The sequence below is a fragment of the Lampetra fluviatilis genome, chromosome 6, assembly GCF_964198595.1.
Source record: "Lampetra fluviatilis chromosome 6, kcLamFluv1.1, whole genome shotgun sequence".
Taxonomy (NCBI): domain Eukaryota; kingdom Metazoa; phylum Chordata; class Hyperoartia; order Petromyzontiformes; family Petromyzontidae; genus Lampetra; species Lampetra fluviatilis.
The window spans coordinates 15,748,807-15,865,046 of record NC_136280.1 but is presented as its reverse complement, the minus strand read 5'-3'; the positions used below and the strand labels follow the sequence as shown (position 1 = coordinate 15,865,046).

Genomic DNA, 116,240 nt, shown 5'->3' with positions numbered 1-116,240 from the left:
GGCCGCTTGTGTAAGTCCAGCAGTGCAGAGGCAGCGAGAGTTGGTGGGTCACGCGTGTTGAGAAACTCTCTGATGGTCGTCACGTTCAAGATGAGAACTAAAAACAAGACTTGTTGAGCAGGGTCCTATGTTGGGATGTTTGGCCAATTCCATGCAAGGCCGTTTGGCAGGAAACCAGAGCACTTGGAGACTATGCATGCGAGTTGAGAACACTCAGAGCTCAACCCAAATTGACTCCTCAATACATTGCTGTGGTGTCATCACGATACTGCAGGTGTTCCCGCAAAAGAGACGGAGGAAAGTTTTGCATTCAAAGGCAAACATTTGTCATTAAAATGTTAAGTGTTGGACAAGCGCTGTTATCAAGCACATGCTGACACGGTCATTTACGTCTTTTGAACGAGCGTGATGATGAAGCCGACAGCAGCTAGGGCTTGCTACCATTTCGTATTGAATCGGAACATTGCTAGGACCTTCTTGCTTTATAAATTGCTTTGAATGTCCACACACATGCAACAATAACAACAGCACCTGTGCCAGCCTATATGCACTTTAAGGCTACGTGAAGTGTCAAACGCCCGCTAGCAGGTCATGGACAGACCCAGGTGCCATGGGTTGACTGGCCGATGCACCATCAGTGCCCCCTACAATGCCAACTTTCTGTGTTTTAGCCGCCCGGCGCTCCACTCATTGTTGTGAGCGTCACTCCTCTGCCCTCCTTTGTTGCTGGAGGGCGGTTGCCTCCAACTGCCCCATAGCGTCCTTCACGACTCTCCTCCACAGAGGCCGATCTCGACACCGCTGGTACCAGTTATTGGCAAGTCCATATCCTCTTGCACCACATCATTCCATCTCTTTTCTAGCCCGTGCTGTGTCCGTTTAGCCCCCTTTATCCAACCAATCAAAAGCTGTTTGGGCATGTATGCTCCATGACCCAGCCAACGCAGCCTTGGCTCCTGGAGGAGCTCACCGATGGGACTGTGTCCAGATCTTTCGAGGATTTTTGAGCTCAGAATCCAGCCTGGTTAAACCCCGGATTGATCGTAAGCATGCCAGCCTGAATGTTTCTAACTGGCGAAGATTAGAGGGTCCACATTTCGCAAGCATAGAGAAGGGAGGACATGACTGTGGCCCACAGAACCTGAAGCTTTGCATGGAGCGACAGACCGGGTAGCTTCCATACAGCGTTACATCGCCGATGAAAAGGTAATGCCGCTCGACTGATTCGAAGCGACACCTCTGCTGTCAAACTGGAGCTGGTTATATGTGGAGGATGTGGAATACATATTTTATTATAAAAAAAATATCGGAATATTTGCTTATACCGAAGGAATCTGATGAGCTATAAAGTTATTTTTCATAGATGACCAGTTAATCATCGCGCGTGTGTGGGGTGGGGGTGTATAGGGGGTTCTATAATACTCGTTGATTCTTTTGTTGCTCCAGCTCACTGGCTAGGTGGCGCTGGTCGGAGATGCAGCGGGCCCTATGGCGTAGTGTTTTGATGAGGGAGTTCTTCTGGGCCGGATGGTGGTGGGAGTCAGGCTTTAGATAGGAATCCGTGTGGGTGGCTTTCCTGTAGACGGAATGTCCCATCGAGCCATCAGGCCTCTTCTCGATCAAAGCATCCAGGAATGGTAGCTTGCCAACATTTTACACTTCCATGGTGAATTTGATGGATGGGTGTATGGAATTCATGCGGTTGAAAAACTGGTTCAGTGCTGGCTGGCCATGTGGCCAGATGACGAAAGTGTCATCTACGTATCTCTTTCACAGGGAATGACGTAGGGTGGATGCCAGGATGGCATCTGTTTCAAATTTCTCCATGAAAAATTCGCTACCACTGGTGATAAGGGAGAACCCATGGGGGTTCCTTCATTTTGTTTGTAGAATGTACCATTCCAGAGTAAGTGTTGGTAAACAATACTGCACGTAAATAATAGTACGCAAATAATACTGTACATACATAATATATAAATAAGTGAATGATGCAAAAGTAATGATTCGTGGCTAATAAAAACTGCGGTGTTACATAATAATTAATACACAACTGTGTTAATTATAATTAAATTGTGCAATATCTATGACAAAATGTGAACGTTACACTTAATACAACATTACCACTTTACTTAACAGAGTTAACGCGGCAAAATTTTAATTGACTTCTGTTGATTTCCACTGTAGCAACAACCTACCGTGCACTGTTAATATAACGATATGGCTTTCTCATTATTGTATAACTTCACAGCTTCACTCTACATTCATGATAAGTGCTATGTTGGTGTTAGATCTTGTAAATTAAAGGATGTACACCCACCTCCACCCGACACAGGCAATTAGTAAGGTTTGGCACGTGAACAGAACGTGCCAATTATAGTTTAACGTCATACTTCAGCACCACCGGTGTGCTGGAGAGCAAAACCCACGCAGTTTACAATTTCAGTTTTACGACGTTTCGCTGGTTCTAGTCACCGGCGTGCTGAGGTTGTGTAGGGGTGTTAGAGAGAGAGCCCGTTATGCATGGCAGCTTATGGCAAACAAACACAGTGGGCGGGGCTACGTGAGTGCACGGGGAGGTGCTCTCTACGACGTCCGCGCCAGGCACCCCGGGGGGGGCCCCACCCCCCACCCCTCAGCGGGGGGTTGGGTATAAAAGGGGATGTATCGGAGGGCTCGGGGTTCTCGTGAAGCTAACCAGTGAAGACTGAAGACGTCTTAGCTAGAGCCCTGGACTCCCCTGGTTTGCCGTCCTTATCAGGGCCGAACAGGACCGAGCCAGCGGCGTGGTCCCGAGATCCAGAGCCGGTGCTCTTGTCAGCGCTGGTCTGGGACTCAGGGTACCGGGCCCGACTTACAAGTGTCGGGCCAGATAGCCTCCCCTAGCCCGTTAGAGGAGGACTAGGAGGCAGGCTAGGAAGTAGCTAGCGCGTGTATCCCCAGCTAGCCGGGTGAGGGGGCCGACACCCCCTCTAGTGTTGTATGCCAGAACCGTGCTGTGTGAATAAAACCCGTGTGCCTCCAACTCCGGCGTCCAAGAGTCGTGAACTCTATTACAGTTGTAACACATCGGAGTGTCGCTCAAAACAAGCCGTGGGAAAACGGCTTGATGCTTTGCGAAACATGGAACGTCTGTTGCTGGTTTGAAAACATGTCAGGCTGTCCTGCCAACGATCCGTCCTGGGTTTAACCAGACTTGGATTGTGTGAGCTCACAGATCATCGAACAATCTGGACACAGTGCCGGATTATCCTAATAGCAAAAGTAGCTACATGTGGAGTAGCTGCATGTGTAGTAGCTACATATGTAGTAATAGCTACGGGCCCCGCACTTTTAAGGGCCCCGCGCTAAATACTTTCAAGCTATCAATTCCGGTTTAGTGATTCTGCACTTGCTCTATTACTATAGTACTATACTGCCTTCAACTTTTATGAACGACTGGGTGTTTAAGGTTAGCGATTTGTCGTGTTATCTGGCTATATAGCAAATGAAAAAATACAATTACTCTGTGTAATTTGTTTTAATATTTGTTTTTTTTATTTAGGGCCCCTTTATAACATATACTACAGGCTCCGCACTAGCTTAATCCGGCACTGCTACAGCACCTGGATATTTGACACATCACGTGGCTCGGGAGTGCACCTAGCCTGGCACAAGCGCTGTTGCTGTTGTCGGATTCCTCCAGTCGAAATAGTCTCAACTAAACAATGTTTTATTTTACCAGCTAAGGCCCACTGAGCTGTTTCGCTCATTTTCAGAAGCGACATGGCCACAAATATTAGCTAAACGAAGTGGCTTATCACGTGGAAATTTATAGGAGCCAAATACAGATGGTCCCCGAGTTACGATGGTCCGACTTACGACATTTCGATCTTACGATGGCGATATCGATACGACAAAATTGTAAAATATTTAAAATTTCGCGTGGCAGGCAAACGCAGCAGCACGATCCTGTACGTTGGGACGCTGCCGGGATGTTACGCATCTCACGCCTTTCTATTAAATTGCAGTTCATATAGGTAGGCTAAGAATTTACCTTTTTTTACTTTACATTTTACTGTGCAATACAGTATTGTAATTAATAAATACATACAGTATATAGTTTATACAGTACGGTACTGTAAATTGCTCTGTTTTGCTAAATTATCACCATTCTGTAAGACTCCTGGGTAGGCTAGGAACATCTTCGACTTACGATATTTTTGACTTACGACGGGGTCGTCGTAACGCATCTCCATCGTAAGTAGAGGACTGTACGCGTGATGTTGATTCTAAATGTGGAGGGAAAACCGGAGGACCCGGAGAAAAATCGGGGCGACCACGGCGAGAGAGTTAGAACCAAAGCAAACTCCAAATATACAGCAGCAGGCGTCAGGGTCGGGATCGAACCCACGACCTCCTGCATCCCAGGCGAGGTAGTTAACATCTCCTAGCCACCGCGGCGCCCTGATCCTGATTGTTGTTGTTGGTTGTTGTTGTTGGTGGGTTTTTGTTGTTGGTGGTGGAGAGTGGAAGAACCTGGCGATCCGGGTTCGATTCCCACTCACGGCTAACACCGGTGACGATTATCTGAACCGGTCCTCGGCCTCGCCTAGGTCGACTCAGCTTCAAATGAGTACCTGGTGTGCAAACATCACCATGAGGGAGACAAAGGCGGCCGGGCGTGGTGCTGGTGGTCGATGTCACTGGGTTCACAGCCCCCACCACTCACCACGTCTCACTCAATCAGGGCTGACGTCACGACTGTGCTTTGATGACGCACGTTTTGGCGCGATTGCGTCACGGCGGTGATGCCGCTTCGAGAGGAGTGACCATCAGAGGGTCGTGTTACAATTACAAGGGGGGCGGGCTGCTTACGTGATGACGTCACGATACTGATTGGCTCTTCTGCGATGCCGTCATGAAGCGGTTGGCTTTATTGAGATGACGTCACGAAAGTGGAGGACTGATGCGATGACGTCATGACAGTGGTTGGTTTGTTGTGATGTCCCGACAGTGGTTGGCGCTCTGATGATGACGTCACGACAGCGGTTGGCTCTGTTGTGATGACGTCACGACAGTGGTTAAAATCAGTCACAATGACGTCACGACAACGGTTGGCTTTGTTGCGATGACGTCACGCCAGCAGTTGTCGTCTGTTACGATGACGTAACGACAGTGGCTGACTTAATTGCGATGACGTCACGACAGCGGTTGGCATCTGTCAGGACAGCGGTTGGCTCTGTTGTGATGACGTCACGCACCCCCCCCCATGCGCGGAGACGACCACGTGACTGCGGGCGGGGACGTCACGCGCGAGGAGTCGCGGCGAGTGACGCGGCCGGCAGAGGAACAAGTTCAGAGGCGGCCGCCTCCACCACCAACCTCCACCACCACCTCGTCCTGCTCCACCTCCACTACCACCTGCTCCATCTCCTGCTCCACCTCGTCCTCACCCTCGTCCTCCACCAACCTCGTCCTCCACCACCATCTCCTCCTGCTCCACCACCAGCGTCTCCACCACCACCACCTCCACCTCGTCCGACTGCTGCTGTCCGTGTCGCCCGCTCGGGACGGGCGCTGAGCGCCTCCTCTTGGTCGCGGGCTCCGTGAGGGAACTCGCCCCCCCACCCCCCCACCTCGTCCCCCCCCACCCACCCCCACCTCGTCCCCCCCCACCCACCCCCACCTCGTCCCCCCCCACCCACCCCCACCTCGTCCCCCCCCCACCCACCCCCACCTCGTCCCCCCCCATCCACCCCCCACCTCGTCAACCACCCACCCCCCACCTCGCCCCCCCCCACCCCACACCTCCTCCACCACCACCCCCCCCCACCTTGTCCCCCCCCACCTCGTCCCCCCCCACCTCGTCCCCCACCCACCCCCCACCTCGCCCCCCCCACCCCCACCTCGCCCACCCCCACCTCGCCCCCACCCCCACCTCGCCCCCCCCACCCCCACCTCGCCCCCCCCCACCTCGCCCCCCCCCCACCCCCCACCTCGTCCCCCCCCACCCACCCCCCACCTCGTCAACCACCCACCCCCCACCTCGCCCCCCCCACCCCCACCTCGCCCCCCCCACCCCCACCTCGCCCCCCCCACCCCCCACCTCGCCCCCCCCCACCCCCACCTCGCCCCCCCCCCACCTCGTCCCCCCCCCCACCCCCCACTTCGTCCCCCCCCCCCCCCCCACCTCGTCTCTGGCTGCGGCAGCAGCTGCGGCGGCGATGGAGTCGGGGAGTCGAGGCCGCGCACCGAGGCCGGCGGCGGCGCGGGAGACGTGAGGGGAGACCCCCGGCCAGAGACATGGGCTCCAGACTCAGGTACACGGACTCAGGTACTCAGGTAGAGAGACTCAGACTCAGAGACTCAGACTCAGAGACATGGGCTCCAGTCTCCAGACTCAGGTACACGGACTCAGGTACTCAGGTAGAGAGACTCAGACTCAGAGACTCAGACTCAGAGACATGGGCTCCAGACTCAGGTACTCAGACTCAGGTACTCAGAGACTCAGAGACATGGGCTCCAGACTCAGGTACACGGACTCAGGTACTCAGAGACTCAGGTATTGAGAGACTCAGGTACTGAGAGACTCAGACTCAGAGACATGGGCTCCAGACTCAGGTACACGGACTCAGAGACTCAGGTACTCGGACTCAGAGACTCAGGTACTCAGGTACTCGGAGACTCAGAGACTCAGGCTCAGAGACTCAGGTAGAGAGACTCAGACTCAGGTACAGAGACTCAGGTAGAGAGACTCCAGAGACAGAGACTCAGACTTAGAGACTCCGAGACTCAGACTCAGAGACTCAGAGGCTCAGACTCAGGCTCAGAGACTCAGAGGCTCAGACTCAGAGACTCCGACTCAGAGACTCACACAGGGACAGAGACTCAGACTCAGAAACTCACTCAGGCACAGAGACTCAGGCTCAGAGACTCAGACTCAGGTAGAGAGACTCAAGCTCAGAGACTCACTCAGGCACAGAGACTCACTCAGGCACACAGAGACTCACTCAGGTACAGGGACTGCAGACTCAGGTACAAGGACAGGTTGAGAGGGGCGTTGCTACCTGTGAATTGCTCGGCTGTGGTTGTGGGGCACGGTGCTTGTGACTTGCGGTTTTGAGAGAGAATATTTTTTTATTGAAGATCGCGTGCTGTCACTTGCGAGAGTAGGCACGGCGTCATCGTCAACAGTGAACAAATAAAATGTTTACGCCACAAATTACTAAATTGAAATCTACGTCGCAATCATCCCCCCCCCTACTGGGAAAACTTAGCAGCATCCTGGGTAGACAAGTTCTAAAAATAATGAAAATAATATTGTAGAATATTTGTGTGTTTGCGTGTGTGTGTGATATCGGTTATTATTGTTGCTATTGACAGTGGTGATTGTGATCGTGATATGTGGTCGTAGTGGTTGTGTGGATGTTCGTGATGGTCTTGGCACCTGGGTCTGTCAGCAAGCGAACCTTCGACAACTTCACGTGGCCTCAAAGTGCATCTGGCCTGGCACAGGTGGCTATGGGGCCCACATGCTCGTGCCGTCCTCCAATGAGTACTGCGTTTGGCTACGTACGGTGCGAAGGAAGGTCAACGTACGTGCATTAACCTCAACAGGGAACTCGGATCCGGCCCTGCTGAGATCGTGGGTTCACACATCCTGGTTTCACACAGCGGTGTTTTGCCAGGTTGTCACGATCTAGTAATTCGATGGTCTCCATAGCATGAGATTTGTTGCTGCGTTTGATTTATTGTATACGTGTGATTTTTTTCCGGCTGTGTCTTTCACGAACGTATTTAGTATCACCGTCAACTATGGGCGACACGAAATAAAGACAATAGAGGCAATAACGTTGAGGATGTATATTGAATTAATAATTAATTCTAGATTTTAAGTTTTCGTGACTGCAAGGGTCCATACTCTGGTTTTTTCGGTAAAGTCACGTGGGTAAAAAAAAAGGAATTTTTAAAAATTAAATCACGACATTTCAGAGGTTCCACCTGAAGACGGAAACTTGTGTTGCCTCCGAAACGTCGTGATTTATTATTTAATTTATTTATTTTCCTTTTTTTACCTACGTGACTTTACCGAACAAACCAATGAGTATGGATTAATAATTGTTAACTATACTGGCGGATATCAAACGTATACTACTCGTCAAACACAGCAACGAATATCGTGTGATATTTAGCTCCAAGGTGGCCCATGGCTGCCAGATCGATCTCATCTATGACACATACTCTCGCTATCCAATCAGAATTGAATTTACACCACAGTTTAGTCAATACCCCCCCCCCCTTCCTTCCCCGTTTTAAATTCGGCACAAGCAAGCCGTGGTAGATCGACGACATTTACCTCCAGCATATTTATTGTACACGTTTGATCATTGAACGTGTTTAATACCTCGTGATTTGATTTCATATAACGTCGATTCATTGAGGAAATAGTAAATAGGTTTGTTTGCATTTATTGTCGAAACAAAAACTTATATACTGTATTCTTGGTTCTTTCGGTGAAGTCACGGAGATAGAAAATAAAATAAAAAATAATGAAATTAAACAAATTACTAAAATAATAAAAGAGAAAACCCTACGACATTTTCAATGTATTCTTTTTAATTTGATAGAATCTTATTATTTATTTATTTATTTCCTAGCTATGTGACTTTATCGAAAGAACCAAGAATATGAATTCCTGCAGTCACGAAAATTTTAAGTCAAATATTTTATCCTGTATATACATAAAATGAACATATGAACAAACATACCGTAGGTTTCATCCTTGTTAACACGATTCGGTACCGCTGCTGCGTTGGCAGTTGTGCACAAGCACAACGATGAACTCGACGCACTCGTCAATAACACCGTGTGTGTATCCTTGAAAGGAAACATAATAGCCCACCGTAGGGCAATGGTCCTTCTTAATAGCACATAAGTCGAGAGACCAGAGAGCCGGAGTGGATGTGACGAGTCGAGGCGGACACCAAAGCTGCACGTTAATAAAACCCCATCGCATTACATTGATTTATTTTTTTCTCCAAAAATGCTCAGAGGTCAATTACACATCCTCTGCTGTTGGTTTCAATGCCATACGCCCGTGTGCCACCTCGTGTGGATTAGGGCCCATTGAAAGAACTTGATATCTACGTAGTTCTGCATTGTCAGCTTGCAGAGATTTTGCCCTCACACAAGGTAGTGCTCTGCTCACTGTGAGAGTTTTCCGAATGCAAATGTGACACGACCCTGATTGTACAATTGGCAAAGCAACTGCTTGGGGAAAAGGTGAAGATCAATATATTCTGCTGAGAGTTTTGATTGGGTTATCTGCGTGCTCATGGTTAGAATTGCAGGCATGGGTTATTGATAATGTGTGGGTTATGATTCCACAGTGTGGTAGATTGATTAGGAGGCTGTAACCTCCACAGAGGTTCCAGGAAGTAAGTATGCACGCTCACGTACTCGCGGGATGCCCAACGTGCCATCGGAATGTTCTCTGTGAACGATAGGAAAGTGAAACGTGCAATTGTACACCAATGTCGGTGGCAATTGTGTGTGTGTTTATTCCACAAAGTGTGACCTCATCTTGACATGTATTCTCTACAATTAGGCGTTCTACACGACATGTGAGAGTGCTTCGCAACTGTTGTGCTGCCGCGAACTCCCAGGTGTGCTGCGGTAATTTGGGAATTGGGAAAGGAACGAATCTCAAGACCCCCCCCACCTCCCACCGTCCCCTCTCCATTGGTCACGGTGCAGTATGGCAGACAACTGTCAGTCACCACCCCCGACCCTCAACCAGAGGTCGCAAACGGGTTTTGATTCCTTACCCGTACCCGGCCGGGTACGAGTAGGGTACGGGTATCGGGTAACCGATTGCGACCTCTGGGATGAAGCCATGTTGCAGGCGCGGGTGGGTTGATTCTAGGAACTTGAATTGTGAGAAGAGACAAGACGTTGGGAAATGAGTGACAAACAGTTACTCACCAGTGACTCATGGCCTACCCGTACCCGTACCCGGCCGCACCAGGGTCGCAAACGGGTACCCGTACCCGTACCCGGCTGGGTACGGGTAGCCGGGTATCGGGTAGGGTACGGGTATCGGGTACCCGGTTGCGACCTCTGCCCTCAACTCTCTCCGAGTCGCATGCACAGTTGGGCAAACAGTCACGGAGACACACACGGACGCAGAGACACACACACAGACGAAGAGACACACACAGACACGTGGGGAAACAGACACTCAGACACGAATACACTCATGCAGTTTGGCAAATTCTTGTCACTGATGTTGCTGACACTTGATTTAGTTGTTCTCGGTGAGATCAGTATTAGCACAGGATCGTGAATTCTCTCTCAACTACAGCACATTGCCACCCACCCACCTGCGCCTACAGTGAGGTTTTGGCTTGGTATTTGCCTTTGAAGATCGAGCGAAATCAAAAGTGCTCTTAAACAAAGGTTGAAGAGCACTGCTCTAGATAAATGTCTGCATGATTTGATATTACGTTCCTGAGACCCGTTCGGATGTCCATTTAGTTTGTATCTCAGAACTCGATGCTTTATTTACATTTTGTACATAGTTTACACAAAATGTGTTGTGGTTCAACCTTTGCATGTATTTCTGGGATAAATACTGTATAGTAAATAGAAGATAAAATAGAGTACAGTAACCTTGGATTGCGAGTAACTTGGTCTGCGAGTGTTTTGCAAGACGAGCAAATTTTTTTAAATAAATATTAACTTGATTAACGAGCGAGGTCTTGCAATACAAGCAGCACGTGTATACGCTTTGTCTGCCGAATGTCACGTGATCACAACTGATGTACAAGTGCTTTGATATACGAGTGCTTTGGATTACAAACACGTTTGCGGAACGAATTATGCTCGGAATCCAAGGTTTTACTGTACGTAAGAAACAATAAGTTTTATTTTTACTTACCTTGAGTCCTGATGCTGGCTGCTTGTTCGACGGGGTGAGCTTCACGTGGGATGCTGGGCCTCATTACATCTCACGGAGGATTCTTCCGTCGAAATAAATAGTTTAGCGGTTCAGTTCGTACGTACGACTGAACGTTCGCAAGTTAGGTGGTTAAACATAATAACGTCTTGTGGCGATTCCTTGCTAAGTGCGGATGTTCACAAGTCAGACGTTCGTATCTCGAGGGCTGCCTTGTACTTTTAAATCCCAAGGGTTCACTTAAACGTGTTGTAACACGTGCATTGTAATGAATGGTTATACTGGTAGGAACCTCCTGGTTACACCAGTCCACAGGGGATTATTGTGTCCGTCCGTCGTGCATCCAAAAATAGGAGGGGTGGGGCTGGGTGGAGAGGGGAGGGTGGTTGGGGGCTGGGTGGGGAGGGTGGTTGGGGGCTGGGTGGGGAGGGTGGGGAGGGGCTGGGTGGGGAGGGGCTGGGTGGGGAGGGGCTGGGTGGGGAGGGGAGAGTGGGTGGGGCTGGGTAGGGAGGGGCTGGTCACCCCGTGGTGCCCTTATAAAACTCAACGTTTAACCTACTCACGCCGGCTTGTGCCCGCCCTCACAGTCGGCCATATTTGCGGAATACACCACGCCGCCGTTGACCCTGGCCATTGACCGAGCAACCCAACGTTCCTACCAGCTCCCTCCGCAGGAATGTGTTTAATTTCACTTATAATTAAGATGCCCAAGTGTTGCCCTGGTAACAAGGAATTGAGCTCCACTCATCTCCGTTGGTGGCGCTCTTCGGGTGTTGGATATGCTTCAGTCGCTAGGGGACAACCGCTAGTGGCTTCGCACTAATTTGATTGACCTTGAAGGGATGATGATGCATAGCCGGGATCTGAACTGGCAACCCTGCTGATGGTCAGTGGAGTGCTCTGCTCACAGCGCCACCTGGCACACATTGCATTCACTAGGCTAACGGATACATGATAACGTGGTAATTGCGTCCCTGAAGAACACCGCGTTATGGAAAAATCACGTGATAATAAAAAATATATCTAATTGGGTAAAGTACAATCGGTGATAACACGTGAGATGCGTACGCAGGCTGAACAAAGGCTGAGATACGTGGGTAGCATCTAGAAGCATCCAGCAGCATCCCGTCGCCTTGTGTGATGCTACGCCGAGGCAGCCGTACATCCGCTTTTCCCCACGCGCGCGACGTAGTGTTGTTCACTCAATCGCGTTGTATCCAATTCGCATTCGCGTCATGACAAAAAAAGTGTTCCCTAACACATTCATTCATTGGGTTATATCCAATTCGTGTTCTGAAAACCACGCGTTATATGAGAACAGACTGTACAAAGTTGAACTGTGCGAGTGGTTTCCAGTCGCACATTGCAGCAGGACTGCCGTGATCCTGGTCCACCACCACGTTGCGTGGTGTGAGGGTTCGCCTGCGTCTGTGAGACTGTTGACCTCTCTGTTTCTCGTTACTTTGCCTCCATGTTCGGGTCCCCCGGTGTCTCCGTTTCTTTTCATCGGTGGCCGGGGCGTGGTGCTGGCCACACCGTGCGGGCTGTCGTAGGTGCTCGCTTGGCAGTGCTTGCCCCGGCAGCTTCTGCAGGCTGCACGGGGGAGCTTTGTATTTTTGTTGTTTTATCTTCAATCACCGTTAATGTATTATTCATGGCAGCCACTCGTTGTTATTCTCACGCTGATCCTGCTTCTCGATATAAATCTGGCTGGACTTGTCGATCTCGGAGTGTTTCTCCGTCTCGTTCTATCTGTTGCAGTGCTTGTCCGTGTCTGTCTGTGTGCTACTCAATCTTCTCTGTTACTACATTTCAGCGTCTATGCATATCCTTCTGCCTTTCACTGTCTCTGTGTGCACGGACTTATAGTTCCTGCGCATTCGTGTCTTCCCGGCCTGTAGCCACATCTGCCTCATTGCTGTCTTATCTCCCCGTGTCCCTCTCCTCACCTCCTCGTGTCTCGGTTAATCTCTCTTCCTGAGCTTTGTGACTCCTTGCATACGTTTTACAATCCCCTTCCTCAACTCGGTCCATTATCCCTCCAGGGTAAATAAATGAGCATAGTATTCCCTCGTCATTCACAAACTTGCACGTGTGATGTTGGCTGTCCGCGAATCTCATCTGGCACTCTGCACGACTGCATCGAGAGAGAGAGAAAGAAAGCGATGAGAGGAAATGTGACGTGAGGAAGTGATGAAATTAAGCGGTGAGACAAAGCGATAATGTTTAAGTATTTAATAGGTAATTTAAATATTTATTTAAGGTAATTTATCGTAGGCCGATATCATTTTCTGCGATCTGTGCTATTCACGAGTATCCCCGGAACGTATCCCCCGGGTGAAGCGTTTATTATTGAATCCAAAAATCATAAAGTTAAAGTAGCGAACGCCTTTGTTGACACTTGAAACGATGCTCACGACGTCTGTTGTTGTTGCCGTTGTTTTGCAGGGAGAACCCGGAGCGCATTTTTGAAGTCTTCGTCGAGGTGTCCTGCCCGGTGTCGACAGGAGATGGTAACTGTGCTCTCACTCGGTGCTACACCCCTTTGCAGAAAGCCCACAGTCGCACGCATCACATTGCTCGCTGCTGGAACTCGCTGACCCGCCCATATGGGACATCTGTGAAAAAGAGCTTTATGGCTCATCGGGTTCCTCCTGCAGTCTAAATAATGATTCTAATTCTGAGATGCACCACTGGGGAAGGGGAGCGGTGGTTAGCGCGCTGCGCTGTGAACCCGACGATCCGAGTTCGATTCGCGGACCACGATTCATAACCAGCGACGAGCGATACTCGAGCTGATGTTGCGTGTAAGCCCCATCGTCATCCCGCACTGACCAGCGTGGTGAAGTATGGTCCATCAATGCCCGTGAGGGAGGATCAGAAAGAGCTGTGAATTGAATGTTTATTGTACAGTGTCCGCGTATGATATTTATGCAGCCGTGCGGGAGCCTGCCGGGACAGGTCTCTCGTGCACGCGGGAGTGAGGGCAAACGTAGTCGCACAAATCGCAGATGAGATTTAAAATACATTTTTATTGCGACGTGAATTTGCAAAGGATGCACGCAGCGGGAAAATGTGACGCATTTGTCGGTGCGTCTGCGCTTGCGTGCCCCCTTACGTGCCCCCGTGCGTGCCCCCGTGCGTGCCCCCGTGCGTGCCCCCGTGCGTGCCCCCGTGCGTGCCCCTGTGCGTGCACGGTTGGTGCCGGACGCGTGTGCGGGTGGGAAGGCGTTTGACTTGCCCCGTGACCTTTGCTTGGGGGGGGGGCTCGTCAGGTTTCCGGCAGGTGAGGCGCCAAATTTGCACTTTTTTTGGGCCTTGATTTGATATTTTCAGAAATTACAACAACAACAAAAGTAACAACGCGTTCGTCAAGAACACTGTGGCTTTAACAAAAGAAAGGCAAAATGGCCCTTCCTCACAGCTGATTGGCCAGAGAGGCCTCACTGTTCAGTGCAGAAGGGCCATTGCCCAAAACGTCACCTGTTGTACTATCATTTATTATCGTGTACTTTTTACTGGTAGGAACCTCCTGGTTACACCAGCCCACAGGGGATTATTGTGTCCGTCGTGCAGGGAGGGGTTGGGTGGGGAGGGAGGGGCTGGGTGGGGAGGGGCTGGGTGGGGAGGGAGGGGCTGGGTGGGGAGGGAGGGGCTGGGTGGGGAGGGAGGGGCTGGGTGAGGAGGGGCTGGGTGGGAGGGGTGGGGCTGGGTGGGGGGTGGGAGGGGTGGGGCTGGGTGGGGAGGGGCTGGTCACCCCGTGGTGCCCTTATAAATCTCAATGTTTAACCTACTCACGCCGGCTTGTGCTCGCCCTCACAGTCGGGCATATTTGCGGAATACACCACGCCGCCGTTGACCCTGGCCATTGACCGAGCAACCCAACGTTCCTACCAGCTCCCTCCGCAGGAATGTGTTCGTTATAGTGCCACAATGTTATTGAGACAGAAATAAACTGTTTTCATGTTAGCAGGCAGGGCCCACTGAGCTATACAGCTCATTTTCAGAAGCGACCCGGCCACAAATGATAGCTCAATGGAGCGCCTTATCGCCTGTCGGAATTTATAGTAGCAGCCAAATGCTCTATAAGCGCATTGACGAGTGTGCTGAGGTTTGTTGTTGTCGCTGTTGTCGTGTGTGTTTGAGCACCACTGCCAATGCAGCATAAGCGAATAATTTAGGAATTTTTTTTTATTTTAAGAAATGAGATTTAAGGCATTTGCTTGTGGGTGAGACTGACTATTTTTGCGCGGGTATCTCAGTGAGAAGCGAGTGAGTGCGTGGAGGGAAGAGAGCACTCGGCACGTTTAGGTAGCAATGTGCGTAATAATAACAACGCAGGATGTGAAGAGGAGATCAAGCGGCGTTTTGCTTTAGCAATGCAGTTTTTTGATGGACTGCACGAATCACTTCATAGGAATGGAGAGGCCGTTGTTCGTGTTATAAAGATGGACGTTTGATTGACGGGTCGGAGAGCAAGACTTGAACAACACAAAACTAAAAAAATGGGCATCTGTCCTCTGGATGGAGGCGCGCGTAGTGTAGGATGCTTGAGAGTTTCGTGATGGCATAGGTTCAGCAACGTTATTTTTTGTCAACAAACAGTGTCAGGTCGCGTTGTAGGTGCAATCGGGAAGTGTTGGGGTGCAGGACGGAGGGAGGGCGGGCGGGTTGGGGACACCGGTGTTAGGGAGTGGCTCTCGGGGCTCGGCGATGAAGCGGCGAACCCCTTGGTGAGAGATCGGGTGTCGACTGTGCAACAGTGATGACCCTGGCAAGAGGCAGCGGTGACAGTGTAATGGCATCAAAGCCATTGACCGTGATGACTCCTCGATTTGATCCTGAGTGAGGTCTGCCAGCTTCAAGAGCACTGATTGATCTTGTGACATTACACAAAAAAGCATGTTCCAGGACACGTCACCCCGGCGTGGCCAGATATAGCAGCAGCTAATGCCTCGCTGCTGTGACGCGGCCTCATTAAAGCGTGCGGCGCAGAGTGGCGCTGCTCGGCACGCCAAGGTGACCTGGCCACCTGATTGAGCCTCCGTGCCGCTCGCTCCGTGCCGCTTGCTACGTGATGCTCACTCCGTGGAGCTCAATCGCGCTCATTTGGCAGTAGGGGCAGCAGGGGCGGCAGCGGCGGCAGCAGCAGCAGCTCACTAATGCGACGTGCCTTCCTGTCCCTTCCCCACCCAGGTGCCGAAGTGCTGTGGAAGTACCCGGAGGATTATTACAAGCAGGTGAATGCACTCGGGGGGATGGGGCTGAATCTCACATCGTGCCACACAGAGCCAGGGTACCGTGCCACCAGCCGATTATAAAAACCTCTTCCTGCCATTAATAGTACTGTACTCATCACTTGCTTGGGAACTCCTCACCAAGTCTCAAGCTTCGTCAAGGAGCGTAAACCATCACCCAAACTCTAGTCCTCGCAGCGGCTTTTGGCTAACCGTCGAACAAAGACGGCAACCGCATCGCGCGCTTTTAGATGCGCTTCTGCGGCCGTCTGGAATGCTCTTCCGATATTAGGAATCCACTGGAGCTTTGCATTTTTAAATCATCTCGATTGGCAAACTCATTTCTTTGGAACTGCTACTGTTGTTTAGTTTTTGTTGTCCTTCCCCCACACTTCCGATTAGTTACGGTTGGCTACGTTCGTTGCGAAAGAAGTTCAATGTACAGCAATCCCTCGCCAAACGTAGGGGGCGAGGTTCCTGGAAAATGCTGCGGTAGACAAATCTGCGGTTGGTAAAGTGCAGGGGCCTGTGGGAAATGGGGGGTTAGGGGAACCACGGCCGCGGTCAGACTCGTCATAGCTTAACTGAGTTGTTCCCCGTTTGTTAACTAGACACTGACAAAAATACAGTACATTACACAATAACATAATAAAACAAATAAACATTAACTTCACATACCTTTCATATTAACGATGATGATGACGGTGAGAATTAGATGATGGCGGAAGGGCTGGTGAGTAGGAGTAGGTGCCGCGCCTGGTCGTCCGGCGCTTGTGAGCTGGGGTTGGTGGATTACGCCGAGATCACCGAGTGCTGTGAGGCTCCCCCGTGCCGACTTTGCTGCTTTTAAGTGGCCAGGTGGTGGCCGCACAGCACATGCTGCCCGTGTGGATCGTGAGGGCAGGAGCGGTGCGAGTGTTCGCTCGGGGCTTTGCAGGAAACGCAACTTAATTCGTAATTTCCTCCCACGTACAAAACATGAACAAACTGGCCAATATAGACCCCCCCCCCCTTTCCCCTGTTCAGAGAGGTTTTTGAGATGGTGACATGGCCTCGCCGATTCTTACAGAGGAGCACGGTTCGAATCCAGTGATGCGCCCCGATTGTTACTGCCGCTGCACAGTGGACGTTCAAGGACCCCATGACGTCATTCGCAAGGATGGGCCACCATGTGCCGGAGTTGGGGCTCTAAAATCTTCCACGAATTACTCAACTGGGATAACGCACACGGCAGCAGCACTCATTGACCCCCCCCTGCTGGCAGACTCACGCCCCAGGTCACTCTTGCAAATGAGCCTCATCCTGGCCTTTGAGTTCTCACCCAGTTGAACGAAGGGAACTTGAGTAGTTGAACGACTTCTGTTGTGATATGCACATGCTAGACAATAGAAGGGGGGGGGGGGAGCGGTGGCGCCCTGGTCATTGCACTGTGCTATGAACCCGGCGACCCAAGTTCGATTCCCGCTCGCAGGCGACCGGTGACGATTATCTAAATCGTTCCTGGGCCGCACTTAGATCAACTCGTCCTTTTAATTCCACCCCGGCGTTGGCTATCATCAGTGGCGAGTGATGTCTGGACCAGGTCTGGTGCTGCTTTCACGTAACCTGCACTGATAAAGTATGCTGTAACACGCCCCCCCCCCCCCCGTTTACAATGCGGCGTGGCGAAGCCTCCATCCAGCAGTGGATTGACAGCGGGTTGTAAATTGTATATTTACGTATCCACCATGGAAATGCTCGTGGCGATGCGTGCTAGCGCGCATCGCGTTGCAACAATGCTGACTGGTGGGGCGGACAGTGTTACAGAAAAGCCAGTGTGTGTGTGGATGAGATGAGCGTCCCTGGAGGGGTGTGTTGACAAACCTGCAATCTGCAGCCCCCCTCTGTTGTGATCCAACAGAGAAGCAGAGATGACACCTGTTTGCTAAATCATCGGATAGCGGGAAATAATTCCGGCTGTCAGATAAAGGACGGAATTCTTCCTGAGAAAGATCACGAATTGGATTTGTGTAATTTGTTGCGTGCACGAGAGTGTGCTTGTGTCGTGTGTGAGTGCGTGTCATGTGTGAGTGCGTGCACGCGCATTGTGTTTGAATCGCTGTATGTGTATGTGACATAAGTGTATGTAAGGCATGGGTTGTATGTGTTTGTGTGCGCGCGCACACGTGTGAGTGAGTAGGCACTTGTGTGTGTATGTGTGTGTGCACGCACGCATGTGTTGTGAGTGAATGTGTGGGGGTGCATGTGAGTGAGTAGGCACTTGTGTGTATGTGTGTGTGCACGCACGCATGTGTTGTGAGTGAATGTGTGGGGGTGCATGTGAGTGAGTAGGCACTTGTGTGTATGTGTGTGTGCACGCACGCATGTGTTGTGAGTGAATGTGTGGGGGTGCATGTGAGTGAGTAGACATGGGTAGTACGTGTGTGTTATGAGTGTGTGTATGCGTGCACGATTAATTGAGTAGACATGGGTAGTACGTGTGTGCGTGGGGAGCGGTGGTGCAGCGGTTGACGTGTTGTGCTACGAACCCAGCCACCCGAGTTCGATTCCCGCTCACGGCCAACACCAGTGACGATTATCTGAACTGGTCCTGGGCCTCCCCTAGGTCGACTCAGCCTCAAATGAGTACCTGGTGCAGTATGTAAAATTGTTGCCACTGGGGAGACAAAGGCGGTTGGGCGTGGTGCTGGCCACCCACCCCCTCGTGTACCGTGCTGTTCTTCATAGGTGCTCGCTAACAGCACTTGCCCCAATGGTCAGTTGAAGGCCACGTGGGCGGTCTTCACTATATTTGGGGGTTCTTTGTCCATGTGTTCACGTGTTATTGACACTGACGCTTCATATTTCCCACAGGATGTGCTCGGCACTATCCCCAAGTTCTGCTTTCCTTTCGATGTGACCAGGTGAGTGCTCGTTTTGTTTGGGGAGCTGGTGTCATCTGTTCTGGTTGCACCTTTGTGTAGCGACCGGCCGAATATGTTCACTTTTGTTTGTAGCGATGGGTTTGGTTCACTGTCATGGTGTGTGTGTGTGTGTTCGCTCGTGAGACCCGAGACACTGCACGTGTGCGATGAGGTCACAGTCATTGATCGGTGCTTCCTGTTCACACAATTAAATGCATGTTCACCTCGTGTGGTTGCTCCGTCTAAATGCTGCCACAACTTAAGCCACTTCACAGACTTTTGGTTAAAATTATAACAGATTGCATGCAAAACCTAGAGAAACTCTATTCAATTATATTTTTGTTTCCATTTCTATTGCCATCACTGCTGTACCTTTATTGGTTTTGCTTCCGTTCTATCGGTGTCCCAGGTCACTGTTGCAAACGAGACTGCACCTGGTCTTGGGAGTTCTTCCCTGGCTTACACAAACTCAACTTGACACTTAAAGCAACTGTGTAAACCCCTTGAGCTAGGCTGCTACAACATAGAGTCGAACCACCGCGGTGGTAAAAGCCAGGCGTGTCATTGCACAATTTCACGTTTCCCTGGACTTGCCCCCCCCCCACCCCCAGTGCCCTTTGTCATAGCCTGAGCACTGGCAGTGGTGGCTATGCTGTGCAGCATTCACCTGTCTTGGGTATCCATTAACTGCGCTGTCAGCCAGCGCACGAGGTGGGGGTGGGAGGTCGCAGCCTGTATAAGTGAAGGTTTGTGTAAGTTTAACACGTTCCTTCGCAGTGGGCGGGTAGGAAGTTGGTTGGACAGCGCATTCGTGCGATCCGCGGCGCAAGCTGCGTGGGGCGGCGCGTCACGTGGTGCTGAGCCCGCCCGAAGCGCTCTATGAAATACAAATCGAGGGCGTGGCTATGCACGACAGACAGACAAATAATCCCTGGTGGGCAGTGTGGAACTGTTGTTCCTACCTGTATCATTGTCTTCATGCCCCCGTGTGTGCGTGCCGTCATGTGAATATTCCTGCAGTTCTTCGCCGTTTAGAACGTCTCATGATTTACCCCCCCCCCCCCCCGTGTTGGGAAGTCAGCTGTTGACATCCTACAGAGAGTCTGGCCCCTCGTCTTGGAAGTGGATCCTGGTCGTGGTTAGCATTGGCCCGTTCTTGGGTAGTTTAACGAGTGGTCGTGCTGTGGAGCGATTTGCTCCTCTCGTAGTAATGTGGAATGTCCTTCGGCTCAATATATACCAGCTATCACTCTTAAAATTGCAAAACTTAAACATTGTCCCCGTGAATAATGTACCCTGCCCAATTACGATGGTCTCCCCTGAGAAGGTGCAAATAGAAATCTATGGGCTCTTAGCCAAGTACTTTAAATATGGCACTTGAATAAGATGAAACTGTGTGTGTGCTTGTGTGCGCGTGGGGTGAGTCTGCACATGGGGAGCAGTGGTTAGCGCACTGCTCTACAAACCTGTTGACCCGAGGTCTATTCCCGCTTTGGGCCAACACCGGTGACAACTATCTGAAACCACCGCTTGGCCTCCCATAGGTTGACTCAACCTTAAATGGTGCGATGTATAAACATCCTCATTGGAGAGACAAACATCTGGGCGTGGTGCTGGCCACCCACCCCTCGTGTGCCGTGCCGGCCTTACAAGGAGCTCGCTAACAGCACTTGCCTGAATGGTCTGTTGAAGGCCACGTGGGCGGTCTCCACTTCTACGACGTCACGAAGCATTCCTGGAACCCCGAAGTTGTCAATTGGATCGTTGTAAATCTGAACTTATTTTCCCATAGACCAGGGGTTGCCAACCTGCGGCTCCTTTAAGGACACCGCTTCGTGACGACGTCATTTATTAAGGACCCACCGTCTTGTGTTCGCATGCATTGCGGCTCTTGAAATATTGAGTTTGTTACTGAATTCGAAAAAAATATCTTGTTATTATAATTGCCTACCCTTGCCGTAGATGGTAGTAACGGTAGAAACATCACCTGGCGATGTGTATTTACACTCATCATCCGTATCTAACAGGGTTTAACCGGTAAACATCTATAAAAACACTCGAATAGTAAAAGCTCCATGCCAAGTCACATCGTAAATCAAGTTTCTGCTTCGTAAACGAATCCTTCCGATTAGCACGGTTGGCTGAGTACGATGCCAAAGAAGTTCAACATCCCGACAAACGTGGATTATGTCAACGTCGTGAATGTGGTTTGTCGCAAATCAGACCACCGTGAACCGGAAAATAAATTAATACCTCGGTGGACTTTGCCTGGTAGGATGGGGATGGTTTAGTTTAATTTGTATGTGTTTGGATGATTCGTTTACCTTTCTTGTACTTTGAACTGCTATTGTGTTTTCGGATTGTTGCTGTAACGTTCTTACCCGCCCCTACTGAACATCTGTGAAACACATTCCTGCGGAGGGAGCTGGTAGGAACGTTGGGTTGCTCGGTCAATGGCCAGGGTCAACGGCGGCGTGGTGTATTCCGCAAATATGGCCGACTGTGAGGGCGGGCACAAGCCGGCGTGAGTAGGTTAAACGTTGAGTTTTATAAGGGCACCACGGGGTGACCAGCCCCTCCCCACCCAGCCCCACCCCTCCCACCCCCCACCCAGCCCCTCCCCACCCTCCCCACCCAGCCCCTCCCCACCCTCCCCTCTCCACCCAGCCCCACCCCTCCCATTTTTGGATGCACGACGGACGAACGGACACAATAATCCCCTGTGGGCCTGTTGGAACCAGGTGGTTCCTACCAGTATAAGAACATCATAGCTCATCGTGTTCCTCCTGCAGTAATTGAAGCTGATTTGTCTTCGCAGGGTGAGCCTGCGGGACGTGGGCCAGAGCTTCACGTTCGTGCTCACGGACGTGAGCGGCACCCAGAGCTTCGGGATATGCCGCATGTGCCCGGCGTCGCACACCTGCCTGGCTCTGCTCAGGTGAGCCACGTGGGGGCGGAGCGGGCTGGGTGGGTCGCAGGGCGCCTCCTCATCAGCCGGGCGCATGTGGACAGAGAAGAGAGCTGAAACCGCCCTCTGTGTGTGTGTGTGTGTCAATCACTCGAGCGTGCGGAGAGGGTCCTTGCTAATGAATGTTCCTGCAGTGGAGAGAAGTGGCATATCGCGACCTCCCCCAGCAAGATTCATGACCATTCACAACGCCGATGGCAGGTGTCCTAGACCTCACCAAAGGTTAGCTCGGCTTTAAATGAATACCCAGTGCTGTTGTGTAAACAACAACAGCACTAGGGGAGACAAACCGGTCAGGTGTGATTCTGGCAACACAACTTACTTGTGCGCTGTGCTGGCATGAACCATTTCTCTCGAACGGCACTTAATCCCTACAGTCTGTAAGCCGACATTGGAGTGTCACACAACATTATTATTTGGTGCGATCTGTTGTTTACTTCTGCGTCGAACTGGGACCCATGTCTGAGAGAGAGAGAGAGAGTCCTTGCAGTTTACCAACATTTTGGTTTAATGAAGCCTGACTCTGCTGATGAGACACTGACCGTCGAAACTGGGTGCAGAGTTTCCCTGTGTTGAACCAGTGCTTCTGAAATTATGCACTCTTGAGAAGGCCGTGCGGCTGATGCGCTTGTAGTGTGTCTATGTGGCAGAATATCTTGGCAGCATTCTTAACTCTTAACCAGTGTTCACATCGATGGTTCACTTCCCCAAGTCACCCATCATCTTGTGAGGAATTGCCAAGGCCTGCCCACCGCTTCGAAGTAGACATTCAAGAAGAGTCGACAGCTTCGTTCCAGTGCCAATGTCCAAATTCTACTTTTTATATGACTTGGTACATTGCAACAGAATGCTTTATGAACACTAATAATTAACCACAGCGAGCAATGATTGCCTAGGCCTCCGTTGTGAACAGAATTATCTGATAGGAAGAACGCTCCCAAGGAAAGCAGCAGCTGGCCCACGACAATGTTTGCTTGCAAAATCTGCTGCATTGCACGGAAATGACTAGCATCGTGTAACGGTCAGCACCCTGGACTCGCAGTGCAGAGGGTCGCCCGTTCGATTCCGTCTCTCCGCTTGCGGCAGTTGAGACGATGCGACAAGTTTATTCAATCCACAACCACCCTCCTCCCCCCCCCCCCTCTGTTCGCCCAGCAGTGTAACGGGTGCACCGCAACAACAAAACTGACACCTTTTGCACGGAATCATGCTTACATTAACCACAATACTTGCCGTCAAATGCAAACAAAAAACAATACTCTGATAATGTATGCATTGTCTTTGAAACTGATTGGTCCACACCAGAGACAGCTTTCTTTAGAGCCTAGTCTCATATGGTGTTCGACCAGATGACGCCAAAAGGCGCACAGTTCAAAGACAACGCACTACCAGAGTAGTGAGAGCTCGGGGTGAGTAGCTACATCATGGGACTGGCAAAGGAGGCCCCATGATGGGTGCACCACAGTTGTTTTTTTGTTGATAAACCGCATCCCTGGAGAAAGGACGAGCGATGGGGAGAGAGGGGGGAGCACAGATATTCCGCGTACGTCAAGCCCTGAGGCCAGGTGCCCACGAGGCAAGGGGAACGGGAAGGTGGTTGGGCTTGGCTCACTGCCACACTATTCACGTAGCAGGGGCCACGTTCAGGAGCGCGGCATTTTTAGGTGGGAGGGGGGTGGAGAGAATGTACCGAAACAGAACGCCAAAATAAAATAACGTAAACGCACCGAGCGAGCCTCGTTATCGTGAATCCCCCGGGCCAGCGGCAACCTCGTGGCCTAGCTATCTGTGGAGTGGTTTGCCTGGAGTCCATCCCCTCTCTGATGCACCGCAGTGAATCGATTGGGAGATTGCATGCGGTCGTGGTCGAGTGTTGCTGGGGGGGGTTCTTATCTCTTCCAAGATATCTTGCCAGCATGAACGAATGGGCCGATGTTCTCTCTAAAAGGGAGCTCATGTCGCGTTCCATCTCTCGTGTTGGCCCCTTACGCCGGCAGTGACGTGAGAATGGAATAGCAGGGTTCTGCACCTTCTCTCACCTCTTTGTTTGCTTCTGAAACCCATGCGTTTAGCCCAAGGCCGTAGCCATGGAGTCAACAATGGGGGGGACCAAATCTTCCAGGGGGTCTGGGTTCCCCCCCCCAGAAAAAAACATCTAAATTTGAAAACTCATTTCCTGCCTAAAATATAAAAGCATTCGCTAACACATGGGATGGACTTTTTATTTATTTTTTACAATAATGTCTAATAGCGTATTGTATTACATTGCTTTGTTATTTCTTCATTACCTTTTATTGTTTCGTTGTATGTAATGGCAGAGATTATGGATTAATAAAGTACAACCATAACCACAATCATATAAACAGAGATCTATTTTATAGCAATATATTGGGGGGCACATTTTGAGCATATATGAATATTGGGGGGGGGATGTGTCCCCCCAAATATCTATTATAATTACGGCCTTGCTTTAGTCACTTCCTGGAACAAGTGCAGCCGGTTCGATAAGTTCCCCAGTGCCGCCGACAACTCCGTTGCTCCAACATCGGAGACTCGCCCCACCCACCATGCGTCGTGACGTGATCACGTTCGAAGTGGGACATCAGTGCAATGTGAGGCCGCAGAGGCCGGGTCTCCTAAGTGCATGTTGTAAATATGTGTGTGTCCGCGTGTGTGTGGCGCTTTCTTCTCTAGTTACCTGCCATGGTTCGACGTTTTCCACCGTCTCCTAAACACCCTGGCTGAGCACATCAACAAGGCAGAGGCACGCCCACGCACGCTCGCTCGTACCCATGCACGTGTCCTCGGTCGACCTTCTTGCCTCCACCTACGCAACATTTCCTCTCACTGCTGCTCCAGCGACCACGGCCTTCTCACGAAGCCCCGGGTCAACCTTTGCCCTGTGGGAGGTCACTCATTCCCCCTCTGCTGCCCCCGGGAAGTCTTGGGAATGGCATTTCAAATCCCGGTCGTGGATCACTCGGCCTATCATCTCTCTAGACTTGTTAAAATAAGTACCGCTTTGTGGGAAGTCCGCATTGGTGCTTCACTGGAAAGACTGGCCACCATTGTCATCATCGTCAGCCACGTTCTGTCAACTGCTTGACGAGGGCGCCACAGTGGCGAGATGTTAACTACCTCGCCTGGTATACGGAAGGTCGTTGGTTTTATCCAGACCCGGATGCCTGTATGTTTGGAGTTTGCGTATTGTCCCTGTGATAGTGCGGATTTGTCTCCGGGTCCTCCGGTTTTTCCCTCCACATTTAGAAATATGCATTTAGAGTATTTCACCGCTATAGGCCACTTTGTTGAGATATCATTTGTGATAGCCAGGTTGCTTATGAAAACGAGCCACATAGATCAGTGGGCCTTACTTGGTAAAATGTTAAATAGTTTTAGTTTAGAGTGCCGCTCCTCTGTAGGGTGACATAACGTCGACTCATCGCGACCCGTTGTCATTCCGCTATCGATTACCGAGCGCGTGTCCCTGTGTAGGGGGTGTGGGGAGCGGTAGTTGTAGTGGTTAGCATGCTACGCTACGAACCCGGTGACGCGAGTTCGATTCCCGCTCACGGCCAACACCAGTGACGATTATCTGAACTGGTCCTGGGCCTCTCCTAGGTCGACTCAGCCTCAAATAAGTACCTGGTGCGGTGTGTAATCATTCACTGCTGGGGAGACAAAGACGGCCGGGCGTGGTGCTGGCCACCCACCCCCTCGTGCGCCATCCTGGCCTTCATAGGTGCTCGCTAACAGCACTTGCACCAACGGTCTGTTAGGCTACACGGGTGATCTTTGTCTTGTGTGCAGGAGGGCTGTGTGCAGCAGCTGCTGCTCTCGCTGCACGAGCGCGAGGTCCCGGAGCCCGGCACGCCGCTGCAGCTCACCCAGGTGAGCTGCGTCCACCACCCCTGCTCCCCCCGCCCCCTCGTCCCCCGCCCCACCTGCCCCCCCCCCCGCTCCCCCCGCACCCCCACACCCCCCGCCCCACCTGCCCCCCCCCCCCGCTCCCCCCGCCCCCCCGCCCCCCGCCCCACCCACCCGCCCCACCTGCCCCCCCCCCCGCCCCACCCGCAACACCCACACCCCCACACCCCCACACCCCCCGCCCCACCCGCCCGCCCCCCCCCCGCGTTCTCCCCACGTCCGCGCTCTCTGCGAGTCGTGCCGGGGCGTGCAGGGTGGTGGCGTGGGGGGAATGCTCGATTCCAACTCGGGCGCCTTCCCGCGGTGCAGTTTTGTGTCGTTCCCCTCCCCTGTTGCTAAGCGTGGGTTTACCCCGGGTTCTCCGATTGCCTCCCACACCTAAAGAAAACACACAATGTCATCGCTATTGGCCAAACGTCGCCATTGCAGAAACATTACCGGCAAATTACAAGAATCGGGTCAATTGGCGTGGTGCTGGGCACCCATCCCCTCGTGTGCCGTGGTGGCCTTCATCGGTGCTGCTCGCTAACAGCACTTGCCCAACAGTCTTAAGGCTTCTAGATTTGAAGCTTTCGTGACTGCAAGGATTCATACTCTTAGTTCTTTCGGTAAAGTCACGTAGGTAAAAAATGAAATTAAAATTAATGAAAATAAAACAATAAAAATCACGACGTTTCGGAGGCAACACAAGCTTCCGTAAAGTCACCTACGTGACTTTACCGAAAGAACTAAGAGTATATAGTCTTAAGGCTGTCTTTGTTGATGAAGCCAAGCGTGCCTGTGTTGGTGGTGGTGGTGGTGGTGACCATGATTAATGTTGCAAACGGTGGCATGTTTTGCAGCTCACTTACTTCATCTCTCCGGATCTCAGAGAGCTGCCAACGATTCCAGAAAATGTGAGAAGTGGGCAAGTATGGAGTGGGATGAACACAGTGTAATGGTTTCATGAGTTTGTTGACGTCACAAAGTTGACTTTCGTGGTACTGGGGATGATGGAGTGGACGGCAGCTCATTCTCTATTAAGCAGCAGGGAGAGAGGAGCGCTGTGTAGGAAAGGGAAGAGGGGGGGTGAGGGAGAAGGAAGAACCAGGCCAAGATGTCGGGGATGGGAGGGTGGTGGTGGTGATGACGATGAGGGGGGAGGGCAGAGAAGAGAGTGAGAAGAGAGAAGGGAGGAGAGAGCAGTCGTGGGCTGCACAGAGTAGCAGCGGCGTCTGTTTTCAGAGGGGGTGGCGGGGAGAGGGGAGGGGTTCAGAGTGCTGGTGGCCACGCAGAGAAGCCACCTGGTTTACGGGAGGTTTGAGCTGATTCAGATCGAGAAATAGAACAGACACAACGTTGCCTTTATTGTGCAGCGTTAGCCGACTCGAGGTTTGTTTGTTGTGAAGACGGTGTGCGTAGCGAAGTTGGCAAGTAGTTTTGGTTCAGACTTCTACACGTGGATGTCACTGGGTAATACCGGCTCAAGCGAGGCACGGTGTGCGATGTATCGACACTGCGGACACCCCGTACACGTGGGTGTAGTACCAGCCCTAGAGGGACTCGGTGAGCACTGATTCATGGCGCTGAGTGGCACCACGCGTGGCGTGCAGTGTCGACCCCTCCAGGATGGGGTGTGAGAGTGTCGGCCATGGAATGGGGTTACCCCAGGCCGTGGCACTCTGGTTGACCCTGGAAGGCACGTGACGAGTAAGATCTACACAGGGGCCCCCAAGTGGGGGCTGGGGGTGGTCACGTGATGGGCGAGATCCTACGAGAAGATTCGAGAAGGTGGTCGTGGCCAAGGGCGGGGCCAGCCACGACCCGGGAGGATATTCACCGGGTCCCCAGAGGGACCGGGGTTCAGCGTTGCTGTTGTCATTTGAAGATCGACGTTCTACGTCTGACAAGAGTCACCAACACATGGACCTGGACCCAAGCCGGGGTCCTGTCCGTTGTAGCTACTCCCAGTGTCATTAGTGTCGTTAGCCTGGTGGTTGCGTAGCTAGTTATGTTGTAACTAGTGTAGTTAGCCTGGTGGTCCACCACCACAGGTTGTTATCTGATAAAGGGGCAGTTGTCCTTTGAGTTGGTATCAATAAATGTGTTTCCTCCAAAGAGTGCATCTGCTACTCGGTTGAATCCACTACAAATGTAATCGTGGTGGTCACCTGACACCCTTGGGGCATCCGGCTTGCCGCAATGCGCGTGCAGCTCCGTGCCCGTGCCCCAGGCACAGCTGACGGGCGCTATTAATTGGCGCTCATGCTTATGAATGTGTGCACCTACCCCCCGAGGTGTCGGACTGAGCAGAATGTGTCTTTGTGCGGTGTCCGTGTGCGGCATCGCCCGGCAGCGCAACCTGACGGAGTTCACGGTGGCCGTGGACGTGCCCAACACGCTGCAGTTGTACGCCAGCCTCCTCAACGAGCGGCGGATCATCGTCACCTCCTCCAAGATCAGCACGGTAACGCGCACTGCCGCCCCGCGGCACGCGCGACACTCGCGCGTGTCGACTGGCGCAGTCTTACCGCTGCCCTGGAGCACCTCCGATTTGCACAGTTGGCTACGTACGTTGCGAAAGGAGTTCAACATACGTACGGAGCGGAACAAGGCCCCTGCCGCAGCGGTGTAGTGGCCAGCGCTTCGGAAGCGAAGTCCAGAGGCCGCCGCTGCGACTCCATCCCACGGCGTGGCAGTTGAAACAACGGTGTCTCACGTCCTCCCCCCGCTCCTCCCGCCACCACCTCCATTCACCCAGCGCCATAAATGGGGTTCACCCACCGCAGCAGTCGATAGGCAGGCTGTGTGTGGTGGGGTGAAGCGTGGGTACGGCCCACTCATTGATCTTCGTGCTTAGTTGGTAGTCCTTTCCTCCGTGCCTCTGATTAGCACGGCTGGCGACGTACGGCGCAAAAGAAGTTCAACGTCTTCCGACGCTTCTGGGCAGTGCGGAAGAGTCGACCACAATACCCTCTCGGAGTTTGCCGTAGGGGAAGCCTGTTGTCCGCCAGCAGTGGCATGAGCGAGTGATGGAGGAATACGGTATGGGCTAGGCCAGGGGTCGGGAACCGAAATCACAAGAAGAGCCATTTGTTTTCGAATTTGTTTAAACAACGCAATCTTTCAAGAGACACGTCTCGAAGCAGCAGTTTGCCGACCCCTGGGCTAGGCGTATGCTACTGGAAATGGCCTGAAACTCTGAAATAGGCCCATCGCCCGAAGCGTTCGCCTGGCTTATTAGCTCGAGATTTTGTCCTCACGTTAATGACGACGGTGTCAGCGTTGCTTGTGGCTCGTGCCTGTGCGCCACTGCTCACGTCGGGGGATGTTTACGTTAACGCTGCTTCGCGAGAAAGCTGAACATTCTGGATGTGAAGTTTTCGTGACTGCAAGGATCCACACTTTTTGGTTTTTTCGGTAAAGTCACGTCGGGGAAATTTTGTAAAAAAATAAATTTAAAAAACTAAATTAAATCACATGCTAATTTCTCCAGCCCCCACCCGTCCCTGCACACCACAAACCCTCCCCCCCCCCTGAACTCCTGCAGCCACAACTTTACAAAACTACAACCCCCCCCCCATTCCCCCCCCCCCCCTCCTGTGCCTATATAAAGCCACAACAGCAGATAATTTTTTCTCACCTGATGACGGACGCTTGTGTTGCGACCGAAACGTCGTGATTTAATTTAGTTGTTTTCATTTTAATTTTTTTTATTACATTTTTTACCTACGTGACTTTACCGAAAAAAACGAAAATAAAGGTGTACATATAAAGTACATGATTCGAAACCTCACAGGTAAGTCCACAGCATGGCCACACAGCACATTGCTCTGTAATTAGGGCTCATGTGCTAAGCCGTACTCTTGTTGATACTTTCGGCATTTATATTATTTTGTAGTTGAGGTGTGGCACGGTGATGAGACCTTATGTGGGTGAAACGCTTCCCTGTTGCTCAAACTCTATTGTAATGCCCATGACACAAAGAATGAGCACATTGTCACAAAGCTGCGTGGTAATCCGCGACAAAATGTTGAGATTTAATATTGCTCAGGTGGTCCATAAAAGTTGATCACCACCGCTCTCAGGAGTTGGGCCGTTAGGGAGTCTAACGGCGACCTGGGTTCTTGGCCACGGCCGACATCGGTGGCAAAATGCCTGAAGCAGTTCTGGGCCTCCTGTAGGTCGGCCCGGCCTGGTGCACCGTTTAAGCATCAGGACTGTGGAGACAGACGCGGTGAAGGCCACCACCAACCCCTCGTGGGCAGTGCCCGCCTTGATCAGATTCTCACCACCCCCCCACCCCCTGCCCCCCTTCTCTTTCCTGCCCTTACCCTCCTTTAAAATTGCCACGTATCTGCACCATGGCAGCAGATGCGGATGCCTGACGCACAAATGTAAACTTTAAAACTCTCCAGTAGTGCGCGACTGTGGTCATCCAGATCAGACCGTGCGACTTATATAACGACGCAATTCCCCGATGCACAAATACGAAGGAGACATCGCAGCGATGATGCACTCCGCTGCTCCTGACGCCGTTGTCTGCTGGCTTGACCACCACCTGAACGTGACATTGTAGTTGTTGCCCTGCATCTAACATCGGCAGCCATACGGCAAGAAGCGACAACGTTCCTCAACGTTACCCACCATGTGAGTAGGGAACCATTGAGCTCAATCTGCCTTTCCCTCCGCCGACCTCGCGTCCACCCGACCTTGGGCTTGTCGTCCGCGGAATAACTGTACCTCCTATCCCCGATCGCTCGTACTTCATCGTGGCTCTTGATCAATAATAAAACTAAAAAAATATAAGCTCACCAACAGCACTTGCCCCAACAGTCTGTGTAGGCTACACGGAGGGGGGGTGGACCTTTGTGTGTCTGTGTGCGAGGCGTGCAGCTGTCGTCATGCGTCCACGCGCTGGCGTTGCTGCTCTACCCCATGAGCTGGCAGCACGTGTACATCCCCCTACTGCCTCCGCACCTGCTCGAGTACTGCAGGCAAGCACCGCCGCCGTCACCACCACCGTCACCACTCTCCCGATGTTCGTAGCTGCCATCCTTTGCCGCAGGAGGCCAAAAAGCACGGCGCTATCACCGCCGCGCGCTGGCGACGTAGCGAGTCGAGCGACGGGCAAGGGCGACGGAGCCGTCGGAAAGTTACAACTTGAGCCATGGGGGGCAGCCTCTCGTGTCAAACATCTTTTGAGTGTCGCTCCACATGACCCTTGGCAAAAGCGCGCCTCGACTTTGGCGAAAGCTTCATCGCTGGAGCGTCAATGGGGAATGAACTACGGAAAATATGGCACGGGCTGGATGAAGGAGGCTGCAATGATGGACCCGGGATAAATATGGGCTCAACAAAGGTCGCACGGGTTCACTCAACAATCACCGATGTCCATTGGAGGGTTACACCTGGCAAACTGCAGAATGTGCGAACCTAGGGCAGCTGTTAAATGCCGATTGTGTGTATGTTGAACTTCTTTCGCACCGTACGTAGCCAACCGCGCTGATTGGTGGTGCGTGCGGGGGAAGGACAACAAACCTAAACACTCCGTTCTAAAGAGATGAGCTTTCAATCCACTCGATTTGAAAGTGCATAGCGTCAGTTTCTTCTTGAAATGGCAGTGGGTTGAGTGGTGCTCACGTGCAGGGGGGGGGCTGGGTGTGCTTGCGTCCCAGCGCCGTGCTCCTGGTCACGCCCCGGCTCAGGCTCGAGCCTCTCCGTTGCCATCAAAGACGCATTGGTGGCTCAGCCGTGGCTCAGCTCAGAGGCAAGGCCGAGTCGTGGCTAGGAGTGTGTGTCATGTCGCCTCAAGAGTGGGCGAGTCACGCGGAGCGTTGTTGTCGTTTCCCTGTGTGCAGTGCTCCGATGCCCTTTCTCATCGGAGTCCATTCCTCGCTCATGGACGTATGTATACTTTACATCAACGTCTACCCACGGTCTGTGTGTGTGTGCGTCGTGGTGACGTCACCGCCACTTCGTGGCGAATGGCGGTTGTTGTTGTCAGTCAGTCAGTTAGTCAACCCATGGCACCTGAGTCTGTCCCGTACCAACCTGCCAGCGGGCGTTCGACACTTTACCTGGCCTTAAAGTGCACCTAGCCTGGCACAAGCGCCGTGGTGATGTCATCGCCACTTGGTGGCGAATGGCAGTTGTTGTTGTGTTTGTGGATGTGGGGAGCAGTAGTGTAGTAGTTAGCACACTGCTGCGTACCCAGTGACCCACGTTCGATTTACGCTCGCAGCCAACATTAGTGATGAATATCTGAACCGGATTTGGACCTCCCCTTGGTCGACTCGGCCTTAAATGTGTACCTGGTGTGGTGTGTAAACATCAGCACTCGGCAGACAAAGGTCACCGGGCGTCGTACTGCCCATACCACCTCTTCGTGTCTCGTGCCGGTCTTCATAGGTGCTCGCTAACAGCAGTTGCCCCAAACAGTCTGTGAAAGCTATATGGGGGGGGGGGGTCTTTGTTCGTGTACGGCGCGCTTGTATTCTCCTGTGCAATAGCTAAACCTTCATAGAAAGAAGGATTGCTTATTCAATGTGTGCTCCTTGGGCACGTGAAGTATTCATACTTTTTGGTTTTTCGGTAAAGTCACGTCGGTAAAAAATGATAAAATAAAATATTTAAAAATGAAAACAACTAAATTTGTATTTATTTTATTTTATAATTTTTCACCCACGTGACTTTACCGAAAAATAATAAAAGTATGGATCCTTGCAGTCACGAAAACTTCAAATCTAGAACGTGAAGTATTCTTTTCAATATCGATTCGTGATCGTGTGTACAAGCATTCGCTTAACCATGCTGCTTGTTGTTGAGCGATTAGCACCTCCGATTTGCACGGTTGGTTACGTACGTAAGTTCAAAGCGCATGCATGCAATGGAGCAACGGTCGGCGATGCCACCGATCTCACGCCGCACTCGAGACTGTTTGAGAACGAAAGCGCCTCTCTTGTCCAGCTGAGCTTTATTTACAACTTACTGTGGCTTTTAATCGGGGGTAACGAACGACACCGAGCTTGACTTATTTTGCACACGTGGCACACAGCTGATCGCGCTAGAAGCACGGCGATAAACAACCGCTAATGCTCCCCGCGGTGGCAGCAGGAGACAGACGGGGCGAGGAGGTGTAGAAGGAAAGTGAAACTCTGCACCCAGGATTGCTTGTGCTGGGAGTGTCGGCAACAGACGCAGGTGCGCTGCGATTTGTCTGTCCCCAATTCGTCACCTCACTGCGCCATGAACCCGGTGACCCGTGTTTGAGTCACGCTTAAAGCCAATACCAGTGGAGAATATCTGAACTAGTCCTGGGCCTCCTCTAGGTCGACTCAGCCTGAAACTAGTACCCAGTGCGGTGTGTAATATCAGCACTGGGGAGACAAAGGCAGAAGGGCATGTTGCGAGCCAAACCACGCCCACGTGCGCAGTGCAAGCCTTCATCGGTGCTCGCTAACAACGGTTAACCACGCATGCTGAAAGGGTGTGCGGGGGGGATCTTTTCCTTATCGCTATGTTGTCTTTGTTGCGCGCGGATGTTGCGTAGCGTGTGCGGACGATGCCGCTGGACGATGCCATCGTGTTCACCATCGACACGAACACCATTGAGACGCCGCTCAACGACTTGCAGGGCCTGCCCAGCGATGTGGTGGGTCCAACACGCACGCACGCACCACGCACACACCACGCACACACGCACCACGCACGCACCACGCACACACGCACCACGCACACACCACGCACGCATGCACCACGCACACACCACGCACGCACGCACCACGCACGCACCACGCACACACGCACCACGCACACACCACGCACGCATGCACCACGCACACACCACGCACCACGCACGCACCACGCACGCACGCACCACGCACGCACGCACCACGCACGCACCACGCAAGCACCACGCACCACGCACGCACCACGCACGCACCACGCACGCACCACGCACGCACCACGCACGCACACTCGCACGCACCACACATACACCACGCACGCACGCACCACGCACTCACCACGCACACACTCACCACGCACGCACCACGCACTCACCACGCACGCACCACACACGCACCACGCACGCACCACGCACGCACCATGTGCGCACGCTCACACAGTCACCAAATGCTAAGTAAATCGAGTTGATCGACCGAGTCCAGTTAGCAGAGACTTATACGTAGGTAATGCATGACGTGTGTTGATAAGCTCATCAATGTATGCACGTTGAACGTCTTTCGCACCGTACGTAGCCAACCGTGCTAATCATAGGTGCAGGGGAAGGACAACAAACTAAACACAAAAAGCTATTTTAAAGAAATTAGTTTTCAACCTAGATGATTTAAAAGTGCGTAGCTCCAGTGACTTCCTAATATCTGAAGGGAGAGCGTTCCAGACGGCCGCTCTTACTCCTTCAAACGAGTGAGGTCCCTCGCCAATGAAACGTGCACACAATGCCACGGAGACGCTGACGGATGTGCTCGTCATACTTTCTCAATCATCTTGTCCAGTCTGGAGCTGCTCATTCAGCGGTCAATGGAACGCAAGATTATTGGGGTGGGCGTTTCGCTAGCCCAACCCCTCCTTAACCACACCCAGCTGTCCTCCTTACTGTCACCATAACTACAGCAACACTTTCAATAATCACACTCTTTATTTTAACCACTGTCATCTAATATACAATTGTATAACTATTGTAAAGTGCCTTTGACTAAGGCGCTATATAAATCTACATAAGACAAGATGAGATCTGCATGTCCCATGGTGTGGAGCGCACTTTGTCAACTTAGGTTCCTTTTCACTATTTAAGTCCCATTTAAAAACCGTTTAGTTTACGACGGCCTTTAACCGAGTTGACCTTGGTTTTGGTATGCTGTACGTCTTTTTGTTTTTGCTGTTGCGTTGTACAGCGTTGTGAGATGCAGTTTTGCATATAGATGGCACTAAAAATGTATTATTCTAATCATACATACGCTCTGGAATCGGAGGAAGACGGCTTCCTAGAACAAACTTGTCTGGTCTTAGAGAGATGCGCACTCAGGCGCCGAATTATCTAAACGCGCTTTGAAACGTTTGTCGCTTGCGACGTCCTTCCCTCCCCCCCCCGTACCTCTGATTAGCACGGTTGGCTGCTACGTATGGTGCGAAAGAAGTTCAACATACATAAAACTAAAAAACTAAATTATTTTCATTTTACCCACTGAGCTATGAAGTTTTTTTTCAGATGCGACCTGGCTATCACAAATGAGAGCTCAACGAAAGTGGCTTATCATGTGGACATTTATCACAGCCAAATACTCTAAACGCGTGTTGTTGATTCTAAATGTGGAGGGAAAAACCATGAGAATCCACGCAACCACTGGGAGCGAGACACCGCAAACTTCAAATATGTAGGCGTCAGGGCCGGGATCGAACCCACGACATCTCGCCAACCGTGGGACCTTATACACACAGCAGCACGGCTCGGCTTATGCAGTGGAAAAACAGCATTTGGTGTTTGTCGCCGCTCGTGTGCGGATGCAGGTGGCGGCGCTGCGCTCCCGCTTGAAGCGCCCGGCGAGCGTGGGAGACGGTGTGGCACGCGCCTTCCTCAAGTCGCAGGCGGCGCTGTACGGGAGCTACCGCGAGGCGCTCCGCTTCCAGCCCGTGCGTGCGCCGCGTCTTCGCGTGCCTTTGCGTGTGTCCGGGTCTCCGCATCTCCAAGTGTCCCTGCGTGTCCCTGCGTGTCTCCGCGTGTCTCTGCGTGTCTCCGCTTGTCGGCCTGAAAATAGTTAAATTTCGATTTAAAGCTTTCGTGACTGCAGGGATTCATCTTCTTGGTTCTTTCGGTAAAGTCATGTAGAAGGGAAATAATAAAATAATAAAAATAAAACATTATAAAATAATTCTCGCGACGTTTCGGCCACAACGCAAGCAGCCGTCCTCAGGTGAAGAACAGGTCTGTCGGAAAGACAGCGTCTGAACACACGCACACACATGCAGATCTTCAACAGGTGACCCACACACACATTCAGACGCTGTCTTTCCGACAGACCTGTTCTTCACCTGAGGACGGCTGCTTGCGTTGTGGCCGAAACGTCGTGAGAATGATTTTATTATGTTTTATTTTTATTATTTTATTATTTTCCTTCTACGTGACTTTACTGAAAATAGTTGTTCGCAAAATGGCCCTTGATGCAACGGTCCATGAAGAGTCTACACGGGGAACCTTTGTCTTTGTTGTGTCCACCTGCAGGGGGAGCCGATCACCTTCAGCGAGGACGCGTTCGTGTGCCACCGCTCGGCGAGCATGCGGACGTTCCTCACCAACGCCACGCAAATGCAGATCTTCAAACAGGTGATGCACACACACACTCGATACGCACACGACACGCACACACATGCAGATCTTCAAACAGGTGACGCACACACACACAAACACACACGACATGCACACACATACACATCTTCAAACAGGTGACCCACACACACACACTCGATACGCACACACATACAGATCTTCAAACAGGTGACCCACACACACACACACGACACGCACACACTCGATATGCACACACATGCAGATCTTCAAACAGGTGACGCACGCACACACACACACACTCGATACGCACACACATGCAGATCTTCAACAGGTGACCCACACACACACACTCGATACGCACACACATACAGATCTTCAAACAGGTGACCCACACACACACGACACGCACACACATGCAGATCTTCAAACAGGTGAAGCACACACACACGACACGCACACACATGCAGATCTTCAAACAGGTGAAGCACACTCCCTGTTTCTTGGTAATTCCCTGCCCCGAGTGGAGTACTGTCGTCCCCTTATGGTGACTGGAGCTCGAACCAGTCCACCGGAAACTCGAGGATTCCACGGAGGTCCAGGAGGTATCTGTCGATCTCCTGACAGTCGCTCCTCTGCAGTGAGCGGTTCGAACATTACACCGGGCCAACCTCAGTGGGTTTTATTTTAATGCTGTTTATGGCTCCTCCAAATGGTGTTTGGCCAGGAGGCGTCAGAGCACCCTGTACCCCCAGGGCCTCCGGCACAAACTGCGTTTGCTGCTTTCTCCGTGGTTATTTCATAATGTAGTTGAAGTGGAGTGTGACCACACACTAACAAGACAACGATCCTCGTAGAGCCATTACAGACAGGTGGGGAAAGTGCTGCAAGCGAACCTATGAAGGCCGGAACGTTACAAGAAGGGGGTGGGTGGCCAGCACCACGCCCGGCCGCCTTTGTATCCCCAGTGGCGATGTTTACTACACACCGCACCAGGTACTCGTTTGAGGCGGAGTCGACCTAGGGGAGGCCCAGGACCGGTTCAGATAAAAGTCACTGGTGTCGACCGTGAGCGGGAATCGAAACCAGGTCGCCGGGTTCATAGCGCAGCACGCTAGCCACTGCATTTCCTACGTATGTTGAACTTCGCAGCCAACCGTGCTCATCGGAGGTGCATACAGCTCCGCCACACACACGAATACAAGCATGAGTACAAATATATTCATGAAATAACGCAGCAATATACATTCATGCACATACACACACAGATACATGAACTAGCGTACGGACACATACACAGAGATATACACGCAATTTCTCTTTAACACTCGGCACCAATTACATCACGACATTCAAACAGGTGATGCACGCACGCAACACACAATGTGCTTGTTGTGTGTGCGGCGGGCTATGTTGCAGTGTGATGCTGTGTAAGGCTGTGTGTGATGCCGTGCGACGCTGTGCGGGGAGCGCAGTTCATAGAGGAGCGTCTGGAGCGGTTGAATGCGGGCTCGGGGTTTAACGACGTGTTTGAGGAGGAGATCAACCGCAGCGAGACCGAAGGAGGTCAGGAACACGCACGCACCCACAACCACCACAACCGCCGGTCACCACAAACACGAAGTCACTTGTCTTGGTTCTTTCGGTAAAGTCACGTAGAAGGGAAATAATAAAATAATACAAATAAAACATAATAAAATAATTATCACGACGTTTCGGCCACAATGCAAGCAGCCGTCCTCAGGTGAAGAACAGCCTGGGGTGTGTCATTCAGACTCTGTCTTCTCGACAGACCTGTTCTTCACCTGAGGACGGCTGCTTGCGTTGTGGCCGAAACGTCGTGAGAATTATTTTATTCTTTTTTATTTTTATTATTTCCCTTCTACGTGACTTTACCGAAAGAACCAAGAAGATGAATCCCTGCAGTCACGAAAGCTTTAAATCGAAATACAAGTCACTTGGGTCGCGTGCACACGTTCCTGCGCGCGTGCGTGCGTATACACGCGATGTCACACGTGTGTTCACTTGATTCTGTTTTACAGGAGCAACGAAGTCCTACAATCAGTGGCTCACAACGGTGAAGGTGAGCGCTTTGGTTCATCTCACTAGAACGTTCGTGCTGAGTGCATCGTGGCTGCCAGCGGTCGTGTGGGACTGACGCGTGGTTATCGATTGGATTAACGATTAAAGAGAGGCCGTTCCTCACTGCTGCCTGTGAATTGTAAACATCTTGTCCTCTCGTGTTGTATGGGCATCTCAGGCAGTTTATCATCAGTGATACCGTGGTGGCGAGGAGATGTTAACTACCTCGCCTGGTATGCAGGAGGTTGTGGGTTTGACCCCAACTCTTGACGCCTGCTGCTGTATATTTGGAGTTTGCGTTGTCTCTCTGTCCATGGTCGTGTGGATTTTTCTCCGGGTCCTCCGGTTTTTCCCTCCACATTTAGAAACGACGTAACGTCAGCGGGGTACGTGCAGTCTTTCCCATCTCGTTCGTTATAGTTTAAGTTTCTATTAAAATTGTTAAACGGATGATCCCGTTTAGCCTATCGCCCGAATATTTTACGTAGGAATATCCGTGGTGTGTGGGCGCTGGGGTGGCGAGATGTTAACTTCCTCGCCTGGTATGCAGGAGGTCGTGACGCCTGCTGTATATTTGTCATCTGCGTCTCTCTCCCTGTCGTCGCGTGGATTTCTCTCCGGGTCCTCTTGTTTTTCCCTGCACATTTAGAATCGACATCACGCGTTTTAGAGTTTTTGGTTGCTATAAATGTCCACTTGGTTGCGGTAGGGGCCGTCCATAAATGACGTCACGCACCTGGGTTTTTCTGAGCGTATTTCGGCGAATGATTAAGCACGGCAGGAGGGGTCCTTACGCAATGAGGGTGTTTTTCCACTGACTGTTTGCCGTGCAGATCGAGAACTAAACAGCGAAACGCTGGCCTCACAAGACGTCTCCACCTGGCTCGGGGCCAAGCAGGGCCAGGGGTGGGGTTAATGACGAATGCATTGCACGTGATGTGCGGATGAGTGTTGAACTTCTTTCGCAAACGTTCGTAGCCAACCGTGCTAATCGGAGGTGCACTGAGTGACTGATTTGGGACTGGTGTCAGTCGGTGCATACTCCCAACACGGCATCACCGTGTCACCTACACGCACCTCAACTCGCCTGTTCTGGGCGACGTGGGCTCAGGAGAACCAGAGCCGTGCTGGGCTGGATTGGCATGGCGCCGGCACGGCTCGGTTGTGCAGTGGAAAAGATGCCTTAGTGCCGGTGATGTGACAGATGTTGGGCTGGGTTCCTCATATCGACGTGCGTCTGAGCTCTTTTGCTCTCGGCCTTTGTACGAATTATTCTTCATGTTGCTTTCTTTTAGTTTCACCTCGATTTTACTTTAGACGTTTGGGTACCTTGCTTCACATCGCACTTTACTGGGGAGCTCTTTGTATGATGACGTTTCCTCGGCAGAAAGAGTGCAACATGTTTAAACAAAAGGTTTTAGTCAACCCAACTTTACGTCATCGGAGGGGAGATTATTACCTTTTGTGCTGCACCCCGATAGAGGACACTCAAGTGCGGCGCTTAAATTGATAAACATTTTCCTCTCAGATTAGTTGGTTCTGCCGGTGCTTTCAACGGGAGCCTGTTCAACAACGTAATAGTTTCCCAGACAGTTCGGCGATGATTGTTGAGATTTTAAGTTTCGAATAATGTTGTTTCAATTGCGAATTATGTGTTGATGAAAAGAAGAATAGGCTTCACCCTTTCTGGCAATACACAACAGGTGTTAAGTTATTCCAACACTAAATAGACACCTATTGCAAGACATCAAGTCTGCATTAAACACGCATGTTTGTGGTAAAACATGTTCTCATAAATATTTGCATTGTCTTTAAAATTGATTGGCCTACACCAGAGACAGCCTTGATTTGAAGCTTTCGCGACTGCAGGAATCCATACTCTTTGGTTCTTTCGGTAAAGTCACGTAGGTAGAAATAAAATAAATCACGACGTTTCGGGTGCAACACAAGCGTCCGTCATCTGATGAAAGATCCAAAGGAGTAGCCTTCTGTTGTATGGCCTTGTCTCACCAGTATTAGGCCAGAGAACAGAAAAGGCGAACAACAAAGAGGCGGTGCAAATTTCACTGCATTAGTAGCTCGGCTTTAGCAGTTACATCTATGGCACCATTTTTTTCCGGTACCAAAATGTTGAAGAAAAAACGAATAGGCTTTTACCCTCTTCGGAGATAACACACGTGTGTTAAGATGTTCAAACACCAAGTAAGATCACCGACTTGTAAGGCATCAAGGCTGCATTAACAACACGTGCTTGTGCTAAAAATAAACTAGCAAACGTGCTTTGACAACGTGTGCATTGGTCTAAGATTGGCGAGACAAGGCAGACATGGGCCTGGGTGAGCAGCGGTGGTGCCGTGCCCCATTGCCCAATCGCGGCCCAGCCGTGCCTGGCTCGCAAACTCGACGGACGAGTAAATAAATCACGTGCCTGACCCGCGCCCCGATTGTCTGCTGCAGAAAGGAGGCGGGGCCATCTTCCAGACGGTGAAGTCCAAGGCCAATCCCGCCGTGAAGTCCGTGTACAAGTTTGTGAGCGGACGCAACGCAGACGCACGCAGACGCACGCAGACGCACGCAGACGCACGCAGACGCACTCAGACGCAACGCAGACGCACACAGACGCAACGCAGACGCACGCAGACGCACGCAGACGCACGCAGACGCACGCAGACGCACTCAGACGCACTCAGACGCACTCAGACGCAACGCAGACGCACACAGACGCAACGCAGACGCACGCAGACGCACGCAGACGCACGCAGACGCACTCAGACGCACTCAGACGCAACGCAGACGCACGCAGACGCACTCAGACGCACTCAGACGCAACGCAGACGCACACAGACGCAACGCAGACGCACGCAGACGCACGCAGATGGACTCAGACGCACTCAGACGCACTCAGACGCACTCAGACGCACTCAGACGCAACGCAGACGCACGCAGACAACCATTCGCGAGCACCCCCCCCCCCCCCCGTCTCCGCGGCACCGCTTGCCCCGTACACCGTAGTCGCTGCTGATTTCCTGCGAGGACTCGGCAAGCGCACGGCCTGCCTCTGTGTACGTTCGATAGGCCTTGACTCTGTTAAAGATTTCACGGGGCGGGGGAGGATCGTTGCCGACGCGTGAGTACGCATGCGTGCGTGCGTTTATGTGAGCAGGCGAGGGAGCAAGCGAAACTCGCGAAAGACCAGGCACGCATGGGCATCCAGGAGGTGAAGAGCCGCCTCAAGCAGAAGGTGCGACCCTGACACGCACAACAACTACACACGCTCAACTACACACGCACAACAAGAATTACACACGCACAACTACACACGCACGACTACACACGCACAACTACAAACGCACAACAACTACACACGCACAACTACACACGCACAACTACACACGCACAACAACTACACACGCACAACTACACACGCACAACTACACACGCACAACTACACACGCACAACAAGAATTACACACACACAACAAGAATTACACACGCACAACAAGAATTACACACGCACAACTACACACGCACAACAAGAATTACACACGCACAACTACTCACGCACAACTACACACGCACAACTACACACACACAACAAGAATTACACACGCACAACAAGAATTACACACGCACAACAAGAATTACACACGCACAACTACACACGCACAACTACACACGCACAACTACTCACGCAAACTACACACGCACAACTACACACGCACAACTACACACGCACAACTACACACGCACAACAAGAATTACACACGCACAACAAGAATTACACACGCACAACTACACACGCACAACTACACACGCACAACTACACACGCACAACTACTCACGCAAACTACACACGCACAACTACACACGCACAACTACACACGCACAACTACACACCCACAACAAGAATTACACACGCACAACAAGAATTACACACGCACAACAAGAATTACACACGCACAACAACTACACACGCAAACTACACACGCACAGCTACACACGCACAGCTACACACGCACAGCTACACACGCACAACTACACACGCACAGCTACACACGCACAACTACACACGCACAACTACACACCCACAACAAGAATTACACACGCACAACAAGAATTACACACGCACAACTACACACGCAAACTACACACGCACAGCTACACACGCACAGCTACACACGCACAACTACACACGCACAACTACACACGCACAGCTACACACGCACAGCTACACACGCACAACTACACACGCACAACTACACACCCACAACAAGAATTACACATGCACAACAAGAATTACACACGCACAACAAGAATTACACACGCACAACAACTACACACGCACAACTACACACGCACAACAACTACACACGCACAACTACACACGCACAACTACACACGCACAACTACACACGCACAACTACACACGCACAACTACACACGCACAACTACACACGCACAACTACACACGCATACCAACAACTACACACGCACAACTACACACGCACGCACAACAAATACAGGTAGTCCCCGAGTTTCGATGGTCCGACTTACGATATTTCGATCTTACGATGGCGATAGCGATACGACAAAATTGCCATCAACAACCTAACATGGTTCAAGTATGCAGACGACGGACAGAATCTTGGTGAGTACAGCACAATATGATACGTTACGATACGTTCAATGCATGTATTATACGTAGCTTTAGCGATTTCATTTTAAGGTTACCACGATACGATACGTTCAATGCATGCTAAAAGTTTTTTTAGCAGATAGGATTGTTTCCTGAAAAAACTTTCTATTAAATTGCAGTTCATATAGATAGGCTAAGAATTTACCTTGTTTTGTTTACTTTACACTTTACTGTGCAATACAGTATTGTAATTAATAAATACATACAGTATATAGTTTATACACTACGCTACTATAAATTGCTCTGTTTTGCTAAATTATCACCATTCTGTAAGACTCCTGGGTAGGCTATAGGCCATCTACGACTTTCGATATTTTCGACTTACGATGGGGTCGTCGTAACGCATCTCCATCATAAGTAGAGGACTGCCTGTACTCACAAACAACAACACCTAGACAACCACATGCACAACAACTACTCACAAACAACAACACCTAGACAACCACATGCACAACAACTACTCACAAACAACAACACGTAGACAACCACATGCAGCGACACCGCTGGCCTGAAGGCCCATCCGCTACCACGCCCCCCCCCCCCCCGCACTCCCCCTGGTTGGTCGTTCACCCTGCTGCCTCTGGGGGTGGGGGGCCCGCAGGAGGGATCCTCTGTGGACGACTTCTCCCCGCAAGAGGGCCCCACGACGTTCAGCCGCCTGGGAGAGCCGTGGGCCTCGCCGGACCACGACCCCTCGCCCAGCGGGGCCGCCGCCGCCGCCGCCGGGGCGGCCCCGCTGGGCTCCAACGGGGACGTCGCTGACTGGAAGCGCACGTCGCTGCCCAGCCCGGACATGTACGCACGCGTCCGCGACTCCGTGTGCCGCGCCGCGCGACGGTTCCCCCCGAGCTCGGATGGCGCCGGGGGGGGGGGGGGGTGCGGTGGGGATGGGGAAAGAAGCCGCGCAGACGAGAGGCAGGAAGGGGGGCGGCCGTGAAGCGGCGCTGCCAAACGATGGAGCCCCAAGCTCTCTGCCGTCCTATGTCGGCATGGGGGATCCCGCCGACGAGCGATTGTTAATTGTTAGGAGGAAACGGAGCGCCCTGGGGCAAAAACGCTCCACGTCCGCGTACAGATGGAGACCAGTCCACTTGCTGTACTGCCGCAGTGGGTTGCACCGCAGAGCCCGCTTGCTGCCCGCCCTGTGTCCACTTCACAGCCTATGGCACCTATAATGCATAGCGGTTGGCAGCCACCACCGAGGAAAGTCCAGGCTCGTCTTGTTTGGCTTTCAAAGAAATCTGACAAGACCACGGAGGGGGCGATGTGATGTCCGTCGTCTTTTCTGCGACGACTTTCCGAAGTGGAGCATCCACGGCTCGTCGTGTTGAATTGATCTCGGCAGCAGCAGCTGCGTGTGGCCCCGTGGCGGTGGCGGCTGTGGTGAACCGTGACCACCTGGGCCCCGCTCGCCAGGGATGTCGGCGCGTCCAGCGCGTTTGAAGCGCCGTCCTGAAAAGCAAACGGGTCGGCACGTGCTGCTTAATTACACAGCGGTGTTGCTAGAGCTGGCATACATCGAATTAAGTGGCGGTGTGATTGCAAGGGGCGACTTGCGTAATGTTGTGGGGTTTTTTTACCGGAGCTCGTTTCTGGAACGCATTACTTGGCTTTCCGTAAAGCGTGCATCCCCAACGCTCCCGTATTCGTAATGAAGAATATGGCGCGTGAGTGAGCGCTTTTACTTTTGTGAGTCAGGTGTGTTCACGTTGAAGGTTATAAACATCGCTTCCGCCACATTAAAATCTGTTGCTATCCTTCCTCTGTCCTGATGTCCTAAAAAAAACTGGAATCCCTTCGCTCAGCACTCGCGCAAATGTAAACGCACGCATTTCCAAACGCCGCCTCTTAAATGTTCCGGTCCTTCTGGGCCCTTTTTCTGCTTCCTATCGTCTGGCTCCTCCCCCCCTTTCTCTCTCTCTCTCTCCCGTCCCTCCTGCTTTGTCTCTCTAGCCCTTATTTTCTGGAGGATTCCGGCTCTGACCCCGAGGATTCCGCTCCTGGTTTTCCGGACACTCGGCTACTGGGCTGTCACCTCCGCTGGTGTGTCTGCATGTACGTGACGTTCGTGCGCGGGGAGAGAGGGAGTGATCGAGAGAGAGAGAGACAGCGTGTCGTGTGTAGGGGCACGATTGACGCAACACAGAAAACATGTGGGCGGTAGTGAAGCATGTGGGCAGGTTGTGAAGAGCGCCACCGTGGGGAGATATTATTTCCCTCGCCTGCTATGCAGGAGGTTGTGGGTTTGATCCCAACCCTGACACCTGCATATTTCGACTTTGCACGTTCTCCCCGTGGTCGTGTGGATTTTTCTCTGGGCCCTCTGGTTTTCCCCTCCAGATTTAGAAACGTGTGTTTTGAGTATTTGGCTGCGATACATTTCCACACGATGATGAGCCACTTCATTGGGCGATCGTTTGTGGCCAGGTCGCTTCTGATAAAGAGCTCCATGTGGGCCTCACCTGGTAAAAGAAAAATGCGTTTGTTTTTTTACGGAATCGAGAGGAGGGTAGAAGAAAGGCCCTTTGTGGATTGTTGTGGGCCGTGTTCATCCATCGCTCGGTTCTAGCGCCGGAGCAAACCCAGGACACGGCAACACGGACCAACCCGTGACGTCTCTTCACCACCCTCTTAACCGCCACTGGGTGGCACACATGCCCTGCTGATGCTATCCAGCTGTTTGCATTCCGATCTAACATTAGTGACCGGACCAAGACCTGCAAGCCCAGTTTAATAACAGCTTGGGCTATGTCGGTCAGCGTGTAGGTCTCTGTGAGGGTATGGCTCTCGGTGTAAGTCTGTGGGCCGATGCAAGTCGTCGGTGGCCGGCGGTTGTGAGAAACGCGCCGGTGCTTGGAAATTCCACGTTTGCACAGCGGTGGGCGGTCCGGTCGTGCTAAGGAGCTACGGTCGCTAGGAGATGTTAACTACCTCGCCTTGTATACAGGAGGTCGTGGGTTCGATCCCAGCCCTGACGCCTGCTGCTGTATATTTGGAGTTTGCGTGTCTCTCTCTCTCTCATCATCATCACGGTGGCTAGGAGATGTTAACTACCTCGCCTGGTATACAGGAGGTCGTCGGTTTGATCCCAACCCTGACGCCTGCTGCTGTATATTTGAGGTTTGCACATCTCTCTCCCCGTGGTCGTGTGGATTTTTCTCCGTCCCCTCCGGTTTTTACCTCCACTTTGAGAGTATTTGGATGCTATAAAGTTCCACATGATCAGGCACTTCGTTGAGCTTTCATTTGCGGCCAAGGCGCGTTTGAAAAAGAGCTATATTGCTTAGTGGGCCTTACCTGATAAAATACAAGTTTAGTGAGCTAGAGGCCAACGACTTATTTCCACAAAGGTACTCATTTTATTGGCCACCAAGGAATTGTGGGTTGAGTGGACTTGAACTCGCAAGCTTTCTGATTGCGAGTGAAGCTCCCTGCCACTGTGTCGCCTCGCTGGATGTTCGGAATGTTTTGGGTAAAGTTGCGTTTGTGTTTTTGGGTTGCTCCTCTCAGCCAGGGCTGGGTAAAGCTATTCCCTGGCTGAGAGCCAGAATGGCATTTTCAAATACATTGCTCCGCCAAATGCGCGTTTATATGCATGGCCTGGTCAATTCTGTGATTTGAAACGCAGTGAAACTATAAACAATTGTAAAACTAAACAATTTTTATTTTTACCAGGTAAGGCCCACTGAGCTACGTGGCTCTTTTTCAGAAGCGACCTGGCAGCCACAAATTACAGCTCAACGCAGTGGCTTATCACGTGGAAATTTATAGCATCCAAATACACTCAAAGTGGAGGGAAAAACCGGAGGGCCTGGAGAAAAATCCACACGACCACGGGGAGAGAGATGTGCAAACCCCAAATATACAGCAGGCATCCTGGTCGGGATCGAACCCACGACCTCCTGCATACCAGGCAGGTAGTCAACATCTCGGCACCGTGGTGCCCGGGTGGAAAATATTCCCTTTAGTACCCGATTAGTGCTGCTGAAATGCTGCAACGAGGCATGTCTGCGGCCTGTTCCGGATCCCCATGCCGCCCGTGGGCCGTGTGAAATTCGTTTTGGGGCCGTGTCTGACGCTGCTGCTGCAAGCCTGCGAGGGCTCAGAGCCGCCTCCGTGCTGGATGCGCTCCGTGCTGGATCTGCTCCGAGAGGCCCTCCCCGAGGGGCTAGGTCACGGCTAAGGCGCATCGGCACGGACACTCGAGTCCACCGCAGCCAATCGGTGACTGGGCGTGCCGAGAGCGTCACGGTAGGGAGAGAGTCGGCCGGCGGTGGTCTTGCCGTGTGCTCACGTAGTCGACTCCGTGACATTGCCGTAGGAGATGGAGGCGTGGGGCGGTGTTCACCTGGGACATTGTCCACCTGGGGCATTGTCCACCTAGGGCAGTGTCCACCTAGGGCAGTGTTCACCTGGGGCAGTGTTCACCTGGGGCCGGTGTTCACGTGGGTTGATGTCAATGCTGTGGGGGATGTTGAGAGTGACCGTGGATTGCTGCGTGGCCGTTCCCAGGTCGCAGCCCTACCGCTCGCTGGACAATCGTCATCACAACCGTGCGGAGCGATCCGATTGGCCGGCGGAGGCCGTGCGGCATCAGCTGGCGGCGAAGTCATTGGACGACCTGCGAGGAGACCGACTCATGAGCAGGGTGACTCGCACACACACACATACAAAGACAAAGATCCCCCGTATAGCCTTAACAGGCTGTTGGTGCAAGTGCTGTTAGTGAGTAGCACCGATGTAGGCCGAGAAGGCACACGAAGGGGTCGGTAGCCAGCACCATGCCCAGCCGCCTTTGTCTCTCCAATGGCAATGTTTACACACTGTATGTGGTACTCATTTGAGGCTGAGTCGACCTAAGGGCATCCCAGTACCGGTTCAGATATTCGTCACTGGTGTCGACTGTGAGCAGGAATCAAACCCGGGTTGCCGGGTTGGTAGCGGCAGCATGCTAACCGCGACGCCACCACTCCTCACACGCACACAACAACAACAACAACTGCCATTCGCCACTAAGTGGTGGTGACATCACCACGACGCTTGTGCCAGGTCATGTGCACGTTGAGGCCACGTGAAGTGTCGAACGCCCGCTGGCAGGAACTCACGTGGCAGACCCAGGTTCCACGGGTCGACTGACTGAGGTGACCGAGATGACTGGCCGATGCACCACCTGTGCCCCCTACTGTGCCAACTTGCTGTGCTTTAGCCACCCGGCGCTCCGCTCGTTGTTGTGAGCGTCGCTCCTCCTCCCTCCGTTGTTGTTGGAGGGCGACTGCCTCCAACTGCCCAGTAGCGTCCTTCACGAGCCTCCTCCACAGAGGCCGATCTTGACACCGCTGGTACCAGTCATCGGCAAGTCCACTCAGCTCCACATCCTCCTGTACCACGTCACTCCATCTCTTCTCTAGCCCCCTCGATCCGGCCGATCAAAAGCTATTTAGGCATGCGATGACTGGGCATAAGGGCTACATGATCCAGCCAACGCAGCCTTGCCTGCCGGAGGAGCTAAACCGATGGGATTTTGTCCAGATCTTTCAAGGATTTGTGAGCTCACACAATCCAGCCTGGTTAAACCCAGGATGGATCGTAGGCAGGCCAGCCTAAATGTTTCTAACCGGTGAAGATGTTCCATTAGGGAGGTTCATGTTTCGCAAGCATAGAGAAGGGAGGGAATGACTGTGGCCGAGAAGACCTGAAGCTTCGTGTGGAGCGACAGACCAGGTAGCTTCCACACAGCGTTACGCAACCGATGAAAAGATATTGCCGCTCGACCGATTTGGAGTGAGACCTCTACTGTTAAACCGGAGCCGGTCATGAGCACACTGCCCAGGTATGGGAAACTCTCCACTCTCTCCACAACTGCCCTATCACCAATTGGGAGTTGTGTGGGTGGATTGTCCGATGATACAAAATACCCAGGCAGGTGCTTAGTTTTGGTGGGGCTGATGGTAAGGCCCCACCTCTTAGTGGCAAGCTCCAGTTCAGCAGCAGCGCCTCCAACTCCTCCTCTGAGTGAGCGTCAACTACCAGATCATTTGCATACATAACATGGTTGAGCAATAGGGAGCCATCCCTTGACCGCACCCGGGCATCGATCAGCCTCCCATTATATCTGTACCAGATGGAAATTTCCCCGGTACAGCTATTGAAGGCTTCACGAACTACGTAGTCAAAATAGATGTTAAATAATGTGGGAGCCAGAGGACAGGGAATGGCTCTGACTCCCGGCCACGTAGTTTTACCCGGACCCGCTCACCATCATGAAGCTACTTGATGATCATGAGCAGAGTGTCAGGGACTCCAAAAGCACAAAGAACAACCCAGAGCCCAGGCCTACTGATGCTATCATAGGTCTTGACCAGGTCAATAAAGCAGAGATGTAGGTCTTGTTGGAATTCCCTACACCTCTGCTGTAGCAGACGGACAGAAAATATGGAATCTGTGCAGGACCGCCCTTTCCTGAAACCGCATTGGGGCTCCGCAAGCCTCTCCTCAGCATGCCTAGCAAGGCGATGTTGAATAATCCTTGCCAGGACCTTTCCCGGCACACTGAGGAGTGAGATGCCCCTGTAGTTGTTACAGTCTGTGCGATCCCCCTTCTTAAAGAGGGGGACCACCAGGGCATCCTTCCAATCCTGCGGAACCCGTCTAGTGGTCCAGACTGTTGTTATGTCATGTCGGGCAGTCTGTGCACAAACGCCACCCTCCCTCAGTATTTCGATTGGGAGATCATCTCTGCCCGGTGCCTTTCCTGGTCTCATACTCCGGATCGCCTTCAGTACTTCCTTAATAGATGGCACCTCAGCCAGCCACTCACAGGGGGTGACATCCTCTTCCAATATTTGAGGCACCGCAGCCTCGGCACGGTCATTCCCACTTTGTCCCACGATGTTTTCCATGCTGAGGGATTTCTCCTCCCCCAGGACCTCACAGAAATGCTCAGCAAATCTGCGAACCTGTTCCTGGGGGTCGGAGATTGGATCACCGTCCTTGCCCCTATGATGGTAATAGGTGTGGCGCTGCAGGTTACTTTTTTGATGGAATTAAAGAGCGATTTGTGATTGCGGGCCATTGAGGCAGACTCCATCTCCTCAGCAACCCGCGACCACCACCCATCTTTGCAGCGCCTCACGGCTCTCCAAACCTTCGAGCGAAGGCTGCAGTAAGCCTCCTCATTCTCTGACGTGGGATGCTGTAGCCGATGAGAGTGGGCCTGTTGCTTTTTCTCAGCCAGCCTGGACACCTCTGTCAGCCAGGGTCTCTGAGGAGGTCTGGACCGTGTACCCAAAGCAGCCCATTTCCCCTCGACATCAGGAGGAGTCGGGAACGATGCCAACCCCAGCAGCCATTGATGATGAAATTCTCGCTTGAAACGTTCATCGGCTAGTTGAGACCATGCCACTGGGTTTGAATGCGGTCCTGGGTGTACACCCACCACCGAAGTGGAAGAATGGCAGGCGCATCTTACAGATGACAAGTCGATGGTCAGTAGGCAGATCAGCTCCACGGTAGGTCCTGGTGTCAAGGACATGGGCTCGCATCCGCTGGTCCGTCACTACGTAGTCCAGCAGATGTTCTTCCTTGGACCCGGCATGCATCCATGATGTTGTGTGGATGCGCCGATGCCGGAACAGCGTGTTGGTAATTACAAGCCCATGGGCTGTACAAAAATCTAGCAGCCTCCTACCGTTGTTATTGAGCTAATCTGGCCCATGCCTTCCAATTACTCCAGACCAGGTGCCAGCATCATGACCAACTCGGGCATTGAAGTCACCCAACAAGATGACTCTATCCCGAGTGGCCACTTTAGCCAGCACCTGTGACAGGAGGTCATAGAAGGCATCTGACTCATCGGCCTTGCCTGCATCCCTCCACGGATGTTCGTCTTCAGTGGGGGCAAAAGTAACCACGACCACCACTTCTCGCCTTTGGTTGATGGAAAGACGAGCCCAAAGTAGCCTGGGGCTTACAGCTTCGCACAACTCACCGCCACACTCCCACGCCCCCTTCATTCTTTTGTCCAGAAGAAGAGCCACACCCTGTTGTTTGGCAGTCTCCTGTCCCGAGTAGAGGACTGTCCACCCTTCATGGTGGCTGGAACCAGAACCGGTCCCCCGGACCTCCTGAATGCCACAGAGATCCAGGCGGTACCGGTCCAGCTCCCAACAGAGGAGTGGTAGCCTCTCCTCCGCAGTGAGCGTTCAAACATTCCATGTGGCCACAGGTAGTGGTTTTTTGTTGTTTCTGGAGGAGCCCCGAGGGTAAGGATTCAGTCTCCTGGCTCTGCCAAATGGGGTTTGGCCAGGAGACGTCATAGACGCCTGTCCCCCCGAGGCCTCCGGCACAAGCTTATTAATTAGATATTTTAAGGTGGAGGAATTCCCAGCCCCTCGCACCCGTCCAGAGCCCCCATTTGGCCACTGTGGTGGTTACAGACGCCATGAGGGGAATGACCAGTTGGCCCTCCCCCCACGGCACTGCCCACCACGAGGAGGTAGGGGGTTGTTTTTACCGGACTCACACACACACACAACAACAACAACAACCGCCATTCGCCACGAAGTGGCGGTGACGTCACCACGACGCTTGTGCCAGGCCATGTGCACCTTGAGGCCACGTGAAGTGTCGAACGCCCGCTGGCAGGAGGTCACGGGGCACATACACACACTTTCACACACACACACACTTTCACACAAACACACACACACACTTTCACACACACACTTTGACACACGTTCATGAAAGGGGTGGACGAGGGTTGCTGGTTTGGCTCGCGTCAGACCTTGACTTCAAATCACACTTCCCTGGGAATCGATCGATACTCAAGCTTCAGCCAGGTTCTCGGTTGCCGTGCGTTGAGAGGGGCCGCGTGCCACACTAGAGTGCATAATGTGTACCCACAATTGGAAGGTTCTGGGTGAAAATCACAATTGGTGATGAATTAACGAGATACCGAGCTGTTGGAAGTTGGTAGTGCTTGTGTTATGGAGGGCCTGGCAGTGGTTCGGGGCTGCTAGTGCAGATCAGCACCTCTCGGTGGATTCGGGCTCCGTCAAGGACGTACGCCACGTGTGACGTGCGTGTGCCTGGGCGTGTGTGCGTGTGTGTGTGCGTGTGTGCGTGTGTGTGTGCGTGTGTGTGTGCGTGTGTGCGTGTGTGTGTGCGTGTGTGTGTGCGTGTGCGTGCGTGTGCGTGCGTGTGTGTGCGTGTGTGCGTGCGTGTCCTCAGCCGCCTGCTCCAGGCCTCTCGTTGGCCGACGTTGGCGCTTCACTGCCGTCGCTGACTCCGCCCCTGCCCCGCTTCCCGACCAACCAGAGCGCTCCCCGGCTGCTGGCCCCGCCCCCGGCCGCCCACCCCTTGAGAGCGGAGGCGGGGGACTCCAACAACAACCACGGCGCCAAGCCGCGCCGGCGCGGCGCCGAGAGGGCCGCGGCGCGGCGCCACCCCGGCGGCTTCGACGACCTCGTCAGCCTCGACGAGCCGGGAGACCGGGAAAGCGGCGACGGGGAGAGCGCCGGGGGGAGCGCCGGGGGGAGCGCCGGGGGGGTCGAGGAGCTGGACCTCCTGGATCTGCTCGACCCCCTGAAGCGGCGGACGCGGCTCCCTGGCGGCACCGTCGCCGGGGAGCCGAGTGTCCGCGACCTGCTGGAGGTGTCTCCCCCCGCCCCGTGGCGCTTCCACCCCTCGCCCGCCCTGAGCCTCTTCGACGCTCCACATCCTGCGATGGTGTCGGCGAATCGCTTCGCCCCGTTCCCGCCGGCCAATCGGATCGCTTCCTTGCCAGCAAATCGGTTTGCGGTCGCGCCGCCTCCGCAGCCGCCCGCGCTGGCCAATTGCCTTCAGGCCACGCCCGTTGCGTTCGCGACGGGCGGTCCGGCCGTCCCGCCAGCCAATCGGACGTTCCCCTTCAACTATCAAGTGGCCAATCGGATGCAAGCTCCGGTGCCTCTGCCCCCGCACGCGGCCAACAGGACGCTGCCTGTGCAGCCAGCCAATCGGTTGCCTCCATTCTTAGCCAATCAGTCGTCTCCGTTTAATCAAACCTTCCCACCGGCCAATCTCGTGGCAGCGGCGGCAAACCATCACGTGACCGCGCCGGCCAACCAGATGCCTGCGCGGGCGAGGAGGCCGAACCCTCCCACGTCTCTCCCGCTCCCGGATCCCGGGTCACGTGACGGCGACGTCACGCAGCGCAGGCAGCAGTGGGAAACGTTCGATTGATGATCGCGGAACGGACACGTGTCTGGAGAGAGAGAGAGGGGGGGGGTGGAGCGTGGGGAGCAAACGCGGCCGCGATCGAACGCTCGAATTATGCCGCCAAGGTTCAACCGCTCGACGAGAGCGACCGAGACTCGCGATCGCAGCGGAGAACTCGCCCGCCAGCGGCTCGGCGCAAACGATTGTGAAAGTGGTGGCGCTCCTCCCAGAAAGCCGCTTCCCCCCCCCCCTCCCCGCGGCTTCTCCCCGCTCTGCCCGGGAGAAAGGAGAAGCGGAGGCGGTGAGCGTGTCGGGGACGATGCTAGTATACGTGAGTGCCTTCCAGTGTTAATTTGTTTTGCCTGAATTATGGACTAATGCCACTGCTATTTTATTATGTTTATTATTGTACTTTTTATTTTTCGAGTTGGGATGGAAAGGGTGGGGGGAGGGGATGAACGCAAAATCCATGGCCTGAAAAGAGAAGTGGAGCTGCAAGATAGGGTCTCTGTTCAGGTGAACATCTCTTGTTATCAAGGAGGGATCACCGGATTACAAATTGATAGCTAACTCCGGTCTTTGTTGACGAGGCGCTTGCAATCGTATTGCTTGAAACAAATGGTGAATGTGACAGATTCCTTACGAGTTCAACACCAACCGGTTGTGTGGTGGAGGATAAACCCACGACAACATTTACAATTCGAGTACCGTCACATTTCGCCGGTGATAACAACCATCCTCACCAGGCGACAGACATAATTTTGTTTTTTTTGTTTTGTTTTCGTGGCAAGCCTTACCAATTGGCTGTGTCGGGTGGTGGCGGGTTTAAATGACACATATTTACGCGATCTAACCCAAAAAAAAATCGATTATGGATAATATCGGCCACGAAAGCCTACTATGTGTTAAATGATGATGATGATGACGACATTCATATTTATGCGATCTAACCCAAAAAAAACGATTATTGATAATATCGGCCACGAAAGCCTACTACGTGTTAAATGATGATTATGATGAAGAAAGCTCACTTGCACTTCCAGAAAGCCCCCGTAGAGAAGTTCCGTGGCTTCATCACGGTTACTCGCCGCTTCCCGTGTCGGCCCATCGACCTTCCGGTCACCTCTCCTCGTGAATTACAAGCCGGGAGGAGACGCGGCGTTTGGGGGAAACGCCGAGATGGAAATATCCCGGTTAGGCATTTCACAGGGGAACAGCTCATGAAGTACGAGCCGATTCTCCTTTGCGATTGGTTCGTTTACGCAGCTGAGAGCCGTCTCTCGAGTAACGAGGAGGTGTTGTGGGTATAACGGTGGACAACCGGGGGAAAGCGCTCGCTCTCCGATTAACATTAATGCACAGTGTAAACAAGTCAACAAATAAACCCAATTGCTCTATTCGTTCTACTTCCATCTCCGTTAAGTCCTGCACCACGAGACCTTTACCAAGAACTTCCGTGGACTGACCGGACTGGAAGCCATGACGTTTAGTTTGCCCGGATTTGAGCGGAAGGCAAAGACGCCATGGTCGACGGAGCAGTGAGCGGCACCCCCATCCCTGAGCCGGTGGTGGAAATTCCCCGTTCTTGGCGAGGGAGCCAGCCAGCCCTTACTTGGAGAGACGGTGGGGGGCCGTGAGAAAATCAATTCGTGTCCGGCGACTCGAGGCGACGTGGACGGCGCCGTTGGCCGTGTCGCTGCATCAAGTCGGGTTTTCGAAACTGAAAATGTTTTAGTTTAGCAGGTAAGGCCCACTGAGCAATGTAGCTCTTTTGCCTGAAGCGACCTGGCCACCACAAATGATTGCTCAGCTTAGTTGGCTCATCACGTGGAAATGTGTTGCAGCCAAATACTCTAAACGCGTGGCGACGTTGATTCGACACGTGAAGGGACAAACCGGAGGACCCAGAGAAAAATCCACGTGACCACGGGGAGAGCGAGACACACATGCAAATTACAAATATACAGCAGCACGTGTCTGGGTTGGGATCGAACACAGGACCTGCTACACACCAGGCGAGGGAGGTAACATCTCGCCACCGTGGTGCTATTGCTTCACTGACATGGGACCTCTCCGGCACAAATCTGCCACCCAAAGCGATATCATTTTTTTCCTCGTTTTCAAACCGTCTCTCCAAGCGGAGTCCGAGCGGTGCGCATCCCTGCCTATCGGCCGCCTCCCCAATTCCACATTCCCATAGCAGCGGGGTCGATGTCTCCACGAAAGGATATTTGTCGACTTCCCCACAGAGGGCGCAGGAGTGGGTCGTCCTCGCTGCAAATCGCCCCCCCCCCCCCCCCCCCCCCGGAGAGACGAAATGCTGAGTTGACCACCCCCACCTCGCCGGGGTTCGATCATGCGGTGCTTTTTGGGCGCTCGCCGGTGACCGCTGCCGCTGTACCCACGCGGGGAGCGACGGCCCTCGTTTTGTTGTTCGGCCATTCGGCAGTGGGGCTGCTCTTACCCGCGCGGGGACGCCCGCGGCTCGCCGCCGCAGTGCCTCCTGCAAGCGTCGTGCCGTGCCTCCCACGTCGTGCCGTGCCTCCTGCAAGCGTCGTGCCGTGCCTCCCACGGGCTCTCTGCTCCCCAGTGGGCCGGAATGCCACGCAGAGGCCACCTTCACGAGACCCAACGTCATCCACCTTGCTCAACCTCACGGGCCCTCCCCTCTTTCTACCGGCCAAGTTTTTTTTATTTGTCATTTCCCTGCTGCTTCTCTCCTGTGGCCATTAGAGAGGGGCAACTACGCGAGATTCGGTTGCGAGCGATTTCGCCGTTTTGTAGCTTTGTCTGAGAGGTTGGTCAATTGCAGATGCCATTACTCACCCACTCGCCCAACCCACTCACTCGACCACCCACGCACCCACCCGCTTTCTCACCCATTCACCCACCCACCCACTCACCCGCTCACGCTCCCACTCACCCACTCGCCCAACCCACTCACTCGACCACCCACGCACCCACCTGCTTTCTCACCCACCCACTCACCCACTCAGCCGCTCACCCACTCACCCGCTCACGCTCCCACTCACTCACCCACCCGTCTGCTCACTCCACTCGCCCACTCGACCACGCACTCGCCCACCCGATGAAGGCACCCATGTGACCAACCCAGCAAGTACCTCTACAGGAGTCGAGTTACTTGCTGTGGGGGGTGGTTGAGGCCGAATCTTCATTCAGACTGGAGGAATCTGATGAGCTGTGAAGCTCTGTTTCACAACGGCGCTGTTACGAGACCACGGACTTTTCGAGTATCATCACAAGTAATTCATTGACTTGTGTGCAAGTGGTTATTACTCGCAACGAATAACAACAACAATGACGGCCCAATATCCCAAATCAGAACGTCCACGTCAACTTGAGCGTGGTGAGCACTGCGGCACCGCTCCATCGAGCATGGAGACGCTTCCGCTCGAGAGGAGACATCGTGGCTGGCTTCCCTCTCCCAGCACCCAGCACCTCCCAGCTGCCCCTCCCCCTAGCTGCCCCCCTCGCTCCCCCCTCCAACTCCCCCCCCCCTCCCCTCAGCTCCCTCCACCCTGCTCCCCCTCGCTCCCGCGTCTGGCTGCTGTCTGGCTGCTGTCTGCCTGCGTCTGGCTGCTGGTGTCTCGGCGTGTGGACGGGCGCAGGAGGAGGACGAGGGGTGGGGGGCACTGCCATTCCTCCTGCCGAAAGCCTCCAACTTGAGCCCCGACTCGACGCTTCGCTTGCCGTATGCAGAACCGCAACCCGGACGCCAAGCCTTGACTATTACCTCGGCTCGGCGTGTAGTGGGTATCTAAAGTCCAAACCCTAACCCGGTTCTTAACCATGCCATATATGCTTTCACCTTGATGTTAACCATAACACAGCCTTAACCCACTTTAGAATCCCTAATGCTAAGACTCGTGCAAAGCTTATCCTTAACCATGATCCGGGCCTGCACCCTCATCCTACCCTGAGCCTCCCCTCCCTCTCATTCTAACCCCAGCGCTGTCCTTACACCTCGGCTCGTTAGCCCCTAAACCCGAGCTCTCTAAACAACAACGCCCATTTGCCACCGGTGCTGCGTCGCGAGTCACTTAACTTCTTATTCGGTGTTCCCGGCTGTGCACTTCGGGACCACCGCCGCGCGCTGGCGGCGCGCTCGTTGGCGAGTCCAGCGCGTTGCTTGTACGACGCGCTACGCACGTTTGATCGCGTTCGCGCACCGCACGTGGCCAACGCGCTCACCGGAGGTGCTTGGAACGCGCGGAGGCTGGCGGAGAGCGAGCGCCTCGGGGTGTCCGGACGCCTCTCCGCTGTAATCGGCAACGCGCTGCGGGGCACCTTCGCCGGCGTGGGGTTCGTGCCGGGGAAACGCTCGTTACGGTTCCCCATCGGTGGGGGGGGGGTGGTCCCCATCGGTGGTGTGGGGGCTCCCCCCCCCCACCGGCTTCCAAAGAGAGAGTTGTCGGGAGAGCGTCGGCGCTTGGGATGCTTTCTGGGGTTTTTACTGCCCTCTCCAGGGGTTTAGAACTTCTGCAGTTTGCAGTCACCTTCGCCCCGTGGTCTCTTTACAGTGTGTGGGGAAAGCCTAATAACGCGGGCGTGTGACGGTTAAGCAACGTCACGCTTGGGCTGTGGTGGAGAAAACCGGACACGAGACGGGCAATAAAAGAGACGTTGGTAACGGGACGGAGAGGATCGATGCTTGGACCGTGACCTTGACCCGGGAATATTTCGTGCTTTGCGGGGTGAAGTGAATCGTGGCAGTGGCGCTGTCTGCGTGCGCTAGGCGCTGTCTGCGTGCGCTAGGCGCTGTCTGCGTGCGCTTGAGTTCAAATCCTGGCCCAGGACCCACCTCTCTCTCCCTGGCCCCCTCCGTCCAGGGTCAATACCTCAAGTGCAACTCTCAGTGTTCGTTCTCGTGGATAAATTGGCACCTTCCTCGGTCAGGTGGAATTTCCGTCGTCGACTCGGCACCACCAACTGAGGAAGGGGCCCGGCCCCAATGCTGCTGCTGCTGCCGCCGCTGCTGCTGCTGCTCCTGGGTTGAGTGACAGGGGACACTTTGAGTAAGTTGGCGTTCGAATCATTTTTCAGAAGTTCCAGCTTGCCGTCTCGCGCGCCCGATTTCATTTCTGTACACGAACCTCCTTGCCGTGGCAATGCGCTGCGGAGGCCAGCGGTGTCGGAGGCGCGGCCACCGGCTGCTTGCGATGTCGCTCGCGTGAAGTTCATTCTGAGCAGGGTTTGAGGGGTGCCTCTCAAGAGTGCGGTCTCTGCCCAGTCTCCCCTGTGCTGCGGGAATAAGAAGAAGACGAGCCGGTCCCCCAAAGTCGGACTTCCATCATCCCTCTGCTTAGAGGAGCTGCCGCCGCCGCCACCGTCATCGCCGAGCTAGTCCTGCAAATTCCACATTCCCATGGCGGGAGGCGGTCTTTCCCCAGAGAAGAGGGCGCGTGTTTCCAGCTCGCGCCGTTTGCGCGCTCGTTTGACCGACGCCGTCAGGATGATGTGGAGGCGGGTGGGGGGCGAGTCGACCCCCCGACCAGGATTTGAACTCGGCCTTTCGACTGCACATGGCCGGGAGACCGTTGTGTGTGATGGAACCCTCCCCCCCACTGCCTCGCGCCGCTGAGGATCGACTCCCGAGGGCTCATCTCTCGCCCCCGAGGCTCTCGGCCTCAGGGCGGCGTGGCCCTTCCCGTGCTGCTGGGTGCCCCGCGGGGACGTGCGACTGCGTTGGGTTCTCGGGGCCGGTGGGGGAGTGCGGGTTGCTGCTGGCGCTTGCGTCGCCTGTGCTGCTGCTGCTGCTGCCTGTGCCTGTGTTATCCGAGTGTCCGTACGTGCATGTGGTGTTCGCGTCTTTTCGTGGGGCCTCTTCGCAGCCGGGGTCGTGTTCGTCTGACGGTGCATGTAGTCGCGTGCTGTATTTACGCGCCGGTTGAAAAAAAATAGAAATCGATGAAAACCGTGATGAGTTTGTCGCTGTAACAACCGATCCGTGCGAAATATATACAATATATATATATAACATATATATAACATCGCACCGGTCCTCCGCCCGCATTGCGGCCAACGAGGCCGAGAGCCAGTCGCGGCGGCCGGGGTCGTGACGGTGCCACCAGGCTTGGCCTTCGTGTTCGCTTTCCTTTCCCTCCCTCCTTCCTCCGCCACACAGTCGAGCCGAGCCGAGCCGCGCCGCGTCGCTGGTGTCGCGCGCCACGAAACGAGTCCAGGTGCACGTAGGTGACGGCGGCACTGACGCGGTGTTTGAGTTGTGTAGTCACTGACATCACATCCAAGACAAAGACCCCCCCCCCTCCCCGAGTCGCTTTGACAGACTGTTGGGGCAAGTGCTGTGAACATTCACACAACGCACCGCACCAGGTACTCGTGTTGAGGCTGAGTCGACATAGAGGAGGGCCAAGGATCGGTTCAGATAATCGTCACTGGTGTTGGTGGCCGTGAACTCGGGTCGCCGGGTTTGTAGCGTGACACCACCGCTCCCACGATCACATGCAGTGGCGATGCCACGTGCAATGCCTGCACAATTAGCCTTGGCCCTGGCCATGTTTAGCCCCGAACAAGATTCGGAATCAGAATATGTATTGATTACTGGAGGAATCCGATGTGCTATTAAGCGCTTTTTCACATGTCCAGTAAGGCCAGGTCAGAACGTCTTATCAATGATAAAACTTGTTTTATTTTACCAGGTGAGGCCCACTGAGCTATCCAGCTCTTTCAGAAGCGACCTGGTTACAAATGATGGCTCAACGAAGTGGCTTATCGTGTGGAAATGTACAGCAACCAAATACTCTAAACGTGCGATGTTCATTCTAACTGTGGAGGGGAGGACCCGGAGAAAAATCCACGCGACCACGGGGAGAGAGACGCCACAAACTCCAAATACACAGCAGCAGGCGGTCAGGAACGCGAACGAACTCCCCACGCCCTGCGGCATACAAGGCGAGGGAGTTAACATCTCGTAGCTACCGCGTCTACAACGATGGCCACACAGTGGCACAAATGGGCCCTCCGTCTCCAACGAGCGGGAAGGAAGTTCTCGTCTCTTCGGCCCTCTTGAGCCAGTGGTGGAAGTTCTCCAGTCCTCTGATGGGGCTCAATCCCAAAGAGGCACTATTTGCTTTTTTTAATCTGCCCGTGAAATTGATGAGAGATCGATTTCAACTTGCAACTTTTGCAATTGTTAAATCAAGCGCTTTGCCACAGCAGCACCTGGCCAGAAACAAGGGCTTGTAATTACACAAAGGAATGTACCGTGCACACCGTGTTTGTCCATCGTACTATTACAGCTTTTGAAGTGACCCGGGTGGCTGAGTGCGCCTCGCCGGCATCGCTGAAATCCTGGGTTCGAATCCCGTTCCTGTCCGTGGTGGAGCGGCTGGGGAATCTGTGTGTCGACCAGTTGTCAATTGTAGGGATCTCGGAGGTAGCGCTAAGATATCCACTTCCCTGGGCCGTTCTCGAACTTGGTGGATTCCACTGCACGGGTGAGAGTTCCGAATCTAGCTGATGATGCAATCGCGATAAAAACAAATTGGGGAAAGACTTGATTTAAATAATAATGTCGCTGTTTGTTTGCTCAGGGAGTCCTAACCCAGCAGCCGGAAGACGCGAGTTCAAGAGCCCTGCTGTGAAATGTTTTCCTCGGTCCTTGCCGGGAAACCCAGAGAACAAATAAAACCACCTCCACACCGCAGAAGCAACACAGAACACACACGCACGCGATTTAATTTCTAGTTTAATTCGCTATAAGTTACAGTCGTAAGCAAAACCAGACAAGTTCCACTCTGCAAGACGTAAAAACCAGTACCCGGGCGCACGTCTGTGAAGCGTTCGGCGATACCCGGGCAAGGGGATGGACCTGCCGACCTCTGACATGGGAACGAGTTGGAGTGCGAGTGTGCGCAAGTAGCCACGAGGGGCCGTGTCAGAAGCCCAGGAGGCCCAAGTAAACTTTACACTTAAACTTCTTATTTATTCTAGCAGGTGTAAGGCCCACTGAGCTATAGAGCTCTATTTTTGCAGAAGCGACCTGGCCACAAGTGGCTTACGTGGAAATCGGTAGTAGCCAAATACTCGAAACGCCGCGTGATTCTAAATGTGGAGAAACGAAACTGAAGGAGCCGGAGAAAGATCCACGCGACCACTTGGGAGAGAGACGCGCAAACTCCAAATATACAACGGGCGTCAGGGTCTGGATCAAACCCATGGCCTCCCAGTACACCAGGCGATGTAGTTAACATCTCGCCACCAGGGGGGGCCTCGAGATGGATGGGTGGCAGCGCCTTGCCCCCAATGTCCAACACACTGGCAGGCAGGTGCCCCCTATCCACCCCAGCCCCTCGTGCTCGCAGCCATTGCCGCGACACTGCGCACCGAGTGGCGTGTGCCGTTCGTCGAGATTGTTCCGAAACTCCTCGGCTGATTGGGCTCGACTGCGCGTGAAGGGGGGCGGCTGGCGTGTGGCCGAGTTCGACAGGAGGGGGGGAGGGGCCCTCCTGAGAAGGCCGACGCGGGGCCGCTGGCGCGTCGACGACCATCGCCCCCGGTTGACGCCCTGTCCCGTCAGCGTGGTGGCGGCTGATCGAGCCGCTCTCGTCCAAGGGTCGTGCGGTGGTAGCCACGGTTAACGCTCGGCGTCGATTGAAATCGGTCAACTTCTAATAATAATTGAATAATTTACTAATTTTTTCCAGACGAGCCACGAGTCGGACTTGTTCACAGGAGGGTCCTTGTGGTGCTCGCTACGCTTTGCTGTTCACGGTGGAGATGTTTGCAGCCAGTGAGTGCTGAGCAAACCCGGAGAAACACCCCCAACGCCGTACAGATGGAAACAGACGGCGATTCGCCCACTTGGTGTCCTGCCTTCTCCTCGCGGGCCGATCGATCGAGCGTAAATCAACAATGCAGTTCGTCTAAATGTGTTATCTTTCAAATAAGCACGTGTTTAACGCGAACCTGTGCAAATACATTGGGCCTGGCAGTCGTCGCAACGTGTTTGTCAAGGAGCGGTGCATTGCACGTGGACAATCACGGCAGCCAAACACAGTCCGTTCTTCTATAACGCTGTGTGCGTCGTTTTCACAACGCGAATTGGATATAACGCGATGAATGCATTGGGGAAACATTTGTTTTTATATAACGCGGATGCGAATTGGATATAACGCGATCGAGTGAGCGGAACTACATCGAGCGCGAGTAGGAACAAGCGGTCGTGCGTCTGCCTCGGCGTAGCAAGGCGAGATGCTGCTGGATGTTGCTGGATGCTACCCACGCACCTCACTGCTCTACCCTGTTATATGTTACTGATTATAATGTGATATTTCCGGCACGTGGTGTTCTTCAGGAACGCAACTACCGCGTTACAGGAGGACAGGCTGTAGTGCTCTAAACGCATGTTTCTGAATGTGGAGTGAAAACAGAGGAGGACCCGGAGAAGAATCCACACGACCACGGGGAGAGAGTGAGAGACACGCAGACTCCAAATACACAGCAGGCGTCAGGGTTCGGGATCGAACCCACGACCTCCTGCAGAGCAGGCGAGGTTGCTAACATCTCGCCATTTTCTTGGTTCTTTCGGTAAAGTCACGTAGAAGGGAAATAATAAAAAATAAAACAATAAAATAAAATTCTCACGACGTTTCGGCCACAACGCAAGCAGCCGTCCTCAGGTGAAGAACAGGTCTGTCGGAAAGACAGCGTCTGAATGAACAAGACCTGCTCTTCACCTGAGGACGGCTGCTTGCGTTGTGGCCGAAACGTCGTGAGAATTTATTTTATTGTTTTATTTTTATTTTATTATTTCCTTTCTACGTGACTTTACCGAAAGAACCAAGAAGATGAATCCCTGCAGTCACGAAAGCTTTACATCGAAATCTCGCCATCTCTCTCAAAGCCGGGAGCACAGCAGCCGCGCTCCGCGCGTCATCTCGATAATGATCTCGGCTCGGCTTTTGAGCCACGCGGTGGAACGGCAGTGACCGGCGCCCATTGCGACAATCGCGGCCTCAACCTCTCGCCCCGCCACTCGATCCGCACTTTGAATATCACGGATTGCAAGGCAGCCCGAAGTCAATGAAGACGCGGCCTCTGCCGTGATGCGCGCACCGACCGCTTGATCGGCAGTGCTCAACTCCGTTGCTAGCGCCCTGAGCCAGTTGTTGAAATTCCACATTGCTATGGCAAGGTGGGGAGAAATGTACCTCGCGGGCAACTGCTGCGGACTTTCCCCAGTTAGTGGTGCTCGCTTTATCCTTCCCGAAAGGGTGACGAGCCGGCTTGAGCCCCGGACTGAAGTTGATCCACACCGCGTCAATCTTCACACTTTCGGATTCTGCACGACGACTGGCGCGCAGTGGGCCGCCCTCACCCGGGGTGTGCGTCTCTCTCGAACGTTCACGAGCAGAGGAGCGGTGGCCGCCCCGGTGCTTGGCACGGGAGTAGAACGCGCACGGCGGCTGTGAGAATTGAGCCATCAGCTGTGCCAACTCTGCCCTCCATAAGCCCCCCCCACCTCCCCACGCACCAGGCTTTGAGTGCCCACGCTCCTGTTCGTCCGACGGAAGTGGGGTGGGTGGGTGGGTGGGGGGCTGAGTGGCACTGACGGCCCCCGAGACAGCTGCCCCAGCCTGCATCCTGCAGACGGCCATCTGCCGGCGACGTCAAAATCCCTTCTCACATCGCCTCCTTTGTCACAAAAGCCCTCGCGAGCCCCTTTGTGTGCGTGCTGTGCGCGTCGGGAACAGGGCGGGCTCCGGCTACACATCGCCACGCTCTGAGGCCATCAACAAGGGCACTTGGAACGATTTTTTTCCTGAGAAATCCTGGGGGAGGAGAGGGGAATTCCCCCCCCCCATCTCCTACTGCAGCTGTTGTCTGGCACACGGGGAGGGGGGGGAGAAGAAGAACCGCTCTGCGGGGTTTTCGAATGGATTCCTCGTGACGCGGAGGGCCACACTGACCTATGAGCCGGCGTGCACAGAGGTCAGCACACTGACCTATGACCCGGCCTACACAGAGGTCAGCACACTGACCTATGACCCGGCCTGCACAGAGGTCGGCACACTGACCTATGACCCGGCCTACACAGAGGTCGGCACACTGACCTATGACCCGGCCTACACAGAGGTCGGCACACTAACCTATGACCCGGCCTGCACAGAGGTCGGCACACTGACCTATGACCCGGCCTGCACAGAGGTCGGCACACTGACCTATGAGTGGGAGGGGAGGTCAAGGATGCAGTGAATGGGGAACAAGAAACGTGAATGGGAGAAGGGAAAAGAGTGGGAATCGAGAAGACAGTGATGGAGTCGCAACAGAGAAACGGGAGCAGGAGGGTCAGGAGAGATGATGGAGGAAGAGGCTGCATCCGGGTCTCGCTGCTGCTGCTGCTGCACGGCGTCTGTTTCACAGCAGGTGGTGGCGGGGAGAGGGGGGGGGAGGACACTCACAGAAGTAGCCACGTGGTGTACGGGAGGCTTGAGCTGATTTCGGCAGAGAGATGAGTCACAAGCGATGCCTTACGGAGCGCATTCAATCCCGGCTTGTGGCCGGCCAGGGCTCACTGATGAGGCCCCGTAAGGGCAAAAACTGCATCCATGAACGCTGCGGGCTGACCCATAATGCATTTCTGCAGGATGTAAAAGCGCACCCGCTTAATTTCAAATGCACATTCTAGAAACCTCTCCGAATAATTTGTGAAATGTTCTCGAGCAGTAAAATAGCGGTCGAAATGCCAATGTGGAAATGGCGGAGTGACACCAACTATTTGTCCTGTCGCATTCCAACGCGCTCACTGCCGCACGCACGTTGTATGTTGAACTTCTTTCGCACCGTACGTAACCTGCAGGTGTAAGGACAACAAACTAAACACAAAAGGCAGCTCTAAAGAAATGAGTTCTCGCTCGAGATTTAAAAGTGCCAGAGCTCAAGTGGCTTCCTAATATCGGATGGAAGAGCGTTCCAGACGGCCGCAGAAGCGCTTCCGAAAGCTCGCGATGCGGTGACCACCGTCTTTGTTGGACGGCCAGCCAAAATACTCTGCTGCGAGGATGACCGATGTTTGCGTGATGATGGTTTATGCTCCTTGACGAGATCAGCGAGGTATTATTATTATTTGGGTGGTGGTTCATTTGTGGCAAAGCACTTTAGTGAGTGATGAGCGCGACCTCACAGCAAGCGACGTGTTCGCTCGGCACACCGGAGGTCAATGCAGCTCGGCGAGCACTGGGACGGACACGGGCGAAACCCGCCGCTGCCTCCGTGTGGAGGAGGAGACCTCGTGGCGTGTGGGACGGGAGCCGAGAACAGAGCCACTGGTGGATTCCGCTCGGCAGCAAGTGGCGGTGAGGCGCGTTTCTACCACTCATCGCCGCGGTGGCTAGGAGATGTTAACTACCTCGCCTGGTGTGCAGGAAGTCGTGGGTTCGATTCAGACCCTGACGCCTGCTGCTGTATATTTGGAGTTTGCGTGTCTCTCTCTCTCTTATCATCATCACGGTGGCTAGGAGATGTTAACTACCTCGCCTGGTGTGCAGGAAGTCGTGGGTTCGATTCAGACCCTGACGCCTGCTGCTGTATATTTGGAGTTTGCGTGTCTCTCTCTCTCTTATCATCATCACGGTGGCTAGGAGATGTTAACTACCTCGCCTGGTGTGCAGGAAGTCGTGGGTTCGATTCAGACCCTGACGCCTGCTGCTGTATTGTTGGAGTTTGCGTGTCTCTCTCTTATCATCATCACGGTGGCTAGGAGATGTTAACTACCTCGCCTGGTATACAGGAGGTCGTGGGTTCGATTCAGACCCTGACCCCTGCTGCTACTGTATATTTGGAGTTTGCGAGGCTCTCTCCATCTCTCCACGGTCGCGTGGATTTTTCTCCGGGTCCTCCGGTTTTCCCATCCACATTTAGAGTCAACAACACACGTTTAGAGTATTTGGTTGCTGTACATTTCCACACGATGAGCCACTTCGTTGAGCTATCATTTGTGGCCAGGTCGCTTCTTAAACACATTCCTGCGGAGGAAGCTGCTGATAGGAACGTTGGGTTGCTCGGCCAATAGCCAGGGTCAACGGCGGCGTGGTGTATTCCGCAAATATGGCGTGAGTAGGTGAAACGTTGAGTTTTATAAGGGCACCACGGGGTGACCAGCCCCTCCCCACCCAGCCCCACTCCTCCCCACGCAGCCCCTCCCCACCCTCCCCTCTCCACCCAGCCCCACCCCTCCCATTTTTGGATGCACGACGGACGGACGGACACAATAATCCCCTGTGGGCTGGTGGAACCAGGTGGTTCCTACCAGTAAAAGAGCTACATAGCTCAATGGGCTTTCCCTGGTAAAATACAAAATAGTTTAGTTCTAGTTTAGAGAAATAAAAATTAAACGAACGGCCAATTCACAACGCAAGAGCATGCCGTGGTGCAGTGGTGACGGGCCCAGAGTTCGATTTCGTTGCCTGCGTTGGCTTTCTTCTGCCCCCTGTGCTGCACGGCCTCGCCTACGAGGTCTCCCAGTTTCCTCCCACAGGCAACACGACCAAATGTAGCTCGCGGCAACTCCGAGGGGTTGCCCGAGGTGCGATTGCGCGCGGCGACGTCGTCCCCCTGACTTGCGAAGAACTTGCAAGAGACTTGGTTAACAAACGGTGCCGTTCGTAATGCATCATAATGAATTATACGTGCAATAATAATAAAGTGTGTAGCAAAAAAATTGTTCCTGGGTAGTGTTATTTACTAATTGCTTATGCCTCAAAAGTACAGGAAATGGGTATTAATCCCATTAACTTTGCTTTTGTGACCAGGACAGTGATATTTGGAAATGTACCTATTTTCAATGAGAAAACGTGGTGTGCATTTGTGCCTTTCGTTCACGTAAAGTCCTGGTCACAAAAGCAAAGTTCGTGGGGAATAATCCCCATTTTCTATACTTTCTATACATAAGCAATTTAAAAAAATAGCACTAACTACCCAAGAACAAAAGTCGTGTTACAAAGTGTAACGATTGGAGCTTGCGCAGTCGAGCGTGTGTGAGGTTGCCTGGTTGCCACCCAAGTTGAGTCCACCGGTCGTGTTGCGCATGGAACAAGTTGGGCCACAACGTTGGGCCCACGACGTTGGCGGCACGTTCACCATGGCCACGGTACTTTCACGTGAGGGTCGTCAAGCGGCTCCGCTCGTCCGCCACAGTCGACCTGGTCGCCGCGGGGTGAGCGCAACATTGCGATGCCTGGACCGGCCAAACGCAGCCAAACGCAGCGGCCAACCCGCGACATCCGTGTAGCAGCAGTGGCAGCGGCGGCGTTGCCAGACAATCAATGGCCCCATTGATTATATAATCGTCATCGGTGTTGGCCGTGAGCGGGAATCGGTTGCCGGGTTTGTAGCGTAGCGCGCTAACCGCTCCCCCACCGCTCCCCACTCATGCGGACGCGCAGACACACGAACGCAGACACACGCACAGTGTCTTTGTACGCGTGATTACACACACACAACCGCAGTTCGACACTAAGTGGCGGTGACGTCACCACGGCGCGTATGTGTGTCAATGCGACTTCGTATATTTACGCGAGTCTAAGTGTACGTGTTGGTGTGTCTGTGTGTGGGGAGCGGTGGCGCAGTGGTTAGCGCTGCACCGTGCTACGAATTCCCGCTCACGACCAACAACAGTGGCGGGTAATAATCCAACCGGTCTTGGGCATCCCCTAGATCGACTCAGCCTTAAACGAGTACCCGGTGCGGGGTGTAAACATCGACCCTGGGGACACAAAGGCGGCCGGGCGTGGTTCTGGCCACACCGCCGCCTCATGAGCGCGCGCCGTTTCCGACCTCCATAGGCGCGACTTCGTTAACAGCACTTGCCCCGACAGCCGGCGTGGGCTACACACGAGGGGGGAAACTTTGTCTATTGGGGCGTGTAAAAAAGAGGAAGCGGATCTGCCTGTGAAGTGTCTGGCGCGTCACGTGCTGTGTAGCGCCCCCCCACTTACCCCCCCACCCCCTGCCCCCCCCACTTACCCCCCCCCACCCCCTGCCCCCCCCCCACTTACCCCCCCACCCCTCGCCCCAATCCAGCAACAGCTGCAGCGGAACGTGGGGGGGGGGCGATGTTGGGCCACTCGCGACGAGCGGTCGGAATCCGCGGCGACAATCGAGGTAATTCCTGCGGTCTGGGTATTATGGGCCACAGCACGAGATATGACCCCCCCCAACCCCCACCCTCTACCCCGTGCCCCCCCCCCGTCCCCCGTGACGGCACTCGCAAGAATGGGCTGCATTGTGTGGGGTTGGCCGCACATTCACAACCGTGAAAACGAAGACGCGGTGATTCTTAAACGGGGTTGTAGTCGTCTGCGTCTCACCATCAGCAGTGTGCGATGACACTCCAAGTGAGCGCCGGCCAAGTTAGTTTTCCACTTGAATGCCGATGGGCCGCTACGGTGGCTAGGAGATGTTAACTACCTCGCCCGGTATGCAGGAGGTCGTGGGTTCGAACCCAAACCTGACGCCTGATGCTACTGTATATTTTGAGTTTGCGTGTCTCTCTCTCTCATCATCATCACGGTGGCTAGGAGATGTTAACTACCTCGCCTGGTACGCAGGAGGTCGTGGGTTCGAACCCAAACCTGACGACGCCTGCTGCTGCTGTATATTTCGAGTTTGCGTGTCTCTCTCTCTCCCCCCGTGGTTGCGTGGATTTTTCTCCGGGTTCTCTGGTTTTTTCCCTCCACATTTAGAAACATTAAATAAAAAGTTTCGTTTTTAGTTTGGAAAACACGGCTGCTTTTCGGCGAATCATCCTGTTGTATCTGTTTATTAGATTATCGACATTGTCCTGTGAACAGACTGCCCCCCGCCATAGGAACGTGGAATTCCCACCACTGGCCCAGTATGTATGTTGACATTATTTTGCCCCGTACGTAGCCGACAGAGCTCATCGGAGGTGCGGGAAAGGACAATCAACTTAACACAAAAAGCAGTTCTGAATAAATTATTTTCAATTTAGAAATTTTAAAAGTGCCACAGCTCCAGTGGCTTCCTTCTATCGGAAGGAAGAGCGTTCCAGACGGCCGCAGAGGCGCGTCTGAAAGCGCGCGATGCGGTGACCGCCTTTGTTCGATGCTGAGAGGATGGCCGGAGTTCGAGTGATGATGGTTTATGCTCCTTGACGAACAATCATCACGCGAACTCCGGTGACACAAGTGAAAATCGCCCCCACGCTCGATTCGGCAGGGAGACGCTCTGAATGTTTCCGAATTAAATGCCCGTCATGAAAACACAACATCATCCCACCGAACCCTCGCCCCCCCCCCGCTTCAATATAAACCATATCGGCGTGTCTCACTCGCCAGTCGCACCCAGAGTTGTGTGTGGGGGCTGTGAGCCACACGCCCGTGGGCATCGACATTCTGCTGCACGCCAATGTCACGCCACATGCGAGGAGGGATGGTGGCAGGATGGATCTAGAGGTCAAAATCCGTCCAGAAATCGCCGTTGGCTTTGTCATCGATTCCTCTTTTCATCCGTGGGTCCAGCCTGGCACGCAACTTTCGAGTCCGATTTGGCCGTGAATTTGTCCCGGGGCTTCGGACGCACGCGCGCGTGCGGGCGGGCGAGCGCGTGCACGCGCGCTCATGCGTCTCTCCACCTCGTCATCGTCACGGTCATCGCGTCGCCAGTCGCGGCGCCGAGAGAGTCTCGGCGCCATGAGCGCCCACCGGGCTGGACGTTTGCTGGCGAGGCGGTGCGGCAAACATTTGCGCCGTGCGGTGCGGATGGGGGAGGGAGGGTCGCTGGTCTCGCAAATAGCTCGCGGCAGTCAACGGCGCCGTCGATTTATAATCATCCACGTGTCGGTTTACGGTTCCAACTATTTCACCGACATCTCGTAAAACTGTGACCGCGCGGAGCCGCGGTTAGCGCCTCCCCCCCCCACCCCGCTCGCTACCTCTCGCGTGCGCAAGCCGGCTGCGAATTAAAATCCCAGCCAGGGTTTCGGTTCAGCCCATCAACTCCATCAGTGTCCATAAAATAGGTACCACTTTGCAGCAAGTCAACAGTTTTTGTGCTGCGGAGAAACCCTGTCCCCCCGCCCCCGCCATAGGAATGGGGAATTTCCTCCACTTGGCTGAAAGCTCACCGATGGTTCGAGCAGGGACACAGACACTTTCACGGAGTTTGTGTGGGAAGTTACTTGAAGGATATTGATGTAAGCATCAGCTGTTCCAAAGAGAGCAGATGGCTTGCTCGCCAATGAACCGCCTTATACAGGTATCCATAACTGTCAACCCATTCGTTCGCCCCGTATTCTTGTACAGGGAAAGAGTTTTCAGGTCCATACGGCGTATAGCCGTTTAAATAGGGGCATTTGTTGTTGTCTATTTGTTTGGGTTTCTCCCTTGCGATGGGACTTTGTAGAATGAACGTTGATATTTATAAGGGCACGGGGTGACCCATCAGGTCTGAATTGGTCTGTGATAAGGGGTTGACAGGTATGGGTATCGGTCAGCACACTGACCTATGAGCCGGCCTATACAGAGGTCGGCAGATTGACCTATGAGCTTGCCTACACAGAGGTCAGCACACTGACCTATGAGCCGGCCTATACAGAGGTCAGCAGATTGACCTATGAGCTGGCCTACACAGAGGTCAGCAGATTGACCTATGAGCTGGCCTACACAGAGGTCGGCAGATTGACCTATGAGCTGGCCAACACAGAGGTCAGCAGATTGACCTATGAGCTGGCCAACACAGAGGTCAGCACACTGACCTATAAGGCGGCCTACAGAGGGGCCCTTCCTTAGGCTCCCACTACTTTTTGGAGCTCAGCCACGGGGACTGGTGTTGTAGGATCAATGTCAACAGCCAGTTAAGGTCGTTCCTATGGTGGCATGCGCTTCCGCTGTTTCTCGCCTTCATAAGAATGATGATAAAGAAGGATGACGGTGTTTCTAGGCTACAGATACCAATGCAATGGCAACCTTGGAATTTAACACGATAAATATCACACTTTTGGAATAATTTGGGGCCAAATTACAAACACCCCCTGTCCTACCCCACCATAATATTAGTTACAAACATTTCTCCAAAAACAGTGGTTCCAACAATATTGTTAAATGTACGACTTTAAATAAAAACGTACGGATTTTCCTATGAGACGTCCCCCCCCCCCGCCTCACCTAAGATTTCTGCCGACGGGGCACCTCACCCGGGTCATTCGCTAGGCCCTCACGGCTGGCTGGGTGGGTGGGTGGCTTGTCGATGTCAAACGTGTCGAGACAAAAACAATTTTAGACGCGGCGCAATCCGACAGCTGTTACAACAGCAGCGTCCTCGATGCTGCAGCCACGCCACAAATATAACCGCGGAGGGCGATTCCAAACGAGATTCCCGTCGTGTTCGCGGTGGTGTGGTGAGGTGGGGGGCCATTCGGACAAGGTCCAGGCCAGCCAACTCAAGATTCCGCGTTGTTGGTGAATCCATCCGGGGGCACTGCGGCCATTGCACATCCCTGCCGGAACGACGCAAGCGTGGTGCCGTCTCCACCTTGAACGACAACACAAATAGGAGTGCGACACTCGGGGCGACGAGATTCCAACTACGAGCGGTGACCGTGTATTTATGAGCCGCGCTCAGAACGACGTCGGTGGCGTCAAGCTGACGCCTTATCGTCTGCCTGGACTGACAATGCCCTCGCGGATGCCGTGCCGTGGTGTGGCCGCCTCCTCGATGGGACGCACGAAGACGCCGGGCTCTTAAAACCGTGACCTTTAACCTCAAGTTTAAACTTATATTCGGGGGGTGTGAGTATGCAGCGTTTGGCACAGTAGGGGGGCACAGGTGGTGCATCGGCCACTCGTCTCAGTCAGTCGACCCGTGGGGGCACCTGTGCAGGGCCTGCCCCATGACCTCCTGCCGGCGGGCGTTCGACACTTCACGTGGCCTCAACGTGCACCTAGCCTGGCACAAGCGCCGTGGTGACGTCGCCGCCACTTAGTGGTTGTTGTTGTGTGTGGGGAGTGGTGGGGGAGCGGTTAGCGCTACTAACCTGGCGACCCGGGTTCGATTCCCGCTCGCGGCCATCAACACCATCAGTGACGAATATCTGAAGTGGTACCTGATCCTCCCCTAGGACGACTCGGCCTCAAATGAGCAGCTGGTGCGGTGTGTAGTAAACATCTGCCACTGGGGAGACAAAGGCGGTCGGGCGTGGTGCTGGCCACCCACCCACCTCCACGTGTTCCACATTGCGATTTTGGACGATTTTTGACCCCCCCCCACCTTCGTCACACGGCGTCACAAAAAGTCAGACACCCCTCAAATGACGTCACAAAGCTCTGCCCCCCCCCCCCAAATAAAACATGCTTTAAATCGCTTTAAACTATTGTCATTGTAGTGCGTATTTAATGTTGCGCTGCACCCTGATGTTGTAGGAGAAAACATTTATTACAAAGTCTATTTAAATAAGTAGAACGTGTTGTCTATATTTAAAGTTGCGCATTTTGATGTGACGTCACATTTCTCACCCCCCCCCCCCTCGTCACACATGTCTGACCCCCCCCCCTAGGTGCGTGACGTCATTTATAGACGGCCCCCAACAGTCTGTTACAAGCTACACGTGGGGGGCAGGGGGGTGGGGGATTTTGTCTTTTGCAGTCGACACCAAGCCCACAGAGGGGGGCGAATGGGGGGCCCAACTGGTCCCCCCCCCCCGCCCCCCGTGACGTGAAGGTCGCTCGCTCCGCGGATGAATCCGCGCGGCTGCTCGGCTCGGCTGGCGCGCGAGTGACGCGCGCGCGGATTCGTCGTGAACGCGAACGGACAGCAGGAGGGGCCGGGCCGGGGGGGGGTGGGGGTCACCCCTGGGGGGGGGGGGTGGGGGTCACCCCTGGGGGGGGGGGGTGGGGTGGGGGTCACCCCTTCAACGAAGGCCGTGGGGTCACGCAGGAGTGGAGCTGGCATCTGACTTGGCAAGAGAAGCCGGCTTCACCCTCGCACCCACCCGAAGGCTTTGGTGGTGGTGGTGGCGGTACGGCAATTCCCCCATTTACGTCTTCCCCTCCCCTCCTCCCTCCCCCATTTTACGTCGTTTCGCAAACACGTCGCCACTTTGTTATTGACACCGCTACTAGCAGGCGAGACGTCGTGCTCAGATTGTCAACGTTGTGCATTTACTCTCCAACACGGATTGGCCCCGTTCTGTTCACGTGACAAACCTTCACTAATTGGCTGTGTCGGGTGGTGGCGGGTTTAACGACACGTGTATATTTATACGCGATCTAACCCAAACAAAAACGTCTTATGGATGATATTGGTCGCGAAAGCCTACCATGTGTTCAACTACTCAATTCACGTCGCCTCACCCCCCCCCCGCGCCCACTCCACGTCACCGTCGTCTTTCTCCGCCTCCACCACCACCACAACCACCACCACCACAACCACCACCAGCACAACCACCGGCCCCGTCAATTGCTTCGATGGACGTCGTTTACGATATTTGCCATCGCACCTTTACAGGAACGTGCCCCCCCCCCCACCCCGACGTACACCGGGGCAATGGCTGTGGATGTCTCTGTAAAAAGGTCCGAGCCAGCCCTGCCGAGACCACGAGTTTAAATCCGCGATCTCGGCCCAGCGAGATGAAACCGCATTCTCAAGCGTCCTGCGGCGATCGTCTCGGCCCGCTCGCCACTTTTGAAAGGACACATTTTTTTTTAAATCAATAAAAATAATGAACCACCAACGAGGAACATTTTGGGCGCTTTTGCCGAAAGCAGGAGGACCTGGCCAAGCCGTGAAATAAAACGCAGGGCGATCCATTTACAGATACCCCGCGGGTTCGTGACGTCGTTAGCCATTCAGGACTCCTCGCCGTGCATCGCGGCTCTCGAAGCGTTGAGGGGTTTTTTGTCGTTGCAAATTTGGAGAGAAAAAATGGCAAATGACCCTCAATTATTCTCAAGAGGCGATTGAAAAATTGCGGAAAACGACACGAGGCAAACGTGTTTCTGGAGCGTGATAATGGGCGTCTTACGTTTATTGAGAGAGAGAGAGGGGCTTGACAACAATGACACGCATTTCCTCTGCGCTGTAATGTCCCGAATTATTTGAGCGGGGCATCTCGAAATGGACCACCTTGCATATCCACTCCACTGGGAGCCCAATGATGGAGAGAAGCTGCCGAATCTTGATTTTCACACCCTGATGCCGCTCTGCAGCAATGCAAATGTGAATGTTGTATTAGTACGCGCCGGTTTACCCGCACGTACTAATACAAAATTAAGACTCATTTTCAGGAGGGTTCTGCCAAGACTTTTGTAGTAGGGCAGGGGCGATGTTGCTGTCGCTGCTGTGTAATCCCACATTAGTAATTCACAGGTAATAAATATTATGCATCTATGTTGAACTTCTGTCCCAGCGTACGTAGCCAACCGTGCTAATCGGAGGTGCCACATTCTATGTTTAAATTAGCTGTGGGAGGAAACCCATGCCGAACAAGGGGAGAGAACACACAGAAATCCCACGCAGGAAGGCTGCCGAGTCAGGAATCGAACCCAGGGCCCCCCCTTCTTGCCGAGACGACACCATTGCTGCTGCTTCACGACGTCTCATGCGCTGTGATGCCGGGACCTGCCGTCCACGGGGAGTTCAAGAGAGGGGGCTCTTTCCTCCGCGTCTTTCCGCGTCTCTCCGCAGGTCCCAGCTGTCGAGCGTGCTTAGTCTAAGGTCAGAGAAACATCTAACGGCCGCGTAGTGGCACGAACAACTGACAAGACGGCGTCCCTTCTTGGCTAATTACAAAACATCCCCACTCACGAGAACATGCATTTAAGAGAACATTGAATGGCGCCCATTGATTACACTGGTCAACAACAACAAAAACATTTTTTTCCGGCCTGGACTTTTGCAGCTGTTTTAGACTAATTTCAGGGTGCCGATTCCAAATCTGATCTCAGATTTGCTCTATCACATCTCATTTTTATGCTATCGGCATACCCCATTTTCATTGATTTTACCCGAAATTAACTCTGTCACTTATGATTGCAAGTTGTTGCGAGTCAGTGACTGTTTTAGTGTTACAATACGGTGCTGTATTTTTAGGATAGTGTGTTTATTATGTCATTTTATGTAGATATCCACATTTATTTAATATTTTTTCTTCTGCAGTTTTTATTGAAAATGCAATATTTGATATCTCAAAAACCTGATGTGATAGACAAAAACTTTAAAACCGTTCGAAAACCTTATGCCAGAAAAAGTGTGTTGACCAGTGTTATCGCAAGTCCTAGGACCCGTGTTGGAAATTCCACGAAATCCCACGGCAAGGGCCAACATCTCAGGAGGACAACAACCGCAGTGGTTGTCACCCAGGCGGCAGTGTCGATGACGATGGTGCCGGAGTGTTTCCAGGCTGTGCTTATAAATCCCTGCCAACGCAGGTTGCTTTTTAGTTTTCATGATAACAATAACGCCGCTCTCGATTCATCCAGGAGCGCCGAACGGAGAGTCTCAAGGCCCTTCTGGAGGAGAGCGCCGCTGCCTTGCGATAGTTGCCCAGTTGCTTTTCGAGGAGCGTTTGGCTTCACGCACGAAGAACATCGGCTGTCTACTCAGGGCAGCACACACACCGAGCCCTGCCCCGTGTGAGTCTCACTCAGGGCAGCACACACACCGAGCCCTGCCCCGTGTGAGTCCCGCTAAGGGCAGCACACCAGCAAGGTGAGATCAATCCCGGCATATGCTCACTTGGCCATGTCAACGGAAAACCCTTGACATGTGAATCGATCACCGTGCCCACACGAGGTAGCTGTGGTATTTGTAACGCACTGCAGAATTGCTTGGAGCCTCCCGGTTACCCGCGATGGTTTGGCACTGCCCTGCCGTTGCCACCGGCGCACCCGCACCACACAGCGGGGCGCTTGTTGCGGCCCCCGGCCACTCGACGCGGTAGAGAACCGGGCCAGCCTTGTCGAGTCGTGTTTCTGGGATCGTTTTCACCGCCTCGTCTGTCGAGTTTCCGAATGTTCCGTGAGCCTCGCTGAAATGCTAGGGTGTTCAATTCGCGGCCCGCTCGCGGTCATTGCACGCGCACCATTCGACGTGCGTGCATGTCGCGCATCGCTCAGAGATCGGTTTCCATCGATGAATGGGCATCGTCGCGAAAGCCTGTGGCTGAAGCCACTCCCGAGTGACCGTCTCGATTTTCTTGCCGTCCGACGTGAACTCCCCGGACACCGCGTCGCCCTCCTTTCATGCTCCCCAAGAGCCAACCGCAGGCCCCGAGTCTATCCATCCGAGAAACGCAGGAAGCCTGGAGCGGACCGTTAAGCGGGCACCCCCCCTCCTCGCTGAGCCTGCGTGCACGCGAGCGGAGGAAAACGCCGTGGGCCAACGAGATCGGTCCCGCTCACCGCTCACACCGACGCCGGCAGAAGGGGTCGTTGACGCGGGGACGGTCACATGGCCTAAAGGGCCGACGCGGAGCACAGAGCCAGCACCACACACACCCCCACGGTCCCCAAGTTCAATTCCATGGCATCAGCGTCACCTGTGAAAAAGAGCTCTAGAGCTCATCGGATTCCTCCAGGCAAGTCTGAGCAAAGGGTGCTTCCGGTGTTGAATTCTCTACAGAGGGCGTAAAGTGGAATAGCTGTGATGTTGCAGGCACCGGCTGGCATCCTTCAAGGGTCTATTTTACTGCAAACTCAACCTCAACGAGACTGCACGCTCTTCAGACGAGTGCATCGTTTGCCTCGTGTTCCTTTCACAACTGCAAAAGGACGAATCGATCGTGAAATTAATTATTTACGACGTCGGTGTTATATGTTATTTTTCCTGTGTTATCATCGATGGCTGGGCTGAGACCATCGATCTGACTCTACTGGAGGACCCGATTTCATCCCAGTTGAGAGGCTGGGATCGAGCCTAGGGTCTCAGCCGAGCTGGGCTCAGTGTTGAAGCAAGCTTATCGAATAAATTAATGGTGTTCGAACATCTTAACACCTGTTTTGTTGCCAGAAAAAAGTGGAAAACCCTATTATCAATTAAGCAACTTGTATTCGTACCGCGCTCTCTCTAGCTCGTAACGACACGTCACAAGAACGCAGGTTTCGCTAACGGCGGCTGTCCCTGTGCGGCACAAAGCGACTCTTCACCTGGATGGGTGCTTTGCAGAGGTCGCAATCGGGTACCCGATACCCGTACCCTACCCGATACCCGGCTACCCGTACCCGGCCGGGTACGGGTTCGGGTATCCGTTTGCGACCCTGGTGCGGCCGGGTACGGGTAGGCCGTGAGTCACTGGTGAGTAACCGTTTGTCACTCATTTCCCAAAGTCTTGTCTCTTCTCACAATTCAAGTTCCTAGAATCAACCCACCCGCGCCTGCAACATGGCTTCATCCCAGAGGTCGCAATCGGTTACCCGTACCCTACCCGATACCCGGCCGGGTACGGGTAGCCGGGTATTGGGTAGGGTACGGGTACCCGATTGCGACCCTGGTGTGGCCGGGTACGGGTAAGGAATCAAAACCCGTTTGCGACCTCTGGTGCTTTGGCCTCGGGGCACTCCGAGCGGCAGCTGTCGCCGTGCACGAGCCTGCCAGCAGGGGCACAATAATTGCTACGCGAGATTGACATTGCACGTGTGTTTCTTTCACTTTAGCTGTGGGAGGAAACCCGGGAAAAACTCAAGTAGCACAGGGGGTGAACATACAAACTCCACACGCAGAAAGGTGCCCGAGCCGGCAATCAAACCCAGCGGCTTCACGCTCCACGCTCCAAGTATTACCACTGCGCTGTCGCCTACTGCCCTTGGCGTCAGCATCCCTGACGTGAAAAACAAAACCCATGGGGGCAACTGCCCTGGCAGTGGTAACGACCCAGCAACCGAGTACAGACCAGATGACACCGCCGCCGCCGCCCGCCGCCGCTGGCCGTGGAGGCTGCTTTCTGACAGGAGCACTCGGCACGTACACATCGCGCGGCTCAAGGGTCATCAAGGGCCGAAACATTAGCCAGCTACATACACTTCCGTTGTTAAGCAGCGGGAGCCAGGCGGTGGCGAGGTGTGTGTACGCGTACGAGGGGTGTCTGGTAACCACCCCACCGAGGCCGCCCCACCTGATTTTACAGTCTAACCGCATCATATAATCCCCAACAGTGGATCGGACAAGGTCAAATTGAACCGAGCGACTTCTTTGCCGCTCCGGCTTCAGTAGTTGTGCACGAATTCCCAGGCACGCTCACGGCGGCGCGGCAGGCGAGGGTTCAGGCCGGGCCGCGTCGGTCGAGGCCAAAGTGCGACGATCCGCTCCCTCAGGGGCCCTCCGCTAACCTCGCTGTTGCTACTGCGCTCGCTACTCCACTCGCTGTTGCTACTCCACTCGCGCCCACGACCCCGGTCGCGCTCGCAACTCCGCAAGTAAAAATCCGTCCGCGGTGGCGAGGGTCGACTCGGCCGATCATCCCTCCTGGCTCAATGAGACGAGTACCGTGTTGCAGACTCCCTCAACGGCGGTCGTCCTACGGGGAGACCGGCCCTCGCCATGGGACCGTGGAATTTGCTCCGCCGGCACGAGTTTGCCTTTGGGGAGACGAACGCGCCCCTCCTGTTGGCTTATAGTCACCCTGGAAATCTCGACCAAGTCTCAGAACGAGTTTTGAGGAGGAGGAGGACACTGCCTGGGTCGTTCGGCCATCGCCCGCAGAGACGCCGCGGGGGCGACGCCGCCGTCCCGGCCGGGGCCACCGCCGGACTCGTCGCTCGTCGGTGACGGCCGCCCCCCCCCCCCTCCCCCCCGTGCCCGTCCGCTCCCCCCACCGTCAGTGGTGGCTCTCGAGCTCCACGATGGTCCACTCGCCCGCGGGGCCCCCCGGGGCGGGCTGCCCCCCGCGGTGGCCGTCGGGGGAGAAGGCCGCCACGGCGGTGACGCAGGCGTCGGCCTCGCGGCGCAGCGGGGAGAGCAGCACCTCGCTCCAGCGCGAGAGCGCATCGCCCTGCACGGGGCGCACGCGGCCCCGCGGCAGCACCTCGCTCATCCGCGTCAGCGCCTCCTCCTGCTGCTGCTGCTCCTCCTGCTCCCCGCGCGGAGACGCGCCCCCCTCCCCCGCCGCCGTCCACCCCTCACCCGGAGCGGGCCACGACGGGGCGGCCGCGCCCTCGCGCAGCCCCGACAGGGAGCGCGGCGGAGGCACGGAGACGCGGCGGCCGGGGGAGGCGGTGAGGCGGGACGGGGGAGCGCACGGAGCGGGCGGCGGGGCCGGCCCGGGGTCGGCGAGGTCGCGTCCGCCGGGGTCCCGCGCGACCTCGAAGGCCCCGGCGGCGGCAGGGATGGCGGCGACGGGGTCGTCGGCGTCCAGCTCCAGGATGGGGGAAAGTGGCTTGCCGGACGGGAAGTGCGAGTGGGAAGGGGCGTCGGATGACGGCGCCGCCCCGGCGCGTCTCGCCGTCAGCGCGGACACCTCGAAGTCGTCGCCGTCCGCGTCGCTGCCGTCGCCGCTGCCGCTGTCGCCGTCGTCGTCGCAGTCGTCGTCCTCGAAGTCATCCGGCGTCCACCCGTGCCCAAGCTCCGTGGCCGCCGGCTCGGCCTGCGACTTCCGCTCCGGGGGCCGCCGCTCGGCCGCCACGGGCGGCTCTCGCGGCCGCTCCGGGGCTCGGTCGCCGCCGCCGCTGCGATCGGGGTGCGGGTCGCCTCCCCGTGCACGCGGCTCGGCCACGCGCACCGCCCTCGAGTCGGGCTCCGCCGCGTAGTCCCGGAACGCGGGGTTCTCGATGCCGCAGAGGAGCCGCGTGCGATGCTTTTCGACATTATTGACGTAGTAATCGCCATCAAAATCATCGCCCTCTTCGTCATCTTCCTCTTCTTGATCGTCGTCGTCGTCGTCACCTTCAACGACGTTGTTATTATTCCCGGTGTCTCGCTTGAGCCTCTCTGCCAGCGTCCGTTCGGTTTTGTCGCGGGGCTCGTACATGGGCGCACGTCTGGACTCCAACAGCATTTTGAGTTTGAGACCAAATTCTGGACTCGTTCCCAGCGTCGAGCTGGACGCGGGGGGGGGCGCCTCCGGCCAGGCTGCCCGTGTCCTTCAGCTCCTCGGGGGTGCTGGTGGGGCTGCTGGTTTTCGAGTCGAGCTTCTCCCACAGGCCCATGGAGCTGGGGGTCGACAGGTCACCCAGCGTGCCCCCGCAGCCCCACGGCTCGTCTCCCGGCTGGTGCGCCTCCGACATCAGCCCCACGCTCACCGTCTCCTGGAATGACCCGTCGTCCGAGAGCGCCCCCCCCCCCACCGTCTGGCAGGCTGGGCGAGGAGGCCTCGTCGGCCGCCTCCGACAGGTTGATCTCGCGCAGGCCGAGCTCGGCGAGGAGCACGCCGGGCCCGGCGCCCGCCAGGAATCTCGCGCCGTGGACGTGTCTGGAGAGCGCTCCGTTCTCGTCAACGCCGGCTCTCGCGGCGGGTTTCATTTCCGTGTCGGACCCGGTCCCCTCGCGCGCGTCACCGACGTGCTCGTGCGAGTGAACTTGGACCCGCACCACATCGGCACGCGGGGGGGCGGCCGCCCGGACGTCCCCGAGGCTCGCACCGGGCCCGGCGCGGGCACCAGCTTCCGCACGCAAAACGTCGTCTCCCTTGGCGGCCTTGTCCTCTGCCACCGGTGACATCCCCAAGTCGGTCAGCCCGGACGGCACCGCGGCCGGGGTTTTTGAAACGAGCCGACGCGGCCCGAACGTATCGGCGGAGCCGGCGTCCTTTGTGCTCGGCCGTGGCAACGGCGACCCGTCCTCCGCCCCTCTTGCGTCGGGGAGCGCTTCTCCGACCCCGTTCAGTTTAGGAATCGCTCCGGGGAAGACGCTCACGTCACAAACTGCTTCTGCGCCGGCGGCGTCCGCGGCCGGGGGGACCCCATCGCTCGCGTCGTCGGTGGCGGCACCCGGGGTCTTCATTTCCTGGCCCGCGTCAAATCCGGCCGTCGTTGGCTCGCTCGCTCGGTGCGTGGCCCCAGCTTGCCCGAGGCCTGCGCACCGAGTCTTCGCTCCGCCGCCGAGGTCGCACGTGGCGGCCTCCGTCCTCCCGCCGCTCGCATCAACGTCGACCGTCTCTTCTTCACGCGAGCCGCACGCAGCCTTCTCGCCGGTCTTGTACGTGGATTTAGTTTCTTCACTCAAATCGAACGCGGCCTTCGGTGCCCCGAGCTCATCAGACAGCGTGATTATTTTCTCGCGCATGTCGCTCTCGGCCTTCATTTCACCGCTATCGGCCTTCGTGCCGCTCTCGTCACGCTCGGCCTTCGTGTCGCCCTCGGCCTTCGTGCCGTTCTCGTCGTGTTCGGTCTTCATGTGACTCTCATTGCACTCGGCCTTCCTTTCTCCGCTCTCGTCGCCCACGGCCTTCGTGTCGCTCTCATCACGCTCGGCCTTCGTGCCACTCTCATCGCGCTCGGCCTTCGTGTCGCCCTCGGCCTTCATGCCGTTCTCGCCGCATTCGGCCTTCATGTTGCTCTCATTGCTCTCGTCATGATCAGCCTTCGTGCCACTCTCATCACGCTCGGCCTTCATGTGGTAATCGTCACGCTTGGTCTTCGTGTGGCTCTCATCACGCTCGGTCTTCGATTCATCAATCTCATCACGCTCGGCCTTCATGTGGCTCTCATCACGCTCGGCCTTTGATTCATCAATCTCGTCACGCTCGGCCTTCATGTGGCTCTCATCACGCTCGGCCTTTGATTCATCAATCTCGTCACGCTCGGCCTTCATGTGGCTCTCATCACGCTCGGCCTTCGATTCATCAATCTCATCACGCTCAGCCTTCACGTGGCTCTCTTCACGCTCGGCCTTCCATTCCTCGCTCTCGTCACGATCAGCCTTCGTGTCGCTCTCGTCACGCTCGGCCTTCGATTGCCCGCTCCAGTCGTGCTCGGCCTTCTCTTCCGCGCTTGCGTCCCGTGCCGTCTCTTCCTCCTCCGCCGCCGCCGCCCTCGTTTCCCCGTCCCCTGTGTCCGCCGCGTCCCCCCCCCGCGTCGCCGTTCGCCTGGAGGAGCTTCCCCGCGTGCTCCGCACCCTGGGCCCTGGCCGCAGCGACGGCTTCCGCTTTACAGTTCCTCCTCGGCGCTCTGGGGCCTCCTCCCGTCGCGCATCCTGCGGGAGGGCGGGGCGCGGCCACCACGGTCCTGAGCGGAGCGCCGCCGCTCCACGTCCGCCCTGTGCGACACGGGGACAATCATTGCCACGCACCTCCACCGCCCGGGACGGCGGCGAAGGGGTTCGTGCGACCGTACGTCGCCACGTGGCGGTGTGTAATAGTACGGCGCAACGGCGTGTCTTGTTGCGTTGCCCTCTGCCGTCCTCACCAGAACGGACAAATTGGTCTCGCCGCTCCAACGAGCGGCGCTCGCCCCAATTTGGTGTCCCCTTAGCGGCTGGTGCAAATTCCACATTCCCATGGCGGGAGCTACTTTATCCATAGAACGTACACTTTCTAAGTGGTCGGGAGTTGAACTCACAAACTTTTGATCGTGAATCGAGCCCCGGGCTCTGCCTGGCTGGCCATGCCGATTCCACGTTTCATCGTCAATCCAATGTCCTCGACTCAACCAGATGCCTGCCACGTCACCAAGGGTACGCTCAGGTGTCAAGAGCACCGAGCTGAAAACTCGGTGACTGTCTCGGCCTGGTCACCATTGATCGCACGAAAACAAAAACCCGAATTATGAAAGAACCGCAATGCTAGCAGTGTACAGGCACACAATCGCGAGCGTTACGTGGGGCACGGAGACTCTCAATTTCGCTCTTTGCAAGGCCACGTGGGTTTGGAGGCCCGGTGAGGCCAGGCCGGCGGCAGTGGGACACGTGTGACCCAGTGCCGAGTAGATGGGTATGTGTGAGTGTGACCCAGTGCCGAGTAGGTGGGTACGTGTGAGTGTCACCCAGTGTGGGGTGGGTGGGTAGGTGTGAGTGTGACCCAGTTTGGGGTGGGTGGGTATGTGTGAGTGTGGCCCAGTGTGGGGTGGGTGGGTACGTGTGTCACCCAGTTTGGGGAGGGTGGGTGGGTGGGTACGTGTGAGTGTCACCCAGTTTGGGGTGGGTGGGTGGGTACGTGTGAGTGTCACCCAGTTTGGGGTGGGTGGGTACGTGTGTCACCCAGTTTGGGGAGGGTGGGTGGGTGGGTACGTGTGAGTGTCACCCAGTTTGGGGTGGGTGGGTGGGTGGGTACGTGTGAGTGTCACCCAGTTTGGGGTGGGTGGGTGGGTGGGTACGTGTGAGTGTCACCCAGTTTGGGGTGGGTGGGTACGTGTGTCACCCAGTTTGGGGTGGGTGGGTGGGTGGGTACGTGCGAGTGTCACCCAGTTTGGGGTGGGTGGGTACGTGTGTCACCCAGTTTGGGGTGGGTGGGTGGGTACGTGTGAGTGTAACCCAGTTTGGGGTGGGTGGGTGTGAGTGTGACCCAGTGTGAGGTGGGTGGGTGGGTGGCTACGTGTGAATGTGACCCAGTTTGGGGTAGGTGGGTACGTGCGAGTGTGGCCCAGTGTGAGGTGGGTGCGTGGGTGGGTACGTGTGAGTGTGGCTCAGTGTGAGAGAGTAAGAGGAGAGAGGAATTGGACTAAAGCACTCAGCTGTAGCCTCTGGGTAGACGATGAAATCCCAACAGAGATGCGTGCATTGGGGGAGCGGTGGTGCAGCGGTTATCAGACTACACTTCCATCCCAGTCATCTGGATGAGATTCCCAGCCACAAGCAACATCGATGTCATTACTAGTTTATCCTTGCTGTCCCCCAAGGTCGACTCAGCCTTAAATGAGTACCCAGCACTGGGGAGACAAGGGCAGCTGGGTGTAATGCTGGCTACCCACCCCCTCGTGCACTGTGTGGCTTTCGTAGGTGCTAACTAACAACACTTTCAGTCTTCATGGCTCGACGGGGGTACGCACGTGCGCGTGTTTGTGCTTGTACGTGTGCCCCTTTTACCTGCTGCCGATTGGACGCTCACTGCCGTCCTCCTATTGGCTGCTGCTCCCTCGGCCCGCGTGACTGCCTCGGCCAATCGTGCGTTGGCAGCTTCCTTCTCCTGCTTGCGAGACAGCGACACCGGGGCAGCGGTTCTGGCTCCCGCTCCACCTGCCGCTTTGACCAGCGCTCCACCTCCGGGTTTTGTGAGCGCTCCGTCCCCAGGCTTTGCTATGGCTCCACCTCGGGACTTTGTCAGCACCCCACCTGCAGGCCGTGTCAGCACTCCACTTGCCGCTTTCGTAATCAATCCACTTCCTGGTTTTGTCAACGCTCCGTCTCCAGGTTTTGTTATTGATCCAATTCCCAGTTTTATTAACAATCCACCCGCAGGCTTCATCATCACACCGCTCGCCGTTTTTGTAATCATTCCAATTCCAAGCTTCGTCACCGCTCCACCTCCGGGCTTTGTCTCCGCCCCGTGCCCAGGCTTGGCCACCGCCACAACTCCGGGTTTGGCCTCGAGATTGTTCCCGGTTTTGTTCGTCGATCCAGCGCCAGAATCCACCCCGAGTCCGCACACCGTTTTGACGCCCGCCGCCCCGGCCCCGACCTTGTCTCTTCCGCTCCTGCTCCCGGGTCTCGATCCACAGCGTGGCAGGATTCCGCTCCTGGTTTTGGTTGCTTCGGATGGCGCGCGGTTCTTTGAGGCGTCCGCGTTGCCGTCTCCCCGGTGCCGATGGGCCCCGGCCGTGGGCGACAACGTCGCCGCCGCCGCCGTCGCCGGCACAGCAGAGTGGGGCGCCGCGGGGACAACCGCCCTAGCGGAGGCCAGCTTCTGCGATCCTGCCGGGAGTTTGCTGGGACTGCAGAGAGACTTGTTGGAAGTGGCAGCAGCAGCAGCAGTTTTGTTTGGGCTTCCTGCCGCCGCTGCTGCTGCTGCTGCTGGCGGTGGTCTGCCCGCGCCGCCGGCGGAGGAGGAGATCCTGCAGGGACTGCCGACGGTTCTCGCGGCGCCGGCGGCGCTCTTGCTGGGGCTGGCGGCGGCTCTGGGCGAGGCACCCGCGGGTTTAGCGGCGGCGGCGGCGGGCGGGAGCCGGTGAGCCGGCACCGCGCCTCTGTGCGGCGCCGAGCCTGGCTGAGGAGCGCCGGGCGCCACGCCGCACGTGCAGCCGGCGTCGGCGGCCTTGCCGGCTCCCGCGCCGTGCCGCAGCGGCTTGGACGGGGACCGCGAGGCGGCGGCGGCGACGCAGTCCTTCTCCGCGCCGGCCGCGGCGGCGTTGGCCCCGCACGGCGCCGGGCAGGGCAGCCGCCCGTGCTGCGGGGAGGGCGTGAGCGGGCGGCGGGCGGCGGCGGAGCGCGGAGAGGACGCGGGGACGACGCGGGGAGACGGGGGGGCACGCTTACACGGCGACGTGTCCGGCCTCCGCGTCAGCGCCATCGTCGCCGGCCACCGGGCCAACCCTAGGTGGACACGCGCACACAAGCGCACACGGGCACACACGGGCACATACGGACACACACGGGCACACACGGACAGACAAGTAAGAGCACAGCCTCGTATCGAAGAGCACGCATGGACGCAATTATGTCTGTACAAACACGTACACCCATGTGCGTGCACAGAAATACGCCGATTTACGTCTCCCCATTTTACTTTGTTTCGCAAATACGTCGTCACTTTATTATGAACACCGCTACGGCCCGATTTGCGTCGCCTCAACCCCACACTCACGTCGCTAACAGCATCACTTGCCCTTTCTCGTATCTATCGCCTCTCAGCCTCAGCCTCTGCTTCCACCACCTCCCCTGTCAATCGATTTGATTGACGTCGTTTCGATATTCGTCGTCACACCGCTACAGGGACGCATCCTCGACATAAACCGGGTTATTACCGTACAACCTTGAGCACAAACACATGCAACAACATCAACGATACGAATGCGCACACGTACAATTGTGCACACAAAACACACGCTCGCAAGCACGGATGAGTTGTACAGAGACGCATAGAAACACGTTCGTTCAACTGCCCTTCCAACATTAGGAGAGCTTTTATGCACTTTTAAACATAGATTAAAAACTCATTTCTTTAGAGCTCCTTCATGTGTTTAGTTTGCCGTCCTTCCCCCGCACCTCCGATTAGCACGGTTGGCAACGTGCAGTGGGAATTAAGTTCTACATACACACACACGTGCTTGCTGACTTTCCACGTAAATACACGAATTACTTTCCCTCCCCACGCTGGCTCCCACCTGCCCCGCTGCCGACTTCCATGAGTCTGAGAAAGCTGGGAATGGCGGGCCCGCAAGGAGACACCAAGTGAGGAGGGTCACACTTGGGCGATGAGAGAGAGAGAGAGGGGGGGGGAGAGAAACTGAGAAGGTAGAGCAATCGAACCGATCAGGCCTCCACTGGTCCCGCTGACTCTGTAGCAAGGTGGCAAAGCAAAGCCTGGCACTGCTTCTCGGGGCCAAGCGGACCCCTAACCCCAAGTGGCACTAGCAAATCAGACAACGGCCTTACTTAGAACCATAACTAAACATGTCAACTAGGCACCATCCCTACCCATAACCTTGAACACACAAGCCAACCAGACCCTGTAAAAGGTGTCCATGAAGTCCTCGTCTATTTTATTGAAATCAAAGCAATTTAAGGTGAATTAAGCAAAAAAATATCATCAGAGGGACATTCACGAATGACACTTAAGCATTGGATTCTACACGAGCACCGTCAATATCTCTGCACAGATCATTGCACAACACATTTTGCAGCATCTGTGGCGTTATTTACGTAACTGCCGCCCCCCGTATACGATCTCGTAAATCGTGGAGATCTGTAACTCGTGTTTGATACCACCTCTGACTTGATAAAGCCCCGTGGCAAAGAGAAATCCAAAGAACAGTAAATCCGCAGATGGAGCAGTCCAGGGCCTGTTGCCGCTGCGTCCAGTCCTGCGATTTGTAAAATGTTCCGATTTAAAGCTTTCGTGACTGCAGGGATTCATATTCTTGGTTCTTTCGGTAAAGTCACATAGAAGGGAAATAATAAAATACAAAACAATAAAATTCTCACGATGTTTCGATCATTAAAAAAAACCGCTGTGGTTTTCCCACCTGATGGTGATTGCTTGTGTTGCACTCGAAACGTCGTGAGAATTTTATTGTTTTATTTTTATTATTTTATTATTTCCCTTCTACGTGACTTACCGAAAGAACCAAGAACTTGTAAAATGTTCGTTAAGGTTTTCCCGAACGACGTTTGCGTTGAAAGTGTTACTACAATCACACGTTCTTGTACATTCGTAGCCATAGGGTCCTGCAAAGAAACATATACACACACACACCACACACACACCATGAGTTCAATAAAATAGATGGGGACTTTATTGACACCCTTTATTTACCCACATACCTAACCACACTAACCATACAGACACATGCCACAAACCGCACTCCTGATGAAAGTTGCCAACCAGAGGCTAACCGCGCGCGGAACCCTAACCCACCCTCGGCAATGAGCCCAGTGCCATTTTCACCACGTGTGAGGTCTACTCATCCCTCTTGTCCCACATTGCTGGCACCCCTCCAGGCTGCCTGCAAACACAAGCGCACAGGACACCCACGGCCGCGGTGCCCACCCTCTTGCTAACGCAGGCACGCACTCCGCATCACTCATGGCTCAGCGGTGGCGGGAGCAGCTCGCAATCGGGAGGTTCAGAGTTCAAATCCCGGTTGGGGAGGATTGACTCAACCCCATCATCCCTACGCCAGAGGTCGCAAACGGGTTTTGATTCCTTACCCTCTGTACCCGTACCCGGCCACACCAGGGTCGCAAATGGGTACCCGTTCCCTACCCGTACCCGTACCCTACCCGAAATGAGTGACAAACGGTTACTCAACAGTGACTCACGGCCTACCCGTACCAGTACCCGGCCACACCAGGGTACGGGTAGCCGGGTATTGGGTAGAGCACGGGTATCGGGTACCCGGTTGCGACCTCTGCCCTACGCGGTTGATAAGAATAAGTACCACTTTCTGTAGAAATAAACAGTGGGCCCTCGGCATAGCAATGTGTAATTTTCTCCGCTGGCTCAGGGAGATAAACGGGAGATGAGACGGAGGCTTTGACTAAAAACTGCCTGCTGGGGTAGAGCGTCGACGACTCGGTGGTTCTCTCTGGCGGAGCGCGCCGACAATCGTAAAACGACCGCAGCAATGTGTGCTGGTAACTCTGCCATGCCGGATGCTCCGCATTACAACAGCGCTTCACGCGACTCGCCCTTGCCGAGTATTTTAAACCAAAGGTCGAGGGTGCATCTTCTACTCCGGCCGGGGTGCGAGACTGTGCGTGTTGGCGGTAGTGCCGTGGCTAGCGCCGAGCTGCCAACCTGGCCACCAGAGTTTACGCTCATGACCACCAACACCAGTGACGAATACCTGAACCGGTCTGCCCCTAGATCGACTCAGGCTCAATTGAGTACCTGGTGCGGTGTTGTAAACATAGCTACTAGGGAAACAAAGGTGGCCGGGCGTGGTGCTGGCCATGCTCCCCCCTATGTGCCGTGCAGGCCTTCATAGGTGCTCGCTAACAGCACTTGCCCCAGCAGTCTGTTAAAGGCGAAATGGGGGATATTTGTCTTTGTTGGCACAGTGGGTAGCATAGGTGGTGCATTTGCCAGCCACCGCAGTCAGTCGACCCGTGGCACCTGGGTCTGCCCCGTGATCTCCTGCGAGCGAGCCTTCGATACATCACGTGGCCTCAATCTGCACCTAGCCAGGCACAAGCGCCGTGATGACGTCACCGTCACTTAGTGGCGAACATCCCTTGTTGTTGTTGTTGCTGACGAGATTTGCATGATACAGGGATCAAGGTTTGTGGTGCGTCTAACATTCTGGAGCGTCTCATTCTCTCGAGAATATGGGATACACGTTATCAGCTTTGATATATGAATAGGAAATGTTGCCCATGGGGCTAATGCTACAACGGTCCAGGCCCAGTTAACATCGGGCCAACGTTCGGCCAATGATTCCAACCACATGCCAACGTTCACCCAAGGTTGGCACGTTTACTGGGAGGTTTCTAAACTCAACCGCAAGAAATAATGTTGATGTACTTGGCTGGACGTGAAAGGAAGTTTTAAAACGGCTTGAAAACAAATTAAGTTTCAAGTTGTTCACTTTGGTGCGTCTGCTGCTGCTCCACGGCTCCCCGACTGCCTGCTGGGACAGCGCGCGCGCCACCACGCCACAACACCACTCCCGCCCAACCACGCACGGCACACGGCCTGGAAGATAGATTCATCGCCGTCGATGGCAGCTCCACGACTCACGGCCAAGCGCTCGCCGGTTCTCAACGTGGCCTCTCTCTCTCTCGCGCGCGGAGGTCCACGCGTCTCCCCACGGGGTGAAACCAAGACGAGATTGGTACGCCGAGAGTGATGTCGCCTCGTGTTCTCAACCCCCCCCCCATCACACCGAGATCCTCGCACCGTTCGTCACCCGCATTTCACGTGTGCAGCAGCGGCCGCACACACATCCTCTCAACGTCGTGGCCTAGTGGCCAGCTCGGCTCTCCGAACGAAACGTCCTCCCTCTTCTTCACCAAGGTCCTTGAAATGAAGGATAGCGTTCTCTTATCGTCGCGCTGCTGCTGCTCCTCCTCCGTACGCCTCGACCACCAACCACCGTCCCTTCCAGCGGCGTTTACTGCCCAAGCCAGCTCACTCGCTCTTCTTAATGGCAGTCACGACGATGTCTCGAACTCACTTAAAACATTTTATTTTACAAGGTAAGGCCCACTTAGCTACATAGCCATTTTTCAGAAGCGGCCTGGCTATCATAAATGATAGCTCAACTTCGTGGCTTATCACGTGGAAATGTATTGCAGCCAAATACTCTAAATGCATGTTTCTAAGTGTGGAGGGAAAAACCGGAAGGTCCGGTGAAAAATCCACGCGACCATGGGGAGAGAGAGAGAGACACGCAAACTACAAATATACAGCAGGTGTCAGGGTCGGGACCGAACCCACGACATCCTCCATACCAGGCGAGGTAGTTAACATTTCGCAGTACGCATTTGATACGTTACTTTGCGCAATCAACTCTTCCGCCCTACTCCCATCCGCTTCTTTATTTCATTGCTTTGACCCCGGGCCGCGTTCGGACGGCTCGCCCCCAGGTTCACGCGCTCCCGCTCCCTTTTTCCAGCCGTAACCCTGCGGCGGAGGACCTTGCGAGTTGTCGAGCGAACGCGACTCGAGTTCACGTTACACGAAGGACAGGCGTCATTGTGCGTGTCACGTTCACGTTACACGAAGGACAGGCGTCATTGTGTGTGTGCGAGAGGCTCCCGACGTGGCGAGCAGAAGGACGTACGGCAAGTGGGTTCTACACCCATCTGTACGGATTTTTTTAAGCGCTATACTCTCTCAAACGTGTGAAAAAAAGGTGTCAGTTTTGTTGCCAGATAAAAAGGTAAAAAAACAATTATCATATTTTGCTACTGGCAAAGGAGGTTCAAATGGTGTAAATGCTATACCCCGAGCTCTCATACTCTGACGGTGCATTGTCTTTGAGTTGTGCGTCTTTTGGCGTCATCTGGTCCAACACCATGTGAGACTGGGCTCTAAGAAAAGCTGTCTCGGGTGTAGACCAATCAACTTCAAGGACAGTGCATACATTATCAGAGTTATGTTTTTTGTTTGCATTCCGACCGCAGGTATTGTGGTCAATGCAAACATGACTCCTTGTAAAAAAAAAAGTGTCAGTTTTGTTACCAGATGAAAGGGGTAAAAAACCAATGATCATATTTTGCTACTGGCAAAGGATGTTCCAACGGTGTACTTTGGTTTCCTTTAACACGCAGGCGTTGGTCAAATATCCCAATGCAGCAGTCCTCTTGAAAACGAGTGTGGAGACTCGGCGTGGCTTTTTACTCGCCGTTGCTTGCAATTGGTTTTCCGAAGCCTCCCTCCACATTCGCTGTGTACTGTAACATTTCTGTACATCTCGTCTTAGCGTCTGCTTCTCCCTGCCTTCGCCAAGTCTCATTACAGGTGTATATTGTTACAAGTGAACACCAAGCTTGTTGTCGTTCCACAGCATCTCCGATTAACACCGTTGGCTACGTGCGGTGCAATTACCCTGTTAAGTAGCGGTAGGAGGCTATATACAATGCCCTTATATCTATGCCCGTCACTCTAATTAGAGTGCCTGGCCCAACTTCATGCTGCTGCGAGTTTCCCATCCTGGCTTGTATTTGACTCACACTTTGTAGGGAGGCAACAGTATTCGTCTTATGGGTAGACTGGTCCCCACCATAACAATGTGGAATATCCACCACAGCACCAAGATTTTCAAATAAAATAAACACTGCAGAGTCCTCATCTTCACCGGCAATGATCGACCCGCTGCTGGATGAAGGGCTCCCCAAGCCGTCAGCATCTCTCACGGCGAGTGACCATCTCCCAACAGTCCTGCAACACGAGCGGATCGCTTCCGTGCGGGCGACATGCTCTCCTTTGGTCGCTAGCCCCATCGTTCGTCTCGACCGCAAACTTGTGTCACCCTCGCAGCAGCAGCAGCGGCGGCTTTTGGCTTAACCGTCGAACAAAGACGGTCACCGCATCGCACGCTTTCAGGTGCCCTTCTGCGGCCGTCTGGAATGCGCTCTTCCTTCCGATATTAGGAAGCCACCGGAGCTGTGCGCTTTTAAATCATGTAGATTGAAAACTCATCTCTTTAGAACTGCAATTATTACTGCAATTATTACGGTTGGCTACGTACGGCGCGAAAGAAGTTCAACATGCGCACATACGGCCACCGGCCAATTTCCCATCTGATGACCTGCACTGCCGAGAGCCACTTAGGTTTCCTCAGCAGTCCACGCGACGTCTTCGGCGTGTGTACGTTAAGCCGGGTGGTGGGGACTACGCTGCACGTGACTGGCTGCCTGTTGGGGCAGCAGCGGGGTCGGTGGATCACCAGAGATGTTACGAAGCTCCCTTCCGCTGGACGTCTACGAGGTGCAATACCCTGGCTCCCCAGCAGAAGGGAGTACAGCAAATGGACTAATCGACATCTGTTTCCATCTGTACAGAGATAGAGTGTTGCCCCCTTGCGTGTGTGGGTTTTTCTCCGGGTGCTCTGGTTTCCTCGCTTTTGTATAATAAACACCAATTCACATTTCAGTTTCAGCTTCATTGATTAGGTATAGCCTTGTGAGCCATGCGGCCCTTGACTCGGGTGCAACCGCAACAAACAAAAACATGAACAAAGGACATCTTAAAGTGACGATGCGCAACAGAAAAATCCAGGAAAAAACAGCAAAGTCTTCCGGAAAAAAACACCGTGAATCAGCGCTGTGTGCAAAACATCTCGCCATAGTGGCGAGATGTTAACTACCTCACCAGGTATACAGGATGTCACGGGTATGATCCTGACCCTGGCGGCTGTATATTCGTAGTTTGCGTGCTCTCCCCGTGGTCACGTGGATTTCTCTCCGGGTCCTCCGGTTTTTCCCTCCACATTTAGAATCAACAAGCATTTAGAGTATTTGCCCGCTATACATTTCTACGCGATAAGCTACTCCGTTGAGCTATCATATGTGGCCAGGTCGCTTCTGCAAAAAGAGCGATACAGCTCAGTGGGCCTTACCTGGTAAAATGTTAAAAAGTTTATTTTTATTTTGCTTAAAATTAAAACCCAATGCAGGGCCCTCCTGAAAGAAAAGAGTCCTGGGACTCAGTGTGGCTCTCTTCGCCAAGTAAGAGATTCACTCGCCCCTCCGTCATTCTCTCATTATAATTCCCAGTGCACAACTGTTCATGCTGCACGTTACAAGGCGTTGGTTCTTCCTCGACATCCGTGCTTCCGATCAAAGCGAGTGCAGCACAGCGAATCGATGCGACACACCGCGATAGCGCTTCTGGCGTGAAGGGAAAAAAACCTGCTCCAAGACGCCATACTGAAATCACCACATCTGGAAAACTACGGCCATCATTACCCCGTCGTTGCAGAGAATATAAACCACAAAATAAATAAGCAAACACATTCGGGTCTCCTTCACGTCTCCGTGTGTCTCCACTTACGACCCATCAACCGCACACAGCCTTCTGGAAGTGCACAATTTCAGCAGCATCGATTCATAAAAAGCAAACTCTGGAGCGATTTTTACATACAGTGTATCGTCAGCAGAGACAGGCCCATTTGAATCAACGCAGATGAACTTGCAGATGGTATAAGCAAGGTCCCTCCCTTTTACACTAGCGGGTTCCAGTTCGGCATGAAATTATATCGTGTTACGTAACTCGAAATAATATTGTGCGTGGGGAATATAAATAACAAAATAAATTGAATCCAATGCAAAGAACAATACCAAAACGAGTAAGCATGTGAAGGAGACATCAGCCGATTACTTATTCTATCGCATCTGAAACTCGACCAGTGGCACGCTCCATCACTGACCAATCACTCGCATCGTCAAGTGTCACTGCTGATCGTCACACCACCCACGCAGGGCTCATTTGAGAACGACTCTCCGCAAAGAAATCCACCGCCGTGAGATGCCGTTTAAAACGATGCCACTGGCGCAGACGAACGGCGCCTCGTCTCGGGATGCCACACGATTGAATCAGAATCAGAATATTGATTTATACTGGGAGGAATCCGATGAGCTATAAATCTCTTTTTCACAGATGTCCAGTCGGGGCAGGTAAGGACGGTACAAAACACGATAGGGGTGCAAAGTACAAGAAAGGTAAACAACTCACCCAGACACGTACAAATACAACTCAACCATCGACATCCTACCAGGCAAACCCCACTGAGGTTTTAACTTATTTTTCAGATGCAACCTGGCCACAAACAATAGCTCAAACGTGGCTTATCAGGTGTAAATTAACAGCAGAAAAATAATCTAAATCATCCCAATGCATGTTTCTAACTGTGGAGGGATAAACCGGAGGGACGGGAGGAATCCTGCGGGAATAAAGATAGCTCGTTGCCTGTGGCATGGCACCGGCAACGCAGCCTGCACCGGCACGAAGAATCGGCGCTTTTTGGCGCAAAATCGGCGGCGCGGCATCTTCCGCCTCCCTAAACCCCTCCATGCCCCCACCCACCCTGCCACGCACGGCTCGCCGGAATGCCGCCACTGCCCGTTGGAACACGGCACGAAAGAGGTTAAATTTAACGCCGCGACAGCGCGGGCAGACAGGCGGTGGAGGGGGGCAAAGGTTTTGGCAAAAGCGCAGTAAAAAAAACGATGCCGCGTGTTTTCGTGCTTAATAAAATCCCGGCGGGCCAACGCTCGCTGCTGACGGGGGCCACACACGAAACTCGAGTCGCGCCACCGCGCCGCACGACTGCTGGGTTTCTACGAGGTTTTAATTTAAACACGGCGATGTGCACATTTATACATGCCACCCGTGACTATCGAGCAAATGCCCGTGGCCAGCCACTCTACGGACAGCGGAGCATCGCACGGTCACCGGAGTTGACGAGGAACGGCCTTTGGCAACTCCTCTTCAAGAACATTCCCTCTTCGTACTCTTCACGCAAAGCTTCAGCGCGCAAAGGGTGGAGAGGACGAGAGTACACATGAGCGGTGGATTCTGTCAGCCGGGGAACGGCGTCGGCGGCACGCGCACTTGCACAGAGATCATCCTGCGCGTGAAACAGCTACCTTGCAAAAACCGCACGGAGAACGGGAGATGCGGTCACAGCAGGCTGGATGCTGCCGATGATGCACGAGTACGTGGCAGCGCTGCGAGTGTTAGTGCCTCTTCTAAAGGCGCTATAGATGCCTCCCAAACACAATAAGGAACTGGCCGATTAGCCCATTGCAGGACCCTCCTGATAACGCAACAAGCAGTAGTCTTGTGACTTAGCAAGGCTTTCCCAGGTGGGCGTAGGACTACAGTGTGACAATATTCAAGCGATGTCACCCACCAGTCCGGGAGGGTTCCATTGCGTCGTTATTAGGAAGCCACTGGAGCGATGCACTTTTAAATCTCCATCGAAAACTCATTTCTTAGGAAGTGCTTTTCGTGTTTAGTCTGTTGTCTTTCCCCTGCTCCCCCGTTCAGCACCATTGGCTACGTACGGTGCGGAATGAATGCAATATGCATGACGCATGCAGACTCTTCGCAGGAGATAAACAACCAACGATGAACAGATTTGAAGTTTTCGTTACTGCAAGGATTCATACTCTTAAGGTTTTTTCGGTAAAGTCACGTGGGTAAAATAATAATAGTAAAATAATAATAAATGAAAATAACTCCTCACTTGATACAGTAAATTTAGCTGTGACGGTCCCATCTGAAGACGGAGACTTGTGTTGCCTCCGAAACGTCGTGATTTAATCGAGTTATTTTCATTTATTATTATATTTTATTATTTTTACCTACGTGACTTTACCGACAAAACCTAAGAGTATCAACGATGAACACTCCGTGCGATTGTGATTACCGAGCCCTTGTATTATGATAACTCTCGCACGTGATCATCCACTTGATATAAAATATATTACAAATATTGCGCAAAGTTTTGTTGATATTGGGAAAACTGGCCAAATGTATCAAAGCGTTGCCCAAGACTTGGCGAAGAAAAAAGAAACCAGTGCCAAAAGGAAAGGCCTTGTCGGGAAAGGTGATTACATCGTAAGGCTGCGATGCCTTCTCACGACGTCACACGTCGTGCACACCACTGCCATCGCTAATCACACACGTCCGCGGACAAAGGCGTGTTGGAGAGCGTCACACGCAGAACCATTAGCAGTCGCAACGGCTATGGGAAGGCGTTTATCCAGCAGTGGATTTGTCGTGGCCGATGATGATGATGATGTTGGCGATGACAGCTCGCATCGTACATCTTCAACAGAAGGCCGGCCGATGCCTCGGGGTGTCTGCCTGTATAATTGAGCCACAAATTGCGTATTAATTTAAACTTATTCCCCAGAGGAAATGCAGTGTGTGTGTGTGCGCTCCACGCACTGCAGGGCCCGTGATGAAGTAGGGCCTCGCCATCTGCTACACGGAAACAAAGCAACGTCCCCGTGGCACGATGACACCTTGACGCTCTCTGGCCGCCCCTCCTCTCTGGGAGTGACATTCCCCGTGGGATTCCCACGAAGGAGACGGGGATGATAAAAACAAAAACAGGAACGGGCAGCCGACGGACACGGCACGGGAACGAACGGGAACGGGGAATCCACCACGATCGTGGGGCGCTCACGCAAAAGGGAACAGCAGCACGCTGGCTTATTAAATGAAAACAACGTGATGGGCTAACGTTTGACGCAAAGGTCCTTCTTCAGAAGGGAGAGAGAACAGGGGTAGGTCGGGAGAGGGGAGCGACACGTTGGGAGATTGTGAGGTTTTGATTTGTGCTTCGACACCACTGCCAATGCAATCCCTTCATTTCTGGTTTCATTTTCACAACAATAAACGTTTTGTGTGATCGTTCGGTAGCCCATGCAGCGCTTGTGCCAGCCTCAAATTCCCTCTGCGTGCGAGCGAGCGCTGGGCTCATGTTATGGGGGAAGGGGGGGACGTTCCAGCGGGGCGGGGTGGAACGAGAGTTCAAATTTCGTTCCCGTGTCACTCTCCACTCCCGGAGAGCCGCTTAAGGAAGTCACTCGGACAGTGAATGGGTTTCCACACCTGGGCGTCTGCCTATGCCAGACTCCGGGAACATTACCGAGTTATCCTTCTGTATTCTATGGACGGGAGAAACACCGTTCAAAAATTGTGTGTGTATGGTTTTGTGGGAGATGCGCAGCCCATTACTTCACACAAAATGCCCAGGGTTTTCTGGCAACAGCCGACCCACATTTTGTTATCACAATGAAGCGTCTTGTCCGAATACATCGCGTCTACAAACTCTCAAAGATCTGCAGAAGATGCACCAACTCGGCCCCAAGCAACAAACGAAAATCCGACGGGAAAGCGTCTCGGCACCAGTTTCATTCCGTGTGCAGTCGACGCAGGCTATATACGGCAGAACTAATTATATACTCAATCCTCTTACCGGGGAATTCTGTTACAACAGAGGTCGTGGAATCTGTCAGTCTTTACATGACCAACGGTTACCGCAGGATTTCTTAATGATCTGGACAACAGATTAAGGATTTGAACAGGGCCGCTATATTTTTGCGCATGCGGTTAAGCATCCCGGCGGCAACGCGAGATGCTGGCGCTTTTTCTAAACTCAGAAGACGATTGTCCCACATGGTATTCTTCAAACATGTGGCTCGCAGCATCCAACCTCCTTTTTAAAAATAAACCTCGGCCGCGTTGGCTGTCACTAGGAGATATCTATCAAGAGTCTTGCACATGGCAATATAAATATTCGGGAATTAACGACGTCTATTTCGTCGAGATTGACGGTATCCATATTCGTGTTTAAGGTGACACAACAATGCAGGTGGGGCCATGGGGAGGCTACCGTCCCCCACCCACCAGGAGACGTACAACTTGAGCAGATGGGACTTGAGCGGATAATCTCTTGCGACGGGTAAGCAGGCAGGCATGCGTGGTGCGTCGTACGTGAAGAGCCAGGCCACAGCCAGTCTCAGACTGTTATCTGGGGGAGGTGAGAGTGATGAATCTCGTGCAACCACAGAGCCCGCTTCTGCCGTCAGCGTGACACCAGCGCGGGAAGGTCTCCCGTGCCAGTCGCTGCACATATCTCCATGGCCCAATGAGGTGCAGCCTACAGCCTTCCCCAACCACAGACAGCAAAGCCTGGCACAGCATCATAATCACCTTTGATCCATCCACCGCTGGATGAAGGCCTCCACACATCGCTTCGATCGTGGGGATTTGTCCGAGCTGATTGAACCGGATCGGCTGTGCGCGAGTCGATTTCATAGCTCCATCTCCGCGGAGGCCGTCAAAGGCGGCCGTCATGCGACACCCGAGGGGGGGGGGGGGAGTGTTTGTGCCGCTCGCCTCGTCCCTCCCGTGAATCCACTGCTGGATGAGCACCGCGTATCTTTGTGGTCACTGACACTTGGAGCTGCTCCAAAGTTGCATTGAGGTCATTTTGGTGCCCTGGGTGGCTTGGAGAAACACGACTCTGCAGTCTGCCGTGATACACAGACACACGTAAACATATCTCCCCATCCAGCCTTAAACAGGCTGTGAGCACAAGTGCTGCTAGCGAGCACCTATAAAGCCATGTCCTAGCCGCTGGCAAGGCACACGAAGGGGTGGGTGGCCAGCACCACGTCCGGCCGCCTTTGTCTCCCGGTACTCATTAAAGGCTGAGTCAACCTCGGGGATGCCCAGCAACCGCTTCAGATATTCATCACCGAAGTTGAGCCGCGGGCGGGAATCAAACACGGAAATCCGACAGGGAAACGCATGAATACGGAATCGTCGCGCAGTGTTCCTAACCACTGTGCCACCACTCCCTCCCCCCCGCCTCTCTCAAGCAGCACCACAGCAGACAGACAGCACGAGGAGGCAACACTGCAGCTCCACAGCAGCTCCACAGCCCGCGGGGAGCTTCATGGGAACCAAAGGAGCTCTTATCTGCAAAATTCTTATCCACGGACTCTACCATCCCCCCGCACAGCAGTGCAAATTGCAATGTAGATGTGTGCGCGTGAGTGTTGTGCAAGTGCTGTGTACATATTGCACCGTGTTAGCCGTTTCTGTGAGTGTTGTTTAAACTGTACAGGGCGTTGGCCAATCCACTGCTGGATGATGGCCTCCCCACGCGGTGTGGGTCACGTGGAGGCAATTTAACCCGACAGTAGCGCCACACCGACTCGTGCTGGTTAGTGAAGACGGCAAGCAGGCGCATGCAACGTTGGAGCATAGTACACTACAACAATCCATGTTGCCGTACGTATTGTTCTCTACTGCCCACCACGTAGCCTGGCAACAGCCTATAACACCTGTTGTGAAAGGTGGTCCCACTCATCCAAGCACTATCCAGGCTCACCTCTACTTAGCTTTCGAGATATGTATGACAAGATCGGGCCCATTCTGAGTGATTTGGTTATCACCAAGTACTGTTTCTGCCGTAGATTTTTATTTTTATTTTACCAGGTAAGGCCGACTGAGCTACACGGCTCAATTTCTGAAGCGACCTGGCCACAAATTATATCTTATCGTATGCTTTGTAGGTCGGCACGGCACATGAGGGGGTGGGTGGCAGAGGTCGCAAACGGGTTTTGATTCCTTACCCGTACCCGGCCGCACCAGGGTCGCAAACGGGTACCCGTACCCGGCCGGGTACAGGTAGCCGGGTATGGGGTAGGGTACGGGTATCGGGTACCAGGTTGCGACCTCTGGTGGGTGGCCAGAACCACGCCCCACCGCCTTTGTCTCCCAAGCGGTGGTTACACACCGCACCAGGTACTCATTTAGAGGCTCAGTGGACCTAGGGGAGGCCCAGCACCGGGTTCTAAGTTCAGGTAAATCGTCGCCCGTGTTAGTGGCTGTCAGCGGGAATCGGAATTGTGTATTTGCCGGGTGCACATCGCAGCGCGCTATCCACTGCGCCACCGCTCCCCAGACACACGTGTAGCATGTATGTACCGTAGCTGCTGACTTATGACGTTGCCATACGTGTGCACTGTTTACATAGCCGTGAAACCACACGGCTCATCCCGTATTGCTGTACAGGGAGATTGAGCTCTGAGGTCCATACGGCATGCAGCCGTTTCAATACGGGCCACAAATGTGTATTTTGTTGTTGTCTATTTGTGTTGTGTTTCTCCCCTTGTGATGGGGCTTTGTCGGATGAACGTTGGGATTTATAAGGGGCACGGGGTGACCAACAAAGTCTGAATTGTCCTGTAACAAGGTTGGGCGCTGATAAGGGGTTGACCTGTTTGGGTTCGGCGTATCGTTAATGCGCGTGGGAGCTTTGCAATGTCAAGCGCCACGTGTCGCACTGTACGCGACACGTGCCGCACTGTACTCGACACGTGCCGCACTGTACGCTACACGTGCCGCACTGTACGCAGCACGTGTCGCACTGTACGCAGCACGTGTCGCACTGTACGCAGCACGTGTCGCACTGTACGCAACACGTGTGTATTACACGTGTATGACACGTGCATAGTAGTACACGTGTTGTCAAGTGCATGAGCGCGTGTGCTGCAGTACGTGCAACATTTTACCATCCACGTGTGCATTCGAATACACTGCGTATATACCATCGCGTTGGCGTATTTACTGCGACGATGCCGTGAACACGCATGTTACATGACACATGTTATACCGAACTGTCTGTAGGCTGCATATGCATTCAAAGTACGTGCACGTGGCATACGAAGTATCGTAAATACACGACGCGTACTCTGTGTTACAGCCCTTTGTAGGGCATGAGGGGGGGGGGTCATTTGACCATACTTCACCGCGCTGGTCAGTGCGGGTTCGGTGAAGCCGAGAGCATACATAGTACGGTACAACAATGGACGTGTCTGCAATGCCACCGCTGCCCACAACGTGAATCCAGCACCTTCTTTACCGCACAGATGGGGCACCAATGCTAGAGAGGGGGGGGGGGAGTTGCTAGCCAGGCTCATAAGCCCCCCACGCCTTGCTGAGCTTCTGACATCGCGCGATTGAATCGTTGGCAAACGCCGCCGCGTACGGCTCGTGTCAACAGGCGCGTGTGTGTGTGTATGTGTGCGTGCGTGTGTGTTTGCGTGTGTTTGTGTGGGTGTGTGCTGGTGGGTGTATGTGTGTGCGATTATGTGTGTGATTGTGTGTGCTTGTGTGGGTGTGAGTGTGTGCTGGTGTGTGTGTATGTGTGTGTGTGCGCGATTGTGTGTGCATGTGTATGTGTGCTGGTGTGTGTGTGTATGTGTGCTGGTGTGTGTGTATGTGTGATTGTGTCTGGGGGTGTGTATGTGAGCGCCGGGTGGCTAAAGCACAGCAAGTTGGCACAGTAGGGGGCACAGGTGGTACATCGGCCACTCGTCTCAGTCAGTCGACCCGTGGCACCTGCCGGGTCTGCCCCGTGACCTCCTGCCCGCGGGCATTCTACACTTAACGTGGCCGCAACGTGCACCTAGCCTGGCACAAGTGCCGTGGTGACGTCACCGCCACAGTGGCGAATGGCGGTTGTTGTTGTGTGGGGAGCGGTGGGAGAGCGGTTAGCGCTACGCTGCGCTACGAACCTGGCTACCCGGGTTCGATTCCTGCTCACGGCCAACACCAGTGACGATTATCTGAACCGGTCCTCGGCTTCCCCTAGGTCGACTCAGCCTCAAAATGAGTACCTGGTGCGGTGTGTAAACATCGTCGCTCGGGAGACAAAGACGGCCGGGCGTGGTTGCTGACCACCCACCCCCATCACGTGTCGTGCCGGTCTTCATCGGTGCTCGCTAACAGCACTTGCCCCTACAGTCTGTTAAGGCTACAAGGGGGGTCTTTGTCTGTGTGTGCGCGCGTGTGCCATGCGACTGTGCACACAATGATCACAAAGCTCTCTCCCCCACCCCACCCCCTGAACAGACTGATGGCGCTGAGTGGTGGTGCGAGCGAGTCTGCACCTACGAAGCACGGCATGAAACACGAGGGCGCCTTGGGTGGGTGACGAACACCACGCCCGGCCGCCTTTGTCTCTCTCGGTGGCGGTGTTTACACACCGCGCCAGGTGGTCATTTGAGGCTGAGCCGACCTAGGGGGTGGGGTAAGAGCAGCGCGCTAACCACCACGCTAACCACCACGCTACCCCTCCCCACTGTGCAAACAATACACACAGACACACACACGTGTTTACACACACACACACGTGTTTACACACACACACGTGTTTACACACACACACACGTGTTTACACACAGACACACACGTGTTTACACACACAGACACACGTGTTTACACACACACACGTGTTTACACACAGACGTGTTTACACACACACACAGACACACACACGTGTTTACACACACACACAGACACACACACGTGTTTACACACACACACGTGTTTACACACACACACGTGTTTACACACACACGTGTTTACACACACACGTGTTTACACGTGCGGCGTCGAGTGTGCACACACGCCCATAGTGAACACGCCGTGTGTAGTGTATCACGGTGCGTGGTGCCAACACGTGTGGTTTACACGTACACTGATGGGAGCGGTGGCGCAGTGCTTAGCACACTGGGGGAGCGGTGGCGCAGTGCTTAGCACACTGCGTTACGGATCCTGGCAAGAGACGAGAGAGTTGCGATTCCCGCTCACGGCCACCAACATCATCAGTGGCAGGCTGGCAGCGAATATTCAAACCTGGCGCGGTGTGTATATAACGTCAGGACTAGGGGAGAGACAAAGGCGGCCGGGCGTAGTGTTGACCACCCGCCCGTTCGTGTACCGTGCCGGCCCTACAAAGGTGCTCGCTAACAGCCCTTGCCCCAGCAGTCAATGGAGGCTATCGGGGGGATCTGTGTCTTTGTAGGCCGTGTTACACGCCGTGTGTGTGCACGTACACACACACGATGCTGTGTACACGGTGCGTCAGAGGGCACGTGAACGGAGAGGGGGGGGGGGCGCTCCATCACCATGACCCCCCCCCTCCAATCTCCATGGCCCCATCACCATGGCCCCCCTCACATCACCATTGCCCTCCTCCCCTCTGATGCCCACCTCACCACGTCCCTCACCATGCCCCTCACCACCCTCACCACCCACCCCACCACCCTCACCATGCCCCTCACCATGCCCCTCACCACCCTCACCACCCACCCCACCACCCTCACCATGCCCCCACCACCCTCACCATGCCCCCACCACCCTCACCATGCCCCCACCACCCACCCTCACCATGCCCCTCACCCCTCACCTCACCCCTCACCACCACCACCACACGCTCCCTCACCATGCCCCTCACCACCACCACCACACGCTCCCTCACCATGCCCCTCACCACCACCACCACACGCTCCCTCACCATGCCCCTCACCACCACCACCACACGCTCCCTCACCATGCCCCTCACCACCACCACCACACGCTCCCTCACCATGCCCCTCACCACCACCACCACACGCTCCCTCACCATGCCCCTCACCACCACCACCACACGCTCCCTCACCATGCCCCTCACCACCACCACCACACGCTCCCTCACCATGCCCCTCACCACCACCACCACCACACGCTCCCTCACCATGCCCCTCACCACCACCACCACACGCTCCCTCACCCCTCACCACCACCACCACCACACGCTCCCTCACCATGCCCCTCACCACCACCACCACACGCTCCCTCACCCCTCACCACCACCACCACCACACGCTCCCTCACCATGCCCCTCACCACCACCACCACACGCTTCCTCACCCCTCGCCACCACCACACGCTCCCTCACCATGCCCCTCACCACCACCACCACCACACGCTCCCTCACCCCTCACCACCACCACCACCACACGCTCCCTCACCATGCCCCTCACCACCACCACCACACGCTCCCTCACCCCTCACCACCACCACACGCTCCCTCACCATGCCCCTCACCACCACCACCACCACACGCTCCCTCACCCCTCACCACCACCACCACCACACGCTCCCTCACCATGCCCCTCACCACCACCACCACACGCTCCCTCACCCCTCACCACCACCACACGCTCCCTCACCATGCCCCTCACCACCACCACCACCACCACACGCTCCCTCACCGGGCTCGCAGCGCAGAGTCGCGTCCATCTTCTCCCGCGATCAGCGCGGCGGCATCGCGGCAGCGGCTGCCGATCCCTCGCAACCTCCTCCTCCTCGTCTCGCTGTTACCTCTCTTATCGCTCCTCGCGTGGATGATGATGCTGCTGCTGCTACTCGCGTCTCCCTGGCGCGCACACTGAGAGGGCTCCGTCACCACCATCCCCCTCACCCCTCCCCTTACCCCTCCCCTCATCTCCCTCACCCCTCCCCTCATCCCCCTCACCCCTCATCCCTCACCCCTCCCCTCATCTCCCTCACCCCTCCCCTCACCCCCCTCACCCCTCCCCTCATCCCCCTCACCCCTCCCCTCATCCCCCTCACCCCTCCCCTCATCTCCCTCACCCCTCCCCTCACCCCCCTCACCCCTCCCCTCATCCCCCTCACCCCTCCCCTCCCCCCCTCACCCCTCCCCTCACCCCTCCGTGTTGATCCCCGCGAGCGCGCGCGCGCTCTCTGTCCCCCCCTCACCCCCCACCCCTCACCCCCATCACCATCACCCCCCCCCTCACCCCCACCCCCCACCACCATCACCCCCCCTCGCCCCCCACCCCTCACCATCACCCTTCCTCGCCCCCACCCCTCACCCCCCAACCCCCACCCCTCGCCCCCCACCACCATCACCCCCCCCCCCCTTGCCCGCACTCATCCTTACACAGCAGGGCGAGGGGCGGGGCTCCGAGGGGAGGGGCGCGCCCGGAGGGGGGTGGGGGGTAGCGGTCACCATGGAAACAGCCGGGATCGGCCTCCCTCACTCCCTCATCGCGGCTCCTCCCCCTCCCCCCCACTGGCCCCTCCCCCCACAGGCCCCTCCCCCTTTGGCCCCTCCCACCGCGTCACAGCCCCAATAGTGTACACAGTGTGGGTGTGTGTGTGTACTCACAATAGTGTACACAGTGTGGGTGTGTGTGTGTACTCACAATAGTGTACACAGTGTGTGTGTGTACTCACAATAGTGTACACAGTGTGTGTGTGTACTCACAATAGTGTACACAGTGTGTGTGTGTGTACTCACAATAGTGTACACAGTGTCTGTGTGTGTACTCACAATAGTGTACACAGTGTCTGTGTGTACTCACAATAGTGTACACAGCGTGTGTGTGTGTACTCACAATAGTGTACACAGCGTGTGTGTGTGTACTCACAATAGTGTACACAGTGTGTCTGTGTGTACTCACAATAGTGTACACAGTGTGTGTGTACTCACAATAGTGTACACAGCGTGTGTGTGTACTCACAATAGTGTACACAGTGTGTGTGTACTCACAATAGTGTACACAGTGTGTGTGTGTACTCACAATAGTGTACACAGTGTGTGTGTACTCACAATAGTGTACACAGTGTGTGTGTGTGTACTCACAATAGTGTACACAGTGTGTGTGTACTCACAATAGTGTACACAGTGTGTGTGTGTGTACTCACAATAGTGTACACAGTGTCTGTGTGTGTACTCACAATAGTGTACACAGTGTGTGTGTGTACTCACAATAGTGTACACAGTGTGTGTGTGTACTCACAATAGTGTACACAGTGTGTGTGTGTACTCACAATAGTGTACACAGTGTGTGTGTGTACTCACAATAGTGTACACAGTGTAGTGTGTGTGTACACACAATAGTGTACACAGTGTGTGTGTGTGTACTCACAATAGTGTACACAGTGTGTGTGTGTGTACTCACAATAGTGTACACAGTGTCTGTGTGTGTACTCACAATAGTGTACACAGTGTCTGTGTGTGTGTACTCACAATAGTGTACACAGTGTCTGTGTGTGTACTCACAATAGTGTACACAGTGTCTGTGTGTGTGTACTCACAATAGTGTACACAGTGTGTGTGTGTACTCACAATAGTGTACACAGTGTCTGTGTGTGTACTCACAATAGTGTACACAGTGTGTGTGTGTACTCACAATAGTGTACACAGTGTGTGTGTGTACTCACAATAGTGTACACAGTGTGTGTGTGTACTCACAATAGTGTACACAGTGTGTGTGTGTACTCACAATAGTGTACACAGTGTGTGTGTGTGTACTCACAATAGTGTACACAGTGTGTGTGTGTGTACTCACAATAGTGTACACAGTGTCTGTGTGTGTACTCACAATAGTGTACACAGTGTGTGTGTACTCACAATAGTGTACACAGTGTGTGTGTGTACTCACAATAGTGTACACAGTGTCTGTGTGTACTCACAATAGTGTACACAGTGTCTGTGTGTGTACTCACAATAGTGTACACAGTGTCTGTGTGTGTACTCACAATAGTGTACACAGTGTGTGTGTGTACTCACAATAGTGTACACAGTGTGTGTGTGTACTCACAATAGTGTACACAGTGTGTGTGTGTACTCACAATAGTGTACACAGTGTCTGTGTGTACTCACAATAGTGTACACAGTGTGTGTGTGTACTCACAATAGTGTACACAGTGTGTGTGTACTCACAATAGTGTACACAGTGTGTGTGTGTGTACTCACAATAGTGTACACAGTGTGCGTGTACACACAATAGTGTACACAGTGTATTGTGTACTCACAATAGTGTACACAGTGTGTGTGTGTACACACAATAGTGTACACAGCGTGTGTGTACTCACAATAGTGTACACAGTGTGTGTGTACTCACAATAGTGTACACAGTGTAGTGTGTGTACTCACAATAGTGTACACAGTGTGTGTGTACTCACAATAGTGTACACAGCGTGTGTGTACTCACAATAGTGTACACAGCGTGTGTGTACTCACAATAGTGTACACAGCGTGTGTGTACTCACAATAGTGTACACAGCGTGTGTGTACTCACAATAGTGTATACAGTGTAGTGTGTGTCTACTCACAATAGTGTACACTGTGTGCGTGTACTCACAATAGTGTACACAGTGTGTGTGTACTCACAATAGTGTACACTGTGTCTGTGTGTGTACTCACAATAGTGTACACAGTGTGTGTGTACTCACAATAGTGTACACAGTGTAGTGTGTGTGTACACACAATAGTGTACACAGTGTGTGTGTACTCACAATAGTGTACACTGTGTCTGTGTGTGTACTCACAATAGTGTACACAGTGTGTGTGTACACACAATAGTGTACACAGTGTAGTGTGTGTGTACACACAATAGTGTACACAGTGTGTGTGTACTCACAATAGTGTACACAGTGTAGTGTGTGTGTACTCACAATAGTGTACACAGTGTGTGTGTACTCACAATAGTGTACACAGTGTAGTGTGTGTGTACTCACAATAGTGTACACAGTGTAGTGTGTGTGTACTCACAATAGTGTACACAGTGTAGTGTGTGTGTACTCACAATAGTGTACACAGTGTAGTGTGTGTGTACACACAATAGTGTACACAGTGTAGTGTGTGTGTACTCACAATAGTGTACACAGTGTGTGTGTACTCACAATAGTGTACACAGTGCGTGTGTACTCACAATAGTGTATACAGTGTAGTGTGTGTCTACTCACAATAGTGTACACTGTGTGCGTGTACTCACAATAGTGTACACAGTGTGTGTGTACTCACAATAGTGTACACTGTGTCTGTGTGTGTACTCACAATAGTGTACACAGTGTGTGTGTACACACAATAGTGTACACAGTGTAGTGTGTGTGTACACACAATAGTGTACACAGTGTAGTGTGTGTGTACTCACAATAGTGTACACAGTGTAGTGTGTGTGTACTCACAATAGTCTACACAGTGTAGTGTGTGTGTACACACAATAGTGTACACAGTGTAGTGTGTGTGTACTCACAATAGTGTACACAGTGTGTGTGTGTACTCACAATAGTGTACACAGTGTGTGTGTGTACTCACAATAGTGTACACAGTGTGTGTGTGTGTACTCACAATAGTGTACACAGTGTCTGTGTGTGTACTCACAATAGTGTACACAGTGTGTGTGTACTCACAATAGTGTACACTGTGTCTGTGTGTGTACTCACAATAGTGTACACAGTGTGTGTGTACTCACAATAGTGTACACAGTGTGTGTGTGTACTCACAATAGTGTACACAGCGTGTGTGTGTGTACTCACAATAGTGTACACAGTGTGTGTGTACTCACAATAGTGTACACAGCATGTGTGTACTCACAATAGTGTACACAGTGTAGTGTGTACTCACAATAGTGTACACAGTGTAGTGTGTGTGTACACACAATAGTGTACACAGTGTGTGTACTCACAATAGTGTACACAGTGTGTGTGTACACACAATAGTGTACACAGTGTGTGTGTACTCACAATAGTGTACACAGTGTGTGTGTACTCACAATGGTGTACACAGTGTGTGTGTACTCACAATGGTGTACACAGTGTGTGTGTACTCACAATGGTGTACACAGTGTAGTGTGTGTGTACTCACAATAGTGTACACAGTGTGTGTGTACACACAATAGTGTACACTGTGTGCGTGTACTCACAATAGTGTACACAGCGTAGTGTGTGTGTACTCACAATGGTGTACACAGTGTGTGTGTACTCACAATAGTGTACACTGTGTGTTTGTACTCACAATAGTGTACACAGTGTAGTGTGTGTGTACTCACAATAGTGTACACAGTGTGTTTGTACTCACAATAGTGTACACAGTGTAGTGTGTGTGTACTCACAATGGTGTACACAGTGTGTTTGTACTCACAATAGTGTACACAGTGTAGTGTGTGTGTACTCACAATAGTGTACACAGTGTGTTTGTACTCACAATAGTGTACACAGTGTAGTGTGTGTGTACTCACAATAGTGTACACAGTGTAGTGTGTGTACTCACAATAGTGTACACAGTGTAGTGTGTGTGTACTCACAATAGTGTACACAGTGTGTGTGTACTCACAATAGTGTACACAGCGTGTGTGTGTACTCACAATAGTGTACACAGCGTAGTGTGTACTCACAATAGTGTACACAGTGTGTGTACTCACAATAGTGTACACAGTGTGTGTGTGTGTACTCACAATAGTGTACACAGTGTGTGTACTCACAATAGTGTACACAGTGGGTGTGTGTGTACTCACAATAGTGTACACAGTGTAGTGTGTGTACTCACAATAGTGTACACAGTGTAGTGTGTACTCACAATAGTGTACACAGTGTGTGTGTACTCACAATAGTGTACACAGTGTGTGTGTGTACTCACAATAGTGTACACAGTGTGTGTGTGTACTCACAATAGTGTACACAGTGTGTGTGTACTCACAATAGTGTACACAGTGTGTGTGTACTCACAATAGTGTACACAGTGTGTGTGTACTCACAATAGTGTACACAGTGTGTGTGTGTACTCACAATAGTGTACACAGTGTGTGTGTACTCACAATAGTGTACACAGTGTGTGTGTACTCACAATAGTGTACACAGTGTGTGTGTACAGACAATAGTGTACACAGTGTGTGTGTGTACTCACAATAGTGTACACAGTGTGTGTGTACTCACAATAGTGTACACAGTGTGGGTGTACTCACAATAGTGTACACAGTGGGTGTGTACACACAATAGTGTACACAGTGTGTGTGTACTCACAATAGTGTACACAGTGTGTGTGTACTCACAATAGTGTACACAGTGTGTGTGTACTCACAATAGTGTACACAGTGTGTGTGTACTCACAATAGTGTACATAGTGTGTGTGTGTACTCACAATAGTGTACACAGTGTGTGTGTACTCACAATAGTGTACACAGTGTGTGTGTACAGACAATAGTGTACACAGTGTGTGTGTGTACTCACAATAGTGTACACAGTGTGTGTGTACTCACAATAGTGTACACAGTGTGGGTGTACTCACAATAGTGTACACAGTGTGTGTGTACTCACAATAGTGTACACAGTGTGTGTGTGTACTCACAATAGTGTACACAGTGTGTGTGTGTACTCACAATAGTGTACACAGTGTGTGTGTACTCACAATAGTGTACACAGTGTGTGTGTACTCACAATAGTGTACACAGTGTGTGTGTACTCACAATAGTGTACACGGTGTAGTGTGTGTACTCACAATAGTGTACACGGCGTATACTGCAGTGTAGGCACTATCCGGTGTGGGCAGTGCGTGAACTCTCCAGCAAGCGGGTGCACGCATGGGCTTGTTGCAGAGGTGCACGGTTCGATTTCCAGCGGCCGCCCTGGTGATTGCTGCGGCTGTGATAATCAAGAGATTCATCGCTACAAGAGATTCCTCCAGTCGAAATAAAGGCTTCTGATTCCGATTCTGGGTGTTAATGACCACGATCAAGATCCCATGACCTTGTTTTCAAGAGGAGAGCGTCTTCTTGTGGCACGGGCTGCTGATGTAGAGGCAGGGCAACGACTACGATTTCACATCCACGTGGTCTAGCCAGCAGATCACCGGCAAGGCCGTAATTATAATATATATTGGGGGACACACACCCCCCCCCCCCCCAATATATTGTTATAAAAAAAATGCTATAGGCCACAAAATCTGGACTTGCCTTCATATAAATCGATGCATAGATTTACGTTCATATGATTGTGGTTATGGTTGTTCTTTATTAATCCCTAATCTCTGCCATTACATACAATGAAACAAGAAATGGTAAAAAAAAAAGTAAAAACAGAGCAATGAAATACAATCCACTATTAGACATTATTGTAAATAAAATAAATAAAAAGTCCATCCTACGTGTTGGTGAATGTTTAAATATTTTAGGCAGGAAATGAGTTTTCAAATTTTAATATTTTCCTGGGTTGGAACCCCCAGACACCCTGGAAGATTTGCCCCCCCCCCCACCCCAATGTTGACTCGATGGCTCCGGCTTTGAGCAGCGGAGTGACCATCGCCCCGAGTGTCTCCTTGGTACGGTCCTGGACGGGCACAATCGCCACGTTACGTGCTTGAGAGTTTACAATGTCCCACCTGTGGATCGGGTCGCCGCACCGACTACAATTGTTCGTGCAGTGGATGCGCGGTTTAGGGTGGACCGTGAGCATTAGCTTCGTGGGAGATCAGACCCAGGGATGTTCGGCGTTGGGCTCTTTCACGAGGTGTATCTTTATACCATTGGAACCTCATTTGCCAGTAAAAAAATATAATTGTTTTTTTACCCTTCTATCTGGCAACAAAACTGACACCTTTTTTACAAGGAGTCATGTTTGCATAGACCACAATACCTGCAGCCATAATGCAAACAAAAAACATAACTCTGATAATGTATGCACTGTCCTTGAAGTTGATTGGTCCACACACGAGACAGCTTTCCTTAGAGCCTAGTCTCACGTGGGTTGGACCAAATGACGCCAAAAGGCATTACGGCTGCAGGTATTGTGGTCTATGCAAACATTACTCCAAGCCATCATCGGGGCTTGAACTCTCATTGCTGAACATCGATCTCCACGTCTGGCGCGCCGCAGTGCACATTTGTCCACATTTTAACGTGAATTCGCATCGCAAACATCGCCCCCCTACTGCAACAAAACATGTAAACTTGGCAGGACCCTCCTGCAGAGACTTGGGCGAGGCTTTCCTGGGTAAACGAGCATCATCATCGAGCAAATGCGTGCGTCACACAATTCGGTGTATGATGTAACGGATCGCACGACTCTAAATGGCCTTATTATATAAGATACCTTTCTACAATATCTTTCTTTAACATCGAGTCTTCAACAAATGCGCATGTGTTTCAAACGCTGAAGCCCTTTCGTCAGCCCGCTGCTGATTGAAGGCCCCCCCCCCCCCCCCCAGTGACGACGGCTCCAACCACGTGCGTTTGCCGGGACCAACAATCACATGAGGTCGATACAAATCAAGTACCGCTTTGTGGGAAGTCGGCAGGAGATGTCCCCTGGCGAGAGTGGTTACGTGCCAGGTGGAATTCCTACCAGTGCCCGATGAAAACTATATATATATTTTTTATTTTGACCAGGTAATGCCCGCAGAGCTATGTGGTTCTTTCTGAGTAGCGACCTGCCCACAAATGATCGCACAAATATGTGGCTTCGTCGTGTGGAAATTGATAGCAGTCAAATACTCGAAACGCGTGATGTTCATTCTAAACGTTGAGGTAAAAACCGGAGGACCCGGAGAAAAATCCACGCGACCATGAGGAGAGAGAGAGAGAGAGACACGCAAACTCCAAATATACAGCGGGCGTCATGGTTGGAATCGAACCCACGATCTCCTGCACACCAGGCAAGGTAGTTAACATCTCCTAGCCACCGTGATGATGATGATGAGAGAGACACGCATTGTAATCGAACCCACGATCTCCTGTACACCAGGCAAGGTAGTTAACATCTCCTAGCCACCGTGATGATGATGAGAGAGAGACACGCAAACTCCTAATATACAGCAGCAGGCGCCAGGGTTGGGATCGAACCCACGACCTCCTGTACACCAGGCGAGGCAGTTAACATCTCCTAGCCACCGTGATGATGATGATGAGAGAGACTCGCAAACTCCAAATATACAGCAGCAGCAGGCGTCAAGATCGGGATCGAACCCACGACCTCCTGTACACCAGGCGAGGCAGTTAACATCTCCTAGCCACCGTGGCGCCCATATAAAAAAAAAACCCAATATCTCCCAACCGATGCAGCGTGACCTCCCCTCTCCTGTTTTCTTATTTCCCGCATCGGGGGGAGGGGTGGGGGTTGGGAAGGGGGCTGAGCCCCCCCCCGCACCCCGCCCTGCTGAAGGATCAGCTTTCCGCGTTCGACGTGTTTATTTCCAGGTCAAACAACGTGTGGTACGAGACACGCAACCTTCCATCGAGAGCAGGACGTCACTATCGATCCGATTGATTAGACTCGCTGCGTTCGGCGTTTGACATCCGTGACAAAAGTTTGTTTAACAGTGTGTCGTGCCGCGCCTCCACCACCCCACGCACTGAGCTTTGTTAAACCCTCGACACAAGGTCACGCTACAGCACTCATTTCCAGAGGGGATGGGCGGTGGGGGAGGAGGGACACTTTCGCCGATCATCAGTGTGAGAGCCGCCACACATTGTTGTAACCATTGGGGGTTTGACAGCAGCACGACGATGACGATGATGATTGGGTGGTGTGTTCGCTTTTGTGTATCGGCGGAGGTGGCCGCACTAAAGGCCACGAGGTGGCCGCACTAAAGGCCACGAGGGGGCCGCACTAAAGGCCACGAGGGGGCCGCACTAAAGGCCACGAGGTGGCCGCACTAAAGGCCACGAGGTGGCCGCACTAAAGGCCACGAGGTGGCCGCACTAAAGGCCACGAGGTGGCCGCACTAAAGGCCACGAGGTGGCCGCACTAAAGGCCACGTGGTGGCCGCACTAAAGGCCACGAGGTGGCCGCACTAAAGGCCACGAGGGGGCCGCACTAAAGGCCACGAAGGGGCCGCACTAAAGGCCACGAGGGGGCCGCACTAAAGGCCACGAGGTGGCCGCACTAAAGGCCACGTGGTGGCCGCACTAAAGGCCACGAGGTGGCCGCACTAAAGGCCACGAGGGGGCCGCACTAAAGGCCACGAAGGGGCCGCACTAAAGGCCACGAGGTGGCCGCACTAAAGGCCACGAGGTGGCCGCACTAAAGGCCACGAGGTGGCCGCACTAAAGGCCACGTGGTGGCCGCACTAAAGGCCACGAGGTGGCCGCACTAAAGGCCACGAGGGGGCCGCACTAAAGGCCACGAAGGGGCCGCACTAAAGGCCACGAGGGGGCCGCACTAAAGGCCACGAGGTGGCCGCACTAAAGGCCACGAGGTGGCCGCACTAAAGGCCACGAGGTGGCCGCACTAAAGGCCACGACGTGGCCGCACTAAAGGCCAGGAGGTGGCCGCACTAAAGGCCACGAGGGGGCCGCACTAAAGGCCACGAGGGGGCCGCACTAAAGGCCACGAGGGGGCCGCACTAAAGGCCACGAGGGGGCCGCACTAAAGGCCACGAGGGGGCCGCACTAAAGGCCACGAGGGGGGCCGCACTAAAGGCCACGAGGGGGGCCGCACTAAAGGCCAGTGGACCCGCCGGCCTTTGCAAGCAAGCACCCTGCGCTGCAGCTCTGTCTGCAGATCACACGCGGGGCCGCGACTCTGCGCCCTTCGTCCTTCAAACCACCCACGCGCCCTGATCCGCGGGTTGGTGGTTTTCAAACGGAGGGCGAACGTGACGCCGCAAGACCCCGATAACACCGTCTTAGTGGAGCTACCATCATCATCATCATCACCACCATCACCACCACCACCACCACCATCAACATCATCACCATCACCACCATCACCATCACCACCATCATCACCACCATCACCACCACCATCACCACCATCACCATCACCACCATCATCGTCGTCGTCAGCATCGTCAGTCGCTTGCCCAGGAGCGTGGCGCCCCCCCCCCCATCAGAGTCCACCAGATGACCCAGTGCCGGATTAAGTTCGTGCGGGGCCTGTAGCAAATGTTATAAAGGGGCCCTAAATTAATAAAAAAAACACGTAAATATTAAAACACACATTTTTACTTGCATAGTAAAGTAATTGTATTTTTCATTCACTATATAGCCAGATAATACGACAAATCCCTAACCTTAAACACCCAGTCGTTCATCAAAGTTGAAGATGGTATAGTACTTTAGTAATAGAGCAAGTGCAGAATCACTGAACCGGAATTGATAGCTTGAAAGCGTTTAGCGTGGGGCCCTTGAAAGTGCGGGGCCCGGGGCAGTCGCCCCGATTCGCCGAACCCGAGGGACGGCTCTACCTGAGCAAAGCCCGGGACCTTCGTGACGTTTGACGCCAACCTCCAACGGTGGCGCTGGTCGAGTGGTGCGCGATGGATGCTCAAGGTGCACCTAGCCTGGTACACGCGCCTTGGTGACGTCACCGCCACATCATTTTTTTTCTATCGCGGTTCAGCGGCTGCTGTAACATCCATGCCATGGCGGTGGTGAGAACGTGGAGTGAAATGAGATTGGGGGTGGCAGGGACATGCCTTGGGCTCGTAAAAGCCAGCACCTGAGTTCGCATCCACGCTTCAGCGGCCCGTGATTAAACCGCATCGGCAGTGTCCGCGAGTCGCTCGTATCAGAGCCGCTCGCCCGTGACCGCGCAAGATAAACCCGTCCCGCATTACATCCGCGTCGTCACTTATTTTGGCTTATTCCAGCTCGGAGATCGAAACACGTCCGCGCTCTCACGCGCGTTCGCCCATTGCGCCTCTGCAGAGCGAGGCAGCAGTCCGCCCACGTTGTTGGCTCAAGAGGCCAAGCGAGGTAGCTTCGTGAAGAGCGATAGACGTAGATTTGAAGCTTTCGTGACTGCAAGGATTCATATTCTTAGGTTTTTTCGGTAAAGTCACGTAGGTAAAAAATAAAATTTAATGAAAGTAAAATAACTTTTATTAATTTTAATTAATAAAAGTAAAATAACTTTTATTAATTTTAATTTTTAACTTTTATTAAATTTTATTTTTTACCTACGTGACTTTATTAATTTAAATTTTTTACTTTTATTAAATTTTATTTTTTACCTACGTGACTTTACCGAAAAAACCTAAGAATATAGCAATAGACGTGATGACGCAACTGATAAGGATGCCCTCGCTCCCAAGATCAAAGACCCCTCGTCTCCTGTGCAGTGCCGGATGAAGCTAGTGCGGGGCCTGCAGCAAATGTTATAAAGTGGCCCTAAATAAATAAAAACACGTAAATATTAAAACACTAATTTTTTACTTGCATAGTAAAGTTAATGTATTTGTTCATTTGCTATACAGCCAGATAATACGACAAATCGCTAACCTTAAACACCCGGTCGTTCGTAAAAGTTGAAGGCGGTATAGTACTATAGTAATAGAGCAAGTGCAGAATCACTGAACCGGAATTGATAGCTTGAAAGCATTTAGCGCGGGGCCCTTGAAAGTGCGGGGCCCGTAGCTAAGAATAGGCTGATAAAGTGGAAGCAGGTGACCTGTTACAACGTGTCAGTCTGAGTGATTTTACAAGACACTACAAAAGTAGTAGTAGTAGTAAATAGTTTCAAATATCGGTGATATGTGGCAGGGACTCCTTGTTTATGATGTGGCTACACGGGAGCAAGGCACATGTAATTCGTTTAATCCTCGGCCTCACCCCTGACACTTTCGGAAATAACGTCGATTGTGTAGTGCAGTAGTGCCGGCTGGTGACCAGCAGCGGCAACTGCGGTGTACAAACAGCACACACGCCGGCGAGCATAGACACGGTGTGTGTCGGCAGGGCGGAGGAACTGGGGCAAGGGTCACGGAGGGCCCCATCTGGAAGCCCTTAGAACCTCATCTTCTTGGTTCTTTCGGTAAAGTCACGTAGAAGGGAAATAATAAAATAATAAAAATAAAACATAATAAAATAATTCTCACGACGTTTCGGCCACAACGCAAGCAGCCGTGCTCAGGTGGAGAGCAGGTCTGTCGAGAAAACAGA

General features: G+C 53.7%; 2 protein-coding genes across 7 annotated transcripts; one reads left to right on the top strand and one right to left on the bottom strand.

Moving 5' to 3' along the window:
• The first annotated feature begins 6,161 nt into the window (after nt 1-6,161).
• Nucleotides 6,162-59,156, top strand: LOC144933201 (DENN domain-containing protein 1B-like). Of its 6 annotated transcripts, none has more exons than XM_078857840.1 (22): nt 6,162-6,299; nt 13,385-13,449; nt 16,133-16,176; nt 19,027-19,076; nt 21,895-22,014; nt 24,739-24,808; nt 25,855-25,935; nt 26,814-26,867; nt 28,307-28,417; nt 30,847-30,947; nt 31,812-31,857; nt 33,503-33,604; nt 35,482-35,604; nt 36,194-36,295; nt 37,732-37,822; nt 38,299-38,339; nt 40,796-40,867; nt 41,502-41,579; nt 43,636-43,829; nt 44,988-45,077; nt 47,547-47,682; nt 52,263-59,156. In XM_078857840.1, exons 1-22 carry the CDS (start codon nt 6,283-6,285, stop codon nt 53,253-53,255), a joined length of 2,781 nt encoding a protein of 926 aa, XP_078713966.1. In that variant the 5' UTR covers nt 6,162-6,282; the 3' UTR covers nt 53,256-59,156. The 6 variants fall into 6 exon arrangements, with proteins under 6 accessions (XP_078713966.1, XP_078713968.1, XP_078713962.1 ...); XM_078857842.1 differs by having other exon boundaries at nt 44,988-45,089; nt 52,350-59,156; XM_078857836.1 differs by having other exon boundaries at nt 44,988-45,089.
• A 22,939-nt stretch (nt 59,157-82,095) lies between these two features.
• Nucleotides 82,096-104,027, bottom strand: LOC144933200 (uncharacterized). The gene is made up of 3 exons (XM_078857835.1): nt 103,827-104,027; nt 84,180-85,622; nt 82,096-82,415 (listed from the first exon to the last, which is right to left on the bottom strand). The coding sequence occupies exons 1-3, from the start codon at nt 103,852-103,854 to the stop codon at nt 82,096-82,098; spliced, it is 1,791 nt and encodes a 596-aa protein (XP_078713961.1). The 5' UTR covers nt 103,855-104,027.
• Between the last annotated feature and the right edge of the window lie 12,213 nt (nt 104,028-116,240).

Excerpts from the sequence above, each read along its gene's own strand:
- LOC144933201 (XM_078857836.1), top strand. Across the intron at positions 25,936-26,813 it reads CGCCGCTGCAGCTCACCCAG|CTCACTTACTTCATCTCTCC; the intron begins GTGAGCTGCGTC and ends CATGTTTTGCAG. Across the intron at positions 47,683-52,262 it reads GAGACCGACTCATGAGCAGG|CCGCCTGCTCCAGGCCTCTC; the intron begins GTGACTCGCACA and ends GCGTGTCCTCAG.
- LOC144933200 (XM_078857835.1), bottom strand. The coding sequence starts at position 103,854 with ATGGACGCGACTCTGCGCTGCGAGCCCG. Across the intron at positions 85,623-103,826 it reads GACTCTGCGCTGCGAGCCCG|GGTTGGCCCGGTGGCCGGCG; the intron begins GTGAGGGAGCGT and ends GTGTCCACCTAG. Across the intron at positions 82,416-84,179 it reads GAGCGTCCAATCGGCAGCAG|GGCGGACGTGGAGCGGCGGC; the intron begins GTAAAAGGGGCA and ends CGTGTCGCACAG.